Genomic DNA, 115,382 nt, shown 5'->3' on the forward strand with positions numbered 1-115,382 from the left:
CTGATAGTCCCTTCCCTTAGGTTTGGTCCCTCCACCTTCCTTTGTTCTTCAGCCCATCCCTTTGGTGAGATGCTTTCCTAAAGCTATTTTAGTAAAGTTTCTCTTGAATTTCTTCCTTGTTAAGTTTTGCAGCCCAGACCTCAGCAAAACACTGGCTTGTTGCTTTCCCAGGGCAGGCTGTGGTGGAGAGGCATGGTGAGTCCCTGGCTGCTGGGGTCACTGTCCCTCTGTGTCTCTCTCAAGACTCTCTGGGCTGATGGATCCTTTTGTCTCTGACTCCTTTGTTTAACAGATTTGGAACTAGTGAACTGGCCTTTATTGCCTTTCCTGGGTCTTAAAGGACTTTGCTGGGTGCAGGAAAGGTGTGCAGGCTTTTAGGAAATGTCTTCCCCTCTAGAATTTGGTTAATTCACTCCATTTTTCCTGGTTACTCTAATCAGAAGTGTGAGACCCTTTATTCATACACTGAAGTGTGTTGAGTGTTTAAAGGAGGGTTTAGAAGCAGCTGTTGAGGGGCATCTGAGGGTCCTTGCTGCTGCCCTGGCAGCAAAGGGCCTGGCTTGTCCTCTGAGGGCATCCTGTCTGTCCTTAGGGGGATTTCTGTCCCAAAGGAATATCCTGCCCTGGATGGGACTCCCAAAGAGGCATTCTTATCCTGGAACAGGGGATCCTGTTCCCAAGGGATGCCCTGGCATGGATGGGGTCCTATTCCCAAAGAACAGCCTGTCCTAAACTGAGGTCCCCTGCCTAAGAATCACCCTGTCCCCAAGGGTTATCCTGACCTGGGTGCATGTCCTCCCTCCAAAAGGGTTTCTGCTTCCATGGAACAGCTTGTCTCCATGGGTTGCTCTTTCTCCATGAGGTATCCTGCGTGAGGAGGAGCTCCTGGCTGCCCAGCCCAACTCCAAGGGATGTATTCCACCTTGCCCACACCATGGCACAGCTGGGTATCCATGAACACCTCTGGCCACCCAGCTTTCTGTAGGAGACCACTGCTCACCCAGCCTTGCCCTCCCTACACCCCTTCCCCACGGGCAGGGCTCCAGGCGCAGTTCACAGCTGGATTACAGCAATGCTTTGGCGCAGTAAAAAGGGGTCTTGGGCCACTCAGGGGAGCCCTGCTGGGGGGACTGGCAGTCATTCCCAAAACTGGGGCTGTTAATTTGTTGTTTGCAGAGAAAATAGGGCACTGAAGTGCGTTTGAAGGTGAGCTGATACAGGTTTATTGGTGGTTGGGCCTCTTTGGGAGGGGCGTCTAAGTACTGCTGAAAGGATGCTGGGAGAGGGTTTCCAGCAGTGAGATCTCTCATTTGTCCTTTAAGTACAGTGGGGGGCTCTAGCCATACAGCCCACCTGGAATGCAGCTGCCACTGCAGCAGCGTTGCTGTTTTAACCACGGCCTGAAGCCCCAGCCATGTCCCCATCCCCTCCCATTTGCAGCTGGGTCCAGCATCTCTGCCTTTGACCCCTGTCCCTGCCACCAAGCAGCATTTTAGCATCCCAATTCGACAGAAAGAAGCTTTTTCCCAAAGACACCTTGCTCCTGGTGACCCAAGGGTGCTCCCTGGGGACAGCATGCACCTCACCTGAGCACCACTGCCTGCCTCCCTGGAGAGGGAAAACCCCATGGCAGGGCTCAGGCATCGCCCCCACTTGGGCTCTATGTTTGTCATTATATTAATCTCTCATTTGAAATGGATACAAGGAGGGGGGGAGAGATAAATTAGTCCCATTCTTCTGGGAAGAATGAAGTGACCCCGCGAGGCGAGGGACGGCCGTGCCAGCCCCACCGGCCCAGGCAGAAATGCAAATTTCTCCTTTCCTCCACCAAAGCCGGAGTAAAAAATGCTAATGGGGCTGACGGCGGGCTGCAGATAAAAGTCTGTGTCTGCTCGTTCGCACACAGATGGGTTTGAGCGCCGCGATAAGCTGGCAAACAAGGTAATTAAAATAATTAAAATGCTAAACAAAGGGGAGGATGGAGACAAGCGGTACAAAGGGCTGGGAGAGACGAGCAGCTCCTGGGAAATGGTAACTGGGTGCGGGCAAGGAGGAGGGCAGAGGGATGGAGGTGGGTGGGCTGGGAAGGAGAAGGGCTGTGGGGTGCACCAGGTAACCATCCCACAAGGGAGCCCCATCCCTGGGCTGCAGCTGGCCCTGGCCACGGGGACATCTGCCTCTTCCATCCCCTGCCTGCCCCAGTGCCCCCTGCACAGGTGACTGGGGGAAACCCAGGAGCCCAGGCAAATTCACACTGCCTCGGCAAATTTTTCCAGTTTAAAACAAACTGCCCCCAAAACAGGCATGTTCTGCTGCTGGAAATTGCTATCTCAAAGTCTCCCTTTTATTAACAGCATCCATTAAAATACAAAAAAAAAAAAAAAAAAAAAAAACAAACCCAAGCTTGAAATTAAAATTAATTTTTGTTTCAGGCCAAGAGAAATATTGGATTTGAGTGAAGCAAACTTTTATTTAAAGCAAAGTCCTCAGGTGGCACAGAGCTTTCACCTGCAAGGAGAGCTGGGGTCTGGAGCCAATCTAGAGACCTCTGTGCCATGCTGAGGCCAAATCCCAGTATGCCAGCTGCAAATTCACACTGGTGCAGCACTTGGTAGGGGTGTCCCTGATGGGCTGCCACCACCTCACAAGGGGCAGCATGGACTTGGGATGCCCCTGCCAGGCTATGTTGCCCCACACCAGGTTCAGAATGCCCCAGAGTACACTGCACTTCTCCCTCCCCGTGGCTGTGCATCCATCCCTGCTGCTCTCCTGGTGGCCCCTGGAGCTGGAGCAAGAAGCCTGTGAGACAGTTCTAGCAGGAGCCACGGAGGGTGGGGAACAGCAGATGCCCTGTGAGATGCACTGGGGGGGTCGGGGCTGAGATCCCCCCCTCTGAGCTTCCTGCTGTGAAGGAGCTGTAGCCAAAGCAGGCCGGGGGCTGGCAGCCTGCCCGCGGTGAGCTGAATCTCCGGCTGCAGTTTGAAGCTCGCAGACAGCTATTTAACACAAACAGCCAAGCTGTTATCTTTTCCCTTAGGGCCACCATCCCTTTCGCTTCTCAAATGCCAAATTACAGCCTACATTTAATTTCAATGCCACGGGGAGATGCATGTCAAGGGAGGGCAGCTTCGTTTAAAATTAGCCACATTAGATTAGTGGTGATACAGCCAGGGAGGAGGGTTCGGAGAGAGGAGAAGCGTCCCCGTGAACTTTGGGGCGATTCCTCCAGGAATTTTGAGGATTTGGGGTCCAGCAGAGCCAAGTCTGCCCCATCTGCTGCATCGCTGGCTCCACAGGATGCTGGTTCTGGCTGGGGATATCCCATGTTTCACGGGGTCAGGGAAGGGATTTATGGTGTGGCAGGCACAATGTGGAGCTGGCACAGACAGATAAAGGGCACCAAGTGTGTTTCCAGCTATCAGCCGTGAATTATTTGACCAAGAGAAATTTATAAGGATCTTCAGGGAAAACAGTATCCTTTTTTCTGCACAGCACACTTATGGGAGAAGGGTGTGAGGAGGTGTTGGCTTCCTGACCACAGCATTGGTATTGGTAGGATTCCTGTGAGCTTTTTGCCTGGGGATGGGTTGAACAAGCAAGGGGGTGAAGACCAAAGGGCCTCTGCTAGTGCACAGCTATGTTCTGCTCCGGTCTGAGCCCCCAAAATGATGTTTTTTGGTGAGGGGACAATCAGAGGAGTTTGAAACCAGCCGTGCGCACATGGAAAGTGTCAGCCCAAATCCCAATTTCTTTTTCTTTACATTGAAATGCAGAAATGCTAAAATTGTGGGCAATGCTTTCATGGGGAATAGTGACAGCCAGGAAAAGAAGAGAGAGCCCGTAATTGCAGGCTTTCACTGACAGCAAAACAACCCTTTAATAATAACTAAATACAAGGAGCGCGCAGAGAGCAATCTTCTCAGAAAGAAACAAACACTGATTTCTCTTTTTTTTCTCCTCACCAGAAACATCTCTGCTACAAAAGGGCTGGCTGGCATCACCCACATCTCCTTCATCCCCAGGGATTCAGTTTTCCCCGTCAAGGCTTTCCAGGCATGCTGGTGTGTGCAGGGCAGGATGAACCCTGGCAGTGCCCCTGTTCCCTCCACACTGGTACCCAGCCGTTCATGGGGGTATGATGGGTTCGTGGCAGGGCCAGCATCCCTGTGCTCTGGGAACCAACCTGTTAGTTTTAATAAAACTATTAAAGCCTCAAACTCCCCCGGGGTAGAGCTACAAGGGATGGACATGGGCAGGCACTGGAAGTGAAGCAGAAGGAATGTGCAGAAGGTCCCAAAGGAGGTCCCTGATGGAGTGGGGGGAGTGGTGCCATGGAGCAATGCCACCTCTGCTCCAGCTCCATACCCAGGGGTAATTGGGCAGCCCTATGGCACAGAGGTACTGCTGCACCTCCTCATGGCAGAACTCCTTCTGCCTGTGCCCATCTCTGGGCTGCTCCCACAGCCCCGGTGCTGCATCCCTCTGGGCAGTCACCTCACCTCACCCCAGGTAACACAGGGACAGTGACAGGCAACACAGTGTGGCTTCAGCAGGGGCAGAGGAGATGTTGATGGGTCCATGGCTGGTCCCGTGTGGAATTCAGCATCTGCCTCTCACTTCAAGCCAGTCCTGCAGCACTCCCAGTTTTAACAGACCGCTCTGCCCTGCTCTGCCTCACCAGACTCCCTGCCCTGTACAGCAAATCCAGCACCTTGTTGTGGGCAGCTCTTTCCCACCCAAAGACCACCCAAAATCCAGTTTGCCTTCCCATGCCACCAGCCAGCTATTTTTACAGCAGGTGAGGAAGCGGCGGCGGAGGAAGGGGGGGAGCAGGGCCAGGCAGAGCCGAGCCGCAGGGATGCTCCATCAACATGCAGAGCCACGTGCCGGTTCGACGGTGGCCGGACAGCGTCTGGCTCATCCAGACAGGCTGCTGTGGGGAATGGTGGAAATTCAGCCCCAGAAATAATGGTGGAGAAGGAATCCTCTCACCTTGAGCCCAGGACAATGGGCTGAATCCCACCTATAGGAACGGCCAGCGGGAGCCCTTTGTGGCCCTTAATTAGGCCGTAATTTAGGTGGTCGCTCCGTTTAGAGGAGCGAGGACAAGCCTTCAGCTTGTACAAATCAGTGGAGAGCAGCCGGTGCCACCCCCACCTCTGTCCCCTCCTGCTCTCTCATGGGTGGCGTTCGGGGTGGGAAGCTGCTGTGCCAGGGCTGGGCTGGCCAAGCCGCCGGGGCCAGCCCTGGTACTCAGGAATCTGCCGCCTCGTGGGGCTTCAACTAATGTGACTTGCATCTGTAATTTACTTTTAAAAGGGGATTCTTGCTTTCTCTCTCTCTCCACACTGCCTGCTGGCTGCTCCTGGATTTTCCAAGCAAAGGGAAGGGGAAGAGGGGTATGAATAAAATATCATCATGACAGCTTTTATATATATATACATGAACCCGCTCTGTCAGGCTGCGAGCTTCATTTTTAAATAAGAAGCTCAGCTCCGTTCCCCAGAGGCCAGGGGAACGCAGCGGGCTTTTAAGGGAAGGGACCAAAACAGAAGAGCATTTTCCTCTTCCATCACATCAGACTGGAGCTGGGTTAATTACGCTTCTCTGTCCTGATTTAAGCACGGGAGCTTATTCAGTACAACTGTTCCTTTATTAATGAATTGCAACCCAATTTTAACTGGAGGAAGCTGGCGAGGAGGAAAAAAAAAAAAATTGGAAACCCTTTTGCCAGCATGCTCTGTTTGCCGCTGCCTTTCATTTACATAACTTCAAAGTGATGCATTTTTTAAACCAACCTATTTTCAGGTCTGGCTGGACTGCATGGGTGCATGGACATCCATGAGGATGTGGCATTTCTCTGTGTACGCCCACTGCTGCTGCAGGGTGCAACAGCTCCTGGGCAGGGCTGGGATTCACCATCCTGCTGGGCTGGGACATGGCTCTCCACACCCTGCTGCTGCCTGAGATGCTGCTGGCTCTGGGTGAATGTCACCATGAGCTAATGACCTGGTGCCAGCCAGTCCCTGCAACATATCCTGGGGTTCCCGTCCTCCCTAGGATGGCCCAAGAGGTGCATGGAGGATGCCCCAGGGAGCAGGGATACGTGCTGCTGCAGTCCTGTGCTGGTCCTGCAGGGCATCACTGGCACCTCGGGGTCCCTGTGTGCCTCCCCAGCGTCGGGGGAGTCGCGGGCATTGGCGGCGCCGCCACGCGCCGGGGATCCAGGGACATATGCTGCTTTTTCACGCCGAGGAAACACCACCTGCTCGGCTTCCTGCTCAGCCCCAGGCAGGGAGGGAGGGGAACCCATCACCCCAGTGCCCCCCAGCACGTCCCCACAGCCTCCTGCACCCAGCAGGGCTTGGTCTCTCCCTCCCAGCTGTGGGCACTGGTGAGTGCCCTGAGCTCTGGAGTGCCGTGGGCTGGCACAGCTGATCCCCAGTGCTCTGCAAGCAGAGAGAGCTGAGAGCAGCTTCCCAGCCCTGTGCCAGGACCCAGCCCGGTGCCAGCACCCACCACTGCCCCCTCCATCGGCTCGCTCCACACACGGGAGAGGTGCTGGGGTAGGGGGGAGCCTCATGGATATTCATGAGCAGAGGGTTTGCTGATCAAAAGGCGCAATCCTGTTTTCCTTTATAATATATCTGGTTAATACAGACTTAATGAACAAATGAATAATAAATTAGACCAATTTTGTTTTCTTTCTTCTTAGAAAGGCGGGCGCAAAGGGGGACTCTGTGCGAGTTTGATTGATAGCAGGGGCTTTCTGGGAGATCTGCTCCTCAAACCCTCATTAAATATGGAACAAATAATGGTGCAATTGGTTTAATGTTGTTGCAGCGGTGGACGCTGGCTGGGCAGGGAGAAGAGGAGGATGATGGGGAGGAAGAGGGATTTTCAACTGCCTTCACCCCACACCAAGGCAGGGTTCAGGTGTCTGGGCAGGGTGCTGGGCACCTCGGTGGTGGCTGCACCATTAGCCAGAGCACAGTGTGGGCACAAGCTACAGGAAGCAGCCAGCACTGCATGGCACCATCATGGCACATGGCCCAGGGTGATGCAAAGGCATCTTGAAGGAATGAAGCAACAACATCATTGCCCCAGCTGGATCAACACAGGGGCTTTTGGGCTCAGCAGGCTCATGTGTGAGGAGCTGCCACCAGAAGGAGGATGAGATGATGAGCTCCATCAGAGAGGTGAGTTGTGGCCACCCTGTCATGGCTGTGAGCCTGGGATGGCAGGGGCCATGGGTCCCTGCATGGCAGCATAGCTCACTGATCACTGCCATGGCTCATTGCAGCCTCCAGGACCTGTCACATCCCACCTGCTGGTGTGAAGCACTGGGAGGAGGTGACGAGTCACGGGCCACTGGAGCATCCTCCACCTGGCAGGACTGGTGGGAAGGCAGCTGCCCAGGGCAGCCCAGGGTGTTTCTCTAGGGAGCACTGGGGCTGGCATGCAGGTCTCCAGAAACACAAATCCATTCAGAAATACCCTCCCGGCCTTTAAGATCTCCAGGGTCTGGGCTTCATCCTGATCTATCTCCACAATGTCCCACTGAGATGCCTGAACCTCCTGGACTCCCTGCAGAGCCGGTGATGGGAGCATCCTCCTGGCCTAGGATGGATGTGGGTGTCATGGGTGGCTTTCCATGCCCAGCACTCCCTGCCAGGAGGGCCAGGCAGCGAGGGACTCCAGGTGGGTGCCAGTACCCCAAACCACCCAGTGACACCTCAGCACACACAGCTCCAGCAGAGCAGCAGGTGCTTCTTGTGGAAGCTGCTCCTCTCCAGGTAGCTTCCCTCTGCCATCATTTCAATGGAAAAAAGAGAAGGAATTCCCAGCTGCTGTGAGCTTAGTGCTGCTCCAGCTGCCTTGGCCCAGCCTTGCTGCTTTTCTTTGAGCTCAGAGCCCCTCACTGGAGTCCTGGCCGTGGTGGGAAGCTGGGCTGGGGATAAAAGTGCCGCTTACCTGCTTACTTCTGCTCCAGCGCCCAACGAGCAGCAACACATGGATTACCAAAAATAATTCCCCTAGAAAAGGAGGGAGGAAAGGGGGGGGGAAGGGGAAAAAAAGAAAAGAAAGCCTGTGCTGTGGGAACAGCCAGCTAACCTCGAAAGCCTCTTACCTGGCTAGATTTAACTGCCTTTGTTGCTGCATCAGCCTGAAAAATCCCCTCTTGCATGGTGTCAGTGCTGCTGGCAGCTCCGAGCCGCTTCCCGGCCCTTTGTAATGAAAGGCGGCTCTGTGCGGCGCGGCAGCCGCGGCTCCGCTCTCCCCGCTCCGGCTGCTCCCCCGAGACCCAGCTCAGCTCTCGCTCTGCTCGTCTTCCCGGGCCCGGGCTCGGTGTACACGGGGCTCCAGAAGTGGCCTGGGGAGGAATTGCCTGTATCAAACACTGGCCCTGGTATTAACTTATCTTCTGCCTTCTTGAACCTGCTTATCGCTGTGATCCAATTGCAGCACTTGCAGCTTGCTCCAAAGTGGCATTTCTGAGCCATATCTCCAATCTACTAATTAATGGCTTTATTAATGCTTGAGGAATGGCATAGCTTGGGACAGGGGGCATGAGGGGCAAGGGAGCTTGGGTGAATCGGGCTGCTAAGGTAGAACCTGAAGCTGTCCTGGGGAGTTGGTGCTGGTGGGACACAGCTCCCGCACACTCCCATCCCCTCCTTTTCCAGAGCAAGCCCCAAGGCCACCTCTGCCACCATGGTTCAGAGCCTGGCATATGTGCCACGCTCCAGCCAGAAGCACTGTGGGGCTGGGAGTGAGCAGGGGATGAATGGGACCAAGCCTGGGTGCCATCTGCACTTTCCCATTGGATTTTTCTGCCACCTTGGCCTGAGCCCTCAGAGATGAAGAGGGAGCCAAATCAGTTGTGCGGCATCAAAGGGGGATGTGTGTGTGTGGATGGGGTGCAACACCAACCCAAATGCCCCCTTTGAGTTGGTGTCACCCAGGATGGTGGGTGACAGCCACCTTGCCCGGGAGCATTTGGCAGAGGTGGCAGTGGCCAGCTGGAGGACGTAGAGGGGTGTTAGTATGTGTGTGGTTTGTGGGACCTGAGTGCGCCTCGGGGCCCAGAGCTGCATCACCCATGCAGCATGGAACTGCAGCACCCCACTGCCATGTGTGTGTGGGGACAGTCACAGCCCCTTCCCTGGACGTGCCACTGCTCAGTAGGAAGCCAAGGGGAAAGAGGACGGTGACGATGCTCCATGCTGTCTGAGATGTTTTCGTCTGTCTCCCAGGGTGGGCATCCCTGCCCCGGGCTCCCTCTACCCACATCTGGGCCGTGACCTCCATCGCGGGCCGCGTCCCCATCCCGGGCTGGGCTCCTCCTGCTCTCAGAGCGGTCCCGGCCGTGGGGGTCCCGAGGGGATGTCGGGCGGGGGGGGGGGGTAAGGCAGGGGACGCTGCGGAGGGGGCGGGGAGCCCCGGCCGGACTGGGGGCCGGTGCCGGGCAGGGCCGGGGGCGGGGAGGGGGCGCTCGCCCCCCCTTCCCGCTGCCCGCCCCCGCGGCAGCGCGAGTCGGCGGCGGCTGCAGACGGGGACGGCGGCGCCGCGCAGGTAGGACGGACACCGGCAGCGGCACCGGCAGCGCGGCCGCTCCAGGGGGAGCTCGGTGCGGGGCAGGAGCGGGCGGCGGGGCAGGTGCGCCAGCCTCGGCTCGGCTGGAGCGGCGGGAGCGGCGCCGTGTGCTGCCCGGCCGGTACCGGCCCGGGGATGGGAGCGGCGGAGCTCGGCGCGGGGGTGTTCCTGCTGCTGCCGCTGGCCGGGGGCGCTGGGCCGGAGCCGGGGTTGGATCCTGCTGGGAGGGAGGCGGCTGCCTGGCCGGCCGGGGCGGAAAGGCTCCGGGATGGAGGATCGGTGGTCCTGGGGACCGCTCGGGATGATGGGGTTTCTCGGGTGCCCACGGAGAGCGAGGCCGGGGGATGCCAGGGGCTGGCGTGGGCGTGGGTCGGGCGCCGGCTGCCTGGCGGCAGGTGGATCCGGGGGAGAGACACCTCGGGGGGACCCCTCGGCCGCTCGCTGTGGCCCCCCATTTCCCCAGCGGTCACTGCTCTGGCCACCTTGGTGCGGCCGGGGGCGCCTGGGGGAGAGCCCACTCGAGCGGGGAGCACCCTGGGAGGCAGGAGTTATGTCCGGAGGGGCCGAGCCCTTGTCTCCTCTCCCCGCAGAGCCTCGGCCCGCCAGAGACGGACTCCCTGTAGGTTCACTGCATCGTCCCGGGTGGCCTCGGTGGGCTGCCGGGGTGGCCGGTGGCTCTCCGGGGATGTGATACATGTGACACGGCTGAGCTCCCTGCTCCTTTCCCGGCTGCCGCCTCTTCCCTCTGCAATTTTTCATCCTCCCATCTCCACGTCTACCTCTGCAGCCTCTGGTTTCTTTTTTATCCTTCCCTCTTGTTTCAAGATCCGTGGGTTTGTGTGGACTTTTTTTTTCAGCCCACTCTCCCCCCCCCGCCCCCCGCTCCTGTTTTCTCATCCGTGCTCTCGCTCGCTGGAGCCCTCGTCTTTGTTTCAGCAGAGAAAAAAAGAAAAAAAAAAAAAATTGCATCCCTTGTAAAGTTGGCCCTGGCAGAGCGAGCCCCTGGAGAGCGATGCTGCCCGGGTGGCGCGGGAGCCAATGGCAGCCCCTGCCGCCCCGGAGCCGCGGTCCCCAGCGCGGGGGGACAGCCGCTCGCCCCAATAAATACCTGCCACCTCCCAGGCAGGGCGGTGTTGGGATGGCCCACGGTTGGGGGGCATTGCCGGTCTGACACAGGTACCTCCACGGAGCTGCTTTCCCCAGGGTGGGTTTTTCTCCCGGCATGATTTTGATCACGGGCCCCGTGTCTCGGTTTGGGCATCTCTGTCACTCAGGTCTGTGTGTGGTGCTGGTCCCCGGCGGTCCCGTGGGGCTGGGGGCCTCTCAGCTGGCCTGGGGTCTCAGGGAGCTTGGGGTCTCAGGGGTTTGTGTTTCAGGTGTGTGCTGCTATGCCCAGCTTTGCCTTTGTTTGGAGCAGGGACGGGGCGGGGGGGGATTGGTCTTTTATTTTCCCTTTTGCATGTGTCTTTGATACCGTCCCCAGGCGGGGATCCCATTTCCCCGAGCCGCCTTTGCTCTGCGTGGCTCCTCCTGCGCTGCTGGGATTCACAGCAGCCCCAGGTAAAGGGAGAAGCCAGGACTGCTCTGTGCTTCCCGCTCCCGTACCGCGGGCAGGCTGCCGGATCCGGCCGCGATCCCGGCATGGAGCCGCTTTGTGGCTGGCTTTGGCCTCGCCGGCTCGGGTATCGCCTGCCGGATGCTGGCGGCAGAATCTGGCCCCTTGTTTATAAGCGAGGGAGTAGTTTTGTCCTTATCTCCATCTGCTACGGAGGCCGGAGCTAAATTTCAGTGGGATGCCGTGGATCACCCCGGGCGGCAGCCGGCGTGGGTGCTGCGCCCAGGGGAAGGTGTGGACACCACGGGGGAGCAGAGCAGCGATGGCCTCTGCTGAGCCCAGAGTTAGGCTCTTGAGAAACACGGGTTTAGCCATGGATTTATTGTCTGGTGTCTCTGTCTCCCCTCTGCTCTGCCTGGTTCCTTCTCCATCCCTAGGCTGGCTCTGACAGGCAGGGAAGAGGTGATGCTCGGCGGGCAGCACACAGAGGGCGTGCGGGGTGTTTCGGGGGCACGCACACAAAGCGCCCGCTCCCTTGTCCCCAGGAAGTTTGTACAGGACGCTCCCGTGGCTTTGGGCACCCGATGGCTTTGATCAGCTAAATAAACCCGGGCGGAGCGGGAGCGGAGTGTGAGGGCTCCGAGCCCCGTGGGGAGCGCTGGCCGGGCCCCTCCGGCTCTCCGGTGTCGGCACGGCCGCGCCGGCTCCATGGGCTGTGTTTGGAGGAATGACGTGTGCGGTGACGGGAGGGAGGGAGGCGAGCAGGGCAGGATCAGGAGCCGGAGCCTGGCCGCATCCTGGGGCTCGCGTGGACATCCACAGCACGAACAGAATGTGGGGAGGGGGATGAACAAGGGATGGCGTCTTCCTCTGCTCGGCCCTCCGCCTGCCTCAGCGCTGCTGAGCCTAGCACCGCTGCTGCGAGCCCCTGCTTGCCCCTGCCTGCCCTCTCCAAGCCGTTTGAACTCGGCCACAGGGAAAGAAGGCCGGGCACAGGGTTTCCTCCCACCTCCCCCCTTTTTTTGTGTGTGCTTTTAGACATGAGACATTCCTGAGTGGATATTCGTTGCCGGGGCTGGAATGCCTCCTGCCAGACAAAACTCATGAGAAATAGGGGAACTGGTTTGGGATTTTTTCTCTGGTGTCTTGACCCTTTGAGTTATTGAAAAGCCAGCTGCAGCTCAGCCCTGCACAGCGATTCCCATGTCTCCAGCCAGTCATTTTGGGTTTGTAAGTGGCTTGCAGAAAAGTCCTTGTGAGTACAGGAGCAGCAGCTCACAATGTTGTAGTTTCTATGGCAGGTTACATGGTTTTGTCTCTATTTCCTACCCCTCACCAGTTCAGATGTGTAACAATCAGAATCACCAAAATGTAAATTATAAAACAAAAAGCTGCTGTGACATGGTCGTAACTGCCCTCAGTGAGGTCAGCCTTTGGAGCTGGGAGGCCCAGAGGAGCACTCTGCCACTGTCCCATCTCCTAGCCACCATCCCATCACCCACCTGGCCAGTGGCAGGGGACAGAGAGGGGAGATGCAGTTAGGCAGGCAGGGAGTGGGTGACCTTGTGAGGTCCCCTTCGTCCTGCTCTCCTCGTTTTTGTCCCGGCACTCACTGTAGACATCTTTGAAAGCTCTAATCTGCAAAGCCCTGGGGGGCTCCACACTGTGCTGGCTGCTATTATCCCCGAGACAAAGAGGGACAGGCAGGCAGATTACCTTGGCCTTTATTTTTTCAGCTGGGAGCAAAGAAAAGCCTTAAATGAGCTTGCTGCCAGGGAGGGATTGACGGGGCAGAGCCCCCAGTGCCCTGCACTCCTTCCTCTCCCCGGATGCCGGGACCCCGTTTCCCATCCCTCGTGCTGTCCGGTCACTCCCTGCTCTGCTGCCAAGCCCCAGGGCGAGGCAACGTTTTCCCTCAAGGCTGGGCTCCCCTGCAGTGTGTCAGGCCATGTAGCACCTGGGGCTGGCGTGGCCAGCACCAAACTAATGCTCACACCCACCTGGTACCCACCGTCTCTGTGCCTCTGGTTACATTTCCAGGCTGGAGGGGCGATGGGCTCCCACGATCCCGTCCCGCGGGCTCAGGGGCTGTGTCCCACCCAGACTGGCCCCAAGCCAGACGGCACCGCCACAGCGAGGGCCAGGTCCCCTCCATATGGTGCCCCTGGCCGGCTCCCAGCGCGGGGCAGGTGCTCTTGTCGGGAGTACACAAAACCCCATTGTCGGCTTTCCCGAGGGTTTCCCACCCCGGGCAGGGCCCGCGCCAGCCCCAGCCCTGCCGGGCAAAGGCTCAGCCGGCCGGGCACGGCCACCTCCTCCTCTGGCTGCCCTGCAGAGGATGCTCCCCGTGCAGCCGCTGTCCCCCTGCTGTCCCCAGCCCTGCTGGGTGGGCTGTGTCACCCGGCCGCTGAAGTGCTGATGGTTTTATGCCCAGCACTTAATTATTTCCCCGATTGCCACCGCCATGTGCTGGCGGGCGGCGCTGGCTGTGACCCCGCCGAGCCTGACGCCGCCGCTGCAGCCTGGGGAACTAATGGCAGAAGCACACCACACGTGGAGTTTAATTATTGGCTTTCTTCCTCAACAGAGTACATTGGCTGACCTTAATGCAATTAATTAGGGCTTAATCAACTTCTGGTGGCTCAGCACAGCACACAGTGATTCCTGCCTTTCCAGGAGGGTTTATAAGAGGTTAAAGCAGTAAAGGGGAGGGTGTGGTGTTGTTTGTGGGTTTTGTGGGGCTGTGCTCATAAGTAGAGTTAGTCAAGTATTGGGGTAGACCTTGTGTCCTCCCAGGCTGGGCTTGTTGCTGGACATTCTGGTGAAGGCAGGGGAGAGGTGAGCTGGACTTAAAAGCTGTGTCTGAAGAGATGCTTCTGTGCAGAAATGCTCGTGTTCCTTGTTTTTGGTATCACACTGAGCTCAGGAGTGGCTTGTGGTGGGACTGTGTCTGGGTTGTGCATTCAGCAGCTGCTGGTGGGTGGCTCTTAGGTTTGCACCCAGAGTGCTGGAGGGATGTGTGGGGAGCCCCTTTGCCTCTTTGAGCAGCTGTCAGCCTTGGAGACAAGAAGTTGTTGGTCACTGACTGTTCCTGAGCAAGAGGGAGGCTCCTTCCCCTCCCTGCCCAGCAGCATTTAAAAATTAATCATTCTCATTAATATAACAGACTGTTCCCAGCACCCCTGGCATGGTCCCTTGGCTCTGTACCCATGACTCCTCCTAGTTTGCCTGCTGGGTGCCCCAAAAGCTTTTGGAGCCCCTAAAAAGAGGCTTAGACACAGATGCCCAGCATAAAGCCTTAGTTGCATACCTTGTGTTTCCAAGCCAGCAGGCACCTGTTGGCACAGCTGGTGCCCATGGGGTGCCCTGTCCTTGGGCTGCTGGGAACGAAGTGACTCAGCCTTGGCCTTGCAGAAAGTCCCTGGCAGGGGAGGTGGCCCTGTGCAAGTGGTGGCATGTCCTGGTGATGGTGGCTGAAACCATGGCATGTCCTGCTGTGTACCCTCACATCCTGCATGCTTTGCATCCTCTCCGTGCCATCATCCCATAGCAGTGGCATGTCCCCCCCTCTGTTGCTGTTTCTTTGGGTCCCCACATCCCTGGCTGTGCCACCAAGGCCCCTTGTGCAGGCTGCCCAGTGCCGGGACTGGGATGTGGCAGCAGGAGCTGTGCCAGGCACTGTTACTGCCTTGTTTGCTTCAGTGCCAATTCATTAATATCAAAAAGCTAATTAGGATTCCGCAGCCCTCCCACCCAGCCCTCTACTTTGGAGGCTGGAGGACACTTGTCTGCAGGATTTTGCTGCAGCCCTGTGTTCAAAGGAGTCAGTTCTGCTCTGTCCCATCCCGGTGCTTTGTGTCCCTCTCTCTGTTCCTGGCTAATCCATGTGGCTAAAGCCCCCTGAAGCCTGGCAAATGGGAACTGATATTTGCCAATAATCCCTGTGCTCTCCTGGGCAGGCTTCTCATATTACAGGTTTATTAAAAAAACCAGAACCCAGGCAGCAATAACTGTGGCCCCAGGGAGAGCCCAAGCACAGATTGTTCCTGGTCAAACCCCACCTAACAGCAGAGTGCAGGCCCAGCCCCATCTCCTGGAGCATCTCTAGGCAGAGCCCAGCCCCTCTTGCAGGCACAGAAGGAGTGAGCCACAATCCTCGTTCTCCCTAGGGAACAAGCAGGATTCCCATGAGTTACAGACTAAATCCAGTTTCTCCCCTCAAAGGCTGTGGGATAAACCCGCTATTGCTCACTCTAAGCCCAATCCAGCACCCCCTGGCCTTGGCATCTTCCCCACTGCTGGGCTGGGCAGGAGCAGATCCTGCACTGGCATCTTGCAGGGACAGGGCAGAGCCAGCACCACCTGCCTGGCACCTGCTAAGACAAACACAGACTCTACTGCTGATTTTTTGCTTTGCTTTGCAAAGCTTTTGAGGAAACTTGCCCCGAATCAGGGATGCTGTTTACTGTTTCTTCCAGAACAGGGTAGTGATGTTGCTCCATCCTTTCCCAAAGTCTTGCCTCCTTGAGATGGGTTTTTCCCGTGGGAAATTCAAACCACTAAATATGTGTAGCTGGGGGTGGGGTTTTTTTGTTTTTCCCTGCAAAAAATATCAATTTCCCTGCAAGGAGTCTCACTTCAGCTCGAAACATTTCATTGCATGGACTGGGGGTTTCCTTCTGGTTTTAAGTCAACATTTCCCCTCAAAATGTCACTCAGGGAAAGCTGCTTTTTTTTACAGCAAAAGTCTGTGATGACATTTTAAGTGGAGAAGAAAATTGCTGCTTCGTTTCAAAATGTCAACTTTGAGTGGGGTGGGCTTAGAGTTTCGTTGGTTTTTTGTTGGTTTTTTTTTCATTCCAGTGTTTCCCTGGGGAAAAGCAAAATGGTTTCATTAGACTGAGTAAGTGTTGCCCCCCCCCCACCATATCCAAAATAAATGTTTGGGGTTTTTTTTTTAACCTGTTTGCATTTTTGTAGCAGGGAAACTTTTGCCAAGAGAAGTTGTGCTCTGGTGGGATGCAGCCTTGGGAAGGGACAACCCTGCTGCATCCAAACCTGAGCCCTCTATGGCAAATTCTCTGCCACCAAACTCCAGTGAGGACCTGTGGGAGAGACTCCACTGCTGCTGGCTGGCCTTGGTTGCTGTGGGGAGGATTAACAGCACCCCCAGGTTTTGAAGCCCTCCTCTCCCTGCTTTCCCTCTGCCTTGTGCTCCTGCTTTTACTTCATAGAGCTCTCCTCGAAAATCACTTGTTCTAGATTAGGCTAGAGACTGGAGTTATCTTCCTTTTATTTATTAGGGTAATTATACCTAATGATTCACATGCTCGGGGAGAGTAATTGCTCCCAAATACAGCGCTGGCAGTGTTCTTACCCAGCCGGGGTGCAGTGATTCACAAACACATCTTTTCCTACAATTCATCAGCTGATGATCCCGTAATTGCTGACTTGCTTTGGAGCAGTTACGGAGCGATCGCGGACCCCGGACCCGGCGCTGCCCTCCCGGTGTTGGGTTCCCTGGGGTGGCGAGGTCCCCTGGGAGTGTCCCCTCCCTGCCGCCCTAGTGCCCGCCACCATTCGCTTCCTGTCTGGGTTTTGCTGGGGATTTCGGCTGGGCCAAGCCCCTCAAACTGTGGGATTTGTGCTTTTGAAAAAGTCACGGTGCCTAATCTGGCAAATTCCGTGGCACAGCCTGGCCGAGGGAAAGCCAGGGCCGTCCCCGCTCCGCAGAGGGAATGACCTCTCCATCCTCCCAAAAAGTGGCACAGGTGTGGTTTGACTATCACCTCTTCACAGCTCTTGCTGACAGCCTTGGAAATTCTGACGTGGAAAGCCAAACCCCCCAGGTTTTGCACTGAAAAAAGCTTCTGTGTGGATGGATTCCTCCTTCCTTGGGGTCTGGCAGCCCTGAGCCTGTGCTGCCCAGGGAGGGCACATGTGGAGAGCCTTTCCTCAGGACTCCTTCCCATCCACCTTTCAGTGTGGGCAGGGACATCCCACGAGGGGTGATGTGCAGAGCCCACCCTTCTGCACAGCTCCAGCCCCTGGAGAAACCTGGGCACTGGGGGTGGAGGGAGTGTTTTGAAGAGTGTTAATGCTCCCAGTGCTATCCTGTGGCATGGAAAGGGAGCCTGAGACATGAAATTCCTCCTGCTGGCTTAAGGGGAGCCCAGGGTGATGGTTCTGGGGTGGCTCAGCCCCTTTGGAGCCGTTTAAGACAACACTTTAGTGCTCAGCTGGAGGGCTGCTGGTTGGCTGTGCTGTCTTGGGCCAGCAAAATGAGTTTTTTGGTGCTGTGTGGCAACCAGAGAATGTATTGGTACTTTGTTTGTTTGGGGTTTTTTTTTTTTTTTTTTTTTTTTTTTTTGCGGGGGGTGGGGGGGGGGAGGTTGGTGTGGAGTTTTTATTTGTTTGGTTTAGTTTGGTTTTTTCCTTTGGTTTGGGTTTTTAATTTTTTTTTTTCTAGCTAGAAGGCCTTTCCCTTTTCAGTCTGGGCTGCACTGCATGAGCCTGCACACACCACCCATTCTCACCTGCCCCAGGCACTGCTCCAGCTCTCCCATCCCATGGATGCCAGAATCACTGCTGGGATGTGAGCAGAAAGGCAGGAGGAGAGGAGGTGGCACAAACAGCCCTTTCTGCTGGCCACCACTTGGCTTCATCCCCAGCACTGCTTGGGTGGGCTCCCAGGGGAGCCTGCCCTGGTGGCCCCCCCGCCCCTGAACATGGGGTTGTGCCAGTGCTGCTCTCAGAGTGTTCACTGAGGAACAGCTCCCTGCTTTCCCTCCACCCACATCCACCTCCTCCGAGGAGGATCCACACTTGTTCACGTTAGTGCCTGGTCCCCTGTCAAGAGCTCCTGCAGGCAGCCAGGAGCTGTTCCTAAGGGGCTGCCAGGGGATTTGGGATCTGACAGCTGGGTGCTGACAGCTCCCTGCAACTGCTTGCTCCAGCTGCTGTGCCCTCCTCTCCCTGGTAAGATGGAGAAAGATGCTCTGACTGCCAGAGGGAGGAGGCTGGCTCCTTTTTCTCCCTTCACCAGGTGTTTGTGATGGTGCTGGAGGGTTGTGCTACCCACTGCCTTGGTGGGGCTGGTCAAGTCCTGGGGGACAATGTTGGTACAAGCAAAGGGATCCCAGGCTGGAGGAGCTCCTGCAGGGTGGTGCTCCCAGATGGGCACTGTGAGAAGGGAGGAGGTCTGGGTGTTGCACAGAGCAAGTCTTGTCGCAGCTCCTAGCAGGGTGTTGGGATGGGAGGCCCTTGTTAGCTGGGAGTGCTGGGAGCAAGTGCTGACACCTCCCAGGGCTCCCTCTGCAGCACCTCTGGGGCCTTCCAAGCTTTCTCCTGGCTGACACATCGCCTCTCTTCTCTGTTTGATGCAGGGCTCCTGTGTGTCCCCACAGACCCCATACATGGGCTGGGGGGAATCCTGGGGCTCCCTGGGGTCCAGCTCCATCCCAGCAGGGCCGTGACAGCCCAGACAGAGGGACTGTCCCGTCGTCCTCCAGCATGGAGCATCTCCCAGCCTGCCGTCTTGTATGGCTTTTTATTCCTATGTGATTATACATCCCACTTCATATAGGGATTGAAGCCGTGCACTACGCCGGGCTCTGCGGCAGAGAGCAGCCCCTGTGCCACGGGAGCCAGCCTCGGAGGAGCCACCAGAGCTGTCCCCTGGGGTGCTGGAGGAGGACTGCTGGCCTCAGCCTGGACTCTGTCCTGCATCCCAGGCTCCCCAGCCCTCTTGGGATGCAGGTGAGGGGTGCCAAGCTGCTTTGGGGTGAGGCCAGCACAAGCCCACTCCCTGAATTGCACCCCCTTGCGAGGGTGGGCCTGGTTCTGCACCACATCTGCCGTGGAGAGCCCCAGTGACTGCACTGGTCACAGGGGAGTCACAGGGCTGATCCCTGGGGAACCTGCTGCTTTGGTTTTGTCCCTGACTATCCTGGGATATGCAGCATCTACGTGCAGGCACTGCCAGCAGCACAAGGGAGGAAGAAGAGGAAAAAGATGCTGAGGAATGGCCACGACAGCAAGGGCTGCCCCAGGCACGACGCTCTTCAGGGTTTCTCAAGAGGCCTCAGCCACTCTTTCAAGGTTTGTGTTATATCTGTCACATTAGTAAAAATGGTGAAAATTGTGGCTTGTGGAGGAGATGAAAGGCAGCCCCTTCCAATGCCTCCATAAAGGAAGGGCCCCATTAACACCTAGTGAATTATTGGCCATTAATCAGGCTCTGTGCAAAATAAAACCATCCACATTTATCATTATTGGATCCTTAATGAAGTGATAATGGGAATGCTGGGGAGCTGTGATATTAATGTCTTCTAAGAGGCAAGAGCAGAGCCAAGGGCGGCAGCCAAGATTTTTAATTTACTGCCAGCAGCTCGTGCTGTTAATAATGCTGTTACTTCTCCCGGCCGTTAGCACTGTTTGGCTATGAGCTGCCGACTTAGGAGAGCAAATCAACCCTGAACAACCCAGACTTTGTTCACCTGCTCCCCACACAGCATCTGAGCACGTTTTTCCCACCCACTGTCCCAGTGTCCCCTGCCCGTGTGTAGTGATATGGTCAGGGAGCTGCTGGCCATCTTCACCCACCCGACTCCCTCCTGAAGGCTGGCTGCTGTAGAAAGTTTTGCTTTTCTGATAAAAAGGGACTATGAGCATTAAGCCCCAGTGTCTCTTGCTGTCCTCACTCTCTCTATCTGTGACTTTTCTCCTTAGGCACAAGCACCAAGAGCCATGGTGGCGTGGAGCTGGTCCCAGCACAGCCCACGCTGGGGTTGCTCGGTGTGACTGCAGCCACACTCCGGTGTCTTCATTTGCACAGCTTTACTCCCATGAGGCCAATATCCCATCCAGGACAGCAAGGACAAGCTGCAAAGCCCTGCCAGCCCAGAGGTAAATCATTACCAGGCAGGTAAGCGATGCTCTTGTGTCTTAAGATTTGTGTTATCTCACAAATCCTGTTAAACCTGGCCAGTGGGGCCCAAAGGTATGTTGGCTCATGCATGGGGCCTTTTGACCTTTTGTGAAGGGACTGCAGGTCAGAGGGAGCTGGCCTTGGACTGGAACGATAGCAGACAATTCCCTGCTGAGCACTATCCAGAGAAATAAGATGCTGCTTTGTCTGTGAGGGCTGAGCACACTCCAATGCTCCTTTTGTCCCTAGGTAGAAGTTGCACAGGGTCCACCAAAGCAAGCCCTTGGAAATGGAGCTTTGAGTTATCCAGGTAGAAGCATCAGAGAAGTAATTCTGTAGCCTGGGTGTTCCTGCTGAACCTCCCCCTGGCCTGTTATCTCCTCATTAGGAAAGAAAGGACAAGAACAAAAATCCATATATGGCAGCAAAGCAAAGGTAGATGGGAAATGCACTTCAAACAGCTCTATCCTTTCAACAAACCTTTTATTAGACTTCTCTCCTCCCCAACACACACTCTTTAATCGTAATAAAAGCCACCATTCAGGAAGCAAGGACACTGCTCGGGCTACCTGGAGTAGGCATTTTCTAGGAGAAGCCAGCCAGCACTAGTCCAAGGTCCTCTGGAATTGACTGGGAAGCAGCACAAGCAGCAGCTCCAAGTACAGGGTGGTGCTCAGCAGTATGGTAGAGCTGTGGGCAGGGGTTTATGGTGGCCCTGTGGCAGTGTGCCCAGGCTGGCACACTGGACTGCTGCTGAGGTGACCCTTCTGCCAAGTACCCCAGTCCAAAAGGAGTCACTCTGCATTCTGCTGGAGCAGAATGGCCCAGGGAGCACCCAGCACGCTGTGGAGCCAGCAGAATGGCCCAGGGAGCACCCAGCACGCTGTGGAGCCAGCCTCACCCAGCTGTCCTGGCTGCAGCCCACACTTGTGGCTGTGTGGCTGCCCGTGTTAGTGCCCCCGTGGAGCAGGCGACCTGCCAGTGACCTCTGGAGAAAAACACAGGGCACAAAGCAGCTTCTCCTGCACAACCACCCCCTGACATTATGGGGGCACAGCAAGCTCTGTAACGCTTGGCAGATTTTCCCCAGCAGATCTTGGAGCTGTTTGCCACTGTGAGCAAGTTCAGGCATGTTACAAAAGACCTTCAGACTCAGGACAAATGAGATGTGTGGATGAGTTTAAACCACCGGGCAAGAGCGGGGTTTTGAAATTCCCAGGGTTGTGCCTTACTCTGAGCCTGGGCTGTAGCCCAGACAGTCCAGCTGCCAGCCTGGCATCGACACCAGGCCCCATGATGGTCCTGCTGATATCCCTACTTGTTAGATACTGGCTTCAAAACCAAAATAGGAGGTTTTGCATCCTCCTCAAAACCCCACCCTCTGATCCACCTGGAAGTGGGGTGCAGAACAAGCGAGTGTTCAGTGAGACACCACAGGGTGTTGGCACAATGGTGTATTTATGTCACGAGATGAGATCAGCCACACGGAGTAGGTCGGTCTGTCTGGAAAGAGTCTGAGTCAAGCGTGTCCTATTACATTAGAGCTGGATTTTCAAAGGAGCTCAGCTCCCACTTAGGCTCTGTAACAAACAGACGGATATTCAAAAGGAGTTGGACGTGCTGGGTCATACTGGCTGCTGAGCTAAAGCCCTTTGAATATCCAGCCAAACCGTCAGTGTGCCTGTTGCTGCAGGCAAAGCCCTCCTGAAATCCAGCCCCACTCTGAGCTCCATGTCCTGGGAAACCAAGCTCATCTCTGCTCTCCCACATACCACACTGCAGTAGGTGACAAAAACGTGATAACCACTGTGTCCTTGTGCATGTGGGGGGAGCAGCTCCCTGCCAGAGCACAGCTCTGGCAGATCTGCCCTTTGATCAGCTCAGCAGCATGGGTCAGGAGAGCTGAGCATGGTGGTTTCCTTGTCTTTTGTTCTGTGGAATTAGCAGAGTTAATCAGAATGACAGCAACTTCTGCCTCAGTGCAGAGGAAAGGTCAGTGGCTCAGGCTGGATGCACGACAGTTTTCTAGAGTTGGAAAACAACACCATGAAAGCTCATAGCATACATGCTGCTGGCACACAGGCTCCCCCAACAAGGACCAGCAGCGGAGATGTTACTGTGGAGGGAAGGAGGCTGGAGGAGGTCTCCACACAGCTGGCTTGTCACTGCACTTCATTCATCCCCATCCTTACACTGTACAGTGAGGTATGTTGTCCTCTTTGTCACTGTGCACTGCTTGTGTCATGCAGCCAGTATCAAGAACTTCCCTCTGCCAACATGCATCTTAGCCACACTCCTGGGTGTGCATCCTGCTGGGCCTGGGGCCTCTGTCATCTCAGTACCCTGGTGTGGGAAGAGCTGCAGGGCACTGTGCTGGCATGTGGAGAAGGTGCTGGGTATCCCCTTCCTAGCACATCCCCCCAGCACCTCCATGCTTCAGGTGAGCAGGCCTTGCTCTTACTGCTTTTACATCCTTCAGTCACTGTAATTTGCTCCAGTGGACCCCTAAAACCCCACTGCTGAGCTGCTCTTTAGCTGGGGGCACTGGAAGTGCAACAGTGCAGCAAGGGGTCTCCATGGTAGCCCTGCCATGGCCTCAACTTCCCTACATCTCTTAAATTAACTATAGCTGAAGCAGTCACAAGCCTTAAATCCAGTTTCCTTGTCTGTAATGTGACCTCTTACCTTCCTCTGATCCCACCAATTACAAGTGCTTGTTTTTGCTGTGGATGTCCACTCATGTGTTTAATTAGTGGATTCTTTCTGTCAAAAACACTAGCAGCCTCAACAGTGAGCCCTAATTTAAGTAGTTTGCATTTGTCCACAGCATTGGTGCTTTCATTTACTCCTGCTCCTAATTAAGTGCATCTGAGTGTCTGCAGAGGGAGCTCTCATGATCTCTCCATGGCTCTAATTAAAATGGCCTGGATGTCCATGACATTGGTGCCTGTCAAGCCTGTCACCAGGAGGTGATGGCCACCTTGGAACTGGCTGAAGAACGTGTAGGAGTCATTGTTCCTGAGAAAGGCCTCCACATCCAGGCCCTCCTGAAGTGCCTCAGCCACCAGCCCTGGGCTGCAGAAGGCTCCTGCTGCCTCTGTTGGCCCATCCTGCCCATCTGTTCCCCCACTGAGGAAGAGGATCTCACACCTCCCTTGGGGGCTGCTGGCTCCTGTGGCCTGGGCCTTGTGCAGCCCCAGCCCCACACGCAGGGCCAGCTCCTGGTTTCTCCCTCCCCTGCCCGTTCCTTGGAGCCGGACCGTGGTTTCTCCACCAGCCAGGATGCAGACTGGTCTGTTGGGCCCTAATCCTTGCAGGGCCTGTAGAAACTCCTCCAGGTGCAAGCCTGGGATCTGCAGCTCTGCTGCCAGCTGCAGGAGATTGCCCCTCAGCTCGTCCCCCAGGGGCCCTTCTCCGAGGCTGCTGAAGCCCAGGCAGACCAGCTGGATCAGCTGGCAGTACAGAGTGGCAACACAGCCCACTTCTCCTTGGACTGCTGCACTCAGCACCAGAGCTGCATAGCCCAGGCCCTCAGCCTGGCGCCTGGCCTCTTCCAAAGCCAGGGTGTTGGACCCAAGGATGATGTTGGAAACGTGGGAGTAGTTTTCTGGAGCAGTGGGCTTGGTGGGAGAGCTGGAGAGGACCATCTCCACTGACTTGGGCAGGTTGTGCAGCAGGTTGTATTTGGTGAGTATCTGAAGGCAGTCTTGGACACTGTGGGAGCTGGCAGCAGTGGGCCCACTCGCTATGATGTCCAGGGGGTCACCTATCACATCAGACAGGATGAGGCTCACCACCTATGGAAAGAAATGCCCACAGATTACTGCAGGAGGCAAAGACAGGTGACCACAAAAGAGCCCTGGCATAAGCACTGCTCTGAGTGCCATCCCCACATCAAAGCAGATGGAAACAGGGTAGGTCTTCACCCGTTTTTAATTTATGGACCTGTGAATCTCACCTTGCCCTTCTCAAACCCACAGATTTACAGTCCCCTTTGAAGCTAGACTATCATGCTGGAAGATGTAACCTGTGACACTGCACTTGTCAGGCCCAACCTAGTGTGGGCTCAGCAATGGGACATGCTGAGAACAGCCCCCAGGGGAGCCAAGGGTCAGAGCCAGCCTTGAAAGCATTGTGCTGAAGCACCAGCACTTGGAAGTGCCTGCTGGGTGTGGGCTGGGGTCTGCAGAGTGGCATGCTGGGATGGCTGATGTTTCCCAAGTCTGAATTCCCACTCTCCCAGCTCTGTCTCCCTGAGAGTTTCAGTCCAAAGTGAAATCTCAGCCAGAGAGTCCCAAAACAGTGTGAAAAGTTGTTCACTCAGTATGGACAAAAACCTGGCAAGTTGATTAAACCTGTGTTTTGAGGGTAGATGGGTGATCTCTGGGCAAGCAGGGGCTTTCCCTTGGTTACCTGTGCAGGATGTGCCAGCTGGGCCAGCCCTCCACCCTTCAGCACGGACAGAGTCTTCCGGACAATGTTCAGCTCCTGTATGGCAGCTCCTCGGGAAGCCAACAGCTTTGTGAGCTTTTCCTTCTCCTCAAGGAGTATGGGAGGGATGGGAGCAGGCAGTAGGGCTGATCCACCCCCTAGGATGCAGAAGAGATTGCAAGGACATCAGGATAGCAGGAGAAGGAGGACAAGGGAGAGCAAGGCTTTAGCCTTTTCTCTTCCCTCATCAGTGTCTGGAGGGAAGGCAGAGGTGAGTGGGGACCTAAGCTAACATCTCTGGAGAATTCAGTCATCTTCAACAATGGGTTTTAATCACTGCTGTCCTGCACTCCCTACGGTCAGCTACACTTCACCCAGGCAGTGTGAGCCTGGCTGGATGGGGGCACCACAAGCCTGCAGTGTGGTGGGGATGACAGAAGAGGGACAGCAACTATCCTCACCCCTGCACTGGGCTACAGCTGGCTCCTCACACTGATATTCAGGGGTTACCTGGGTGGGTGAGCAGGGAGCATGGCCTCCACAGCCCACACAGCAGCCAGTGCTGTGCACATGGGGACACTGCCTGCTTTGGTGGCTCCATTTTTTCAGGACAGTGTGCAAAACACTGGATAGGGATGCAGCAAGATTGGAAACTGCTGAACTGCACTCATCTAGGCCTGGGAGGAAAGAAAAGGGAGGACAGTAATGCAAAGGACAAAGCACACTCTGAGTCCAGGTTGATAGCTTCACTGCTAGGAATTCTGTCTGATACAAGCAGGCATTGGAAATGTGGAAAAGAAGGCAAGACTCTAATGGAAAAGTGGAATGGATTGAAAATACAGAGGAGAAAAGAGCAAGGTCTGTGCACAGAGTGAACGTGCACAGAAGTACAGCTGAATGCTACTGTCAAAATGCAAAGCCTGCTCAGAGGTTTGAGACAAATCAGCATCAATAAAACATGATGAGCAAGAAAAACAAATGCAAATGCCTGTGTTTCAGTCAATAGCCAGGGATCTAGCTGAGAGGCAGGAGCAGTTGGGGACCGGCTGCTGTGTGGGAGTGCACACGCATAGGGAGTCACAGCCACAGGGAGATCCTGTACAGGCTCCCTGAAGGGCTGAGGAGTCTCTTGGAGATCCCTGTAGCCAAAAGACAGGAGGAAGCCCAGGAGAATCCCCAGAAAGCACAGCTAGCTTCCAGTCACTTGGGTGTTTGCCTAATGGCACTGCTCTCTCTGTACTGGATCAGGCTTCAGCATCCACAGAGGAATAAACACTGAGCAGAGGACAACAAGGCCTTTCTGCAGAGCTGCTCCAAGCCCCTGCATGCTTTTGCCCTGTGACACCCACTGAGCTCAGGATGAGGTGATGCCACTGCATCCCTCTGATGCATCTTCTTACACAGCCCTGGATCTGGGGACAGCCTGGGGGCCACCAGCCAGGCCCTGGGGGTGTGCAGGGCTGCCCCTGCAAGGCATGCAGCTTACTGTGTGGTACCTTGAGGCCTCATTTCCACTCGCTGGGAAGAAGCCAAGCCCTGGGAAAGGTCAGTCCCAGATCTCAGCTTTCAGACTTACACTCCCGCACAAAGGCTGAGCACGCAGATCTACCAAGAGCTTGCTTCTCTAAGTCTGTGTCCCCAAAGGTAAGGAGGGGGCAGGAAGAATGTGTCTCCTTGCCAAGAGGTGGGAACAGCTGCCAGGCTGTGCCCAGAGGTGCCACTTCACTGTGGTGGCACAACAGGCTGTGCAGCTCAGCCTATTTCCAGTGCTGGGAGGCAGCAGCAGGAAGCCCTGTGCTCTCCCTTGCTGCATGCCTGGAGAAAGGATGGCAGAAGGGAGAGGAAAAATCAGAGGTGCAAGTGTCTGTGCTGAAGGGACTGGCATAGCACAGCACTCCCTTGCTGCAGGGTCAGGGGTAGGCAGGCAGCTGGGGGCCCTCAGCAGATGCCATTCCCTGGGATCCCCACACTACCTGAGATGAGCACAAGGAGCAGATCATCTGCAGTCAGACCCTCAGCCAGCTCCTGGATGGCAACTGCTCCCTTCAGAGCCTCTGCATCTGGGAGGTTGTTCTTGGCACCTTCGATGACCTGGATTCTGCTGTGTGGCTTCAGCAGCATCTCCCTGGTGAGGTAAGAGAGGCAATTTCACCATGGATCTGTGCACCCGCACAGGCAGCCAGGCTGTCACCTGCGGGTGCCTGGTGTACCAGTGGCATACAGTGAGTGACCAGGACAGGCACATGGCCTTTGCTGAGTGTCTCTTCCCCACAGCCAGAGGCAGCACGCCCAGTACAAGAGGTGGACTGCATCACTGGTGTCACTGGGATGTGATGGTGATTGAAGATAAAAGCGGTGGGGTGGATGGGGTGGGCAGCAGAGGGCAGCTCAAAAGGACTTAAGGTGTTCATAGCAACATCCCACAGAGAAAAATCTGACAGCCCACACCCCTCCTTCCTGCTTCCCAAAATTCTTCAGAAACAGTCCTTACTGCATTCCCGCTCGCTGCAGGCTCTCCTGGATCCCCAGTGGCACACTGATAATCCCCCGAGTGAGGTGGTCTCCCAGGATCTCTTCTGCTGCTGCAGCCATCCCCAGCACAGCTTTTCCAAAACCCACCAGGTACAGGTCCCTCTTCACTGGAAAGGCCTGGCCCTTCACCAGCAGCTGAGGGCACCCATCTCCCTGGAGCTTCAGAGCCCTCCTCAGCATGGGAGCTGGGCGGACAGTGCCCAGAGCGCCGCGGAACAGGGACAGTGCGTGCTCGCGGAGGGACATGGTGCACAAGCTGCCAGGGCCGAGCCACTCTGCCTTGTGGGGTGGGCTTCTGCACTCCCTGCCAGCACTGGCAAGGCATCAAGGGCTGAAACAGCCAGTAGCTTCCAACCTGCAAGGGAAAGTGAACATTTTTGCTAGTAGAAGAGACAGGCCTGTCACAGAAAGAACAGAGAGGTCAAAACATGAACTGTGGAACTCTAGCTCCTGTTTCCCCTAGATTAAGGTGCCATACAAGCAGCATTTTCTAACTTTTCCCCAGGCAGGAGGAAGGGAAGGACAGTGTCACATTCAAACTATCTGTCAGCTTGTGATTCCCCTGCAATCTCATCACCTCCTGCAGGGAAGGTGAGCTCTGCCAGCCAGCTTCTCCATCACTGTAGTTTTGCCACTGGCAAGCCATCATTTCTATTTGCTTAGTGTTTGACACCTTTCCAAACTGTGGAAGCTGCTCTCTGTCCTGGAGAGAGCAGGGCATCTGAGTGGAACAGCTTTTCACTACATTAACTGCCTTCCCCATGCTAGCCAAATGCTGATGTCATCCTCTGGTTGTGCATTGCCCCATGTGTCCCTGCAGCATCAGACACGGACTGAGGAGAAACAACAGCCTTGCTGTCTGCCTCATCCCTGGCTGCTGGTGGCCACAGAGAGACCAGTAATGAGGTTTCCTCACCAAACAGCAAATTAACACAAGGCTTAATTTACCTTTCTCTTTTACTCCTCATTATCAATTAAAATCACATTTAGAGCCCAAATAAGACTTCATATCCAGGCAAAGTGTCTGTGTCTGTGAAAGCCCATTTGAGCTGCTCTCCACTGAGCATTAGCATTATCTGCAACAGATCTGTGCATGGACCAAAAGATCTCAGCTGCTCAAGGGCAGATACTTGTCTTGACAGAGGAAAGGTGGCCCCTGCCAGCACACACACATCTATTCCCTCCCAGCATTTCTCCTTCCTTCTGTTAACTGGCAGCAAGTTCACTGCTGGTTTCTGAGGATCAAAGATCCTTGTGATCTGCATCTCTCCTGCTCATGGCATTTAAGGCAGGGTGCCAGGCGGCTGAAGCAGCCAGAGCAACACACTTGATCACAGACCCATTGAAATTCCCTGAGAGAGAGTTAATCCTCTCTCAAGTAAGTGGATGTGTTTTGTGCAAGGGCTTCTTTTAGGAGAGCTCAGGAGTCCAGAGGTCTCTTTGTCCTGACACTCCCTAGCATTGCAAGGTGTTAATCATTAAGCTGGTCAAGTTTTCAACAGCTCCTCTGGGTCTAAATCTGCCTTATTTTGCTGCAGGGACCCAAAAGATCTACAAAGAAAACCTCTACACACCTTCTCAGGCATTGAAACTTGGGAACAATGAAATCTTGGGACAAGGGACTTGTAGGTAAGACAGAGAATCAAAAGTTTGTCAGAGAAAGAACCCCAAGAATCACTGAAGTGGGAGAAGACCCTTAAGAACAAGGCCAGCAATAAACCATTAATTGCTCAGGAGAACAGATTTTAAAGCCAAAATCCAAGGCAGATTAACTACCTAGGTGTACTTCCTCTAGTTGCTGGTCAGAAGGACTGGCTTTTCAACCACTAGGAGACAGGAGAACAAAAGACAGGGTGCCCTGACCACTTTGTTACTAGACTCTTAAACTTCATGGCAGCTGATGCTGCCAGCAGTTGAAACCACTGACCCCACTTCAGTGAGGGCCAGAGTAACTGTGCTGACCGCAGTGAAGTCAGCCCTGCACCTCTCAGGAACTCAGATAAGCATCTCTGCTCCCAGCAGGCCAGCAGGTCTGTGATTCACCTGGCCCTGGGCACAGCGCAATCAGAGGAAGGCGCTACAAAGCAGAGGTGCATCACACCCCAGGTCACCTCGTCTGAGCTGCAATACAGGGTTTCAAGAATGGCTGGAGAAGAAAAGCTTAAGGGGAGCCAGGGGAGTTTAAGAAAATAAAGCCCCAAAGTTTTTAACAGGCTTTGTCTCTGCCTTGATGTTTCTGTGCGCCGCTGACCCTGACGCCCAGGGAAATAGAGCACAAGCAGACCTGCAGCCGTGGCTCCTGTCACACGTGCCCTCCTGGCAGCCCCGTCCTGCTCCAGCTCCAGACACCACACAGCAGGCATGAGCTCTTTAAAGGCAATCCTCTCCTACTGGAGGTGGAAAAACTAAATGCCAGCTTAATTCATCTGGCACTTGTGTACATACTGCTAATGCTTACTCTGGAAAGCATTTCAGTACAATAGCAGGCATGTAATCTGTTTTCTGCACTCTGAACTCAGATTATATTTTAACCATCGAGGCCTGCTCCAGAGTCTGTGGAAGCCAGCAAGTGCCTTTCTATCGCATCTCAGGATTTTGGGGTCCACTGCCTGACACTGGTCTCAGAGCACAGGTGTAAAGGCAGAGTAAATACAGTGTAAAACCCCCTTGCACTCAGAGGTTTTCCAACTTTATACCAGTGCAACAGAGAGCTGAATTTGGCACAGATCCATTTGCTTTGGATGTCTCAGTGTGTGACTCTGCTCCTTGTCAGCTCTGATTAGACACACAGGCTCACTGGAGACTCCACTTGGAATGGGGGTGCTGCTAATGATACCACAAATCCCTTTTTATGTAATTTATTTATACAGTCTCAGGCACTGGGTACTAAATGTCATCAGGCAACAGCTATAAATCAGTGCTATGAAATCCACTGTAGATATTAACAAAAAATAAAACTCCTACTCATTTTACTGAGGCTTTAAAAACAAGATCAAGAGAACTGAATATCACCCCAAAACACAGGCAGTTGTGGAAAGAAAAATAACCCAAATGGCAGCTCTCATGCTCCCTCCCCAGATGGTGGGTTTAGAAGTGGTGTAATTGCCTGTTAACTGCTACATATTGCACGAGGGGAAATTACACCCTCACATCCCTGCGTTTTCCTCTTCCCACTGCTGGCTGTGAGGAATCTGGGCTGGGAGTAGGGGCTGATGATATGACTCATATTACTTCATGCACTAATCTTAGTTTCCCAGTTTCTCAGGAAAATCACTTAAGGATGAATGAGCCTTCTTCAGATATATGGATATAAGGTGACAAGCTATAGGCACGAGGAGGTTCAGGTTTCACACCTTCCCTTTGTCCCTGGTTGAGATAATTTGGAGCTGGGATACAGACAGTCTTTTGAAAAGTTTCCTGTAAGTTCGTACTAAGCTTAGGATGAAAATGATGCTAAGAATTGCCTGTTCCAAAGAGAGCTGGAGGATTGTAAGGGGTTTAGATTAATCCCCTTTAAATGAAAACTTCCTCAGCTTTCATTCATGAATAATCTACGCTCTTATAATAATCTACACACACCATTATAAACCCTTTCTTCAGAGGGCTCCTCCTAAGCCTGTAGAAATTTCCACTGTTAGCTCTCACACCAAAATGCAGCAAAACCCCAGCTTCTCATTTTCACCTTCTCTGGGAAAGAGGGAGGGGCAGGAGCTGGACTGTGATAAAATACAGGCAAAACGCTCATTTGCATTACTTTTCATTAACTTTTTAATTAAAGCAATTCTGCAGGCAAGGAGCCAAAGTCAGAAGGAGACAGCAAGAATCCAGCAGTAGGGGCAAAAATGTGGTAAAGCTGCCAACTAAATTGGATGGTGGCAAGAGACCAAAAGTATGGACATAGCAGGGCAGAGTCTGAGCCATAAACTTGGAGGCACACTGGGGAAGAAAACAGTGAACAAATGAGCTGGCCATGCCCATGCAGTGAGAAAAATGAGCCAGCACCTCACTCCATGGCAGGTACTTGAAAGCTAGAAAAATATTTCTTTCTAGGGGCCAGTCTGCCATCACTGGGCAGAGCTGAGCTGTTCCAGGTGCTGTGGTTGGAGGTTTGTTCAAGGATTTGCATCTTGGGCTTGTGGTTTTTTTGAAGTTGGGGCAATTGAGCTTATTGCAGGCCAACCCAACCACACAGACATCCTGAGCATTTCAGGTGCTGTGAGATCAGAGGGTGCTGTGCCAGAATGCATGATTTAACTGAGAACTTCAGGGACCTAAGTTACTTTAGTTTCAATGCTGTCAGGATGCCTCTGGATTTCCTCCAGGACTGGTGGCTGGCACACCTTGTACAGGGTCAGCTTCAAAATCCCTGAGGGGCTAGGAAAATATTTGAGATAGCACTGGATCAAACCCCAGGTGCTGGAGGATAATTTTGAGCTCAAGCTCTAAGAGATAGATTACAGTAGTAAACTCCCAGACACAGCAAGTTTTAGCAGTGTCTCTTGTTCCTCGTTTTTCTTGCTGCGTGACTTTTTTCTGGCCTCTTGGCATGTAAATTACTGACAGACTCACCAAGGCTCCCTGCTTCCATTTCTCCTGCATCACCAGGGGAATTTACCTACGAAGTACAACAAAGTGGAGATTTTACTGCCTTAAACTCCCTCGTTCCCACTTACTGACACATCTCCTCTATCATTTGATATATCAGCTTTAATTTGCCTGGTGAGCCCTGCTCAAACCCAAGCTTGCTGCTCCACATGGTCCCAAAAGCATTACAAGAAAATTTTCCAGATGCACTAAACCCAGGAGGGAAACAACGCACTGAAGGCTTGTTCCAAGTGACTATTCTGGGAGGATTAGATGGGGGATTTTTCAAGACTAATCTCTTTAAATGAAAATTTCAGAATTTGATTAATTTTTTAATCTGCACATGGATTTGCATAAAATTACTGCACTCCTCATTCACATTTGGTAAAACAGAAAATGTCTGCAGCAAGGATGGGCAGCTATGAGGGGTCCAGTGCACAAGTGGGTGTGCAGGGAGAGGGTGAGGGGCCCTTTGCCTCCTCTCACTGCAGTGCTCCTGCATCCATAACTGGGAAAAAGTATGAGGGTGGTCAGCAGCAGTATGATGAGACCAGAGGGCTTGCCAGGCAGGCAAGGGAGAAAGTAGGATGGAGCCTGGATACCTTTGTTTTAAGAATATGCTGAGCTCTGGGAAACCCAGGAGTCCTAGTTTCCAGTACATGGCTTTCTATATGTTGCTTGGAAAAAAAATATGTTGCTCTCATGACTGATTTACTCACCAGGAAAGTGTCAACAGGGTCTCTTTGCCTTTGATGGGGAATGTGGCTTAAGGCCAAGCACAGGGAAGATAAGTGTTCTACTCAGCATTTTATATATATAGATCAGTATCATTAGCAAAAAAAAATTAACTGGATTTGACATATGCATCTTACTAGTTTTTCTAGGTCACACTCCCTTCACTCCCTATATACCTTTTGGAAATGATTTTCCCATGCTCTGGGGATTGCAAGGAAGAAAAAATTTTCGCTAAAAATTCTTCTGTAGCACAACACAGAACACTACTACCCTGAAGCCAAGCCCATGCCAAGTCTACTTCCTTTCATGCTGTAATTTCTCAAGCTCCCTATTCTGAGTCAACTTGCCATCAAAGATGAGAGTCATTTAAAATCCAGGGAAGGATCACAGTATTCTAGAGAAGATGAAAAGCTGCAAGCCTTGAGGACTGGAACAGTAGAAAGGGGTTGAAATTCAGTGCTGCAAAATACAAGGTCATGGTCTTTGGGATTAATAGCAGAAAATTATGAGCTCCTCAGCTGGAAATAACATAAGAGGAGAAAGAGCCAGGAATCTTAATCAGTCACAGGATGACAATTACAGCTGCCCTCTGGGCTGAGACAAGAGGCTGTGGGGAATGTGGAAAGCAGCAGATGTGAACTGCCTGGACTTCACTGAGGTTTTTGACATTATTCCTGTGAGCATGCTGGAGGGTGGGCTGGGCAATCAGAGCTGGAAACCAGCCTGACCACTGGGCTCAGAGGGCAGAAAAGCAGTGGCTCGGGGTCCAGCTGACAGCTGGTAATCAACAGGGACTCTGCTGGCGTTTGTGTTGCCCCACGGCTTCATGAGTGACCCGGAGAGTAGCACAGAGCACTCAGTTTGGGGAACTGCTGATGGGGTCACCTTCCAGGGGAACTGTGATAAACTCAAGGTTGGGGCTCACAGAAACCTCAGGGTACTCAGCAGGGAGAAGTGTGAATTTCTGAACAAGTCCCTGTATTGTGCAGGTTCCATGGTATCTAATACAGAAATGCATAGGTAGAATAACTGCATTTGATCAATATTACTCAAGCAGCAATTAAAAATTTTTTCCATTAACTAATTTTGCAGGGGCATTATCCATAATTCCTACTTAATATGACATTTTTCTAGGAGATCCAATTATCCTGCCAGCTAAATTCCAGCTTGCTATAAACTGACAAACTAAGTTCCAACGATTAGGAAGAAAGGCAGAAGAATAAAAAGGAAGTGACAAAATATCAAATCAACAACCCACGGTGTTATACAACTCTAAAACTTAGCTAAGTATTGTAGGTGTTTTGAAGTAAATTGTCTTATGATGTTATTGGTGAGTCACCTCCGGGCCTGCAGGAGATAATCCAGGCTCTGATCCTGCAATTTAGAGTGTGCAGGAGGCACGACATTCCCAGTTTCTCTAAAACCTCTTATCACCGGAAAATAAATCAGTTGTGGGTTTTGAACTGGCCTAACAAAAGGGCAGCTGACCCCGAGACCCTCAGGAGGAATGAGGGAGTGTTTTGGTATCTCTGGACTCCCTTGTGAAAGTCTTGACTTTGTTTCAAAGTAAAAAAGGTAAATCATTCTGAGGAGCCAAACCCACCACAGCGTGACAGGATGACATCTTTAAATGTGTTAGAGGGAGCTCCAGCAAGCAAACAGCAAGGGCAAGGACTCTGAGTAAAGAAACAATTAACTAAATCAGACAAAAATAAATGCACACAAAATAATTCAGCCCGTTTGAAGGACGTGCAGAGCTTTAACAGTCCTTGGACTTGCTAAGGTTTGACCACAGGAGGGCAACAGGATCTAAAAGCAAAATCAAACTCTATTCTGGACACCTTGAGAGGAAATGCAATTAACGTTCAGGAAGGCATTTTACAGTTTATTTTTTTCTCTTGATTGTGAGTTTCTGGGGGACTGAAGTGACAAGATCTCCTGGTTTCTAAATTTAAAATAGCAAAAAACTTCATGGGGTGAGATTTTCACAGGTACTCATACTCCAAGAGCAGCTTTTAAAGGTAAGAAATACACAAAAACATGTACACTGAGCCTGTCATCAGGTTTTGTGATAGAAAATGCGGTTCCAAGGTGTGTGTACTGGAGCAGCATCCTCAAAAGCCACGGTGTGTTGCTCAAAGGCTTAAGTGCGTGCTGCCCACTTTACCTGAAAGCCTACGTGATGTAGAAGCATGATGCTACAGCTGTGGTCTTGCTGTATTATTGACAATAAGTTTTTAGAGGAATAAAGATTGCTGGGAAATAAAAATGTGCAATACCTGGACTAAAAGTGGGAAGGGAAGGGTGAGAAAGTGATCACAGTGTATCTCAAAGGAGAGGGAGCTGACTGACGCTCCCTGGTCACGCTGGGCTGCCCTGAGGCTGCTCCTGCCCGGCTCTGCCGAGATGCCGGCACAACACAAAACCACCTGTGTTGAAAATGAACCCTGAGACATCGAGTCCAAGTTATGACCCCGCACCACCGTGCCACCCAGACCCCATACGGCCACAGCCAGCCTTTCCGGAACATCTCCAGGGACATGACCCCACATCTCCCCGCGCAGCCCATTCCAGCGTCCAAACACCCTTGCTGTGAGGAAATTCTTTCTGATGTCCAACCTAAACCTCCCCCGGCACAGATTGAGGCGGTGTCCTCTTGTCCTGTCAGTGGTTAGCTGGCCAAGCCCCACCCGGCTACAATCTCCTTTGGGAAAGTTGTAGAGAGCAATACGGTCACCCCTGAGCCTCCTTTTGTCCAAGGTAAACACCCACAGCTCTCTCAGCCGCTCCTCACATGATGGTGCTCCACACCCTTCCCCAGCTCTGCTGCCCTTCTTTGGACCTGCTCCAGTATTTCAATGGCCTTCCTGAACTGAGGGGCCCAGAACTGGACGCAGGACTCCAAGCGTGCCCTCATCAGTGCCCAGGACAGGGAGACAATCAGCGCCCTGCTCCTGCTGGCCACAGTATGGCTGATACAGGTCAGGTGCCACTGGCCCTCTTGGCCACCCGGGCACGCCTGCGCTCATGTTCAGCCGGCTGCCGACCAGTGCATTTCTCTCTAGTTTCACTAGAAACTCCGAAAAACGCCTTAAATCGACATCACATGGGGACTACCCCGCACAGGGAGCGGCTGTCTCGCGCTCCCCGCGGCCCCTCACGGCCTGCAGCACCGCCAGCCCGCCCAGCCCGCACCGGAAGTGACGCGCTCGCACCGGCGCGAAGCCATCGCCCGTTCTACGGGATGACGTCATGCCCTTAACCCGGCCCCCTACGCCTCAATCGGCACGGACTGGCGGGTGGGTAAAGAACGGATAACGAACCCCGGCCTCGCCACTGCCGCCCGGCCCTGCCCTGCGCAGCCCCTTCTCACCTCGGGCCCTGGGAGCGGCGGGGACGGTGACGGATGCTGGCAATCACGGCGAGTCGGGAGCGCGCAGGCCTTTCTGCTCTTCCTGCCACACTCAATATGGCCGCCGGACACCCCGCCCTCCCCGTCCCAGCAGCCCCTGCGCACGCCCCCCCTCAGCACCCCCCGTTCCCAGGGTGTCCCGCGCGGCCCCGCCGGAGCCGCAAGATGGCGGACACAATGAGGGGGAGCCGCCTCTCCGCGGCCTGACCGCGCCGAGCCCGCCGCCCTCCGCCGCCCCCGCTGCCCCTCACTGCCCCTCACCGTCCCTGACTGCCCCGCCTCGCCCCTACCCGCCGTTCTCACCACCGCCCGGAGCCCCGCCCGGCTGCCCTCAGCGCCGCCGCCCTCGCTCGGTGCGGCCCGGCGGGCGGGATGAAGCTGACGGACAACGTGCTGCGGAGCTTCCGCGTGGCTAAGGTCTTCCGCGAGAACTCGGACAAGATCAACTGCTTCGACTTTAGCCCCAACGGCGAGACCGTCATTTCCAGCAGCGACGATGACTCCATCGTTCTCTATGACTGCCAGGAGGGCAAGTGAGTGGCGGGGCTGGGGCTGCGGCCTTCGGGGTCTGGGGCACGGGGGTGCGAGGGGCCGTGGCGACTGCCCACGGTGGCCTTTGGGGACAAGCTGTGCCCGCAGATCTGGCCGGTGAGCTTCACCTTGAACTTCTCTCCAGTTGTTTTTCAGCGTAGGCTTCTGAGTAGAATCCCAGCGGCAGGGATGGCAGCAGCGTGGGTTTGCCTGGTCTACGGGTGTACTTGTTATCTTCGTAAGCTGGAGATAGTGGTGATAATTTCCTGAGAGTAAGCGAAAGTTCATTTCTGTGAGAACTGAACAGTTGTTAAGCCTAAAGGGTTCAGTCTGGTCACTTTTCCAGGTCTCGGGATTGCTGCAGGTATGGAGCTGAGTTCTCGGGATTCTATGGGCTCAAGTCTCGCTAATTAGTAAAGTGGTTGTTGTGAGCAATGTGCAGATGTGCCGTTTTAATGCCTCATTTGAGTGTAACTTCTTTGCTAAATGTTTTAAGCCAAAAGTTGCAGATGGTGTGGTGTGTATCACTACAACTGTAAAAACCTGATGGTGTTTTCCATAAAATCTAGTTCCTAAGTGGTGTCTTGGATTGCTGCAGACAAACGTGTTCCTCTGTGTTTTGAATAATTTTCTCTAGTTGTGTCCTTATCTGCAAAGCACCTTGTGTGATTTGCCTGTGTCTTCGAACATAGTCTGTTTGGATGTAACCGATCAGGGTGTTGATTGATTTCTGTTACCTAAGGGTAATGAGGGTGTGTTTCTGTTTCTCATTTAACTGTCCAGGTTTATCTTTCTTCTACCATTGATCACATGGTGCTCATCTTGATTTTCAATAAACTCTCAGAAATTTGCAGAGCAGTTGAGATCTGGTGCTCCTGTTCAGCAGATGGAAACCTACACCAAGGGTGTTTGTAGTCTGTGAGAGTTGGAACAATTTGAGCCAAATGGTGTCATTATGTCATTAAAATCTTTCTCTGTACTTTCTCATACTCTGTACAAGTGTGCATTTGTCTACTTTAAACTCCTTCAGGTTCTAAGTTTTACATGAGCGTATTGGTGTAGAGATGTAGTTCTGAGGTTGTTGGTTGTTCTTGGTTTTTTATAAAGTCAGGACTGGAAAGCATCATGTCCACACAGAGCGTGAAAGGAGAAGTGTGTGTATTATAGGACAGGGAATAGAAAGGTCAGGGTAGTGCTGGAGTGAAAAAGAAATGGCTTGGGAGTGTCAAGACAGAGATATGTCAGTGTTGTATATATTTTCTAGTAAACTAGGTATTCCTAACCCTCCTGCTTTTCCAAGCAGGCCAAGACATCATACTTGCTGGGAGGAAAGATTGCCTCCTACATATTCTCTTTATTTGTGGCATACCTATTGTATATTATTTTAGACTTCTGTGTACTTTGATTGCTTTACACATTAAATGAACTCTGACGTGAAAATATTTAATTTTGATTTATGTAAGAACAGGTAACTCTATACATATGGATTGTGCCATGGATCGTATCCCAGATCTTAATTATATACAGTAGTAGCAGGGCTGAGTGATGTTAATGCAGATGGTATTGATTGCTCTTCCCCTTTCAGACTTGTAAAGAATAGTTTGATGGGTTGGGAGGCATTTGGCCCTTTCATTGCTATCTCCATCTAATCCTGATGTGCTTTATAGTCAGGATTTGCTTTAATTAAGTTAAATGTAGATCAGTGGTCCTTTACTGCTGTGCTGCAGGGCAATAAGAGTAGTTTCAAGGTAACTTCTGGGCCAGGATGCAGTTCTCTGGTGATTATAAAATTTTAAAATTATTTGAAAGCTTCTCATACACTGTCAACTGGCTTAAAAGTGTAGCTGTTGTTTTTAGGGGTAGCTAAGGATGCAGGACACACTTGTTCTCCAACCTGGAAAGTTTTACTTTGCACTCAAACTTAATATGAAGATGATATTTCAGGTCCCTGAGTGATCATTGTTGTGGCAGTTTCAGGCTTATAGTTGGTTTATTTTTCCTTGTAAATCACAATTTCAAGAGCCTGTAACTCTCACCTGCTTAGATATAATGTCCAGGAGGAAATGAAATGTCCTGCTTGCTGGGGTTCAGTGTAGGATACCCTACTTCCTCAAATGGCCTGAAAATTAATTCCTTTCCCTGTGTAAAAGTGGGAAAATCTGGTGTGTGTCCTCTGTTGATGAGCAGTTCTGCTGGTAGAATAAAAATGCAACTGTTTGGTTGTACTTAAGGAGTATCCTTACCTAGTTTGCTTTGTTTTGCCACACCAAAATGAGTTGTTGAGCTCTCTGAGAGTGTGCTCAACCCCATCTTGGTGAACTTCAGCTTGTGACAGTGTCAGGACAGTTGAAACAGTGCTGTGTAGCCAAGGGCTGACGGGACAAGATTATCTCCTTATCATGTATTGTTCTGGGCTTAGGCAACTGACATGAGCATCCAGTGATTTTGGTCCTGAGATTCCATTTCTATTTCAAAGTGTGCAAACAACTAAATTGTTACTAAATTTTTAACCCATCCTGCATCACCAAATCCTTCCACTGCAGTCTGGCTCAGAAGCATAAGAGGCTCACTGGAGTCTGCTTGGACTTGAGGAAGGATTGTGAGAACTTTTGTGTGTTGAGATGTACAGCAATCCCTGAGCTTGGGAACAGCCTGGTTGCACATTGGTGACCCTGCAGTGATAGAATGGTGCTCCAGTAAAGGTTTAGCTTGTGTTTTAGTGTTTATCAATTGTGTGCTATTGAAACAAATAAAGTGACAGATCTGGACTCCTGCTTTGCTGTGGTGTTTGCTGGGCACACCCACATACCTGGTTGTGGTGATGTTTTACCCACAGCAGCAGTGATTCAAACCAAGGCATGAATGATATTGTAGTCCTTGCCAGTGTTTTGTTTCATCTTTGTAGCAGATTTGCCTGAGATCTTGTATTTTTCTTTGTCAGTATTGCTTTTTTTGTAGATGGGCTGCATAGATTGACCTTGACTTTGGAATTGTTTTAGTGATTGTGATTTGTTGTTAAAAAGTACTTAGTTTTCTTGTTTGTGTTTAAAATAGTTGACCGGCAATAGGTCTTGTGTGCAGTGACACACTTCTTGGTGTCAGTTTGCATGAACACCTCACCTTCCATAGAACACAGAGCTCTTTTTTCTTCTTTTTGGTAGATGTACTTTTGTCTGTCTGTTGATCTTTATTGTCTCTCTCTGTATGTTAATTTATTCTAAATAGATCTTCTGAGGTTTAAACTTGTAATAGAAAAAGAAAACCCAAACTAGGCATGGGAGAATCTAATACATGTAATATATTTTGAGATTAGGGGTTTTTTCTTGGTTTGTTGTTGGGTTTTATTCACACCAGATTGGTCAACATCATAGCTGAGGTAACTTCAGAAAGCAGTGTGGGGAAGTATATCACACATAATGTTAGAGTGTGTCAAAATTTAAATGAGGTTGTGCATTTTCAGTGTATGGCATATTTAGATCTGAAGAATAATTTTAAAAAGTGCTGGAGTTACTGGGGAAGAATCAGTTGAGATTTGGTCTGTGGTACAAGTGGTGTCTGGCTTTGCTTTATTGCACTTGCTGTGTTGGCTTTCCCTTCATGGGAACTTGTCCCTGGCAAGTTTGTTTGAAGTCAAAGCCCTATGGCCTCTGCTGTTTGAGAATTGATATTCAAGAATAAATGTCTGGTTTTTGTTCTGATATGAAAAGTCTCCAACTTGTGCTCTTGTTTGGGTGTGTCAGGTTGAGGCTAATGAAGAAAGGAAAAAGTCCAGTGTAATATAAATACCTTGTCTGAGGTGTAGTCTGACAGACTTTTCTCTTGGCAGCAGTATTGGTTTCGAGTGCTCCTGCTGTTTGTTTCTGTTCCCATGCTGTTTGTCTTTGGTTGTGTGGGTAGAATATTTTGTGGGCCTGTGTAATAACCAGAGGCATGAGTCTCTGCAATAAAAATTGCTCTCGGAAGAGACAGCATTTCTGGTCCCTGCTCCACTGACCAGCTCTGAAACCTTTGTGCTCCCTCGGCTGGGGATGAAAGGGGAAGGAGGGGTGGTGGAGACCTTGCACTGCTCAAACAGGCACCACTGCTGTGAGATACCCTTATTAGACAGTGGCTTCCAAGCTTACTCTGCAGTTTGAATTTCTGGTACTGCTTACCAGACCCCCAGAAACCCAGTTCCCTAGGTTGTGTTTGCTCTCACTAGTATTTTTTCATTCTGTTGCAAAATGTTAAATTTCTTTCCCTAAGGTTGGATACAAGTATAATTCTGCAATGGTTTGGAAAAGTCCCTTTGTTACTATGTCTGTTAGAGATGACTGGTATATAGATGTGTTTGGGTTAATACCCCATGAACAAGACACCCTGTTCTAAGGTTTGAAGTAACAGAGAACAAAGACAAATTATACTCAATCTAAAATAAGCAGCCGATGAATGGGGAGATTTGAATGGACAAGGGCACAGTAAGGCAGTGCTGCTTGCTTTGCTCATTTTGGTAGCTCCTCCTTTTCTTTTTGCAGTAGACGTCATAGGAAAAGGAATTTTTGGAGGAAATGCATGCATTTAGCAGGTGTTACAGAGACCTCCTCAAGCCTAGGGATAGTTTTGGAGAAACAACAAGATCCTTGTTTGAAAATAAAATATGAAAGTTTTTCTTTCTTTGTATAAAAACATCTGACTTCTTGAAACAATCATGTAATGCCTCAGTGGGGACAGGCCTTGTTGATGTGAGTTTAGTTTTGAGATTTTTGTTGCAGAGAGTGCAATTATTTGTTTTTCCTCCTGACAGACCAAAGAGGACCCTGTACAGTAAGAAGTATGGAGTGGACCTCATCAGATACACACATGCTGCCAACACTGTTGTGTACAGCTCCAACAAAATAGATGGTAAGTGATCCACTGGAGTGGAGCATATTAATCTCCTTACACTGCATGTCTGGATAATTAGAGCTAAAGGTTTGGGAAAAAGTTATAACAGCTCTTTAGTGATGAGAATTCTCTCAGAGGCAGAGGAGGGAATTAATGTCCAACACTCATGCACAGCCTGGTGCTAGTCCCTTGAGCTTCCTTACATGTTCATTCACTGCTGCAGTACCTGAGGGGTTAAACATTGTTAGGGAGATAAAACTCAGGTTCTGCATTGGGCTGTTCAGTTGGCATTGGTGTCAGTGCTGTCATCGGCCTCTGCACACGTGACTGAGGTGGAAGGAGCAGCTGGAGCTCTGTCTGGTGCACACAACTCAGCTGCAGGGGAAGGGAGGGCAGCAGCTTCAGGCAGCTCAACAGATCACCAGCTAAGCCTGGAGGAGGTCACAGAGCTCAGTCTTGGTTTTGTTCATCGTAGTCAATGTCTTAGAATTTCGCAATGACTATGTCTCTTAGCACAGCACTTCACAAGTGGATTTTAACACTCTACAAGTAGACTCATAATTTCTGTAGTAGAGGTTTTGGTTTGGTTTTTCCTTTACACAGATGAAACTTAACAGTAGAGATGCTGGTACCTTCTGATGTGTGCTGGGCTACTAAAGGAATTGCAGAGGCTGTAATTTAGAGCAGATGGAAGTTAAGAGTTAGGAAGTTGGGTTAAACTAGAGCAAGCTGGGCCTGAAACTAGAGGAACAAGGAAGTCTCCACCAAAATTAGATTTAATGGTGTAAAAGGTTTAAAAGTGTCACAGGAAGCACATGCCTTTTTAGTCTGTTTCAGAACCTGCTTATTTTTTAAATTATATTATTACTATGTGTCACATTTTTAATTTGACTGTTATTTAATTTACAATGAGTAATAATTAACAATCTAATGAAGCATTTTAATGCTATTTTGAATAGAGTTTTTGTTTATAAGCACTGGTAAGCCTTAAGACTTAAGTCTTCTGCTGCAGGGTAGCATTATGGTGAACACTTAATTAGAAGAAAAGAAAAAGAGATGATGTGAGAATGTTTGTTGCTGTTACAAATTGTAACCTTAATAAAACCAGTGTGTTCTGTAGGAGTCCAGGTACTCTGTAGTCCCTAATGCATGTGGTCATGGGCAAGGTGCATTGTATTAACCTGTTTTGCTGGTATTGGGAGGGAAAATTACCTCAGGAACATCCTGTAGGAATGCTGGTGCTTGTTTGCAAGCTTTTTTCTGTTGAATGTTTGTTGCTTCCAATCTACTTGTGAAGATTTCCTCAAGACCTCTGGACTTAATTCCTGTTGCCTGATTCCAGGCTGAGGTAGTAGTTTGTACAGTTTGAGGGTCTATGATACCACCCGGTACAGGAGATAACTGTACAGGCCACTGCCTTGCCTGGGACAGAGCACTGCCAGCAGCGAGCATCACAGAGGAGCACAATTGCCCAGTGCTTCCTCTTTAGCCAAGGAGGATGGAATTCTGCATGGATACTTCAAGGATCAGGTAATGACACTTCTTGCAGGAAACTAGCGATGAGTCCTAATAGCAAGTTGGAAGCATGTTGGTTCTATCCAATGTGGGATGTGACACTGGTGTTAGGGTTTTATATTTTGGATAATCACCTCAGATCACTTAGAGCTTTTCAGAACTGCCACCAGTACTACATTTCCTGTTCATTCAGTCAGCTTCAGTTTGCTTCTCAAATACTGGAAGGTGGTTTAGACCTCTGATATCAGCTTGATGAGCAACCTCAGGCAACAATGAGAACTTGATAGTTTTTTCACAGACAGAAACCTTTGCTGAATGAGCCTTTCAAAACATTCTGAACACAGTAGCCCCTCTGACTGTCAAAATGCCCAGTTCATGTTGCATCCTCTTGGCACATGTTCTTCTGAGTCAAAAGTAGAATGTCCTTGACCCTCAGCAGGACTGGTTGTTCCGGCAGTACAGAGTCTGCACATAAACAGTAGCTTCTGTCTTTTAATAATTGTTTCCTCTTAGAAGGATTTCTTTTAATTTTGGGGAGGAAGTCTCAACAGCATGTTCCAGAATTGTGGGCTGCTCTTGGTGTGTTCACCTATACTCAGGATAAAATTGGCACGTGAGAAATGTTGTGTTGCTGCTCTCATCTATTCAATTTATGTTTAAGGGTGCTTGAAGTGCACTAAGCTTTAGAGTACTCTGTCCTCTTCTTAGAGCTTAGTGCAGAGAAAGTGTGAAGTTGTTGATTGTCAGATTAAACAAAAAGAAGAGAGATTTGCTAATTTTTAATGATCTTATCCTGGCTTCAAAGTTATGGTTTTATCTTTAGCTGAGTGCCAGAATTTGTGCATTTCTTGTGTGTAGTGCTTAGTTGGAGATTTGTTCACTGAATGTGTATGTAGGAAAGAGAGGAATACTCATGCTGCAAAGCAATATTAAGTGGTATCAACTCTGTAAATTTGATACTCTCCATTTTGTGAGAGCAATGGAATAAAACCTACTGCTACTTAAATTTTAGCACCTTTGAAATTACCTTGCATAAATCACATGACAGTTATTTTTAAAATGTAACATGACTTCATACTGTTGGAAGTATCTTTTCCTGTTGCCTAGTTTTTAGTTCTGCTTAAGAACTGAGTTGGTTTATGTCTGTTTCTAACTTGATTCTCTTTAGAAGTCTTACTTGAAATTTAATTACCAGACTTAAGCACTGTGGTAAGATTACTATTGCTCTTGGGAGCAAGTTACTGTGTGATCTCTTTCAGATAACCTTGAGCTGGTGGTATAATAAAGCTTATGGTTTGTTTATATTTCAGACACAATCCGATACCTCTCCCTGCATGACAACAAATACATTCGCTATTTCCCGGGGCACACAAAAAGGTGAGATGTGGCTTGGGGGCAGGGCAGGAGAAATTAAAATCAGAATGGTAATGGGCTTGACTTCATTACACTTGGTTCATGCTGCTTTTTTCTTAGTTCAGTTATGGGTTTTTACACAGCTGTTGGGGTGGGTGTTGCTGCATTCACTACTTTGGTTTGTTTCTGATGCATGTGGGTTTCTGTATTGCAGGGTGGTTGCTCTTTCAATGTCTCCAGTGGATGATACTTTTATTTCTGGATCTCTGGATAAAACTATTCGTCTTTGGGATCTCCGCTCTCCAAATTGCCAGGTAGGTTATAAAATTCATGTGCACAATATGTTGAGTTTTCAGTTGGAAGAATAAAAAAATGGATGTGTGTTTGTAACAAACTAAAAATACTGCCAGAAGTGTGTGCTGCTGATTTAGTGTTGACAAATTCCTGAAGGAGCCTGGGTCAGGAATCTTTGCTCTGTGTGTGTGTGTGTGTGTGTGTGTGTGTGTGTGTGTGTGTGTGTCACATTGTGTAACAGCACTTGCTCTCACCTGTGTCTCTGCTGGAGAGGCACTGGGGAGGGCAAGAAATAACACCCACAGCTGATGAAACAAGAGAAGGGCTGGGTGTCATCAGCTTGTTCATCAGGCTGCTACCTTATGCAGAGGGTGTTCTCTCAGAGTTGGCATCTCTCCTGTGTTGAGAATTCATCTTATCTGAGTGTTTGTGTGTCTAAAATTGGTGCCTTGATGCAATTAAATTTGATGAAGAAACTGGTGATCTAAAGTAACACAGCAGCCATATGGTCTGCCACCTCCTTGCATCACCTCTGTTGTTGATCAGAACTGTTTGTGAGCAGGTTTGACTTGATAGCAAGACAGCAAAACTGTTTTTGTTTACTTACTTTTTTGGAATGCTTTACTCTTCTTAGTGGAAACAGGCTTATAAGAGCTGAGAAAAAGACAAGAACTGGCAGCAGTGGCAGGAATGAAAGATTGAAAGTAGAATCTCTACCTTTAGTGGTGCTGAGTTGTTTTGTCCTGGTATCTGGTACACAACGTTGTGCTCTCATATTTCCCCATCTCTCTGACACCGTTTTGCTTATGAGAGAGGGCTTCTTGCTTGTTCCAGATGATGGAACTGTAAATGTAAGAGAAAGAAAAAAGTTACATTTCTTGCCAAACATTTTTATTGTTCTTCAAACCAAGCCTTTTCTTAATTTTTTCTTAATTCTGCTTTTTTTTTTTTTTTGGAGTATGACTTTAAGTCCAGTGTGTAGGTTTCCCTTGGGATGAATCTCCCATCTCCAAGTTGCTGCAGATGAGTCAGGGTTGTAAGTGCAGTAGCCGTTCTGTGACTTATGCTAGTGCCTGAACTTGTAAAAATGGTAAAACTGGGACTTGTAACTGGATGCTGCATCCATCCACGTTTGGGAAACAGGTTTAGGAAGTTGTTACTTGTAGTTTTTGGTTGGTCCGTGAGATGGCAGCCATACTGCCTGGAAATATTCCCAGGAAACCAGAGCTAGCCCACTCACCAGGGCCCTGAGTATTGGCTGAGCTCTCTGCCTCACCTTCAGAGACCACAGGGAAAACTGATCTATGAGGGAAACAAGAGAAGTAGTAAAATCTCTAGATTTACCTAAAGAGGAATGCAGAAAGAAATAAAAATGCAGAAACTTGTTAAATGTGTTACAGATTTAATCAAAGATGTGTTCTTGTTTATATGCAGTTCATGGAAATGTTTGACTAACATGCACAGACCGGTAGTCAGGATACAGAAGATTACATATTTTGTTGACTTTTAACAAACTTCCTCAAGTGTTTTCTATGATGTGATTTAAGGAAAAGGTAACATTAAAAATAAGCACTGGTAGTAACCTATCAATTTTAATGTGTGTGAAAATGCCATTCACTTTTGTTAAAATTTTAGGAGTTTAATAGTAATAAAAATTAGGACTATAAGAGACAATAAAAAGCAAAGAATTATGGATGTCTGGGTGCCTGGCACTCTGCCTCAAAGCACACCTTCCTAACAAAGGATTACCCCTTAAAAGCAATAGCCTATTGCATATTCACATATCTCATACTTGATTCAAACATTCCTTTCAAACTAGGGTGTTTCTGCTTAATTTTGGCTTCCCTCCCCCATCTTGTAAATCAGTCTTCTTGGTTCCTCGAAGTCTGAGCTTTCCTGATAAGGAGGCAATAATTCTTCTCTTGGGATCTTGGTGTCTGTTGCTGTTATCTCTATCCAGATAGGACAATGTGAAGAATTTCTTGATTATCTTTTCCATTCCTTGAGCTAGTTACAAAAAGTATCTTACATCACATCGTTTCTATTTTAATATTATGCTATAGCCTAAGAACTGTATTTACCACACTATTTAAAAGATATTAATACAGCACTACTTAAAAGAGATTAATACAGCATAACTGTCCAACATAACACACAGAGCATTCATTTTAATGTTTGTGAGGAGCCAATATTATAATGTGTATCTATAACATATGTAAGGTCTATTGCCTTCCAGCAGGTATGAGGTTTCATTAAACAGGCATGTAAAGCTCAGCAGGGATATTCCCTTGCTTTCAAAGTACCTTTTTTTCCCTCTTGTGCAGCCATAAGTGGTGGAGCATTGCTGTTGATCCCAGCAGCAGTGTTTTGTGGTGCTGCTTGGAGTGGTTATTAACACAGCCATATGAGCCTCCCTTCTCTGGAGACTTTAGGAGTGCATGACACCTTGAAGGAGTTTTTGATTTGTTTTGGTGTAAACTTTGTCACTGAAGCAAATTGGAAGCCCTATATGATGACCTAAAGTTGAGAAAGCTGAGTTCTGAACCTTTGTAAAACCTCAGTATTTACAATTGAAATTAATTTGTTCCACCCCTAGTGTGCTGTCCTGCTCACAGTGGGCTCAAAGGGAGGTGGCAGAAATGTAAGCATCAGTCTTGCAAAATAATTCTGGCTATTTCTATTTCTAGGGTTTAATGCATCTCCAAGGGAAGCCAGTGTGTTCTTTTGACCCAGAAGGGTTGATTTTTGCTGCTGGAGTCAATTCTGAAATGGTGAAGCTTTATGATCTCCGTTCTTTTGACAAGGTGAGGTACCTGACTTCCCTTTTTACAGCTTTTATCTTGCAGGAAGTAATCTAAACTCAGTGCTCAGAGGCTGGATTTGTGTACTCAAGCTTACTGTCTGGGTGCCTCCTTGGCATCCAGAGAGTTCTCAGTAAGCACACATCTCATGGACAGAGATACAAATCCTAAGGTGCACTCTTAACACATGTTAAAGTGCTAACTCTTGAACCAAACTGCAGTTCAGGCTCTTTGCTGTGCGGTTTTGGCCTTTCTTTCCTTGCTGCTTATTCTGGAAGAATGCTGGCAAAGATTGAGCAAGGACTGTCAGAGAGGATGGAAATTTCAAAGGAAACTGTACTGGTGTGGTCAGCTGAACTGAGTAAACACTGAGCAGAGTTTAGGTCTATGGTTCTCAAAACTCAGATGACAATTACACTGGCTCAAATTCTTTCTCTAACTTCATTTAGCAGCCTTGTTTGAAAACTTGTTCGTACCTTAATTTAATTTGTGCTGTTGATTGTGGTAGAGTATGAAACTGTTGGATTGAAATAACCTATTGCACTCTTTTTTTGTTTTGGAAACTAGATTCATATATTGAAACTTACACATGTAAGAGACATATTTGTATTGATACTGTCTTTTGGTATCTTAGGGCTAAGGATTTTCTTTTAAAAAATCTGAGCTGTTTTCCTGCACTAAGGTTAAAGCAGATTCTTGTTAACAGCTATATGAACAAACAGTGTTCCTCACATTTCCCATTTTCTGTCTGCAGGGGCCATTTGCTACGTTTAAGATGCAGTATGACCGAACGTGTGAGTGGACAGGCCTGAAGTTCAGCAATGATGGGAAACTCATCCTCATCTCCACCAATGGCGGCTTCATTCGGCTCATTGATGCCTTCAAAGGAGCTGTCTTGCACACATTTGGGGTGAGCCTGCTGCCTCTGGTACTTGCTGGAAAACCTGGTGTTAGTTTGGGGAGCAGGTGCCCTTCGGTTGTGAGATTGCTGTGGACACACTCTCTACTACATATTCTCCTGTTTTGTGCCATAGGGTTATAACAATAGTAAGGCTGTCACGCTGGAGGCATCATTCACACCAGACTCTCAGTTCATCATGATAGGTAAGATAATTCTTGGCAAGAATTTCAGTGCTCTGAAATTAGCCGTGTTATTTAGGGCTAAAGCTGTGTCTGTTGGGAAACAGAATGTATTTAAATAATACAATGCAGCTGTATGCTTTCTTTGCATTGACAGTGTTCTGTTTTGTTAGATTGCTCAGTGTTCTCTAGACTGAAATGTAAAAAAGCCTGCAAGAAGTCTTTTCTTCTTTTCCTATATATAAATGATGTTCCAAAATAGCTAGGAAACCAGGAAACTTTTGTAGTGTGGGAAAACTGGTCACACAGTTTGCTAGTGATCTCCCTGTGGCTAAGACACCCTCGTGCTGCCTAACAGCATTTTGTGGCTGTGTTGTGGCCATCCCCTGGTGACCAAAGCACATGTTTGTGCTTGGGAGACTGGTCTTGTAGCTTGGTGCATTTCTTCTCACTGGTGATGTTCTGGGGCAGCCGCAGTTTGTTCATGTGGCTCTTGTAAACCCCCATGTCTGTGGAACAAGTTCTTAACCCTTAATCGAAGCTGTAGGCATCAGTCTGGTGGCTTCTGGTGTATGATTCCCCTGGCCCTCTGCAAGACAGACTCCTGAGGGAAGCAGGTGGCAAAAATCAGCCTCAAACTCCTGTACAGCCTGGTGCTGTACCTTGGGCACCCCACAGTGAGCACTTCAGTCACCTGCTGCCCAACAGGAACCTTTGGACACAAGTCAGATAAATCTGTATGGTGATGGCCCATCCTAGAACTTTATATTTTCTTCTTATTTCTGTGGCTGATGTATCAACTATGTTTAACCTTGTGGAAATTTGATATCCAGATCCTCATTTTTCCTGCATGAGTGATGGTCTTGGCAAAACTCCCTTTCTTTTGTTCTGGCTGAGAACTTCCTGATTGCAGAGAAGTGGGCTGGGGTTTTTGTTTAGTTTGTCTCTGGAGAGCACTTTATTGCACATATTTACCTTCCTGTTGTGCTCTTCCAAATTAAAACAGTAGTCGAAGTTCCAAACTACTTATTCCTTTTCAGTTTTTACATATGTTAAAGTTGCAACTTGTTCTTCTCAATTTTTTTCCTGAAAGGCTACAGACATAAATACAGAAGGAAAAGAAAATGCTTTGCATTTTTATTAGGAATCCTGTTTAAAATGAGTCTAAAGCAGAACTGAATTAAAAAACTCTCAGTTCTCAGCCTCAGAATTTGAAAAATGTAATTTTAAAGTGGAAAAACTTGTTCCATTATAGTAATATGGAGAGTTGATATCTCCAGGGGAGCTTCTGATATTTGGCTTCGTTCATTGAAATCTGGTTCCCTTCCATGGTGAGAGCTTTGGCTTGATTCTATGCCCACAGAGTGAGACATTTACCTGTGTCTGAACTGAGAACTTGTGTGAACAATGACTCTTTCCCCAGCACTTGGCCTCTGCACATTGGCCATGGTCTCTCCTCCACAGCTGGAGGTGTCAGGTCTCCTTTCCTACTGGGTGACAGTAGTTAACATTTTTGCCTGAATCATGTTGCCCTGTTGCGTAGTTGAGTCTCTGCAGTGCAAAGATACAAACCTGCCATTTGGATACAGGTGTTTCAACTCAGTGATGTTTTGTACCTGCCCTTGTGGCAGTTGAAGAACTCTAAAGGTTGTATTACGAAGTTGAGACCTGCCTGTTCCTAAAGTTCTGACAGAAAAAAATGTTCTTCCTTTCATCTGCTGACATCTCCAGTGCATCTTGCATACCTTGTTTTCCACTCCTACCTTCAGGTTCAGAGGATGGGAAGATTCATGTTTGGAATGGAGAAAGTGGGATGAAAGTGGCTGTCCTAGATGGAAAACACACAGGTCCTATAACCTGTCTGCAGTTCAATCCAAAATTCATGACTTTCGCTAGTGCATGTTCCAATATGGTAAGGAAATGGGCTTTAAGTTCCTCTGAGCGCCATGAGGTGCTGACCCTTCCAGAGATGAATCTGAGAAGGCTCAGTGCCTCTCATGTGTGCTTGCAGAAGGTGGCAGCTCCTACAGGATGCTGTAGGAGAGATGTGTTCTGCTATGAACAGATGTTTTCTTTCCTCCTCTGCAGGCCTTCTGGTTGCCGACTATTGACGACTAATTCGTGCGCTGCGGCCGCTGTGGGAGGGCGCCATACTGCTAACAGCAGCACGTCATTGCAAGCATAGTTCTGGAATTGCCTACGTCTCCTAGACTGTGTTCCTGTTCCTGCATATTTTCCTTGTCTTACCTTTATCTACAGCATTCCGTTGTGAGGACTGCTCCTCTTGGCCTCCTGGCATGCTCAAGAAGCAGTATGCTACAAGTTCTTACCTTCCATGCCCAGCAGACTTTAGCCTAAGATGGAACTGACACAGTGTCATTTCTTAGAGCCCTGAAGTCTGTTTTATCTACAAAATGTTTGTGGCATTTTTTAAAGCTGTAATTATGTGTTTTCCTGCTGTAAATGCACAAGGCTATTGATGTTCCAATGTGGAGCGTGCAGTTCCTTTCCATAAGTGCATGTTTTTAACGTCTGGGATCTCTGGTTTCACTGCAGTCCACAGATGCAAATACTTCTGTGCCAAATGTGAACACTGACAGTTTTCAATGACAGATGCTGGATTCTCTTGCAGTGGAACATGCACCAGAAGTGTGGGTAGCTGTGAGTGTACCTCATACATCTTGTCATCCTTTTTTTTTTTGGCAATTTAGTGTGCAACTGCACAGGTTTCATCCACTGTCAGAGATTGCCAAAGCGTCCCTGCTGTTTGCTGTGTCAACATCCTGGAGGTGCAGACAGCACTGCTGAGGTCCAGCCAGTGTCCTGAGCAATAAAGGAGTCTGTCGTCAGAAGATGGAGAAACCACACTGAGACTGAAAGCACAGTCTGCCTGTGTATCTTCCTTATGTACCATCTTGGCTGATCTTACTTGTAAATATCATGGGGTGGGTGGGCAGTGGGAATGGGCCATATTTTTTTACTTTTAGATATAAAAGAATATGATGTGGGCCAGTAATGTGAGGTGTCTAGGCTGTTTACTTTCACCCATGCAGTTTTCTGCCCCCTGGTTTGTAAATAAGCTCCATGAAATTCATCCCACAGCAGGCTTAGACTGGTATCCCTTTGTTGTTTGGTAAAATTGATTTGGGTAGTCCATCTCACAGTTTGGCACTGGTCTGCAGGTTTTTGGTGATAGCTCCAAAAGAGCCATCCTTTGTCAGATGGTGTCTTCAGAAATGAATTTTAAAAATCTTAGGCAGGACTGTGCTGACTCTGCGTTGCTGTGACCCTGCTCCAAGGAATGCCCCTGCAAAGTGATGGGGAGGGACATGCTCTCCTGCCTCAGGGGCTTGTAGCACTGAAAAGCTGGCTGGCTGGTCTTCAAGCCCAGTTCCAGGGTTTTTTTTCCCTGAAATGCTGCTTCAATGGAATGCATTCACCAGCAAGCTGGGACAGGCCTGGCAAAAAAGTAGTGTTCACGATATTCTTGCCTTTCCAAACACATTTGGGGTTGTGCTTGGGAAGTCTGTTCTTTCCCTTGCCCAGTCACATGTGCTTCTCTGCTCATAAATATGAAAAGCTGGCAAGGTGACAAGACAGTAACAGGCATGTTCTCTCTGCTCTCCAGGGCCACTCCATACTGGCAAGCCATGCTGGAGCGTTTTCCTTAGGTCAGTTTCCTGATGTTCCCCTGTTGCAGCAAAGTTCATCTCAGCTGTATACGGTTCACATCATGACTCCCTGGAAAAGTAAATGCCTTGTAGAACAGCTGCTTCTGTTTTGCTTTTTCTTGCGTATTTTTTGTCCCCTCCCAGTCCTTGTCCACAGAAAGGTGCTGTGCTATGAGCTGGGGACAGGCACTGAGCATTTCTGCGCTGCTGGTTTGGTTCAGGTTGCAGCGCTTGGCTGTGGCAGTGCAGGACCCCTGCCCACACGGGGCAGGCTCACACCTTGGTGCTCCATCTGTGCTGTGGTTGTGGCTCTGCTGCTGCTTCCACATGGGGCATTTCTAAACCACAGGTCTGCAGTGTGAGTTTGCCATCCTCCAGCAGAGTGATGGATGCTTTCCCTCTGCCGCACAGGCCTGCTGCTGGAGATGCAGATGAGAGGTTCATGCCACCCCTCTTCTGTGCTGTCCCACCGTTGCCTATAAATAAAACTACCCCGTGCAAAGGGAGGTGGTTTTCTCGGGGCTCAGTCACTTTAACTCAGCAGTGTTGCATTTCAGGCTGTTTGGTGCTATTTTACCTTCATTGGTATTTGCAGTGCTTTATAAAATACAGATATTTGGGGTTTGTAGTGTGTTTTAACAGTCAAACTTCAGCGTCCAGTAGTAAGTTATCTTTGAGGTTTTTCACGTCTTTTGCCTGAGGAAGTGAACAGATAGCCTCTGGCCATATTCCTTGTTATGTCTGACAGAGAAGCATTTGCAAGTCTTTTATTCTATAAAAGCTCTTTGTTAATGTAGTTTTGAGCGCTTGTCTGGAGGTTGTTGTTCAGCTCTCTTCTGCTTGCAGTGTTGTAAAACATGGCGTGTTGTGGCATGGAATGTTGAAGGAAAAGGGAACCAGAGGAGTGGTTTAGGAGGATACACACACAAGCACATCAGTGGCTTTCTGGAGTGAAGAGGGATGTTCAGGCTCATGCAGTAGTTCTCCATTCAGGGTGACAGCTGAGTGTCTTCCCAGGGCCCACTGCCGCCCACAGAGGCAGAGATGTCTCTGTTGAAGTAGCATGGAGTGCTTTCCATCTGGCTTTAAAAGAGGGGAATGTGCCAAGTGTTGTCAGGGAACATGAGGATTGTGTGTTTCAGACAGTTGGACAGGAAAGGTGAATCAAGCTTTTAGCTTTCAGCTTCTGTGTGCTTCTCTAGGAGTCCCAGGGCTGCAGTTCCTGTGTTCTTTAGGGCTGCCAGCTAATGAGAAACAGATCTGATGAAAAACAGCCTTCCCAGGTCGGACAGTGGCCAAGCAGCAAACAGCATTCCCCCTCCAAATCTGACATGTAAATCCTCCCCATGTTCTTTGGGATGAATTAAAGACCTTTCTTCAGAACAAGGGGGAAATGAGACTCAAGAGCCCACCTCTAAGTCAGCAGTGTGGGGGCTAAGCACATCTGCCTGGGCTGTAGGAGATTTCAGGTGTAATTATCTAAGTCAGTCTTGAAAGATTTTACTACTTTATTGAAGCTCTCAGGTCCTGGATTTGTGCCCCAGTCCCTTTGTGCTTTGGAGGGTGCAGGAGCGATTGAGTGACAAATTTGGAAGCAGCAGGGTATCTTTTTCCAATGCCTCTTGGCTATTTTAGCACTTTAAGAGACTTCACCTTGGTTTTGGGTCAGGGGCAGGAACCTGGTGAGCCTTTCACAAACTGGTCTCTGTGGTCGTGAGCTGCTCTAGGCAGTTGGACTCCTCAGTGGTATCTGCCAGTGAGTGTAAATACGTAAAGTCAAATTATGTTTTGTCACAAAATACTACCTATGTGGAGAATTCAATGTTGTGGCTGTGACCAATAAATATTTTGTAGAGAGACCAATTGAGTGCTGTAAATTCTGCGTTTGTCCAGTGTGATACAACTTGCTGGTTTCTTAGAGGGGGAATGTTAAACTCATCCACTTTTTAAAATCTGCCTTTGTTTTGGAGAGTCAGAAATTATGTAGTGGAAATTCTGGTTCTTTGAAGTTACCCCTCCATAAATTGCCCATTTTAAGAGGGGTTTTTTGCCTATGAATGTATCAGGATAGGGAAGCCTTGTGATAGCTACTTATGGAGCTGTGGTGCTCTAGGTAAAGAGGTGTTCACAGCAGCCTGTGGTCTGGATGGAAGTGCTGAGCTCTTTCTCAGCAAGGTGAGAAAATAACTTCCTGAATTTGGGTGACAGGAATCTTGGGTAATTACAGTTAATGCATATAAATGTGTTACAGCTACTGAAGGGAGGACAGCAGCCAGTATCATTACCACGGGTGAATCCTCTTGTGCATTGTTTTCAGGTCAAAGTTAAGAGGATGGAAGGAGAGAAATGCTTTTTATTCTACCCCTTGCCTAAACCATGAGCAGGTAACTAAGAATACTGCCCAATTCCTGGCGGGAAATTCCTCCCACTGCTGGAAACAGTCTTTCAGCATCAAGCCCTTGCAACAGTTCTGGTAAGGGGATGCTTCTGGTGACAAGCAAAGACAAATTAAAAGCAAAAACTCCCCAGTGATTTTCTGAGGCTGTTTTCCTCCAGCCCAGATCTATGTAAAACCCCCAGCAGGAATAACACCACAGTAAGATGCATGGGAAAAAAAACAAAGTACTTTTATTTGGACTTTCATCCTTGGGGAACTTAAACCACACACTGGGGTTTGGCTGCTTCTCTAGGGAATCCTAGAACCTGTGTAATGGACAATGAAAACCAAACTGGGGACCTGGGGAAATGGGAAGCTTGTCCAGACCTGAATTTGCCTGGCTAATAAACAGGTTGGGAAGCAGATCCTCAGAGTTTAAGACAACTCTGGGATGTCTGCTGCACTGTGTTTCTGCTGGAATAAGCGCTTGAAATTCAGCACTGCAGACAAATTGCAACAAACCAGTTTTCTTTTACTTGGAGCTCTTCTACTGAATCAGCTGGTGCACTGAACACCTTGGTTCTCATCAGTGCTGCTGCTGCAAAACCTGCCTTGCTATCAGAAATGACCTGAATAGAGAAAGTGTCAGCAAATGTGGATTAAGATTTGTTAGAAATCTGTACACTGTGTTACTAACACACTTCAGTGTTCTTAAATAAGAGTAAGGCACATATCTTTGCACAGGAGGCTTCTGTACACCAGGGTGAAGCTTCACCTGGCTGCATCCTCTGGGTTTGAGGTGCTGCCTACAAATCACAACTGTCTGGGCTACTGCTCCAGCATTCCCATGCCACAGGCACAGCTGTGCCCAATGCTGTCTTGGCAGCAGCTCCCAGGTTTTCAGCACATCTCACATTACAGCAAATGGATACGAGACATGCTTTAGCTTATGCATCCAGTTCAGCTTAGTTCAAGTCTGACTAAAAGCCAACTCTTCATACTGGCTGGATCTCAATTGATCCTTATTGTTCAATATTAAAAAGGGAGAGGGATCAGTAGAAATATGGATTTGATATATCTGTACCGCAAAGAGCTTAGGAAAAGTGCCCTTTGGTTTGCATGGCCCCCTTTGCAGCTTCTCCTTGGTCTAGCAATGAGAAAAGGGAGTGATTTGTTGCCCACTGTGCTCCTCTTCCATGTTGTTAAGGAGCTAATCTTGTTCATCCTGTGCCAAGTGCTGGCTGTGCATTTTAGGTTCTGCTGCAAATGGCTTTGCTGGAAGAGCAGCAGAAGTGCCTCAGTCTCAGGCTGATGCAGAATGGCACCAGAGTAAGGGAACACAGAGATGTTGTGTGTCATCATGACAGTCAGTCCTCTTCCCTGTTGTGTAGTGGGATGACAAATACAGAGATGTCATCATAGGATGCCTCGTGGCTGTCATCCAGCATCCACTGGTGGCCTCTCTTCTTTCCCCTTGCCCTGCATACCAAGCACTTGGCCAGTTCTAAAAACCTGTGGGTAGAAAAATGCAAGGGCTAATATAGCAACTATTCCCCTTAAGTACAACGTTGAGATGTGACTTTATGTTGTCAAAACAACAAGGTTTTTTAAGACATCAGCTTAGTAATTGTTACTTTAGGATGGGAACAGATTAGTAGGCAGTTTCCAAAGTCACAGAAAAGAGTGGTCATGCCAGAGCTGACCTGGAAGCAGTGGGAGCTCAGCCTGCTTTAAGTCTGACCAGGTTCTTTGGAAGGGAAAACAAAGGCAAAGCTGGTGTTACCTTTGAGGATCTGTCCTGTTTTCTGCAAGGAAGCTCCTGACCACATGGGCCACCTCATCATTGCACAGAACATCCCAAAGGCCGTCAGTTGCCATGATGAGGACATCGTCTTCCTTAATGTCATGCAGAGCAAAGTCAAATACATTCACCTGGAAAGTAGAGGAGTAAATCTGTGACAATTCCTGCAGTGTAACAGAGGGGTCAGGGAGACAAGACTGTCCCTGAGAGATGACACACTGGGACCAGGGTGCTTGGAGAAATGCTAAGACCTGCCAAGTCTTTAAAACATGCATCCTTCAGAGGAGCAGCTTGTTTAATTCCACCCTACAATTCCAATGTGCTGTGACTGACCTTAGGAATGCAGGAGAGGAAGGGTTTGACTTCAATGTTGGTGTCGATGACCTTGAGTTGGTGATCCCCCAGGCCTCGAGAGACAGCCAGAGTGCCCAGCAGGCGAGCCTGGCCCCAAACAAAGCAAAACAGGATTGAAATGTCAGGGTGTGGGGCCTTTCAAGGCTGGTGCGTGGCTTGTCCTGACTGATCTATGTGTTGCTTTAGGACCTTTCTCCAAGCATCACCCAGAACAGCCTCTGGAGACTTTGGAGATGGAGGAATGATCAGAAGCAACGGCCTGATGGGAGTGTGGAAGCAGCCTGACTGGATGCTCCATGTGGCCCAGGGTGTGCTCTGGAGTTAGTACATGTGCTCTGGCTAATGCTACAGACCTCAGGAGGCCCATGGTGGCATCTGCTCTTGGTTTGAGGTGGCAAGACAATTGGGCTGGTTTGGGGGTGTCTGTTTGTCCTGGCAAAGGAGGTTCTCCACTGACTCAGTAAAGGGGGTGACACATGGGCTGTAGTGCTGGGGGAGGTGATGGGACTTTCTGCTCACTCCCAGCAGGCAGATGCTGGATGGGTGCAGTCACTGCTTCTCCCTACCTCCTCCTTCCCTCTCCAGGCTCATTTCTCAGCCTCTCCTCGAGGAGGACAGTTTCTGGGAAAGGCACTAGAGCTAAAGGAGACAGTCCCAAGTGGGAGCTGATGAAGTTCTCATCTGAACTGAGTTCTGTGTGCAAGTCCTGTGTGCTGCTCTCTGCTTTGCTGTACTCTGGAGGAGGGAGCTCCAGAGGGCTCTGGGTTACACCAGCCAGGCAGCAAAGGAAGCTGCTGTATCCAGGCTGTGGGACTGTGCTGTGCTGGAGAACACCAGAGCTCCAGGTCTGCTCTAGTGAGACATGAGTGTGACAGAATGACAGGAACACTGAGGACACCCAGAAGACTTGCCTGTGCCTTCCCAGTGTGTAAAGCTTTAAGCTACCTGCTTCCCGTGACCATGGACAAGAGGATACTTGAGGTCAGCCTTCTCCACCGTCTTGTACCCCCTGGAACAGAGAATTCACTGTTGATTTGGGATTTGTCTGACTTGATAGTACAACCCAGCCAGAGCATTTTGACTCTGATTGACCCTTGTGGTGTCCCCATGCACAGGCACTGAGGATGGGGCAAGGTGCTCCTCACTCTCCCCTTCCTCCCCAGCTTGTACCTGCACCAGTTTGGAACTGCCTGCACCAGCTCCGTGCCCATGGATGGCAGAAGGACCATCCTGACTGTTTTCTAACCAACCTGCCAGGGCCTTGGAGGGAGCTGCTCCCAGCATTCTTCCCTACCATCATGCTGCTGCTCTCACAAGCAGGATGTGCCCCTTCTCCCCTCACTTCCCCATGGGTGTGAGCAGTAAAGCTGCCCTGTGCTGCAGCCTTGCAGGGCAGAAGGGACTCACCAGCCCTCCATGAAGTAATCCCGGTACAGGACTTTGTGGCCCACATCATCTCCCTTCAACCTCCTTGGAAACTCAAAGCGGGTGAATTCACCATCCAGCAGCTTGGGGAAAACAAAAGCCTGGAGGAGGGAAGGGAGGGGTAAGCATGGACAGGTTCTGCTTCAGTGGAGTAGGGCAGCAGAGCTGCTTCTGCCTCAGGACTGGCACTCCCAGCAGCAGAATGGAGACCAGAATTGGGAAAGCACATTCCAATGAGGACATGAACATCTCCCATACTAAAGACTGTTGGCTGAATTTCTACCCCAGCCCTCCCTCGCTAGTTCCAGCTGACATTATGGCCACACAGTGGCCTTCAAGGAAAGCTGGAGGTCCTCTTGCCACAAGCTCTCTCTGGCCCAGTGGGATGCTTGCTGGATTGTCTGATGTGTGGAAGGAGTCACTCACCAAGTGCTGGATTCGCTGCCTCTCTGACTCAGGGGTGAACTCGCTGCTCATGGGCACAATGCTGTCCTTCAGGACAAGAATTGCCCTACAAGGGGGAAGAGGCAAAGTTCAGCTGTGCCAGAGAATAGCTGTGCACCCAAAACTACTAAAAAATGCCATTGTATTTCAAATAACTCCATTGAAATTGCACTGTTGCAGCAGAGAACTGTGCTTGCCTGGTTTGACAGTGGTCAAGCTCACTATTAGAGGAATGGGGGGCCACAGCCAAGTGAAGGAAATCACCCCTCACTTTGAAACACCTGCCAGGCTGAGTGGGCTGCTGCATTACCACCCCAAGGCTGTGTTTAGGCAGCTTTAGTCCCTTGAATCCCCAAACTGTTCCAGAAGGCATGAGATCACCTTTCTTCCAACAGATCCTGTGCCAGGCAGGAGGGGGATGGCTGAGCTGCACATTTACATTAGGATTAAATCAGAGCTGTACTTTAACCTGGCAGCTAAACACCACACAGCCACTCACTCATTCCCCCACACCCAGTGGGCTGGGGCAGGTAACTGGGAAAAAGGAAAGTAAAATCTGTGAGCTGAGAGAAAGAAAGTTTATTAGGACAGGAACAGAGGGAAAATCATAATGAGAAAAGAATTAGAATATAGAAAACAACTGATGCAGAGCGCAGTTGCTCACCATCTTCTGACTGATGCCCAGCCACTTCCCCAGCAGTGGCCCCAGGCCACCTTTCCCCTCAGTTCACACACTGAGCATGGTGCTAAGTGGTCTGGAACATTCCTTGGGTCACTTGGGGTCATCTGTCCTAGCTGTGTCCCCTCCCAGCTTCTTGTGCCCCCAAACCTCCTTGCTGGTGGGGTGAGAAGCTGAAAGGTCCTTGACTGTGAGCAGCTGCTGAGCAGTGCTTGCACAACTCAAACATCAGTGGGTTTCCAACAGTGTTCTCTAGAACTCTGTCCCAGCTGAGACCAGGACTGAAAGATGCTGGAAACCTTGTTTAACTCCCAGCTCTCATCCCCAGCAACTTCCCCTTTTTATTTTGACTCACCTGCTGTCCCCAGCATTGGCCACATAGAGCTTTCCCTGGAAATAAAGGGCAGCCAGAGCAGTGCAACCTCCTGACTGGTTTGTAGCTTCCATCTCCTGGCCAATGACTTCATCCTGTTGGTTTCAACAAGTTTGGAGACTGGCGTGATCCGGGCTGCTACTTTCTACACACTGTCTCATCCCTCCCAGCAGAAATCCAGAACCAAAACTGACTGTGGATGTGCCCCAGGAAACCAGCAAAATAACAGGCAATGTTGCTTCTGTACAGCCTACACAGCTGCTGCTCCTGGACTATGGATGCTCTAGGAGGGTGATGGGGAGAGCTCAGCCTAGTAGGTGCTGTATGAGTGTGACAACAGCCACCTGTCTGCCCTACAGAATTGTTCAGCGCTACTGCAGCTTTGCTCTGGGTCAGCACTGCCAACACACAACTCTGACCTGGCATGATCTCAGCACATTTAAAGGTTTGGCCCAATGTTCCAGCCTACTCAGTGAGCAGAACAGCAGACCCTGCCCTTCCAGGGCTCAGGGAGGAGCAGACTGTGGCTCCCTGGGCCAGCAGGACTGGTGCCCTGCATGGGGTACTCACACATTCCTGGAAGGCATTCTCCAGGGCTCCCACCACCAAGTCTGCTGCATGGATGTGCTTCTCCTCCACGAACTGGGGGTCACTGTCACAAACGCAGCGCCCACTGAGGTGCATGGGGGGCTGGGCCTCGGTGATGCCTCCCACAATCTCCTCCAGCTTCTGCTTGATGCAGTAGTGCAGGTAGTTGGAGGCGATGATGGCAGCATCTGGGCCACCGTGGCCATCAAACAGCGCCCAGTAGTGACCAGTCAGAAACTGCCGTGAGGAAGAGGGAAAGACAGTGGCTGAAGAGGTTGTACAGAGGGCAGGCTCAAAGCCAGGATGCCACTGCATGTGTTTTGCCTGACTTTTCCACCCCAGCTTCCCTTCCCTGCCACGGGTAAATCTCCTTAAACTCAAGTGAAGCCCACATGTTGCTCTGCCAGACCCTGAGCATCTGGATTTGCACCACACTCCCTCATGTGCTGTATTGGGGGAGATTGGGGCCATTTCATAAGAAGAGCCTGGTGAGAGCATCCTGTGTGCCCAGCTCATGCTGCTGCCCAAGTGATGGCAAGACACACTGGCCCTTTAAAGCACAGGGAGGACGGGAAAAGTGAGGGCACCAAGGGCTTGGATGACCTCAAATGCTGCAAGTCATGGGCCACAGAAGTAGAAATGGCATTTAGAGAGCTATATACTTGCTGGCCACAGGGTACACAGGTCCCCTAAATACATCCAAGGAAGGGTTTCAGCATGTGGGCATGTAGGACTGATGGAGCAATCCGTGTTTCCCGAACCTGAGCCCTTGGGTGGCAGCAAGAGGCTGGCAGCAAGGTGAGCACAGCCTGCCTGGGGGCAATACCTGTGTGGAGCACAGGATCAGCCATTCCTCATCCTCCTCCAGGCCTGGCTCTCTCCTCCGGACAGAGATCTGACAGCAGGCTGCCTGGTCCTCATTGAACTCCGACTTCTCGGCATTGATAACCCTGCAAAAGCTCCAGGTAAGGTGTGGGGACACACTGCACCTCTGCTCCCAGGCAGCTGTGCTGGCTGCTCTGCAGCTCCTGCAAACAGCTGCACCTTGCCCCTCCTTTCCAGCCCCATGCTCCCTGCTCCCTTTTCAAACTCAAGGATCTCTCTGCTGATGACTGAAATAGTACGTCATTTATGTGCAGCAGGGGAAAGCCCAGCTGGGGACACAGAGACCTGCACCCTGGCCTCGGGCAGACCTCGTCAGCAGCCCACACCGTGCCATTTCCTTGTTGACACAGTGCATTGCAGAACCACCACCCTTGCCTTTCCTTCCAGCCTTGGTAATGTTTGTCCCTGGATGGGAGTGGGCTCTCCTTGCACTTCACGCTGTGCCATCCCAACACCGTGGGGTCATGACGTGGTCTGGTCAGGACTTGGGGACAGCTCCTGCCTGACCCATCCTCTCTGCCATTTAAAACATCAAACCAAGAGATTTCTAAAATCGTGGCCACCCCTCTCCTTCGTTTTAAAGACACTCTGCCAAGAGCGGTGCTGCTCTCGGGGCTGCCCCGACCTCTCGTCACAGCGCTGGAGCCGGCACTGCGGCTGGCAGGGGGTGGCCAGGGCTGTCCCCGCCGGCCCCGGCAGGAACGGAGAGGGGCCGGAGGATTCACCGCCACGCCAAACCTCCTCTGGGGCAGAAAGCCGCTCTCTCCGCATCCGCAGCTGCTGTAGGAGGGCGAGCTGCGCCTGCAGGCGGCCGCTCCGGGCAGGGGCGGCTGCAGCCGAGGGGCGCAGCCAGGGCAGGTGGGAGCGACCGCCCGGGCACTCCGCCAGGAGTCCCGTAAGCCTCGCCCGCACCCTCGACACCCCCTAAACCTGCACCATTCCCCGGTATTGGCACCCGGCAGCGCCCCTCGCCCCGCCCCTCGCCCCTCCCGGAGCGGCCCCGCTGCCGGCTGCACTCACTCGGCGTATCCCGCGCCCCAGGGCAGCGGCCGCTCGGGCGCGGCGCCCCGCACGGCCCGCCCGCCCCGCGGGGCCTCCTCGCCGCCGCCGGGCAGGAACTTGGGCCGGCGGTAGCGCAGGGCGGGGGGCGGCGGGCCCGGGCCCGGTGCCGGGGCTCCGCCGGGGCGCTCCGCGGGGCCGCCCCGCCGCCAGCGCCGCAGCCACTCGCCCGACATGGCGGGGCAGGTGCGGCTCCTCCCGGCCCGGCCGCGGTCCCGCCCCGGGGCGGCGCGGAGCGGAGCGGCCCCGCGCTCCGGAACGGGCGGTGCTGCCTGCCCAGCCGTTTCCTGCCCGGGACGCGGCGGAGCGGAGCAGAGCCGAGCGGAGCCGAGCGGAGCCATGACTCACCAGACCGGCATCCACGGTGAGCGGCGCCCGCCGAGCGCTCGGGTCCCCCCGGCCCATCCCGGGGGCTGCCCCCGCCGCTCGGCCCCCGGCACGGGCCGGGCTGCCCCGCTGCGCCCCCCGCCATCGGCACCCCCGGGGCCGCGCCCCGCGCATCCCCGGCCCCGCCGCGGCGGACTGCGGGCGGTGTCGCGACAGCGGCGGCGATGGGGGGGATAAGATGAAGCTTCGGGCTCATCGGTTCTTCGGTTGAACCCCCGCAGGCGGGTTTCCTGCGGTTAGCGGGGGAGGGGGACACTGAGTCAGGCTGGAAGGGAGCGTTTGGGTGCCGGCAGGAGGTGCGGGAGGGGTTTCGGCCCCGGGGTGCCGGGGTGCGGGGGCTCTCCCGTATCCTTTGTCTGGGCTGATGCTCAGCACCGCCGCGACGTGCTCGGACAGATGTGTCACGCTCGTCTGCCTGGCCGCAGCCCCGGCCACCGCTCCCTTGCCGACGGGGATGCTCGGCCCCAGCTGCTCCCCAGCCCGGGGGAGCTGCGGAGAGCCCGAGTGAATGAATTCTTGCTTCCCGATTTCTCCGCCCGCTCCCCACAGGACCCTGCCGGCACCCCGACACGACGGCTTCTGCATTTCTGAGTGTGCTTGGTGCATGACTGACTGTGTGTCCTCACGGTATTTCCCTCCTGCCCCTCGCCTTGCCAGCTCAATTAGCAATATTAATCAGGAGTAGAGGTGCTGCATAATTTATGTAACCGAATCAATATGCGAGCAGGGATGTGAGAGCAGCTGCCCCCGGAGCCCTGCTCTGTGCGGTCGGCTGTGAATCCAGCCCGCAGCGTGTCCCAGGAGGGAGCTGGGACATTGGCCTCGCAGCTCCCTCTGGCCAGCAGCTTTGTGCCGGGGTGGGAATTTGTGTCTGCTGGTGCTTCGTGGCAAGAGCATCCTTGTTCCTTCAGCATGGTCGAGACCACCCTTCCCCTCCAGTTGCTTCTGGAGGGGCTGTAGCTGAGAAGTGGGCAGCAATGATGCTTAGATGTTTCTCCTTCTTGTGCTCAGGAGAGCTGATGGTTGTTGATGACGTTTGGGTTCAGGTTCATTGCTTCTGGCTTAAACTGAGATCCTGAAGCACATGCTCTAATTAAATCTTCCTTGTTTTGTAAAAATATAACAATTATTTAAAAAGTTAAAAATCAGCAGGATGGAGCCCTGCACCCACCTGAGCTCTGGGTGTGCTGGCCCCATGTGCAGAGTTGTCCATGGGCTTTGGGCATGCAGGGCCTGTTGCACTGTGTGCCCCAGGAGGCTGCTGCCTGTTGCTCTCTGGTCGTGCCTGGCTGCTCCTGTGCTGCTGGTGCTGTCCTTCCTGGCCCCATGCAGTTGCCAGGGAGAGAGATGTGCCAGCTTGGCTCTCTCTGAGATCACTGACCTTCGCTGACCTTGGTTGCCCACTGCTTGGCAAGCTGTGCCCAGTGCTGGGAGTCACCGCTGCCTGTAGGACGTGACGTGCCCTGTCGGCGGGAAAGGGGAAGGGACTCGACTTCCCCCAAGGAGCTGCAGTGCAGTGGGGGGATGGACCTGATGACTCTGCCCTGGCAGCAGATTCCTGGGCTGGGGGCAAAATCCTCCCTGTGGTTATGGAAAATAGCTTGTGTTGGGTGGTCTGGCTGTCACAGCATCTTGGACATCTCTGGGCTCTCTCTCTTGTGCCCTGTTGCGCCGTCTCTCTTCCGGGAAGCTGCTGTTTCCTCTCTGAATGCAAATCTGCCCCTTCAACACCTGTCATGCACAACTGGGGTGCTCCAGGCTTTAAGGGAATCCCCCCCCTCCCCGAGGTGGGTTGGGATATTTCAGTCTGCCCCACCCCGTCATGGTGATGGAATTATTCTGTTTGCTCAGCAAAGAGCAGATTCCATATCGAATGAGGAAGAGCAATCCCACTGCTACTTTCATCCCCTCTGCTGAGGCACTGAGGTCTCTTGTTTGCTAGGAGGAGGAATTATTCACTTCTTCCTGGTTTCTGGGGCCTTGTTATCTTTGTGTGCACCCAGCGTTTTCTGTTTCTTCATTCCCATTTCTCCCTCATTTTCAGGAAGACATCTGCTCCCAGGGGAATTATGATCAGGTTCTGCAGCTGGCTTAGGGGAGGTTGCAGACAGGCTGGTGAGGGATTTTGCTTGACACAGTGCTAGGTCTGTGTAAGGCAGGGTGACGTGGTGCTGGGGAACCCCCGGAGCAGCCCCCGTGGGAGACACTCCCACGTCATCCCAGCTTTTGGGCAGATGCAGGTGCAGGGGAAGCTCTGAAAGTGAGAGCTGGGGGATCAGGGAGTGCAATCACCCCTGAGCCTTTCATGCAGGGGCAAGAGGTTAATTATTATTTTTTTAGGCATCTCAGGCAGCTCTCTTGAAGGTGCTGGCAAGAAAACCAGGCTGCCATGGAGACTGCCAGGCTGGGGAGGCGGTTGGAAGCTCTCAAAGGGTGCAGTGGGCTTCCTGGGGCTGGAAACCTGCTTTTGAGCTACAGCTGGGAGGATTCATTGAGTGGTTTTGCAGTCCCTATTTTGCTCTGAGTGGCATTAGCATTACATTGGAACAGCATTTGCTGCCTGAGCTTAGAACCTTGGGAAGGCAATGCTGAACCGGGGCTTTGATGCTAGTGGGAGGTCATCTGCTTTCAGTTGCTTCTGGGATCTCTTTCAAGACCACTGGGTAGAGAGAAAAAGTATTTTAGAGGGTATTTTTTTCATCTAGAAAGTAGAGAAATCAAATGCATTTTGTTTCTTCAACCCAAAAATAGAGTTTGGTACCTGCTCTTTCTGGGGGAGGTGATAAGATCTGGGGGTAAGGGGAAACCTTTGCTCCCATCCACAGCTGAGCTGGCACTTTGCCCCAGGATCTTGCTTTGGGAATGCATTCGGTAGGAGTGGATGTTTGCTTCAGGAGAAGCATAACCATGGTGCACATGGGCAGGAATGCTGTCAGATGGGTAAAAAAAGAGCATAAGGTGGGACCCAGGAGCTGCTGGGTCTGCCAAAGTCTTAGTGGAAAGCAGGCAGCTTCCTGTCTCTCTGGTGAGAAGAGAGAAGGACCTTCTCTGCCCATCCAGCACATCATTAGCCCCTCTCCTCTGCCTGTGCTGGGAGGCAGCACTGGCTCCTGAGGCTCCCTGATGCACAAATTTGGGGGGCAGCTTTGGAATGCTGGAGGCACCCCCGAAGCAGAGACATGTCACAAGGTGCCATCAGTGAAGGAGAAGGAGGAGAAGGATGGCTGGTTCATGGCCCCTTTTATCCATGGGGAACAGAGGGCACTGGGCTGCTGCAAGGATATTTTTGAGGAGCCAGACCCAGTCTCTTTTTTGGGGCCACCTTGGAGGTTGATGCCCCCAGGGGGTATGGCCCATATCCAAGTGGGGGCATGTCAGGATGGCCAGAGAGGCAGCGCCGGTGGCAGACCAGATAAATGCCCTGAGATGGCAAATCCCTTGAGGTGAAGCAGTGATGGGATAGAGGAAATCCTTTGGAAAGTGTGCAGTGAGACTAAATGCAGTGATATTGTGGCCAGGGTCTGTCCCTGGGTGCCTGCCCCCTCCAGTGCACAAACCAGTGCTCCACTGGTGGCTTTGCTGGGTGAAGAAAAGGAGCAGCAGCCAGCAGCTTCTGCAGGCAAGGGCAGACCATGTGTGCTGCACCACCACTCTGCCCCAGGATGCAGCTGATGCTGCCTGCAGGGTGAGTGCTGCCTACCCTGGAGCAAGGGAAGGACGAGTAACTCCAATCCAAGGTGGCAAAGTGCAGACAAGACAGGTCCTGGGCACACGTGGAAAATCAGGTGTTGAGAAGCAAATGTCTGGTGTCAGGCAGGTGGCTGAAAGTCTCTGTGTGGGATTTGCACTAAGGACCAGGAGCTGTCCTTGTGAAATCCTGCAGGAATACAGTCTAGCCCCACAGAAAATTGGGAGAAAAGCTTTGCTTGTCTCCTCTCTTGCTCCCTTTCCCCCCTGCCCCACTCCCTTCTTTCTATTTTCTTATGACATCTGTAGCTTTTTTCCTCAGAAAAGATTCCCTGCAAGGACATATTTATTTTTTCCATGGTGAGGAATAAAATCCTCTTACTGCTTAAACTGGCCAACCGTGTCCGTCAGCAGAAAAGCTCTCTGCAGCAGCTAGTTGAGCAGGCACTGCCTAAAGGAGTTACACTGGGATAGACTGAAAAGAAGGAATTTTAGCAGCAGCAAAAGCTATTTTGTGCCTGTTGCAGTTGTATCCTTTCCTGGCTGCCCTGACCATGGAGCTGGGCAGGGCTGTCTGGGCAAGGAAAGTGTGGGTAATGCAGGTATAACCATGTTTTATTCATCACCATCTTGACTTCTGTCTGGCCAAGCATCCCTGGAACTTGGACACGTTTTGCCTGGGTTTGTGGCTGGATTTTTGGCTGAGTTTCTCTGTTGCATCCCAGGCACGCTGTGCCCCGGACAGTGAAAGGGAAGCAGCCGCTTGCAGTCGCATCGAGTTGAAGACGATGTCCAGGGAATGAAAGATTGATGGCCCGAGGCTCGGGTTTCCCGCCGGGAGGGCAAGGTGGCTTGGTGTATTGGGAGAGGCATCTGTTTCAGGGAGCATGTATTATTGATCTGGGAGCTGCGTGGGGGCCACGGGGCAGGGTCAAACCAGCAAAAACCTGTTGCTGCCCCAGCAAGTGGTTGAGAGGCTGGAGGAGGGGATGCAGGGGGATGCTGCTGTCGGCTCCATCCCCTCCCGCGGTGCTTCCCCGGGGGATTGCGCGGGTGGAGCCACCGGCATCCCCGGGAGAGAGGGGCCCTTGCTGTAGGTACGGAGTCATCAGTGCCTCTCTGCCCTCCCCGGTGCCATCAGTGCCTCTCTGCCCTCCCCGGTGCCATCAGTGCCTCTCTGCCCCCCCGGGCTCCCTGCAGCCAGGCTCTGCTCAGAGAAGCTCCCTGGGGCTGCAAACAGCAGAAAAGGCTCGGTCTGGGGACAGCGTTTGGCACGGTGGTACCCGCAAGCAGCATCGTTCAGCAGCTTAATCAAGAGCCATGCTTCAGGCACTGAAATCTCCTGGGGACTGATCCAAAGGGGCACATCCCAGCACAGGGCAGTCCTCTGGCTGCCAGTAGCATGTCTGTCAGGAGGTGCAAGGATCTGGCTGCCCTGCTGCTGTCTGAGCTGGGGGAATTCAGGCTTTGCTCTGCACCTTTTGGTCAGTGCTGCCAGAGGGCAGGCACTGTCCTGCCCTCCTCCCACCAGCTCCAGTTCTCCTCTGGCAGTTTGCCTGCGGGCTCAGGGCCACCTGAAGGCCACTGCTGGCCAGCCATCACCTCCCTGCCACACCGTGAGCTGCCACACCAGCCCGGGTGCCCCAGTGCCACCAGCTGCCTCTGCTCAGCCCTCCACCCCAAATGGGTGGCAAGTGCCACTGGGCTGGGAGGCTGTGTGGGACAAGGGGACCTGGGACATGCTGTTATCAGGCTTCTAAATGCAGGCTGTTTGTGAATAGGGGACAGCTCATCTGCAGCCTGCCAACAGGTGGGAGAGGGAGGTGCTGCAGGACTCAGTGGCTGAAGGCGGTTTTGGACTGGGGTGCGTGTGCTCACCAGGTCTGCCGTGAGAGTTGACAGCAGGGCTGTCTTGTAGAAAGGCCAGAAGGTTCCTCAGATGCCACTGGGCTCACACTGCCTCAAAGCAGCAACATCCATTTTTTGGGGCAGGGATAGGGACATGGTTCCTTCCCAGGGTTTGGGCATCCTCATCATGAGTTTCCCCAAACACCACAGTGGGTCTTGATGTTCCTGGCTGGAAAACCAATACAAGCTGTTCATGATTTTTCTTCTCTTCCCTGGGCTGACCAGCTGCAGCTCCTGCACGCTGTGCCCTCTGGCCCAGGTGCTGTCTGTGCTGTGCCTGGCTCCTTGCACGATGCTGGGTGTGCTGTACGTGCTGTGCCTGCAGCCTTGTCAGCCCCAGATAACGTGGTCACGCTCTTGTTTGTGCCCTCACCAATGGCTGTGCTTGCAGCAGTGTGAAGTGACTAACCTGGACTTGGCTTGTGACCCACCTCTCTCCTCTGGAGCTGCTGGACCCTGCCCTGTCTGGTCCTTTCTCCAGTTACAGTACTCTGCTTCCTATTGAGTTTCATCCTATTTCTTTTTTTCCCAGCACATTTCTCCAGTCTCCTGGGAGAACACTGAATTTTTCTTCAGTGCACACTTGCATCTCCTCTAGCTTCCCACCTTACAGCTGCAGGAAGCACTATTGCAGCTGCCAGAAGTGTTCATGGAAATGTGGATAAAGCTGCACCCACCACAGATGCCCAGGACACCTTGCTCGACCCCAGCTCTGATCCCTCCCTGAGTGAGTTACCCATGCAGTGTTGTGTCTGTGCCGTGGAGGTTCAGCACCCCCATGTTCCCAAGCTGGCATCTGACACTTGGAGACTCTTAGAAGCTGAGCTGAGACCCCTGAAGCCCACAGGTCTCTGGCTCTGCTGGAGGAAGCATGAGGAATCTCATGCATCTTGGCCTCAGCAGATCCACACTGGCTGTAGCCCAGCTTGGATTTGTTTCTGGATTATTTGTTCCAAGATTTTCCAGGAACCCATGTCTAGAGGGTGAGCTGGATCTGTGGGTCCCTTTCAGTCCTCTGCCCTGTTGCTCCTCCCTCTCCCTTAGTTTTTATGGTTTCCTCACACATGGGTTTTTCAGCTCTTGAGTTGTATCCTGGAGACTTCCTGGCAGGAGATGCCATGAGGCACCATCTCCAGGGTGAGGTCTCCTCCAGCTCTTCCTCCAGAGCCAACTGTGGACTTCTCTATTAATATTTCAGGCACACAAGCCATCTCATCAAGTCTGCTGTGCCAATTAAGTCGTAATCATGCCCTAATGAAGCAGTGCTGAGCTCGTGCTCAAACCTTCCCTGGTTTATTCCTCTCCCTCCTCACTGGCTCTTGGCTCTGCCTTGTGAGAGGCAGAAGGGGACATTGGAGACATTTGTTTTTTATGAAAATGAAAATTGCTTAAAAAAAAAAGAACAAAACAGCAGAATTAAATCTTGCAAGCCCCCTCTGAGGTTTTTTAAAAAGCTTTGCTGCTGTCTCCTCTGGAAATATTCTCCCTCCTTGAAGACCTTGTGGTATTTCTTGTGGTGCTCTTGGCTTCTCTGGCAGCATCCAGACTTTTCCTCACCCCCTTCAACCCCTCAGTAGCTACAGAGACCCCAGTGCTTGGCTGTCACTTGTCAGCCACTCAACTGCCAGTCATCCTGGCTGTCAATCCTCAGGGCATTCCTAGCATTTCCAAGTGGGCTACAGGGTTGCATTTGCCCAGATTCCTGATTTTCCAGACCCCCCACCTGCCTTTGGGATCTGGGAAGGATGGGGTCACACTGGAGGGATTTGCAAGCTGGTTAGTGCTGCAGAGCTTTCCTGTTTCTTCCCTGAAGTTGATGCTGTAGAAACATCCAAGAGTGATGTTATTCTCTCATAGTTTTGCAGTGTAATAGGAATTGGTGAAACTTGAAGCTTATTAAGAGTTTTGTCTCCTGCATGAGGTTTCCTGGGTGTTTAAACGTCTTTTTGTCTTCCTCTTCCGCCTTGTGTGTGTGCAATAACCACAGATGCTGCCTGAAGGAAACTGCCACTCTCAACAGGGAAAGGGGCTAAAAATATCAGAATATCCTTGGCTGGGCACAGCAGGAGCAGGCTGAGCTCCCAGCTGGCACTGGGAGAGGGTGAAGGTCTGCCCTGGGAAGAACTGGGAGAGCTACATGCCCTAATGCTGTTGGAGGGAGCATGCTTGTGGTGGCATTACACCAGCAAACCTTCTGTTTGTGCCCTGACGTGCCATTAAGGAGTGACATGCCTTTGCTGGGGTGTCTGTGTGCCCATTCCTGCAGGCTCCTGTCAGGATGGCATCTCTGGGTCTGTATGGGAGCTGCTGCCTGCTGGGAGCTCTCCCTGTGAGTGCCTCTGCTGCCCATGGGAGGAGCAGCCAGCAGCTGATCAGGGCAGGCTGTGAGCTGGGGAGCAGATGCATCACAGAGGTGTCACTGTGGGGGACAGGCAGGAGTGTCCTGGGAGCTCCCCAGGGATTCCTCCTCCCTTGGGGCTGGGGGAGCTCTGGCAGTGCCCCAGCCCAGGGTCTGCCTCCAGGGCACCACCCAGGGACAGTCAGTGGCTGCCCGTGTCCCTTGTGAGGTGCTGGTGACATCCAGGCTCGTCCTGGGGCTGTGCCAGGGGTGGCAGCCCGTGCTGGAGGGACTGCAGGGGATGGGTATGGCCCTTGCAGGGATGGCTGCCTCTGCCACGTGCCTTAGCTGTGGGTGCTCTCGGGCTCTGGGTTCCTCCCTGCTGCTGGCACAGCAAAGCACCGGGAATGGAGGAGCTGCTGATGGAGATTCCCAGCACGGGTCCTGGTCTGGGCCAAGGGGCGTCTGCCCAGGTCTCTTATCTTTGCAACACCAGTTCCTTGAGTATTTCTAACAAGCACAGCAGCTTTTGAAGTCACAGTGCCCCCTTTGCTGCACGGCTGCACCCAGGAAATGGCTTGGGTGGCTTTAGGGGGAGCCAGGCTAGGAGATGATCCTTGTTGGGGGGGTTGGCCCCTGGGAGCCACATCTCCTGGGCTTTGCTTTCACACAGAGCATGTTCCAGGTGGCACGGGGAGCTCTGTGCCAGTGATGCTTTCAGGGTGGGCAGATGAAGCCTCCAGTGCTGGCTGGGGGCTGCTCCTTCGCTATCCAGTGCCTCCAGCTGCCTCCTGGTGGGATGCTGAGGATCAGTTGCCATTGCCTGGTGCTCAGGGAGCGGGGTGAGGAGGAATGCTCCCCAAAACACTTCCCAAAAGCCTTCTGCAATCCAAGCCCTGCCAGCTTCAGAGCAAAACCAGGGGCTGTTTTCTTTCCCTTCCCCACGGGCTCAGCTTCAAAGCAGCCTGTCCAGTTTGGAGCTGTGCTGGTTGCCAGCCGCTCGGGAGCAGCATCCTGCCGTGTGTCACCAGCCCAGGGCAGCACAGCCTGCCAGGACATCCTGCAGCCACCCCTGTGCCAACCCTGCTGCTCTGTGAAGCCAATCAACTTGTCACTTGAGCTCTCCCTGCCTGCACTGGCCAAGCCACCGTCTAAATTTGGGTGATTATGTTCACCCAGGCCAAGTATCAGGTTCTCTGGGTCACATGTGCTCCCAGCTGCTATTTAACTCTGACGCCGGGGGGAGACGCGGCACTTCTCTCCCAGCTTTTGGGGTTTTCTGTTATTGTTATTTTTTTATTAGATTTTTTTTGGCACCAGAGATTTAATATTTATTTTTTTATAAGTTTAAAATTTCTATCCTGCCAAGTTGGTCCCCTTTCTGGACAGTCACTGAGCAACCCAGCACCTGCTCTGATTGCTAAATCTGATCACGATGTTTTTGGTTCTTTCAGCCACCACAGAATTGAGGGACTTTTTTGCCAAAGCCCGAAATGGTTCAGTTCGGCTCATCAAGGTCATCATTGAGGACGGTAAGTCCCATTTTTAAGTGCTTTGATTTACACTCTGTCTGTTCTCTGTTTCCTCTCCTCCTTTCTTCTTCACCACTGCGGTGCCAACTTGTGTTCTTGTAAACCTCAAGGAAAATGCTGCTGGGGCTTTTGGGCAAGTGGCAACCCAGACCTGAAATACAAGCCCAAACTTTGGCTGTGCTGGTGAGCAACTCTTGGAGCCCCAGGCCAGCTCCAGTGGGGAGCAGTGACTTTGCCAGCAGAGCAATACCAGCCTGGGATCGGTGCTCTGTGGGGGCTTTTGCTGCTGCTGTGTCATAGTTTATTGTGGGATCCCTGTAGCAGGCTACTGCAGGGACCCTGGGACCTTTGTTGGGGGTGATGCACAGGCATCTTCTTCTTGGGATGTGTCATCCCACAGCTGGCAAGGAGATGCTCAGGGCAGGGGTTGCTTGTGGCTCAAGGCCCAGCAGGGGCCCGCAGTGGCATCCTGTGAGGAATGCCACACTCTGAGACCCATCCCATCCCATCCCATCCCATCCCATCCCATCCCATCCCATCCCATCCCATCCCATCCCATCCCATCCCATCCCATCCCATCCCATCCCATCCCATCCCATCCATCCCTCCCATCCATCCCATCCCTCCATCCATCCCATCCATCCCATCCCATCCATCCCATCCATCCCATCCATCCCCCATCCCATCCCATCGGCTGCCCCTAGCCCAGGATACAGGCTGGCACCTGCCTTGCCCGTGTTTGTCCCATGGAATGGCTCCCTTGAGTGGCCTCTGCATGTGTCAAGCAAGTGAGCAGAGCTGAGCACTGATTGAGTGTCCCAGGGGCGGGGAGCTAGCCTGGTGTAGGTTTTCCATCACCTCAGCCTCATACAATTGCATATGAATGACTTGTTTCTCCAGCAGCAGCAGGGACATTACTGCCCTGCCAAGCTGCTGTCACCACCTCCCTGGGGTGGGCCACCAGTGCAAACACCGAGGTGGATGTGGTTGTAAGGAGCCTGTGGTCATAAGGAGCCCACCTGACCTTTGGAGAGGCCACAACGTGCTGTTCAGAGGAGCAGCGTGACTGGAAATGCATGGGACACATCCATGGAACTGCAGCAGGGCTCAGCAGTGTTGGCTTTGGCCTTGGCAAGGTCCCCATTGCTGGGGGGTGAAACATCCACATTGTTTCTTTGGGGCGTCTTTGACAACAATTTTGTGCTCTCAGCTTCTTTTGCTTTTCAAAAGTGGGAGTCAGGTTTGTGTAGGATAAGTCATGCCTGTCCCTAAGCCTGGACTTGGGATGCTTAGGGCTTGTTCTAGGTTTTTGGTTGTGGCTGCTGATGCCAGTGAGGGAGACTTTATCTCCAATGGAAAACATTTCCCACCATCTCTGCTGTGGCTGAAAGGGATCTTTTTTAATTTGTCCATGTCAGCAGCAGGGCCACCACTGTGCTGTCACACAGGGGGACATCAGCCTGCTGGTACCCAGCAGAGAAGGACCTTTGGGCACTCAGAGTGGCCAGGCAGATGTCACAGACAGATAGATGCTCACCCTGGAAGGGAGGTGTCCAGAGCTGCCTGGGGGGGACATGCCAGCTGCCCTGCCTGGACAGGGGATGTGGAAGAGGAGCCTTCCTCTCTGCTGGATGGCTTGCAGAACCTTTTGCCTGTGGAGAATTTGTCCTGGGGCATTTTGGAGCAGGCAGCAGTGAGTAGAAGGAGAGGGAGATGGTGCAAGGAGCCTTATGGCAGATGCTCAGTGTCCAGGCAGCTCCAAGACCACCATTGTGGCTGAGTGACCCTTTGGGAGCAATTTGAGAGGTTGTTTTTCCTTTGGAGAGCTATTGGGAAGAGCTGAGATTGGATGGAGGAGGGAGTGGGGGAGCAGGATGTGCTCCAAGACTCAGCAGCAGTTTCCTGGCATGAGAGCAGCTCCAGAGTGTTTTTAGATGATGCTCTGCTCCTCACTGTCAGCGGGATTTGGGACAAGATTGGCTTGTGGACTTCCCTGTTGGATGCATTTCTTTGCTCACAGGTGATGGTGTGCCCTGGGTTTTGCAGATTGGCACCCACCAGGGCTGCCTTGTAGAGGCATTTCAGAGCAGGGCAGGGAGTGCTGGGGGCACCTCGAGGGCCAGAAACGCTCCCAGCTCTGCTTTTCCAGGAGCAGCTCCTGGGACAAACAGCCTCACACAGCCAGTGCTGTCTAACTCTGCTGAAGGGCGTCTGCTCTGAGCTTCCCCTTTCTGACACTGCCCAGGGAAGAAAATTTGTCCCTGAATGGATTGAGCAGAACTGCAAAGAGCTCGGGGGAAAGGTGAAGGCTGCCAGCTCACAGCAGCACGGCTGGGGTCCGGCTGACTCACAGCCCCGGAATAGCCCGGGGTGACTCAGCACTGATTGCTTTGTGCATGAGGTGCTGGTTTGTTTTGCAGACAGAGATACCCTCGAGCTGCCCGTGGGTGTGGGTTTGGCCCTTCGCAATCCCTGCACTTTCTTCTTTGTGATGCACAAATCCATTCGCAGAGCTTTGTGTTTATTTTAGTACACCGAGGTTTTTATGCTTCCCTTTCTCCAAACAGGTAGTTTTGCAAAAGGTAAAGTATTTCCAGCACCTTGTTCTCTGCTGTCCTTGTTACTGAACCAGCAACTTGTGCCACCCATGCACAAATAACTGGATTGAGTAGTGGTGGCAGATGCCAGGGCAGTGCTGGGCAGGGGAGGACACTGCTGTCACAGGGGATGTCCTGCCTGGGTGGGAAGAAGGGGTGAGTAATTCCTCCCAAAACCTTCATTCCTCAACTATTTTCCTTAAAAGCTTTTCTGCTGTGAGATCTGGAGCTGCTGAGCTCAATGGGTTTGGAGGGAGAGGGCTGTGCCCCAGCCAAGGGCTCCCTGGCTCCCAGTGGGGAGAGGTCCTGGCAGGGCATGCCATCAAGTGCTAATTGCCCAAAGCCCCAAAACATTTTTCTTTGGCACCTCCAGAATATCCTACATCTTGTTCTGAGCTCTGTAATCTCCCCCAGACCTTTCTGCAGCTACAAATGGAGTAAAAATAGAGGCTGTACTCCAGCAACCAGTGCTGGTATCCCCAGCACCCCCACTTTTCCACCCAGTCTTCCCAAAGCTTGACTTGACCCTTGCCAGGGTGTGGACTCATGTCTGTAGGATGCCTGCACCAGTGTTTGAATCCCAGCTGAGCAGTGCCCAGCTCACAGGGCTCCCAGTCCCACTGCCACTGGTGTAGCAGCTGAAAATAATGCCTTGAGGTGTGTGTGAAATGCACAGGTTGCTTCCAGAGGCTGGGGCTCTCCTGCAGCATGGTCCCCCTCCAGGCTGGGGACTGTGGGACATCCCTGCTGCCCACAGCCGTGGGCTTTGGGTATCAGCTCTGATTCTGAGCCCTGTGAGGTTACAGGGAATCCAGTGAGAACAGCTTTGGCTCATCAGCCTGGATTTTGCTGGGACCATTATTCTTCTCAGCACCCAGAATGTTGGTGGCTCTTTGTGTCCCTGGTGAGGTGTTCCAGTGACCCTGGGGCTTGTCCAGGTGGGATGGGGGAGCTCTTGTGGGCAAGGAGGGATGGGTGGGGACTGCAGAGCTGGAGGGAGCAGGATGGAAGGAAGCCACAGGTGGTCACCAGAGAGGAGACTGCTGGTGGGAAACACAGGAGGGAAAGAGATGGGTGACAGGAGGCTGGCAGAAAACCAGCCCTCCACAGCAGCTACAGCCCCATGGTCTCTCCTGGTGGGAATGTACACTCCTACACGTGACTTGAGGTCACAATTTGTTCTTGTGCAGTACAGCATCTCTGTTGGTGGTGGAGATGCAATGAACCCTTAGAGAGCCACCATCTCACTGGTCCTGTGAGATGAGCCTTGCTTTGGTCTAACACCACCTTTCCTGTGTTCTCCTTGCAGAGCAGCTCGTGCTGGGAGCCCACAAGGAGCTGTCCCGGCGCTGGGACACCGACTATGACACCTTGGTGCTGCCTCTGCTGGACGAGCAGCAGCCCTGCTATGTCCTGTACCGCCTGGACAGCCAGAACGCCCAGGGCTACGAGTGGCTCTTCATCTCCTGGTCCCCCGACAGCTCCCCGGTGAGCCCCGGGCCCTGGCACCCACCTGGGGACAGGGACCTGCCCGGGAGGGGCAGGGGGAGGAGGTGCTGGCCAAGGGGACTGTGCCCTGAGGCTGGGGAGGAGCGTTCACACCCTGCTCCTGGTGCCTGGGTTGAGAAATGGAGACTGCTGGGGGGATGGGGAATTTTTTAAGACACAAGGGGATACACTGGGACTGTGTCTCTGTTCTATTTCAGTGCTAGTGAGGAGGTGGAGATGCTGGGATGTAGAGGGGGGAGTGGTGTGGACCATGAGGCCAGGATGGACACATCCCACCATGGCTCTGGATGTTGCTGGGAGGAGCTGGCACTGACACTGATTTGCCTCCAGCCTGGCCCTGCTCTGCCTGAGGCTGGTGCAGAGTGGCTGCCAGCCCTTCTCCAGGCCTTGCTGCAAAATCAGCTGGTGGAGAGTGACACAAAAGTGCTGGTTGGAGGGGAAGCAGATTTAGAGGGTGTCAGTGGTACAGCTTGGAAAATGCCATCCTGTTGAGCACATCAGCTGAAATTTACTGATGTGTTAACATGTGTGCTTGTCTTCTATATACATATTGGTGTGTGTGTGTGTGTATATATATATATATATATGCATATATATATATGTATACAGTATATATTACATATATATGTATGTATGTGTGTGTGTATATATATATTCCAATGTGTTTATTTGTTATATTTTTATTGTAATCTGTGAGCTAGATAGATTTACTGCCATGTTAATGCATGCTCTGGTCGCATATATAAAAATATATATATAAAAGTGATATATATGTAATTTTACATGCATGTGCATATTTGTGCATGTGTACATGTACATATACACATGTATATATATTTTTTTAATATGTAAATCTTTCAACAAAGCACATAGGCTCTTGCTGCAGAAGCACAGTGTGCCCAGGAGCACTTGCCAAAGCTCTTCCCTGCATTTTGCAGAATGGTGCAACAGAAGTGCCAAAGGCCAAAGTCACTTTTAAGTGGGTCTGTGGTATTTGTGCCTCCTCTAACCCAAGTGCTGGTGGGAAAGGGTGTTCTGGAGCTCAGGGACTGGAAAGCAAAGCATGGAATAAACTGTTGGATTGTGGGCAGCTCTTGGCAAGGCTGCAGCCCCAGAAATAGTGCTGGTGGGTTTTCCCAGCTGATCCCTACCTAGGGCTGCTGCCATTAAAGCTCAGACCGAGCCAGAAACTCGGTGGGTGCTGCCAGGAGAGGCTGAGGTGTGTGGAGCCCGTGGTGGGGTGGTGGCTGTGAGCACTGGGCCCCCCTCTGGTCCCCGGTGCCCCTGTGTGACAGCAGTGCCCCCCTGTCCTGGCAGGTCCGGCTGAAGATGCTGTATGCTGCCACCAGAGCCACTGTGAAGAAGGAGTTTGGCGGGGGGCACATAAAGGACGAGATGTTTGGCACAGTGAAGGTACCTGGGCAGCCTTGGGGTCCGAGCCTGAGCTTCAGAGCCTGCCCTGAGCTTCAGAGCTCAGTGTGAGGGTGTTGGGTGTGGGATGCTGGTGTCTGGTGAGGGAGCAGCAGGGTGTTGTTCCCTGTGTGGCCAGTGCTGCTTTCTCCTGCCTGCACAGCCTGGTCTGTGATAGAGAGTGTGGGAGAGGTGGGAGGGAGGCTGTGGGATGTGGAGCTTTACACTGAATGGCAGAAGTGCCAGGTGGTGGCAGTGTCACTCCAGCAGCCAGAGCTGCCTCCACACCGGGGTTAGCCACTGCCTTGCATGGAGGTTTCTCCTCCTCTTCATGGGCAGAGGGAGCTGCACAGCCAGGGTCATCAGTCCTGCTGGGGCCTCTGGTGCTGGTGGAAGCCAGGAGCATTCCTGCTCTTCTCCAAGGTCCCTCTGCTGCTCCTGGGCTATGGGCTCTGCCTTTCCCTCTCACTTCCATGCACATGAGCTTCCTGAAACAGCCAGAGGAGCCCACTGCCACAGCCATGGGTGACTGGGGAGGGGCAGGGTGGTCAGAACAGACAAATGGAGTGTGGGATTTGCATGGAGGAATCCAAGGGCCTTCAGGTTGGTCCTCCTGGTCAGGAGGGAGCCCAAGACTCTCTGGGTTGCTCAGACTCAGCTCAAGGCTGGGGGCACACCCAGCCCTGCAGCAGTGACAGCCTGTGACACCTGCCCTGTGCTCTGTCTGCAGGAGGACGTGTCCCTGAGTGGTTACCAGAAGCACGTGTCCTCCTGCTCTGCCCCCGCCCCGCTGACCGCAGCCGAGCAGGAGCTCCAGCAGATCCGCATCAACGAGGTGGGTGTGCAGCAGGATGGTGTCCAACAGCAGGGATGGGTATGCAGCAGGGATGGGTGTGCAGCAGGATGGTGTCCAACTGCAGGATGGTGTCCAGCAGGGCTGGGTGTCCAATAGCCCTGGGAGAGGAGCCTAAGGCCCTCTGGGCACAAAGGGATGAAGGATGCAGGGAGTGAGCATTCAGCTAAAAGGGATGGCTCATTTTTACTTCACTCTCTGCCATCTAAACGATTCCTGCCCTTCTCATGGTGGATGAGCACCCTCACAGTCAAATTGGTAGCACAAAGAGGAATTAACACTACTCTTTTTTTTCCCCTTGCTTGGACATGAACTCAGGACTGTGTTTGCTGACAGTCAGAAATGGTTTGGAGCTGAAAGCAGATCTCTAACCTGTGGGTATTGGAGCAAAAGCCAGAGCTGAGTTTGAGGATAGGGAAGGCAGGAAGAATTCAGGCTTATCTTTGGATTGCAACAGCATCCTCTCCCATACACTTCCTTTATCTCTATGAGGGATGCTGTCCCAAGAAATACAGATCCTAGGCTGTGTTTGGGGGCTTATGTGCTGGAAAGGAGATGTGGAAGTGGGGCAGGGTAGGGCTGGGGGCACACAAGGCTGTGTCACCATTGCTCCCTGCTGGCCTTTCACAGCCTCTGTGGTGCTGTGACACTCTGAGGCAGAAAAGGGGGTGTGCTCTGTGTGGGGAGACCACTTGGAAGCAGTATTTTGTTTTGGGATGGGGGAATTTCCCTTAGAAAGCTTTCCTCTCTGGAGGAGCATCCCTCTCCTCTGCCTGTGCTGGGGCTGTGGCTCCCATGGGTGCATCAGGACATGTGTGGAAATGTGAATCCAATCAGCCTCATGGCATTAATTGATAGCACAGATGAGGCAGGAAGTTTCTACCTGTCAAAGCAGGTCTGGGGGGGATTTCCACCTGCTAGAGCAGGTCTGCAGGTGGCAAAGTTGAGGGACACTTGGGAGATGCCACCAAGGGGTGGTCTCCACCAGGTGAGTCTTAGGGGAGTTATCCCGGATCCCAGCCTGGAGGGCAGAATTTGTTCTGCAGGATCCAAGGAGATGCTTGCGTTTGGAGGAGAGAGAGGTACTGATGGTGACTGTGTGGTTTGTTTGGCACCTTGAGACATCTGAACTTGATGATTCTTGAGGGTCCCTTTGACTCAGCTGATTCTGTGATCTGCCATCACCTTGTCTGGCCTGTGCTGCAGGATTCAGTGGTTTGGGGGGCTGCTGGGTGTGTCATACAGGGCTGTATGGCCCAGGTAAGTGGTGCTTGTGATGCTCATTGATCTGCCTCATTCTCCTTCCCTCCCACCCTTGCCTTTGGGAGATGCAGCTCGTGGATGGAGGTGCTGCTGCTGTCTGGTTTGTTGGGGGTTTTTTTAAGGGTACATGGTCCCCTGTGTCAGCCTGGGCCACAGGGAGGAGTCACTGACACTGAGAAAGAGATGAAGATGGATATATTTTTGCCTGTGGATTTAAAGGTGGGAAGCAGCCACGTGCTGGGTGTGCTGAGGGGTCTCTGTGTTGGTGTCACAGCTTGGTACAGTGATGCTTCCAGCCTTGTTCATTGCCTGCAGCTTGCAGGGTCCAGGGCCCTGTGCATCCCCTTGTGTTCAGCCAATCCATTGGGATTTCAGAAGTGGCACAAGGGACATGGTTTCTTTAAAAGCCACCAACCCACGAGGGCTTTGCTGTGCCCCACTCCCCTCCCCTGTCACTCTGCTGACTCACAACCTTCCCAGGAGTCTTGGCCAGACTTGCAGCCTTCACCCCACACGTGGCTGTGTTTCTGGTCAGGAGAAGCTGCCTGGGCTCCTCCCCAGCCACCAGGTGAGTGTGGAGAGGGGATGGGAAGGGAAGGGCAGGACAGCCCAAAGGGACAGTGAGGGCTGCAGGGCAGCAGAGTGGCCTTTGACACTGAGCAAGGAAGGACTCAAGTTTGCACATCCCCCAGGGAGCTGCCCAGCCTTTGGCAAAGCAGGTTTCAGGCTGGGGTTCAAGGATTGGATGGGCAGAGGTGATGTCATGAGTTAACTCCCTTTTGGATAGCTGGGTGGGAGCTCATGGAAATTTGCCACCTGCTATATATAAATGTGTATATTTTTACTAGCTGGAAAATGCCAGCTTCACTGAGCTGATAGTTGTCACAGACCGTGGGCTAAGAAACAGCTTTGAGTTTGGCATTGAGCTGAACACCCACCACTGGGGAGTCTTTGTAGAAGTGTTTCAGGTTCACAAACATGGGTGGAGGGGGAGCTGGGCATATCCATTGGTGGGCCTGTGGGGCAGAGGAAGGCAGCCTTGGAGCTGGGGGAGGAGGCAGGAGAATTGAGAAGAAACAAAGGCACAGTGTGTGAGGGGGTGTCCTTCACAGCTCCCCCACAGTGCTGGTGGTGCTTCACCTGAACCCTCCCATGAGGACTTTGCCATATGACAGAGAAATGCTCCTCAGGCAGGGTCAGCACCACACCAGGGAGGAGGCAAGAGGAGGAGAAAATCTCACCTGAAGAAAAGGAGATAAAATAACTTCACAGGCAAGCCTGCTGCTGCAGGCAAGGTTGGGAGGCTGGGATGCAGCACATGCTCAGCTGTCCCATGCACTGCTCCCAGGCTGTGCCCCCAGGCAGCCAGTTTTTAATGTTTCTGAAAAGAGAATGAGTAGAAAATGCAGAGGGATATGGGGGAGTTGATGTTGCTGGGACAAATTTCTGTCTCCTGGTGTTTTGATATTTCAGTGTGCTTTGTGTGAGAGCTAAGGTCTCTATGGTCCCACTGTAACTCTCCCAGTCTCCTTACATTTATGGGAGAGAAAGCTGGGGTTCTGGAGGTGTTGGCAGTGGTAATGTCCTTGTGCTGCACCTCTCCACAAGGTGGGACCAGGTGAACTTGTGTGTGTCCTGAATCCCTGGGTGCTTGCCCTCAGCCCCTTGCTGGTGCCAGGGCACCCTGGGGGATGGCAGGACAGCAGAGCTGGAGGTCAGCTGGACTTGGTGCCCACCTGAGCAATTATTTCCCTTTCCCATGAGCTGCACATCAACACCCTGCTCACCCTCCAGGGTGCTTGGCATGGATAGAGGCCTGGACATTTTTTTCCCTCACAAACCTTCCATATATGCTCCTTAGTGGAGGATAGCCCAAAAGCTATTGCTGCAAGTGCTGGAACTCCTCCAGACCCTGGACTGGGGCCAGCCTGAGTGGGGAGCCAGGAGGAGATTGGGCAGGGATGGGCTCTGCACAGGGATGTTCCTGGAGACCCTGCATGCCCAGGCTTGGGGCTGCACTGGCATCTCCTGTGTCGTTTTTTGCTGCTCTCCCTGCCCACATGGCTGGGATCAGCCTTGCCTGTGCTCCAGCAGGGGTGGTGCAGCTCCCTCCTCCTGGCACATCCGTGTGTCCCTCCCCTCCTGCCGTCACACGAGTCCCCTCCCTGTGCCACTGACAGTGTGTCTCCTCTCCCCACGCTCTCTCAGGATTCCTGCTCCCAAGGCTCGAGCACTGAGATGGTAGGCTGCTCTGCTCGCTGGGTGCCCGGTTTCTCCCTCTCCTGGCAGTGTTTTCCTGCATGCTCTGCTCCGGGCATCTGGCTCCACCATCTCCCCAGGGTGTGGGGCTGCAGTAACAGAGGGCAGCCTCTAACGAGAGCCACCTTGGTGCTGCCCAGTGGTTTTGAGATGTCAGCTCAAGCTCTTGTGTTTCTCTTGGCATGCCTTGACTTCTCTTCCTTTTCTCTATCAGGGGGAGGGAGATGAAGAAAGAAAAAAAAAAAACCCATAAAGGTTGGATTCTATCCTAAATCCCCAAAACTGATCCCAAAGGAGAGGGACCCACGCTCACTGCAGAGTACCTGGGATAGTGTTGCTGGAGTGTTTCCCTGGGAGGGGGTCTTGAGGTGGGAGGGGCTCCTCTGCCATGGGGTGACCCCGTGTCCCTGTATTCTGTGGCAGATGGTGGGGGGCTGTTGCTGCTGCCCATCGCTGGTAGAGTACCCCGACCCCGAGGAGGTATGGTGTGCCCCCCGTGTCTGCCCTGCTCCCCAGCCCCACCAGGGACCCTGCTGGGCCTGCGTGGAGGCACCTGGAGCCGTTTCACGTCTCTGCAATCTCCTTCTCTCCCCTCTTTGAAGTGGGGTTTGGTCTCCTGGACTAGGGGGTTTGCTGGGGATGTGGCTGGCAGCCTCTGCCTTGTTGGGATTGTGGGGAAAACAGCAGCTGGGATCTTTCTGAGCTGTGGATCTCCAATCCCCAGCTCCAGCGTTGGAGGGAATGTCTGTCTGCTGCAGTTAAACCCACTGAGGAGGGTGGGGTGCCCACTGAGGACTGTGATTCCAGGGCCTCCCCTGTCACCCACAGGTTGCAGTCAGAGATGATCGGAGAGGACGTGTGCTAGTGCTGGTCACAGCATCCCTGCCAGAGATTCACTGGGAAACGTTGGTTTTGAGCTGGTGTTTGCTGAGAGTGAAGCAGGAGGTGTGGGGGTGCATGGCTGGGGCCGGGTGGTGTCCTGGAGAGGTGGGATGGTGACAGGCACCACCATCCTGAGCCTGGCTGACTCTCGGTGGTTTAATGCCACGATCCCTGTGGGACAGGTGTCAGACACCTCCTGGGATGAGAAGCCTTTAGCTGCAGAACCAGCTGGTTTTCCTGTTCCTCCCTTCCCCACCCTTTGCCACCGTGCCCTGACGCTGGAGGTGGTCTCCATCCCCAGGTGAAGACGGAGATCAGCGTGGAGAGCAAGCACCAGACGCTGCAGGGCCTGGCCTTCCCCCTGCAGCTGGATGCTCAGCAAGCCATCCAGGCTCTCAAGCAGAAGAAAATCAACTACATCCAGCTGGTAGGTCCCTCACATGGCTTCTCTGTGCTCCACTCCCCATGTCCTGCTGCTGTCTCTCACTCCCTGTCCCCTCTGTCCATCAGAAGCTGGATCTGGAGCGGGAGACCATCGACCTGGTGCACACAAGCCCCACGGAGATCTCTGACCTGCCCAAGAGGATCCCCCAAGACTCTGCTCGCTACCATTTCTTCCTGTACAAGCACTCACACGAGGGAGATTACCTGGAGTCTGTTGGTGAGAGCCTCAGCACTAGGAACGGCCACTTTGAGCCTGTGCCAATCCCTGTTTTCCCTGGACCATTGGTTTCCTGGGGAGCAAGCAGGGATGGGGATAGGGATGGTGCTTTAGGGAGCCTCGAATCAGTTCCCTCCCGTGGTGGGTGCTGCAAACTCTTTGGTGCCACGTGCAGGGCAGGTCTCTGGGTGCTGCCCCAGAGCACTTGGTGGCAGTGGTGGTGGTTTGGTTTCCTTCAGTGTTGTGGGAGCACCAGGGGAGATTTGGGAGGGGTGATGGATGGGGGGATGGCTCACCCTCTGTTGCTGGATGTTATCTGGCATTCTGGGCTGGAAGAGCTGTGAGCAGGGTGGGATGCAGGAGGTGCTCCCTGGCCATGGGCCCGGGCAGTGCCACAAGCCCTGCTCTGTTTTTGCAGTCTTCATCTACTCCATGCCCGGGTACAAGTGCAGCATCAAGGAGCGCATGCTCTACTCCAGCTGCAAGAGCCGGTTGCTGGACACTGTGGAGCAGGAGTTTTGCTTGGAGATAGCCAAGAAGGTGAGAGTGATGGAGCTGGGCACTGCCAAGGGGCTGTGCTGTAGCCTTGGTGCAGCCCCTCTGGTGGGCCTGGGGAGGAGCTGGGTGCCCCACAGGTGGGTGTCACATCCCAAGGGAGCTGCTGAGCCCCGTTTGGTTTCCCGGGCAGATCGAGATCGACGACGGGGCGGAGCTGACGGCGGAGTTCCTGTACGAGGAGGTGCACCCCAAGCAGCACGCCTTCAAGCAGGCCTTCGCCAAGCCCAAGGGGCCCGTGGGCAAGCGGGGACAGAAGCGGCTGATCAAGGGCCCGGGCGAGAACGGCGAGGACAGCTAGATCCCGCGGGGCGGCGGCCACGGACACCATCCCTGCGGCGCTTCCCGCCCTCCTCTCCGCTGACCTGGGGATCTTTCCCTCCATCTCAGCCGTTCTTTGGGTTTTTTTTACCTTTTTTTTTTCCTGTTTCATTCCTTTTTTAAACATCTGGATGGCTTGTTGCACCTGGGGCAGGGCGGTGGGGAGGGTTCAGGGTGGTCGCTGGTTCTGTTCCTCGTGTCCTTGTGCGAGCCCCGGGGCTGCGGGGGGAGGACGGGAGCGGCAGAGCCACGTCCCCAGCCCTGCTCCTGTCCCCCTCAGGGTCACAGCCACTGCTCTCGGTGTCCCCTGGGTGACTGAAGGACACACTCACCTGAAAGCTGCTCTATGCAAAAGGAAGGGGGTTGGGGATTCCTGTTTGAAAAGAGAAAATGCTCCTTTCCCTGCCCCCCCAGCCTCCAGACTCTGTTCCTCTGTCCCACTCTTGGTGTGCACAGCCCCTCTGCCCCAGGCTGGAGTGATCCCACACCCCCTCAGGGTGTGGGCAGGACCCCCTGTGGGGTGGGCTTTGCCTCCTGTGGGATGGGAGTTTCTCCCTGCAGAGAGCCAGGCATCAGGAGGTGGAAGTTCCCCACTGAATCCTGAGCTCAGCCTGGACCGGGAGAAAGGTGACTCTGCCTTTGGGTGATGTTTGCATCTCCTTTTTGAGCTGCTCCAGTAAGGTTTTCCCCCTCAGAAGGAGCTGTTACAGCCCTGATTCAGCCCTGTTCCTGTTTAGGATGGGAGCTGAGGGGTTCCTGAGCCCTGGTCCCCCATCTCCATTCCCCAGCCCCCACCATTACCTTACCCCCAGGTTCTCAGCTAGGTCTCTGGGCTGGGGCAGCCCCATGTCTCAATAATCACATGGGCTACTCCAAATCCTTGTGTGGGGGAGCATGACAGCTCCTGTGTGCCCCAGCCACCAAGGGCCATCATCAACTCCAGGGTCTGAGCTTGGCACTGTCATTTGGGCTGCACTGGGGGCTTGGGGGGAGAGCACCTTGCTGCTGGGTACCAGCGAGGGCTCGAGAGCCACCTGCCTCCCTGAGAGGATGGCAAAGGGGTCAGTGAAACCTGCCCTCTGCTTTCCAGCTGTGGCAGTGAATGTCCAGATGTTGCCTCGGTGGAGTCAGGGGGTTGAAGCTGGTAGGAGCAGAGCACACTGTACTGAACGCTGTATTTTCTAAAGAATAAAGTATTTTTAAAACAGTCTGATGCTCTTTGGAGATCCCCTGGGTTCACCATGTTTGGCATTTAGCAGCTGTGATCTCTGGAGCTGCAAAGCAAATTGCTTGGACATTGTGAGCTTGGGGCCAGCAACTCTCACAACCCACCTGCCCTGGCTGAGTCCAGCCCTCACCTTGAAGGACATCCACAATCCAGGGGTCTGGCACAACCACAATGGTTGGCAGAGGTTTTTACACTGAGCCACTCCAGCAATGCCCAGAGACTGAGCTGGCTGCAGGAGGCAGCATCCCTGCTCAGCCCAGCTTTCCTTATTGTAATGGCTGGTGATTTTGCAAGGTTGTGAAGATGCTCCTGGGGCTGTTCCCTTGCCTGGAGTGAATTCCTGCCTGGCCATGGGGAGAGAAAACAAGAGGATGCAGAGCCAAGAGAAGAATTGGGAATGCAGTGGGGTCTGCCTACATCCTGGGCTCCAAATCCTCCTGCTCCTCACCCAGGTCAGGGCATTGCCATGTCTTGGCTTTACCCTCCATGCCCAGGATGAAATGGAAGATTTGCAAAGCCAGCTGTAAAATGTTTTTTAAAAAAGGTTTAATGCAAAAAAAAAAAAAAATCCAACACCTAATCAGTTTCTTTTTGACATGGAGATGGAGGAAAAGGAGGGAAGATGCTGCTATGCAGGAAGCAGCCTCAGTGCAGGAAAGTTCCCTCTGTATATAAATGCTAATAAGCCTGGCTGATGCCACCAGAGTCATTTGACAAGCTGAGTCACCCTTCTCCTTCAGATCTTACTCCCCTTCTGTGCTCAGTAATTTTTAGCTTGCCCAAATATTGAGGGGGAGTGAGGGCTGTGCCCCTTTTTCCACCTGTCCCACGCACTGCCCCCACCCCCTGGCAGTGCAGCCATTCCAGGGGACAGCCCCCCTGTGCCAAAGGCCCATGGTCATGGGAGAGATGGCCAGGAGCAGCTCAAAAGCTGGGCACCCTTCCCATCCTATCTCCTGTCCCATCCCATCCCATTCCATGTCCTTTCCTATCCTCCAGCTCATTCTCCATCTTCCATCCCTTCCTATTCTGTTATCACCTGTCCCCTCACATCCAATCTCATGTCCCTCATCTCTTCCCATCTCATGCTTTCCTTTCCTGTCCCAGCTTCTCTTTAAGGTTTGAGCTAAAATCTCTGCTGCTGCTGCTGCTGCAAAAGACCTGGGGTTTGAGGCAATGTTTGGGAAACCCACATTTGGCCAGCAGTGACTTGTGCCACATCAGGGCACCTGGCATTTGCCTGGCTGGGCTGGAGACAGCAGGGCACAGCCTGTTTCAAATAGAAGGGCAGCTGCAGGGAGCTGTGGCTGAACACCACACCCAGCCTGAGTGCTTGGGTCTTTTAGGAGTCACATACAAAGGTTCATGGACTCCACAGCAAACGAGCTGCAGAGTAAATGATAGGACCATGATGCTTTTCTTTATGGGAGTCCCATGTGGGAAAGAGCAAAATCTCAGAGGAGCTAACTCCTTTGGCTTCCACTCCCCTGAGATCTTGAAGCAGAGGGGCTGCAAAAGAGTTACACCTGGTTGTAAGCTGAATGTGTGAATTAAGAGTCAATTGGCACCTGGGCTATGGAACCTCAGGTGCCTGTGGGAAAGGGAGATGAGCCCTTGCCCTCTCAAGAGCTCCGTGCCCTCCCTATGATCCTTGGGGAATGGCAGGAAGCAGGTAGGAGCAGCAGGGAGTGAAAGGCTGTTTACCTGGGGGGGGTAAGGATATCTGGGATCAGCCCCCCTGGGACTGTGCAAGCTTGGGGGTCCAGGTGGGGAGGAGGGTACCTAACCTAACTCTAACCTAACCCTAACCTAACCTAACCTGGGGATGATGAGGGTTTGGGATCAAGCTGGAGGGTGGCTGGAACCAGGAATCCAGCTGTGCTGTGGTGGGCTAGCATCTCTGGGCCAGGGGGTACCTGGCATTAGGCTTTTGGTGCCTTGTGCCAGCGTGTGCCCCAACAACAGTGGTCTGTGGTAAGTCCAGACTCACATCCCCCATCCCAGCTGCTGGCAGCAGGCCAGGGTGCAGTGCAAGGGGTGTGTTCCAAAATAAATGGGTGCAAAGCATCAGGGGTGCCAGAGCTGTGGGTTTGGTGGTGTCAGAAATGCCATGGTAGGAGCAGAAGCCCCTGCAGCTCCTCCCAGCAATGGGGAACACGTGCTCCTGCTTGCACTTGGAATGGTTTAGCTGCTCCTGTAGCACCTGGGGTTTCTCCTTTGTGTAAACAGGTTGGGAAATGAAAGGGGGGGGTGGTGTGTGTGAGTTTAGGGATATGCAACATTTAACTAGATGAATTGTTTTGGCCCAGACAAATGTTAGCCACGGCTTTATGGCTGCATTTCTGCTTCCTCACTCTGCCCATGCCATTGTCTGACCTTAAACATATTTTACTGATTACTTCCTCTATTATTTTTTCCGGGAACCAAACTAAAGTTTGCGTAACTTATCCCTACTTATACAACCCCCCCATTCAATTTTCATTTGCTGGGAAACAATATGTGTTTATTTTTTCTTTCTTTGTCCTTTCCATTGGGGAGAATTTATCTTTTCAATATGCCATTGGATTTGTCTTTCTTTCACAGTTAAGTGATGGACATCTGCTGGCCTCTTGCTGTGCTCTGGTTCTGCTTTCACACTCTTGCCTGCCAACAGCAGTGCTAAAGGTAATTTGTCACAGCTGATGTTAAAGGTGTGGAGGCACTGGCTGCCACGTGCTGAGGTTATTCGTGTTCCTGTCATTTCAAAGGTTGCCAGCTTTGAATCCTGGGGTTTGGTTCTCTCCTGTGAATAATTTGGGGGAACTGGAGATTTTTTATAGTTGGTACCTTTCTATGTCTTATTTCTTCTCCTTGGTAGAACAAAGTGTTGAGTTGCTGTTATAAAAACTAGGGAGAAAAACAGGGTTATGAACTGGTTTGTAAAATGGACTGGGCCAATTCTGAAGGCTTTCAGTAAAAAAAACTAGAAATCCAAGTGACCTGGTACTGTCAGAATATGGCCATATGTGAGTCAACATGTTGTGTTATCTCCCACACACACACTGATTGCTTACAGCTGTTCCCTGATTGTTGCCAGAGTTTGCAATGACATTGTTGGCATGTCATGGTGCTGGGGACAAAGTCCTTGGGAGTGGATGATGGAGGAGCTGTGGTTGTTATTTTATATCTCCAGTTAATGCAGTAATATAACCTAAAAGAGAATGGGAAGAGCTCTATAACAGATGCATATGCATTGAGTTTTGGGCCGCAGATAATTCATGGCAAGGCCAGGCAGGTCACACCCTCCCTTCTATAGAACGCCTGCACATGGCAGAGGCAGCAGCAGCCCCTTGGCTTTTTCAGAGCAGCTTGACTGCTTGGAAAGTCAAATGTTTTATAAAACTCTTCTGAGAACTGCAGGGTGCTTCAATATACATGTTTAAACAACTGGTGACTTCCAGCTGATGATTTCACTTTCATTTGGGATTCTATCTCCACCCCACATGGCTATTTGTGATACCTTAACAGATCCCCAGTGGGAGAGAGGCTCACAGCACACACGTGAGTGGGCCAGCAGGGGGAAGTGCCAGGTTGGCTCCTTACAGCCACAAAACAGGAGTCCCTGGAGAGAGTGGCTGTTCAGAGGCAGTGAAAGCCACTGTAGCAGTCCCTGGACATGCCTGCACCTGCAAGGAGCAGTTCAGTGCTCTGCCTGACTTCATGCCAGTACTGACCTCTGAGTACATGTGCTCACCCAGAGAATTGACTTCCCCGTGTTCAAAGCAGGCCTTTGCTATTTACCAAAGCATTAAATAAGATGGGCCTGTTACACCCAATTGCTAAGGTTTCAGAAGGGTTGCAAAGGCAGTACTGATGCCATCCCACAATGACTTCTCTCAGAGACCTGAACTTTTTTTATTGCTTGCTGGCAGTTTTTATAGCAGCTCATGGAGGCCTGCAGAGACACAGGCAGCCAGAGCCCACCTGCAATGGTGAACATGCCTTCCCTGTTCCAGCCCCTGCCACACCAGCACTTTGGTTTTCTGTCAGGTAGTCAGAAGATACCACTTAATGCCATTAGCACCTTTTCCCTCAGTGTAGTGAATGCCAGAAGGGGAATGCTTGTGCACAAACTAGAAAGGAAGAAGAGGATAGCAGAGGGAGACAGCATCTAGCAGAACCCATTCTAAATGCCTGCCTCCCCACACAAGGGCGCAAGCTGCTTATATGCAGCACTTCTCAAGGTGCTTAAGTATTAGTAGACATGTAGAACTATACTACATGTTTTCAAAGGCATTCAGGAAGATGGCCCGGAGAAGCTGTTTTCTCTTTTTGTAATAAATAAACCCCATGCAGGAAGCACTACTGCAGTTCTTTGGGCATTGTCAGTGGACAGGCAGCAGTTCAGCTGAGTGGCACTAAGCTGTAGAGCACTGTTTTATTCCATCAAATGCCATCCCAGCCCCTGAGACATCAGGTCCAGTTATGGAAGGGACACAGAGAAGCACACAAACACAACAGGGCATCATGGCTCTTGAAATTTATTTTCAGAGCATAGTGCTTCAACTACAATTAAAATACTTGAGCAATTAAAAAATGCCACTGACTCCATACTAGAGCTGGACAACAACTAACACTGTTACTCTCATGCACTGACAGATACTAGTTTGCTCATGCCACTGAAGTAGGCGCGTTCTCTTTCACTCATCACTTCAAAATGCAGGGGTCGTCTACAGAAGTTGCATTCTGCTGAGGAGTGTGGTTTCAGCTCCAGACCAACATCCTTCCACGTAGCCAGCAGTTTTTCTGTTAAAAAAAGTTTATCAAGATCAAAGCTTAAGACTGGATTGCTTTAGAGAAGCAGGAGAAGTTTCAGCATATTTATTCTCCTAACAAGTGAGCAGGGATAATAGGATTTCACTCTGACACAATCTACCTCTTGAAACAACTGGGCTGCAACTAAGTCTCAGCTTCCTCATATCACCTCTCCTGACAGGATCAAGAAAGATCTACTGTCTCTGAACAGATCTATGTTTAAGAGAAGTTAACAGCTCAGCTGAGGACATCTGAGTTTGGAATCCAAATAGTATGTGAAGATTGGTTTGGACAATGCATGAGCAGAGTCCTAGCTGGGTATAGGTCTTCAATGGCCTTGCAAACTCTGATCCAAGTCACAGTGCACTGGCCTTCACATCTCACACTCCAAGCAGGGAAGTGTGCAGGAGGTGCTGCAGCAATGGAAACACACAGCCCAGCTCATGACATCTAAAATTTAAGTGCTTCCCAGCCTCATCTTCAGTACAAAGACCACACAGACAGACAGGATCTGCAGTGCACTGATGTAGGAGTCCACTCACCAATAAAATAACTCATCATCTGGGGTGTGTGGTGAGGTGTAGGGGCAATTCGGAGCAGCTCCTCTCCACGGGGAACTGTTGGGTAGTTGATGGCTTGGACATAGATGCTGTGCTGGCTCATCAGTTTGTCACAGATCTCTGTATTTTTAGCAGCATCTGCAACCTGAAGTTCAAAAATTTAAGTTACAGGAGCAACCAAAAGAATGAGAGTTGGTAGAACTGTCAGCCCAACTTAGCAAGTCGTAAGAATCCAATAGGGCTTGTAAGTCAGAAAGAAAGACAAAGTCGGTATTGCAGAACACTCTGGGCATAAGAGCACCCCTGCAGCATAGGCAGGGAGCTGTTTACCACCCAAATCTTTTTACTAGTTGTTAGCAGTTCCCTTATTTTCTGTATACTGTTAGTGTATGAAACCCACAGTCTTTCTCCCTCTATTTTATATTTACACCAGACTTAAGCCAGACTCCTGGTACACCACCACTGAGCAACAGGGTGAGTTTGAACTTGGTGAAGGCAGTAACTAATACCTGATGCTACAGTGTGCTCATGGACAGCAAAATGGGCACCACAGCCCTGCATTAACAGCACCCCAAGTGCTCACCCTTATGGGAATGATGTGGCTGGGGCAGTGCACCACGGGCAGCCCTGCATCCATCAGCATCTGCCTCATGAGCTTGACGTTGCGCTGGTGCTGGCGGCGCAGCCCCTGGCCCTCGGCGCTCTTGAGCGTGCGCACGGACTCCAGGGCCCCTGCCAGCAGCATGGGTGGCAGCGACGTGGTGAAGATGAACCCGGCCGCGTACGAGCGAACCGTGTCTATCAGGGAACTCGTGCTGGAGATGTAGCCTCCCACACAGCCAAATGCTTTGCCTGAAGGAAAAAAAGTAAAAAGGTAACTGAGTGGATTTATTCTTTCCAACTATTGAAAAGCTCCAAGACTTCACATTATTCCACTTGGAGGAATGGGTTACTCATGTAATGTAGTCATGGCATGTTCCAGCCCCCCTCAGTAATCTTGTATTTACTCAGCACATGGTACAGCTTTGTTTTTAAGCCAATCTTGATAATATGGATCTAGTTGCTGCACAGCAAGGACAGTTCATGCCTCTATCAAATACACAAGTTTTGATTTTGAGGAAGACCTTCCAAGCCAAATCATCAAGCAGGGACTTGAACAGTGACCCCAAGCGATCAACACTAAGTCTCTCAGCAGATTTAAAATAATCTGTTTCAGAGATGCTAGAAATAGCCTGTGATCCTAAGGAGCACAGAAGGCTGTTACTGTGATTGTGTGGTTGATACCAGCCCTCCTTTCCAAATGTTTGGAGTGCAGAACACAGCCACAGACAGAAGTAGGGTGTCTGGTGAACACTTCTGTTCCTATTAGGCTGTAACCCAGGACTTGAAGTTCCAAAGAACATTAACTTTCCTAGTAAATTTTATTTATGTTTTGAAAGGTGTTTAAACAGCCTTTCAAATTATAGCAGTAAACTTACTCCTGAGCCTGCCTTCTACTCAGATAATAGCAGTTGCTTCAGTACTTGCCAAATCTCTTTACATAACTCCCCATCTCAGGTTTCTAGATTAGAAGCAGTTCCTTTTGTGAAATGGAGTAAGTCCTACTAAATATAGAGAACTGCTCTACTAGCATTCTCACCTGAATTTCTTGAGTTGTATAACATGCCACTGGAGGACTTTTTGCTAGCTTGTTTAAAAGAAAACCCCATACAAAGCTACCATAACTATTTCTAAGGCAGCATAAGTAGCTTAACAGAAGCTTTTCAAACTGTGGGGCACACTTAAATCCCCTGGGCTTTCTGAAAAATCCTAGGCCCCAGCAGCCCTTAACAAGTTCATTTGACTAGACTGATTTTGAGCTAACCCACTTAATTTGGCTGCTCAGCAGCTTTGCTGCCTCAGCTTTTGCAGGAGTGCCAGGCTGTGCATACCCAGCGTTCCAGAGATGATGTCCATCTTGTGCATGACTCCATCCCGGTCTCCGATCCCGCCTCCTCGGGCTCCGTACAGCCCCACAGCGTGGACTTCATCCACAAAGGTGATGGCCCCATGCTCGTGGGCTACATCACACAGCTCTTCCAGAGGACAAACAGCACCTAGGAACCAAAGCAGTGACTGGCAGTTTAGGATTCGCTGTATGGCTGGATAAACCCCAGAAGTACCCCAAGACAACCCCTACAGCACTGTACACTTTGAGACCTAAAGCAGATGATTTGAGGACTAATTGCCCCAGAAGCAGAGAGGAGGCTTTGATATCAACTTACCATCCATTGAGTGAACAGTTTCAAATGCAACAATTTTAGGGGTGGATGGATCAGACTTTTTCAATAGCTCTCGAAGATGGTTGACATCATTATGGCGAAATATATGTTTTGGCACCCTGCTGTTACAGATCCCCTGGATCATGGAGGCATGGTTTCCAGAATCAGAGTAGATCTCACACCCTGAGGAAACAGGTTACAGCCCAGTTACATTTTAAGTACAGAAAGCATTAACTGATTCCTAGCATTGCATTATGTATGGGAAGAGTTCAGAAAACAAGGATAGCTTGTTCTTGAAAGTAAGAGTCTTGATCAAAAAAGCAAGTTACAGATCATGAAACAAGAGTAATATCTGAGGTTTATTTTAGGCATTCAAACTGGCACAAATGATAGCTTGAGAAAACAGTTATCTAACTCTCCTAACTTCTGGGGAAGACATTAAATTGCTGCTGTCTCATTTTCAGGTAGAGTTTAAACACAAGTAGAGAAGACTCAGCTTGTCTAATCCCTCCAGCAGTTCCCAGCTCATAGATCTCAACATCTCAGTAGGCTGGCATATAGGTAATTTGCACTGAACATAACTTGAATATGGTATTAAAACCAGCAAACCACACTCTGCCCATGGATTAGGATAAATCCTCACTTTGGACAGCCATTTGCAAAACATACTCCCAACAGTTTGGGGCAAGGCTGTGTTTTTGTGGCAACACAGGTGCAGTCTGAGATCTCACCTGGAAGCATTTTAGCTAGAGTGAAGAGAGTGGAGTCATTGGCTACAAAGCAAGATGAGAACAACAGTGCTGCATCTTTTCCATGAAGATCAGCTAGTTCTTTTTCCAAGTCGACATGAAATTTACTTGTTCCTGATATGTTTCTGGTACCTCCTGCTCCAGCACCATGTTGTTTCAGTGTTTCCCTAAAGAGGGCCCAAGAGAGGCATTAGCATTGCTGTGGGACACACAGAAGAGTAAAGGATCATTGCTGAAAACATTCTGCTACATAATCAGGACTTTTCTAAAGAAGAAATGGCAGCAAAAAGCAGTTGTTGGGTCTTTGAGTAACCTGCACACTCAGGAGTCCAGCAAGGTCAGATATCAGTGACCAAGCACAGCTGCAATATACCATCCAGTTTATCTGGTAACATTTGGGGCTTTTAAGGAAGATTCAAGGAGCACAATCAGTGACCAATACACACAGTGCAGCCCTGGATCTGAGCACTAAGTGACCTCTCAAGAAACGAGGGTAACCTTAACTGCACAGCAAGAATCACATAAGAAGCAACTTATGTCCCACAGTATAGAAATCAGTTTTTCAGAAGCCTTCCCACAAAACACAGCTTGAAAACCCCTCTTAAGAACACAGCAGCACTCACATCACTGCTCCACAGACACGAGGGTGGCGGCTCATGCCCAGGTAATCATTGCTGCACCAGACAGACACCTCCTTCTTGGTGATCAGGGAGTCGGTATAGTCGTCTGCCATGGGGAAGATCTGCGCCTTGCGGTTCACGGTCTTGAACACTCGGTAGGTGTGATCCTTCTTCTTCTCATCTATCTTCTTCTCAAAGAACTGATCATACTGGAAGGTGGACACAGCTGAAAGGAGACAAGAGACTTCAGCACACAGGAAATAATCACAAAAGACCAGGCCTCTGGGGGTTTTGCCAGACATTCTTACATTTTGGCAAGTTATCCTGAAGCAGATGAGAGACGCTTTCCGGTTTTTGCTTCAGCATAATATCCTTAAACTTCTCAAGCAAGCCACTCTGATCTGCTCCCTCAGCCTCAATCTTTCTCACTGTGGAAGTACTTGGTATTGTGGCAAATTCTGTACCTACAGATATTGTAATAAATTCCAGTGAGTTTGTTTGGTTTGAAACAGAGTGAAGTAAGTTGAATTCAGCAAAGCAAGCCTTTTAAGTAAAACCAACATTTCAATCTTTAGGAAGTATGTGCCCCAAACCCCATGTTGATCCCACTAGGATGAACTATTTTATTTGCTTACAAATTTGCCTTTGACAAGACAGAAGGATTAGCCTTGCTAATCAATCACAGTACAACAGGCAATTTCCTTATACCGTATTTGGTTCACCATGACTCAGAGAATCACACTATACAGCTATTCAGCTGTACAGAGAACCACACTATTTAGCACTCATCTGAAAGAATTGGTACACACCTAACTGAAGGCAGAGCTCTAGTCAGCTGCTTCCCTTTTGTTCTGTTAGCACAGGTTTTATTTTTTTAAAAACTCTGCCACAGAAGGCAAGCAGGAAAGTAAAATAAGCCTTCTGAGACAGGCAGCAAGGCTTTACTGATACTGCTGAGAAGTTCCTTCCTTTGGAGGACAGCTCTTCCACACTACCACTGCAAGCCAGCCAACACCCTTTAGCTCCATAAACACAAAAACACACCCCAAAACCATTAGCCTGCTTTCAAGCTTGGATTTGGGCTGGTACTTGCCTGGTGTCTTGACACTTTGCTCTATCTTTGGGTATAAAGCCTTTGTCTAAACCAGCACCCTGGCAAAGCTATCTACAGATCTAAGCATCTGCTTGGGTGCGAGTGTAACAGCTTGACTCACACATCTAGAGCCAGCCAGCACATCAAAATACAGCTCACGCTATTCCCACATCAGAATCACCCAGGGAAGCCCTGAACAACGTCACAGGTATGTCATTAACACCTACATTCTCCAGCAGCTTTTCCCTGCAGTCTCCCATAATCCCAGCTGCATTATTTCAGTGATGCCTGTCAGACCGGGCACGCTCCACATCCAAGTCAGGCACCAGAAGTTCTCAGGAGGAATCACTGCTTCAGTGCACAGAGAACATACCTTTCCTGTCAGCCTGCACTTCCTGCACATCCTCCTGCAGTTCCAGGCTGGCTTTGCAGAAAACGTTGCTCTTCTTCTGGTTCATCTGAGCTGCCAGAAACGGGCATTTGGTAGCTGTACTCTGGCTAGCACTGGCAGGTGGGTGGCCAGCAGGAAGCTGGGTTCCATCTACATTCTGCTGGGCCACTTCTTTGATATTCTTGGCCTCTGAGATGGGGACAGAGAAGGGAAAACACTTCAGCTTCATCATTTGAATACACTGACTTCAGTTTCTTGATCCATTACTTTTGCAATTAATTTGGCAAGATCCATTAAGAACTATTTAACTGAGCAGTCACATTTTATTTATACAAGCACAAAATGCCAGTAACACCCAAGGGACGTCTGAGTTAAGATGCTAGATCTAGCACTGTACCCTTTGAGGGGCAGAAATACCTCTCTTTCACTCCCAATGGGAATATTTAAGGAAAGACTGGCTATGGCAGTAAGTGCCACGGTAGTGTTCAGTCATAGGTTGGACTCCACCTCAGAGGTCTTTTCTAACCTAACTGTGGTTCTGTGACCTTCTTTTGAGGAGTTTCAGAGATTTTTCAGCCATGCAGCTTCCTCTGCTGCAAGCCTCAGCTCCTTCCCCGGAGTGCCTGGGGAAGAATTCCCCAAGAAATATTCCCGGGTGGCGTGAAGGGACACCGTACCGTGAGAAACATCGCCCCGAGACCCAGGATCACGGATTCCCACCGGGGCTCGCCACAGGACGCCCCAACAGGCCGGTCCCTGATTCATACCACGGTCACAAATTTCCTTACCGCGGACATTTCAAGGATTAAGCAAGCCCTGCCTCAGCGCTGCCTATTCCAGAAGTTTCGCCCCGTGACATGCAATGTCTATGTTATTTTCCCCCCCCAGGAACCCTCGGCTCGCTCCCCGGCCGTACTCACCGCGGCGGCCCGCGGGGGTCTCCTCCTCCGCCTGCTGCCCGCGGGCGGCGGACGTGGCGAGGGCGCGGGCGGCCGGCGGGGCCGCTTCCATCATGCGCGGGCAGTGCTGGGCGTAAAGCAGCAGCGACGGCCCAGCCTTCTGCAGGAACGCCTGGGACACACGGGCCAGGAACGGGCAGCGCCGCACCACCGCCTCCATCCTCGCTATCGGACAGGACACCGGAGGTGACGGCAAAGCGACACCAGCGACGGGAAGGCGACACCGCGCTGTGCTCCCGCACTGCCACTTTTATAGACCCGGGGGCGCGGCGCAGGCGCGGTGGGGCTGCGCAGGCGCGGGGAGGGACCGGGGTAGTGCCCGGCGGCTCTGGGGTGTTGTGAGGTGTGAGGGGCTGGAGGCAGTATGCGGATATTGGGGGAGCTCTGTGGGTTGTGAGGGAATGGACGTGTCCCGAGAACAGGGAGAGACCTCCGGGGATCGTGAGGGGGTGGAGGCGTCCCGAGGACAGGGAGAGACCTCCGGGAATCGTGAGGGGCTGGAGGCGTCCCGAGGACAGGGAGAGACCTCCGGGGATTGTGAGGGGCTGGAGGCGTCTCTAGAACAGGGAGAGACCTCCGGGGATCGTGAGGGGCTGAATGCGTCCCCACCCCCAGGGGTTGTGAGGGCTGGAGCAGGTGTGGCCGCCATGGGGGAATAGGGGCGCTGTGAGGGTGTGCGGGAGGCTGAGCCGCTCCCGCAGCGCTGTGAGGGTACGGAGGAGGTTTGGGTACTGCCGGGGTCTGTGAGGGGATGGGGCAGCCGGCCCTGAGCGGGGGCTGTGTGGTTATGGTCCGCACGGGAAGCGCTGCTCCGGGTTTCCCCAGAGCCCCAGGCTGTGCAGTGCTTGTTTCCCACAAGGTTTGGGCTCCCTCGCCCCCCGGACCGGAGTCTCGGGGTCACCCCAGCGCTCCCGTTCGTGGCAAGAGGCGAGCTCTGGGTCAGCTGGGCTGGGGGAAATCCAGCGCTGCTCGGACGTGTCTCGGTGTCTTGTTCCTAAATGCCCCTCTGACTCCCTGCAGAGCCCGTGCCCGGGGCTCAGGTGGTGGTGGGATCCTGAACTCCTCTTACTTTTCCTACAGCTGATACTGATCTAACAGGTCCTCTGTAGGTGACGCTCAGACTTTCACCATTGCATTTTTGCCGGGTTTTGGAGAGAACAACTTCATTCTCTGGTTTGCAATGGACATTAAAGCTTGTTTGCTTACAAGAGTATTTGGTGGGGAGGGTAATGGTAAAAGGAGTTTTCCTTATGTGTGTGCCCATTCAAACCACAGTAGTGCTACTTCCTGTGAGGACTGACTGCTCAAGTGTGGAAAGAATGGAGAAGGAAAAACACAACACTTTTTCTGTCATCTTGTGAAACAATGTCACGGAAGACAGGATTTTGGTAGAGAGCCAAGAGCTGTCTTGGGTGCTTTGGGGCAGGAGTGGGTTTTGTAACAGGTGTGGAGTTTGAAGGAGAGCCTTCTTAAAGGTCACTCGTGGCTCTTGCCTTGCATGAAGTCACATTGTGTAGTTACTAGAAGGTGCTCACGTAGCATGACTAGAGAAGTACAAAGCCTGTATAGGACTGTGGCTGCTGAACGCAAATTTGGCTTTAAAAAACACTTCTTTAGCATTTAGGTACTGCAGATTAATCTTTAATATGGGGCACAACCAGCAAGGTATTTGCCTGACCCTCTTTTATTCACCACTGACTTGCTTTGAGGATGCTGCATGCAGTTTGTAAACTTTGGGATCTGAGTAAGTTGGTCAGGAGGAAAACCTCATAATCAAATGTCAGATTTGATGTCAGCTCCAGTGTGTTACTAAGCTCTGAGGCAGGAAATGGGACAGAGTTCTGCTCTCATGTACTACTTACAAAGCCCTGAAAAAGTTAGCTGGGGTTGTACAAGGCAGGGTGTGAGATTTGGGTTTTAGTAGGAGTGTTTTATGCACAGTTCACTTCTTGCTTATTAGAAATTTAAGACACTGTTATATAAGAAGTCTCAATGCTCAGACCTTAACTCAGTATTTGTCAGTGTAATGCATAATTGGTGTCATTAAACCAGATATGTGCTAGTTTTAATTTGTTCTGTAGATAAATTATTAAAGTAGGGCAGTGGTATTTGACCTCAGCCTCTGTAGTAGTTGTGATAGCAGGAGTCCTGGTCATTTGGTAATACCAGGATAGTGTTTTGAATTATTAGTTCAGTTGCTCATCAACAATTTATTTTTGTTTTTTTTTTTTCTCCACAACTGTGTTTTGGCTAGTGTTACATACCTCAAATATTTAGCAAAATAATAAGTTTAAAGACACCTGATCTGTGTTTCAGATTACTGCTGTCCCTGTTTCCTGGAACACCAACAATTGACTCTCTACCTTGAAGTTTTGTATCACATCAGTTTTTGTAAAGATTGAGGGAACACCACAGCATTCTAACTTGTGGATACCTGACAAGTGTCCTTAGAGCACAGTTCATGTGTCTGGGCCTGAGGGACCGCTCCTGTGCTCCAGTGGTTAATTGCAGTTTTAGCAGCAGAAATCACATCCCATAAGCTTGATTTATAGTATGTTGAAAGTATTTGTCTTTCTCCTCCTATTTTTCCCTTAACTTTTGTCCATGATACTTAGCTCAGAGGGAACGTGGGTTTTGTTGTAAGAGGCACCAGAGAAAGGTGTTGTGCAAATGAGCACAAATCTGCTGCAAGAGGCTGCAGAGCTTGTTGGCCTGGACACCTGCCACAGCAGGTTAGATCCCTCAGAAATCTGCTAATCCTCCTTTATCCTGGTGATGTGAAGAGCGGCATTTCACCATGTTGTAGGGCTGAGGGATGAAGTACGTTAGTCTGCTTGGTTGCTGGAATGCAGAGACTGGTGGGCTTGTGTTCAGCAGTGCATGTGAAGCCTGAAGAGCATCTGCTTTTTACACAAACATCATTCAAGGCTGGCAGCTGAGACACTGCGACCTTGGCTACGATATGGAGATTTCCAAATGGAGCAGAACTCTCAGCTTTCCTGTCAGACTCCCCTCCGATCTGTGCTGTTCATCACACACTCCAACAACGCTTCTTTTAAGGCTTGATTTTGGTGAATTTATTTAACCTTGTACATGACAGGAATTGCGCAGAGCAGCGGAACGACGTTAACTTGACCCTCATCTTGGAGGGTGCTGAAGGAACTGTCCTTGTCAGTGCACAGAGCTGGCTGGAGCCCTGGGAGCCACAGAGCAGGGAAAAGTCAGGAAAAGGGTGTCTCATCAACTGCTCTGCCAGTGTCCTTCCTCCCTTTGGAAATACTGCCAGGGCTTATGTGTTGAAGGTGAAGTAAATACTAATAAAGCTGCCATTAATTAAAATTTCTTAGGGCTTCAGTGGATTAATTAAGCGGTGTTTAAGGATGTTAATTGTGGCAGTGTATTACTGCCATCCTACAGGGCTGAGGAGAAATAAGTGCTGTTTGCCACACTGCAGGAGGAGCAGAGTGTGCAGCAGGGCCAGTGGCAGCCCAGGAGGGAACAGGGGGCCCATCCTGAGAGAGAAAAAGCAGGCTTAGATCGGAGAGAGGCAGCAGGTACAGCAGGCAGGGGAGAAGGAATGGCTGCTTGGCACTACTGAAAGGGCAGGGGAACATGTAATAAAGGAGGAAAAGGTTTAAGCAGAGTGGGTAACACTGGTGTGAGAACAAATTTATTCAGCTGGCCCTGACAAAATGTAGCTCAGAAGGTGAGTATTTCCTTACTGAACCTGTATTTTGGAGCAGCCTTTACAGCTGGTTCCTGAGACCAGATGGATTGAGCAGAGGAAGCTCAATCTGGCTGAAAGGCCCTTGTGTTGCAGTGGCAGAGGAAGAGAAGACTCTCAACTATCCTGAGTCTCTGCTGATTTTAGTTTCCTAAAGTCCATTCTGTTCCGATGATTTATCAATTTCTTAGCTCAATAAAAGTTAAGGGAAAACAAAGTTAAATTCCAGCAGTTTGGATGGTGGGTGAGAAGCCACAGAAAGTGCTTCCCACAGAGAAATTGAAATGGGGAAAAATCCCCTGCAACAAGATGAAGTTTATGTCTGCAGATGTCCCTGAAGAGTTGTTGGTGAAGATGGTCTCTTTCCATGTTGCTGGTTTGCCATGTAGGGTCAGTGTAAGTTACATTGAATACTTCCCTCCCATCCCTCTTCTCTCAAGCATGTTTGCCCCAGTATTCCTGGAAACAGAACTTGGTTCACAGGTTTGTAGCATTCATCTGCCCTTGCATTTGTCTGCAGGTACCTCCTTTAATAGAATTTTCATGAAATTTATGCTTTGAAGAGAGCATTTACATACTTAGCAAAAAACAAGGGTCAGAGCCCTTCTGCATTCAGTCTGTTCAAATGAAAAGCTGTAACTGCACCATAATTAGCAACATCTAATCTCTTTTGCCCACTTCTGAAGTCAGGACTGTGCTTTTTCCCATCCTGTCAGTGTCAGAGAGGGCAAGCCAGAAAAACAGTTCCCCCTCCCCATGCACAAACCCTTGTCTATATTGAGATCTGAATTTTCTGAAGGAGTGGATGGGAGCCTGACATCTGGATTTAATCCAGACTCAGATTCCAGGCTTCATCTGAGAACTTCCACCTCCGGTCCTGAGACCAGCAGTTCTTAGAGAGGATTTAGTTTATTTACCTTTTAAGGCAAATTTGGAGGTTTGTTATAGCAGCTGCATAGTGACAGTTCTTCCAATGGTGAATTTCTTTAACGCGTTTCCTGATTTGGAGCCAGTGTCTTCTTTACATGACAGAACAGGAAATCTCATTCCTTTCTAGGACCCTCTAAGCAGTAGAGACTTTGAGCAAACTGGAGGAGCTGCTGGATGCTGAGGCTCGTGTTGCAGAGTGGCTGAGAAGCACCCCTGTCTCACTGACACAGGCCAGGCAAGATCTGTACCCATCTCATACAAACAAATGTGAGTTGTTTTGTTCCCTACTCTAATGGATCTCCTCAAATTCATGGGCCCTCACAAGGCTGTTGGGTCAGGGCACTTTTCCTGTCTGCCAGGCCCAAGGAGCTGCCCACTGCTGCGGAGGAGTTTGGTTTCCTGGCAAAGTCCCATCACAGGGGGGTGAGTCAGGCTCAGTCCGGGCAGTGGAAGCTGTTGCCACGCTCATACAAGGTACCTTGCTGTCCTTCTGAAGGGCACCACACTGCTGCTGCAGTCCACAGCATAGCTGATTAACACATCCACCAGTGGCTTATCCTAAGTCCAGAATATCTCCCTGATGTCTCTCCAGTTGCTTCAGATGTGGAAAATCACATAATTTTTTTTCATCTTTCATTGTTGAGTTTGTCTTGCTTTGTGCAGCAAAGCGTAGCAGGAAATGATACACTAATCCTTCCAGCTACTGTGTGCTTTGCTGCACTTGCCATGACTTGTCTCCACATCCTCACTTCCTCCCTTCTCACACAGTTTTCCTTCTTCTCTTAGAAAGAACCAGTAGACCCCAACCAGTATACTTTTAGTTATGGTTATTGAAGTTATTCAGCCTGTCATTTTTCTTGCATATCTCAGCCCTCACTTCTCCTCATTAGGTACTCAGTCAGAGACAGCACCTTCTACATCCAGTTTAGAAGCTTGAAGTCTACTCAACAGAGAGCAGAAATACCTTTAAAAATGTAAATTCAAGTGCTTCCTATATTGAAGGTCTGAAAGGGTGGGGAAAGGACTTGGAGTTTTAGTCAGAGCTCTTTATAGAAATAGAATGGAGTTTTCCAGAAAGTATTTAAATAGATAGTCTGCTTCTCTATAGGAAGGACAGCTGGCAGAGAAGTGTGTGTCTCTTCTTTGAATTTAAATGCTTTAGGCCCAGAAAGACACTCAAGAAAGACACTCATGCTTATGTAGTAAAGCATCTTGCTATACCAGGTATCTCTAGTGAGAGCCCCGCGTGTTGCTCATACCTATGCTGCTGTGGGCTTTGGCAGGCAGGTGGAAGTCAAAGCAGAAGTCCTTGAAAACAAGAAATCAACCCATAGCAGTGAAAAATGCTGTGCCTATGGGCTCTCTCCCTTAAAGCAATGTCAGTGTTGGGAGTTTTCTGTCAAGAAGATTGCTAGAAAGCAAGGAGCTGACCTTGTTCTCTCCCTCTTGTCCTCTAAAAATTTGCTGGTGTTGGCTGGGATAGAGTTAGTGCTCTTCATAGCAGCTTGTATAGTCTGTGCTTTGGATTTCTGGTGAAAACAGCGATGATAACAGAGGGACATTTCAGTCATTGCTGAGCAGTGCTTGTGCAGTGTCAAGGGCTTTTCTGTTTCTCACACTGCCCTGCCAGCAAGTAGGCTGGGGGCACACAAGAACTTGGGAGGGACAACCCCAACTGAGCAGAGGAATATTCCACACCATATGACATCAAAATCAGTAGTTAAACTGGGAGGGTAGAGGTTGGCTGGGGCTGTCATAGCTCAGGGACTAGCAGGACATCAGTCAGTTGATGGTAAGCAATTGTTTTCTTTGGCATCACTTGTTTTCTCTATGTCACTTTTGTCCTCTTTTTTACTTATTAAACTGACTTTAACTTGTGTAAAAACCCACAAGTTTTTACACTTTCACCCTTCTGATTCTCTCCCCCATTTGAGAGAAAGGGGGGACTGAGTATGGGCTGTGTGTGGATTTGCCTACTGATGTTAAATCATGACCAAAAATCATCTCTCTGACTTGTCGACCTGTCCTATGGGCCTGCCATGGACCCCTGAGAAGGCAGTAGCATAATAAAACTGCCCTCACTTCTTTCCAGTCACCACAGACTCAGATTGATAGAGCAAGTAAAATTCTTTGTATAAATTGATGTCCTTTTTTTTGGAAGAATGAAGATTCCCTGACTGGGCAGTTTTTAATCAGTACTATTTCCTGCAGCCTTTACATGCTGCCTTTCTGTTCCCAGGTGTAGCAATACAAGTAAGATTGCCTTTTCAGCCTGGGAATAGGGGTAAAGGCATCCAGTGAAGTCCTAATAGTCATAGTACACCTACTAGTAAGGCTTGTTGTTGTGGTTTGATTCAGCAAAGGTTTGTTCTTCTTTTACACATCTGGTAATATAATTTCTTCTGCAAAGATCAGTGAAATTCAGTGAAGTAAGGAGAAGCATTTCAGAATGAAATACCTGCTGATGATGTGAGAAGGTGGGGAAAATCCTGCTCCTGACTAGAGCCAAGCTGGGCGTTTCTGTGTAGGTGTTATCCCATGAATGAGTACCCAGTGAGGCAACAGAACTCTGTTAGCTGGGTGGCTTTTCTTCTTATTCAGTCATTTCACAGCATTAGATATTGCTGGCTGTGAGACAGTTTTAAGAACTGTGTTGGAGAAGGCAAGCAGTAACAGAGTAACATATAAAGCAGTTTTGATCTTTCATTGTTTCCATCAATGGCCAGGGAAAATTTATAGTTTTAGAATCAGTTGTCATAGTTAATATTGAATGCTATAGTTGTACAGTCAGAATTAGCTCCTTGCAAGAAGTAGTCCAAAGGGTTGAGGCAAAGTGGCCAAGCAGTAGAGCAGTAGGATGCCTCACATTTAAGTAGAGGTTTTCCAGACATGAAAATAGCTTGAAAGTGTGTGGTAACAGGGGGTATAAAACTTCACAGAGCCAAACTCTCCTGTAAGTGGAACACCACAGCCTGTGTATACACCAGAAAGGTGGAAGAATGAGTTTACAGCCTTCTTAGGGTCCAGCTCCAAATACTTCCACTTCCCAATGTGCATTCTGCCCATGGTGTTTGCTGTGCTGTTTTGCAATAGCTCTTGTTGCTTAAGCTGTGAGATGCAAGACATGCTATTCCTCCTTATGCACTGAAGATTACAGATAGAGGGTGGTGATAAGGCATTAAAATGAGAAGAGTGTCAGCTATAGGGAAGAAAGGACCTTGTGCTGAAATATTAAGGGAGGAAATTAGCACATTGTATCTCCAAATCTGAACTTGAAAGCTGCAGATCAGAGAAACTCTGTGACGTATTGAGATTACTGGAGTATGCAAAGCTTCCATTCCTTGTTTGCTTTGGTACTGAACTCTCCCAAAAGCTGCCAAGTGCTCCGTGTGCCCTGTCTTACAAACAGCCTCAGTCATCCAAAGCTCTGACTCCACTTCAAGGCTCCCAGGCTGCTCTGCCTGCCAAGCAGCACAGGCGGTACCAGGAGCAGTGAGGATGCCAGGACAGCTGGACTGGGAGGTTTCTTGGGGTACTGTGACCCTGCTGGCAGCCTTGTCTGCATTGGTTCATTAGACCTGATGGTTCTGCAGCTGCTTTGAACATCATTCCAGCTGAGATCTATTGGACTAGAGGACTCAAAGGAGTGAGCTGTCTTTGGCTTGGTGTGCTGAGCAAACCTAGTTGTTGGCTTGGGGTGGTGGTTATGGTGGGAAAATGTGTTGCTCTTGTACCTCCAGGAGATGTGGTAAAGAACTCAGAGCTTTTAAGGTCTTCTTTTCAGGAATCTCACTGCTTAATTGGGGGTTAGGCATGTGCTCTCTCTTGGAAATACATCTTGTCCCAGCCCTGGGCAAAGAAGGTGAAAATTGATTCTAGAGAATGTCCTGGAAAGAGATGGAAGTGCAAACATTACATAACAAAAAGGTTGAGAGGGATCAGCTGAGACATTAAGATTGAAATGGGAAAAATAGAAACCCAAGGTTAAGTCATTCTCTTTACTTCTGTGCCTGGTTTCTCATGTCCCACTGACTGTAAGAGCAAACCAAGGGAGAGTGCAGGATTATTGCTGGATTAGCACTAGTGATGGATCAAGTGATTGACCTGTGTGCTGAGGTTTTATAGAGAGGTCTGATAATTTTATGGATATATACATTAGATATTTTAGTCTCTTCTGAATTGAAACCCAGAAATTCCTGCAGACATCCCACAAGCTTTTAGGGAAAACTGGAGTGTAGTTCTGATGATTTAGTTTTGTACTCCTTATCTTTTTTTTTTAAAGACCTCTAGTCTTGAAAAGTCTCTGCTTCAAAGTTTTACTCAAAAAGGCAATTTAGAATTCATGTTCTCAAAAAGATGCATTGTGTTTTCACTGTAAAATTTAATAATGCAATTATTAATACAAAATAAAAATAATTCTATGTTACTCCAGGTGACCAATTGTGAGAGACCCTCTCTAGGCACTGGTAAGGATGATTGATCACATGGGGAGGAAGTACTGAGCCTGTGAGAGTGAGGTGTGGTGGCTCTGTGTGGAGAGGGAACTCGGGGTAAAGGATAACTGGTATTTCTCCAGCCACCAGTAGCACCAGACCACTTGGTGCTCCACTGCACAAAGCTGGCAGTGGCTGAACTGTTTCTCCAAAAGCCCTGATGGCAGTTTTATGTTTCCTTGTAGCTCTTTGGTACTTTGAAGTCTGCAAATGGAGCACATAATGATCTATTATTGCAGTGTTTAACTGGGAGGTGGTTGGGTTGCTTTGCAATGTTTTTCCACAGCCCATTCACTACTTTAAGGTTAGTTCTTCTGCCTCTGATGGAGTGTGCTGAGCAATCTCTGTGTCCAGGTGGGTGTGAGGTTGGGTTTTTTTGTCAAGCTGAATTTTGTGAGGCAACAATATCTTGCAAGGAGTAATTTTGGGGAGGGATGCCATGCTGGGCTATGCACACTTATTCCCTGGCATGCTGTCATTTGTTCATGTTGGGGAATACAATGCCTTTGGGGGTGGTGATGAGCACAAGTGACACCTTAATAAGGATCCCCAGAGACATGGCTTTAGCACTAAGCTGCCCCCCTCTCCCAACAGTTGTCAGTGTAGGGCTTATTAATCATGCATCTCTCCTCTGAAACACTATTTTTAATGCTTCTGCTCTGTGCTGAGTCCTCAAAAGCTGTTAGGTGTGACTGTTTTTGCTGACAGTGGCTGCATTTTAATTGCTCAGGTAGCAGAAGCAGGGCTTGAAAACTTAATCAACATTATCCTGTCTTATCTCCCTGTCATCAGTGGATTTAAGCAGATCAACATATTTGTATGGATCATATGTAGAGGCAAAACACAACCAGCTGTAGAGGCCAGGGCAGTGACATTTACCTAGACTGCTCTCCCCAGTGCCAGCCATCCGTGGCCTTGCCCTCAGTCAGTCTCTGCTCCCTGTTGGCAGATGTGCTTTCCACTGTCATGGTCAGGACCAGCTCTTTCTGCCAAGCGAACAGCCTGGCTTTGCTAACATGTGACCTCTCCTAGTGTCAGCTGCAGTGTCAGGCCCTTTTCTCCTCTGGCCTTGATGCCCCTTTGCAGCATCCAGGGCTGTGACTGCCTCTGTGCAAGCTGAGGCAGCCCAAGCATAGCAGCTGATATCTCTTAGCTTCTCCCAGAGGAGTTGTAGGAAGAAGTGACTTGGGATAGCACACCCCACCCAGCATAGGGATGTGCAGAAGAGAAGAGCAGGGCTGCAGGTGAAGCACAGCCCAAGGATCCAGGGTTCAACTGTCCATCAGGATTTTGGTACAGCTCCTCTACTGGAGCCTCATGTCTGCCTGCCCTGGTCTGCTTTCAATCTCATCACTCTCCTGTGTCATGGATTATGTCAGTGTGGTTTGGGCAGGGGCCTGTGAAGAGCCTCTGGGTTGCTGTCACTTCCTCAGGGGACATGGGGGGAGCCTGGTGTCTGCTGGCTAAAAGCTTGGCAGGGAGCAGGCTTGGCAAAGCAGCTGCAGCTTGGCTTGGGTCTGGCATAACCCCTAGCCTGCTTTTTTGCTTAATGAGCCACCTTATCTGTCATGTTCCTCATGGCAGATGGGGAATCTTCAGGATTAATTAAGGCTCATAACTGTGACCTAGTTACCAGACTTGCACTATTGTCACTGGAGCTTTCTGAGCCATCAGGCTGTTTGAGAGAGCTTCTTACCCTTGCCTTCTCTAGTTACTCGCTCTGTGTATCCTTCTGGGACAGACTCTGAGCCCCAGGCAGGATCACATTACATTAATTTCTCTAATAGATCCCTGCTTTACCCGTGGGTAGGTAACTCTGCTTCCTGCCTGCAGTGCCACAGTTGGTGTGGGATTGGATATGCTGACATAGGCCTTTCACAGGGCTGTCTCATGTTTGGGAGCAGGGGAGAGATTGGCTGCAAGATGAGGGAGGATGCTGCTACAACATCCTGAGACAGTCTAGTTCCATGCTACTATACCTTAAACCATAGGGATACTGAAAGGTTATTCCAGGGCCTCTCTTCTCTTGGCTCAAATCTTTCTCATTTCTAGCTTGTGCTTTATTGTGGCAAACCCTTAGGGATGCTCCCCTTATGGGGAAACAGCAATGATGACTAGATCTTGAGAAGTAAACTGAGTTCAAGCTCTTCTAACCCTGCTTTTTACCTGCCAGATTTTCAGGTAGAGCACTTTTCCAGCTGGCAATGTCTCAGCCCTGTGTTCCTGTGCTCTGCTGACCTGCTACAGCTCAATTCCTCCTTCTGCTGGGGAGGGGTTTGCACCACAGGGATCTTCTTGTTCTCTCCCTCCTGTTGCTGCTGGTTTGGTGGGAGCTTGCCTTGCCCACGGGACTGAGTCCCACACAGCCAGGCCATTGCATAAGCTCCCAGCCTCGGGCACAGGGACTGCACATGGCCCCTGTACTGCCCACGTGAGGGAGGTTTGTGTTCCTGAAGCTCTCCTCAGTCCCCCATGGAGCTTAACCAGCCTGGTGTTCTGCTCAGGGTCTGTCCATAGCCCCAGTGGGATCCCAGCAGCTCCTGCTGGTTTTGGACAGAGGAGCATGAAGGAGGCTGTGGAGTGGGACCCCGGGGAAGCAGCACTTTGTCCTCAGAAGCCTGTCTGGAGGGGGAGCTGCCTGGCTTTTCTTCTCTGCCTCGAAAAACATCTCTCATGTTCCAGTGACCTGCTTATTATGTAGGTCAGCATCAACCAGAAAAAAAAACAATTTCAAAAGTAGGAGAAATGCAGCATGAATCCTCCACATAGCAGTTCTTTCCAGAAAAGCAAGGAAAGTTTTCCTGGGGGAGGTGGCAGGCAGCGTGGCCTGTTCTTCCACCCACCCAGGACAGAGCAGTTGGAGAGGGAAAGCTCTGAGGCTGTAGGGGTATGTGATACCCTGAAAGCAAACACAGTGTGCCATGTGATGGGGAAACAGTGCATTAAGTTAGGCAATAGGAACTTGACTTGGGTGGGTTGTTTGTCCTTTATTGACTTCCCTGGGCTTGGTTTTGGTAAAAGGAGGCAGTTTCTGCTGGTCTGCTTTGTCATGTGTCTGCACAGCACAGACTGGTGCCATGTTACTAGAGGAGTTGTCCCTGCTGGGACACAGCTGTCCTGCCAGGGTGAAAAGGGGACACTGAACAAGCAAATGCCTTTGGATGCCAAAAGTAAAACTGGGACCTCAACCAAAATTCATCTCAGTATTGTGCTGGTGCCTTACCCTGAGGCTGCTCCACTATGCTTGTAGCAGAGCTGACACCTTGTGATACCCACTGGGGAAAGAAAGTCCTTAGCATAAACTCCTGACTGTAACCTAAGCAAGGGACAAGTTGCTCTGTGCACAAGAGGTTTGGTGAAGTCCAGCTCCACTTGTACTTGCCACTGATGCAGTAAATCTTAGTATCCCTCACTATGCTCACTTCTCTCCCAAATCACCTGCTGAATATCAGCTTGGTGGGACACACCCTGTGCCCTGGCTAATTCTCACTTGGGAAAGTGTGTCTGTGTGTGTGTGTTCTTGCTGGCCAGCCAGCAGGCAGGTGAGGGCTGCAGCTTTTTCTTGGCAGGAGCAGGAATGTAGCTCCCCTGTCTCCCTGCTCACTCATGGAATTTCTCTTTCCCTTTAAACATGAAACACCATGTTCTTGAGACAGCTGGGTTCGATAGGAGAGGCTAAAATCACTCAAAGGCTTCACTCATAATCAAGGTGAGGCAACACAATCTTGTAATTGTACAATGAGATTTCAGTATGCTGCATTTTGGTGATGAAAAGGTGTGTGGGGAGGTGGGTTGTGCAGTAAGCAGATGGCTCTGCTGGCATCTGCCTTGCTGTTTGCTGGGTCCCCTCCCCATTCACCTAGCCTAAAACTGAGTGTTTGAGGCCTCTCCAGCTGCAGGAGGCTCCTGGCACCACCTCTTGTGCTTGAAGGTGCACTGACTTTTTCCCAGATCACAGGTTCTTGCAGAGCTGCTCACTCTGGTTCAGATACAGCCTCCTGCAGCCTTTGCTCTTTGCTTTATACCAGCATCTGCTGTGCTGCCTTGACAAAGCATATCTGTCTTGTGACTGGACTGTCCTTCCTCTTCAGTGTCTTGATCTTGGTTTCTATTTAATATTTGAAGAGCTCTCTGCAGATCCCAGCTCTCCCATTGTCTCACCCAAGGGCAGGCAGTCCTTGCCCCATCACACCATGGTAGTCTGGAGAAGTCAATGCAGGAAGCAACACAGCAATGAAATTTTGAACAGAATGATGTTTTTTCACCTGCAGTAACAGGACATCTTCCATGCTTTGTGCACTCACATGGAGCAGGGCATTAAGGCAGAAGGCCTGTGTCTTAGCTGGAGGCACTGCCATTGTACTGCACACAGCTTGGAAGTCTCAGTCAAGATGTAGGATTAGGGTACATTCCTAGCACAAGATTTTCTGAGTTAGCAGGGGATGGGTGCCCTGAGGCTGGGATTGTCACACTGGCTTGGTGGGTCCTTGCACAATGAGGCTGCTGTGTGTTAGAGACAGCAGAGTGCTGGAGCTGTCATGTATTTGTGGTGAGAGTGTTGAGGATGACTTGTTATCTGTGCTTGGAGGAAGGATTTGATTAGAAACTGTCTCATAAATGTGTGGTTATTGAATGAGTTGCTCCTTTAATATGCATGAGCCATCTCCACATATGTGACAAGTGCATCTGTCCTGGGAAGGCAGCTGCTCTAAAGGAAAGCAGATGAGCTTTCTTCATCACAAGCCTTTTCTCATCAAGCTTTTTCTAAATTTCTCCCTGCATGGAGCAATTCTACAACAATATTAAACACAGCAGCAGGGGTGAGTCAGGCAGATCTTGTCAAAGCTGCCCTATTTTTTCTCTTTTTGGTTTTATTATAAATTGAATTAACTGTGCCACAGGGAACAGTGCTGTTCTCAGCATGACTGGTAGCAACAAATAGCCACCCAGGAAAAATATGTATTGTGTGGTAACAGGGAAGAACCTCCTGTTCCCAACATCTCCAACCTATCTGGGGCTTGTTGCCATGAAATTGTGGAGCTTAACTGAAGGATGATTGGGCTGTGAGAAAATCCTTTTAGCCACTGGTTAGCTGAGCTTACTTTTGTGTATCTCATTGTCTTCAGAAGCTGGGGAGACCATAAATTTAGCAAGATGGAGTGTCCAGCTCAGGTTCCTAAAAGGAAAACAAGGCAACCTGGTGTTGGAATCAACAGTGGTGCTTTTGTGAGGGAAACGTGGGTGTTTCTGTCCACACATAAGCCAATCTTGAGGTGCTGGAGGCCAGGTATGCAGGCAGTCTGTGGTTCTTGCACCTCTTTGGGAAGTGTCTGGTGTTGGTCTGGATAGGAGATGAGGTGAGGTGGCCCTTGAACTTGACATGGAGGCCTTGACAGCACTCTGCCTGGCCTGGGGCTTTGCATAGCTTTCTGTTGTGAGAGCACATCTCCCATTTGCTCAACTTTGCTTTGCTAATATCAAGATAAGTCTTGGTATTATTCAATGTAGGTTTTTGCCCAAACCATGAACATCAGTTGAACAGTTACTGTAGCCTCAGATGTTGTAAACTTGTGGGCAGTGGGTGAGCTGTACTGGAACATGGAGGGTCTTTGAAGCCAACACCAGCCTGAGTCTTGGATAATTACTTGGGCTGCTAGCAAGTAGTTGTCCCACCAGTTACTTGTCTTGGAAGTAACAGTTGTCCTGTGGATGAAACAACTACTGATTTGAATTCATGCTAAAGTAAAGGGTGCCTGAAGAAATAAACCACCGTGGCTGTTTGTGTGCCAGTGAGTCCTCTGAAACCTGGGGTTGTTCTTTCCTGCACACCCCCAGCTTGCCAATGCTCAGATCTTGGCTTCCACCTCTGGGGTGGTGCAGTGGCCCCAGCACAGACCTGGCCTGCCCAGGGCAGGAATGAGTGAGGAGCACAGCTGGGCCCTGCTGGGCAAGACAGGGAGGACTTGTGGATGACTGCGCACCTCTGGGTGCAGATTGAGGGAGGTAAGGAGGCAAGATGAGGCTGCTGGAACCTCAATGCAATGGTCTTAGCATGCCTCTGCTCTTTCTGCAGCCTGAAAAGCAGGCCCTTGCAGCCCCTGTCCCTGCACAGCCTTGCCCAGATGCTGCTGGGTAAAGCAGGGAGCACATCCTCCCTAGAAGGTGATTTAATTACAACCAGACAAAGCCTCAAGGATCACAGCCTCCAGGTAAGCCTCTGCCATCTCTGGTTGCTCAGCCCAGTGGAGTGGGACTGTGCAGGGAACTGGTTTCACAGCTCTCTTGTGCTGGGTGAGATCGTGCTGTGGGGGACAAGAAAACAGCCCAGTGTCTCAGCATGAATGAGCCATCCATTCATAGCCAGCTTCTCCAGCAGTACCAGGCAGTCCTGCACGGAGATGGGCTGCAAGGATAGAGGATGACTCTCCTCTTGTGACAGGAAGGTTTATGCCAGGCAGTTGTGGCTGGCTACTGTTGGTGATAGGAGAAGGAGACTTGGACTGAAGAGCTTCCCTTGTGCTCTGGGTGTTCAGGGCTGAAGATCAAGTCTCTAGATCATGAGTGTCCAAGTGCTTTGTTTTGGAGGTTCAGGCTACATCTCTAAGAATTGAGGAGATGAGCCTACAGAAAAGAATCTTCTGATTTGGTGCCTTTTCAGATTTGGTTTTGTAGTTCTCTTTTGCTTTAAAGGATTTTTGCAAGGCTAGGATATGATTTGCTCTTGGCATCCTTTTCCATTTGTTTCAAGCTGAACTCCATGATGGCACAGTGTTGTTCTGGGGTTGTGCTGACTGCCTGCCAGTGCCTTTGAACATGATGGCCATGCTGCAGTTCAGGGAAAAGCTCAAAGAACAGTAAAGCTTTTAAAGCTTCCTAAGAGATCTCTGAAACCACAAAGCCAGTTGATAGAGACCTTGCCATCCACTGTCCAAGAAACAGGCTGTAGCAGAATTGAACTGTGGCAGCCATGAGGAAAAAACCAAACCAGAAGCCAATTATCCAAATGCTAAATCCATGAGGGACCTGGTTTCCTTAGGTCTGCTGTTGATGGAGCTCTTTGCACGGCAGAGGAAACAAAATCACTCACCAAGTAGAAACTAAATGAGTGGAAAATAATTTCTGGATTGCTTGCAGCTATTTGCCAGTAGTGTAAGGCAGGAAAAGGTTGAACATTAACTTCTATTTATCTCTTCTGTACTTTCTTTCACTTGCCCAGTGCTAATTCAGTGTAGCAATCTGGAGGGGAGATGGCACACACAATGCTGGAGAAAGAGGTGCTTTTGGGTGAGGATATAGTGGGAATGCTCACCTTTGGGGGATATCCTGCCAGGCCAGGGCTGCTGTTGCCAGTTAGGCCAAATGTCACTGAGCTGTTGCGGCGAGGGTTTGGCCTTGGCAGCTAGGGTTGCTGTGCTGTGGAGTTGCCCTGCTGCAGCCTGGCCCATTCTGTGTGCCTGGACAGATGAGCACATGAGGACTTAGCCTGTGCTATAACCCCTGCCCTGGGTTTCTCCAAGCCTGTCACTTGTGAGTCACTATTTGTTTATTTACAAAGCACACGCAAGTGATATCAATACAGAGTCAGGCTGTTACAGACACTGCTGTTTGGACATCAGGCTGTGTTTGCAGAGCACAGGCAGAGCAGTTGCACAATCTCTGTAAGCAGTCAACCATTCCTAAGACAACCACTCAGATATCTCAGGTTTTCTACGTGATCAATTGCTTGAGCCCAATGACCTGACTCTGCTTGCTTTTACAGTGTAGAGGGTTTGATGTTCCTGCTGCAAAGGTGTTTTACCATGTGTGGGCTTTGTGTCATCTTTCCATCCCCCCTACTGCATAAAAGCACTAGCTGTCAGGTCAAAAGCTGTAAGAGCACCACAGCCATATAGGTGCATTTCACTTGGGTAGGACAGGGGTTGCATAAAAGATATGTTCATCTTAATTTAATGTGGTTACTCAGGATTTTATTTTTTAATGCTAAAGTTTCCTTTCCACAGTCTAAGCCCAGAACTCCATTGTGAATGCTGGTTTCACCAGCATAGCAGAGACCACAGCTCAGCTCAGGGGCAGAGTTTTGTACCACACTGAACAAGGTACAACAGCTTATGGTGAGATTGGCACCAGGAACCTTTACCTTATAATTACGACATCTGGAGGTGATATGAGGGTACCTCTTTATAGTAGCAAAGAAATGTTTCTGTAACTGTGCAAGAAACATATATTCAGCAGTAACAGTAAAATGATGCCTTTGCTGTTGACCTTGTAAAATCAAGACAGCCCCCTCCAAATCCGTGGCAGAAAATCTGCTCTAGCACAGTCCTCAGCTAAGATAACAGGCTACAGGTATCAACAACAGGCTAGTTGTTTGGCCTGGCTTAAGAGAGCTGGGAATCTCTGTTTATAATTAGAGTAAATAAGCCCTCATGGAAAATTTTTATCCTCCTCTTCTTTGGGTCATTTTTATCCATGACACCCATGATTGCAACACCAGTGTGATTAATTCTGTGCAAGGGATTTATCTAAGATGTCTTTTCATGCAAGGTTAGACCATTTGCTTGCACAGTGTTGTAATACTTTACAAACAAGAAGCGGAGCAACCCTGTGTCTGCCCTCCTTGGGGATGGTGGTCTGTCTTTTCAGGCTCACAAGAGACAGAAGGAAGAACTGAACACTCTGAGAAGTCACTTTGAGAAATGAGCCTGTGAAATCCCACACTGCCAAATGAGGCTTTGTTTTGCACAAACAACACTGAGACTTGAATACTTTAGTCTTGGCTGACTGTATGAGTCAAGTGAGTCAGAGCAAATGTCCATCCAGCTAGCAGCAGACTCTAAATGAAGATGCTGGTGTGCACTGTGCCCCTGGCAATCCCCTGAGCCAGAGGATATGAACCAGGAATTAAAAAAAAAAAAAAAAAAGAAAGAAAATTGTTAATCATTAAAAGAATAAAAGTTCTGGTGAACTCTGCCTTGATGAACTTTTATGAACTTCACAAAATCTCTAGGTTGGAAGAGACCTTCAAGAGAAACGTGCTTAGTTTCAAGCTGAAACTTGGCAATGAGTTAAACAGTTCTGTGTCATTTGGAAATGAACTTCCTTAAAATAAGATAATATATTTGTGTTCAATATCAGCTGCATTTTCCTGCCCTCTGAACTCTAGGATAGCATATCACACTGTCATGAAACTTGATGGTCTTTAAACTCTCAGTTTGAAAACCATACAGTTTTGCTTTGGCTGAGTATCCTGTAATATCAACAGCCTACATTTCTGACATCTTTTGTCATGGTGTAATTATTTATGGCAACCATGTTGTGCTAGAGAGATTTTTCCCTGAAGGTCAGGACAGCTGCAGATGAAATAGCTGATCCCTTCCTCTGCTGGTCCTTTACTGTACCTCTGCAGTTTCTAATAACTGTTTGCTGATTAGAATAATTACTTTTGGGGTAAATGCTGCTAACCCTAACTGTTCAATAAGTTGATTTAGCAAGGGAAGTACTTTGCCTTACAGGCACTTTTTGGTGTACCTAGGTTTGCACCACAAGGTTT

General features: G+C 50.7%; 5 protein-coding genes across 6 annotated transcripts; 2 read left to right on the forward strand and 3 right to left on the reverse strand.

Annotated features, from left to right (window-relative positions):
* Window positions 1-20,547: 20,547 nt before the first annotated feature.
* GLYCTK (glycerate kinase) lies at window positions 20,548-35,875 on the reverse strand. 2 transcript variants are annotated; one of them, XM_018924615.3, is made up of 5 exons: window positions 35,737-35,875; window positions 27,004-27,399; window positions 26,486-26,637; window positions 24,495-24,670; window positions 20,548-23,878 (listed from the first exon to the last, which is right to left on the reverse strand). In XM_018924615.3, exons 2-5 carry the CDS (start codon window positions 27,288-27,290, stop codon window positions 22,973-22,975), a joined length of 1,521 nt encoding a protein of 506 aa, XP_018780160.2. In that variant the 5' UTR covers window positions 27,291-27,399; window positions 35,737-35,875; the 3' UTR covers window positions 20,548-22,972. The 2 variants fall into 2 exon arrangements, with proteins under 2 accessions (XP_018780160.2, XP_018780161.2); XM_018924616.3 differs by lacking the exon at window positions 35,737-35,875 and adding an exon at window positions 29,329-29,469.
* A 126-nt stretch (window positions 35,876-36,001) lies between these two features.
* Window positions 36,002-53,742, forward strand: WDR82 (WD repeat domain 82). Its single transcript, XM_009099536.4, has 9 exons — window positions 36,002-36,308; window positions 41,090-41,187; window positions 43,995-44,061; window positions 44,252-44,351; window positions 47,019-47,135; window positions 47,887-48,042; window positions 48,167-48,236; window positions 49,982-50,124; window positions 50,301-53,742. The coding sequence occupies exons 1-9, from the start codon at window positions 36,148-36,150 to the stop codon at window positions 50,328-50,330; spliced, it is 942 nt and encodes a 313-aa protein (XP_009097784.2). The 5' UTR covers window positions 36,002-36,147; the 3' UTR covers window positions 50,331-53,742.
* A 743-nt stretch (window positions 53,743-54,485) lies between these two features.
* On the reverse strand, window positions 54,486-62,044 carry PPM1M (protein phosphatase, Mg2+/Mn2+ dependent 1M). Its single transcript, XM_030228142.2, has 10 exons — window positions 61,830-62,044; window positions 60,751-60,874; window positions 59,907-60,161; window positions 59,319-59,431; window positions 58,267-58,351; window positions 57,823-57,941; window positions 57,361-57,424; window positions 56,395-56,502; window positions 56,044-56,192; window positions 54,486-55,772 (listed from the first exon to the last, which is right to left on the reverse strand). Exons 1-10 carry the CDS (start codon window positions 62,042-62,044, stop codon window positions 55,628-55,630), a joined length of 1,377 nt encoding a protein of 458 aa, XP_030084002.1. The 3' UTR covers window positions 54,486-55,627.
* Window positions 62,045-62,099: 55 nt separating this feature from the next.
* Window positions 62,100-85,238, forward strand: TWF2 (twinfilin actin binding protein 2). The gene is made up of 9 exons (XM_030228060.2): window positions 62,100-62,232; window positions 71,643-71,720; window positions 75,627-75,805; window positions 77,144-77,239; window positions 77,967-78,071; window positions 82,795-82,920; window positions 83,004-83,154; window positions 83,573-83,694; window positions 83,843-85,238. The coding sequence occupies exons 1-9, from the start codon at window positions 62,208-62,210 to the stop codon at window positions 84,008-84,010; spliced, it is 1,050 nt and encodes a 349-aa protein (XP_030083920.1). The 5' UTR covers window positions 62,100-62,207; the 3' UTR covers window positions 84,011-85,238.
* A 4,524-nt stretch (window positions 85,239-89,762) lies between these two features.
* Window positions 89,763-96,960, reverse strand: ALAS1 (5'-aminolevulinate synthase 1). The gene is made up of 10 exons (XM_030228053.2): window positions 96,647-96,960; window positions 95,709-95,915; window positions 94,551-94,706; window positions 94,246-94,468; window positions 93,605-93,789; window positions 92,877-93,056; window positions 92,544-92,708; window positions 91,196-91,464; window positions 90,595-90,757; window positions 89,763-90,043 (listed from the first exon to the last, which is right to left on the reverse strand). The coding sequence occupies exons 1-10, from the start codon at window positions 96,843-96,845 to the stop codon at window positions 89,883-89,885; spliced, it is 1,908 nt and encodes a 635-aa protein (XP_030083913.1). The 5' UTR covers window positions 96,846-96,960; the 3' UTR covers window positions 89,763-89,882.
* Window positions 96,961-115,382: the final 18,422 nt, after the last annotated feature.

This window comes from Serinus canaria, chromosome 12, assembly GCF_022539315.1.
Source record: "Serinus canaria isolate serCan28SL12 chromosome 12, serCan2020, whole genome shotgun sequence".
NCBI classification, from domain to species: Eukaryota; Metazoa; Chordata; class Aves; order Passeriformes; family Fringillidae; genus Serinus; species Serinus canaria.

Excerpts from the sequence above, each read along its gene's own strand:
- GLYCTK (XM_018924615.3), bottom strand. The coding sequence starts at position 27,290 with ATGTCCCTCCGCGAGCACGCACTGTCCCTGTTCCGCGGCGCTCTGGGC. Across the intron at positions 24,671-26,485 it reads GCTCCTTGTGCTCATCTCAG|GGGGTGGATCAGCCCTACTG; the intron begins GTAGTGTGGGGA and ends TCTGCATCCTAG. Across the intron at positions 23,879-24,494 it reads AGCTGGCACATCCTGCACAG|GTGGTGAGCCTCATCCTGTC; the intron begins GTAACCAAGGGA and ends TTCTTTCCATAG.
- WDR82 (XM_009099536.4), top strand. The coding sequence starts at position 36,148 with ATGAAGCTGACGGACAACGTGCTGCGGAGCTTCCGCGTGGCTAAGGTC. Across the intron at positions 41,188-43,994 it reads CAGCTCCAACAAAATAGATG|ACACAATCCGATACCTCTCC; the intron begins GTAAGTGATCCA and ends TTTATATTTCAG. Across the intron at positions 48,043-48,166 it reads CTGTCTTGCACACATTTGGG|GGTTATAACAATAGTAAGGC; the intron begins GTGAGCCTGCTG and ends TTTGTGCCATAG.
- PPM1M (XM_030228142.2), bottom strand. The coding sequence starts at position 62,044 with ATGTCGGGCGAGTGGCTGCGGCGCTGGCGGCGGGGCGGCCCCGCGGAG. Across the intron at positions 57,425-57,822 it reads GATTACTTCATGGAGGGCTG|GGGGTACAAGACGGTGGAGA; the intron begins GTGAGTCCCTTC and ends TCTCTGTTCCAG. Across the intron at positions 56,193-56,394 it reads TCCTCTCCTGCATTCCTAAG|GTGAATGTATTTGACTTTGC; the intron begins GTCAGTCACAGC and ends TCTACTTTCCAG.
- TWF2 (XM_030228060.2), top strand. The coding sequence starts at position 62,208 with ATGACTCACCAGACCGGCATCCACG. Across the intron at positions 71,721-75,626 it reads CAAGGTCATCATTGAGGACG|AGCAGCTCGTGCTGGGAGCC; the intron begins GTAAGTCCCATT and ends TTCTCCTTGCAG. Across the intron at positions 83,155-83,572 it reads AGATTACCTGGAGTCTGTTG|TCTTCATCTACTCCATGCCC; the intron begins GTGAGAGCCTCA and ends CTGTTTTTGCAG.
- ALAS1 (XM_030228053.2), bottom strand. The coding sequence starts at position 96,845 with ATGGAGGCGGTGGTGCGGCGCTGCCCGTTCCTGGCCCGTGTGTCCCAG. Across the intron at positions 93,057-93,604 it reads TCTAGCTAAAATGCTTCCAG|GGTGTGAGATCTACTCTGAT; the intron begins GTGAGATCTCAG and ends CTGTTTCCTCAG. Across the intron at positions 90,758-91,195 it reads GCCACATCATTCCCATAAGG|GTTGCAGATGCTGCTAAAAA; the intron begins GTGAGCACTTGG and ends TTTGAACTTCAG.